A 144,179-nucleotide genomic window follows, 5' to 3' on the forward strand; every position below is an offset into this window, starting at 1 on the left:
TTTCTGGTATAATAAATATCCACATAGCCTTTTACCCACACTTAAGTTCTAAACTCCCACTAAAGATAGTGCAAACCAAACCATTCCAATTTAGATACATAGGACAGTGAACATAGAAATGATTTTTCAGAAAAGAAACAATGTTGAAGTACAGATATTTAATTTTTTAATCACTAGTATTTTTAACTTTTCCTGAAAGCATTTACTTAGAGATATAAAGATGTAATTAATTCTTTTTGGGGGGGGGGTTAACATCTTTATTGGAGTATAATTGCTTTACAATGGTGTGTTAGCTTCTGCTTTTTAACAAAGTGAATCAGCTATACATATACATATATTCCCATATCTCTTCCTTCTTCCGTCTCCCTCCCTCCCACCCTCCCTATCCCACCCCTCTAGGTGGTCACAAAGCACCGAGCTGATCTCCCTGTGCTATGCAGCTGCTTCCCACTAGCTATCAGTTTTACATTCGGTAGTGTATATATGTCCATGCCACTCTCACTTTGTCCCCGCTTACCCTTCCCCCTCCCCGTGGCCTCAAGGCCATTCTCTAGTAGTAGGTCTGCGTCTTTATTCCTGTCCTGCCCCTAGGTTCATCAGAACCTTTTTTTTTTTTTTTAGATTCCATATATATGCATTAGCATACGGTATTTGTTTTTCTCTTTCTGACTTGCTTCACTCTGTATGACAGACTCTAGGTCCATCCACCTCACTACAAATAACTCAATTTCGTTTCTTTTTATGGCTGAGTAATATTGCATTGTATATATGTGCCACATCTTCTTTATCCATTCATCTGTCGATGGACACTTAGGTTGCTTCCATGTCCTGGCTATTGTAAATAGAGCTGCAATGAACATTGTGGTACATGACTCTTTTTGAATTATGGTTTTCTCAGGGTATATGCCCAGTAGTGGGATTGCTGGGTCATATAATTAATTCTTTTTAATGGCATTTTTCTCTTTTCACTGGATGGCAAAAGGCTCTATAAAGTAAAATTTTGCTTGAGATATATAATCAATTGTTTTTAATACTAAGCATACTTCTATTCAACTACAAATACTTAGACGGGATAGGTATATTTATTCACTTTGCTTCTATGAAAAGAGTAGGAAATATAAAGATCCAGAAGAGTCTATGAGCCTATAACTAAATATAAACACATTTTTTATGGGAGAAGGTAGCTTTGCACTGTACACTACTGAATTCTTTATTTAATTAAACCTTGAATGAGTTAGGTGATGAATTAGCATAACTAAAGTAAGGGTTAAAGGTGGTAGGGCATTAACTCTGTGGAATGTAGTTATAAGCATTTTCTATTTAGGGTTATTACTTTTTTACTTATTTGTCAGATGTGTGGACTGTGACCTCTGTTCTGAGTTCAGTGTAGTAAAATCTTCTAAAGGATAAAAAATAGTAGAAAGTTCTAACAGAGCAGTATAAAATATATTATGGCCCCTCAGTAATTATGCTATAATTCTGTTGGAGAAAGCAATTCTATTACAGTCCTTATTGTCAGACACTTACTTTTACTGTCTGGAAAAAAGAAAACTATTCCTTTTAGGTAGGATTTTTGTTCTTGGCATGTGTTCAAAAATGAGTAATATTGCCTGATGATTTTTTAAAGAAGAGAGAACACATTATACACACACATACACACATATATACCTACACATACACATACATATGTGCATAGACACACACATATCTTTATGTTCTGACAACCTTCTTTAAAACACCAATCTTGTCATTTTCATTCATAGAAGCATAAGGATTTATCAGTTTACTAAATCTGAAAAGAATCTCAAGAGTTCATATTGAGCTCCCAGACAAGAGTGTGAATGTTAGTAGGGTTCTTATTTTATTGTTTGAGAAAGATTCATGACTACATAGTACAAGTCAACCTCATTTCGGATAAAAATAATTGCTTCATATGTACTCACTGAGTAACACTTAGCACAGAATCAGTTCACATACCTTCTCATTTGCAATAAATCTTCTAAGAATACTGATGGGCCAAAACATACTTCACTTGTACTATGACAATTATATTTGACTTCCGTATTTTTTTTTTTTGGTCAAAACTACTAAATGGTACCTGGGTGCTCTTAACCAGAACATAACACCAAGGATTTCTTTACTCATCTGCCAGAATGTTCCCCTCCTAGTCACTATGCTGATTATCTTTAGAACACAAATAAAATTCCCATTTTACATCTGAGGTAAAGCGTGGTCTTTTAGAACTCAGAGATGGCTTTAAAGATCTTTTTCAGTGTTGTAAGTCTATGGAACACCTATAATTCTCTAAGATTATATTTGCAAAGATCCTATCAATGTTATCCTTTATAAGAACCCAATAACAAGGTCTCTTGTCCATTGGCTAACTCATGCCAACATTATTTATAAATAACAATAATTAATGAATTTTGCCCTTATTTTACATACCAGTAGAGAAATTTCCTAAGATCTGGATTCATGGATGTCATTGTGGTAGTTGATCCTGTCCTTTACCCAGACACTGCCCAACTAACTACTCAGAGACAGCGGCCACCATAATTAAACTACCTGGTAAAACACATCAAAAGACTGAAACTACTAAAGAAAGTCAACGTTTTTTGAAATCTTTATCTTTTACAAGAGTTAACACATGGCAGCAGTGAGTCAAACTTATTAAACTTGGCATGGAATCTTGTCAAACATTTAAGAACAACTGTAGGCATCTATGAAGTGCTGGAATTTATCTATTTCTGTAGGCATCTATGAAATGCTGGAATAGTTTAAAAAGCAGGGAATTTTGGAATCAGACCTGGAGAGACTCTGACTGCTTTACTTAAGACAAGCTATACAGCTTTCCTGAGTCTTGCTTTTACTCATTTATAAAATTAGATAATAATACCTAGAACTAAATGAGAAAAATAAATGAGATAATGCATATAAATTTGGGGTCAAATAGTAGGCCCTTGACAACATGGTAACTTTACTGACAATAAAGATGAATTTAGTTTCTTAAGAATGGATGAAATAGAATTAGAAAGTATTAGAGAATCTTAAATTTGAAAGCCCTTCCGTTACGATTACTGAAGAAAAATACCTCCTCCAAAAAAAAGTTGAAAATGAAAAAAATTCTTACATGGGGGAAGATTATAATTACAAGTATATATTAGATGAGAATGAAAATAAAAATGACACAAATCTGCTCTAATGAGGGGGATGAGGCAAACAAAGCTTGAAGATGAGAGGAAGTAAAATCGGAAGCAAGTTATTGTCCCCAAAGAACTGGAAAATAACCTCAATTGAAATTAATTTCCTAAACATAGGCACAGATGTTTCACATACTTTCCACAACTTTACCTCATATGTTGGCTCCTAGTATTAAGGAAATGAAATTAATTCTACAGTTATATGTAAAATTATATCTCATTTCTTCTCACCTGTGTTTTATATTTTACGATAGCCATTTAATAAACTGAAGCAAAAGATGAGTGGGACTAATGCAGATATGAGTGTGTGAAAGTTGAACTGACACACCTAAAGTACTAGGGATACAGGCAAAGTAAAATCTGCAGATATAAGTATCACATGTATAATAGGCATCTTGATCAAGACGCACTTTGCAATTCAGTTGGACAAGTAAGAAAGAATGTTGCATGCAGTACAACCAGTGGCTCATGATTATGCCTGGTGTAATTCTCAGCATTGGCATTAATAGGAATACCATTGCAGGTTAGAAGATCATTCCTCCACAAAAATGACTGCTGTAGCTTTAAAAGGCAACATGACCCCTACCACTTATAGGTTTTGTAGTTGATCCTAATGGCCAGTACTGTGCAGAGAGCATAATCCTTAAAATATTAAGGATGTTAAAATTGCCCATGGATGTTTTTGTGAAACTAATGACAGTGAAAGTTCATACTAACATACATGAGAAAGGTTCATTTATTCTCAAGTGAATATAATTTCTCTTTCTGATTGAATTTAACTCCAGAAACTCATCCACAGGTGGGAAAATTACCTTGTTGTTAAAGTGATTTGTTGAAGAACATCAGTTATGCTTACTCTGAATATTTGATTTGAATTTGTTTCTTCACTCATTTACTCATTTATTCAACAAACTTTGATAGAGTTCCTACTGTATGTCTGGCTTCGAGAATGCTACTGATACGAAAAAAAGAAGCAAATTGTGTTAATTTCTCATTTAGGTATTGAGCAAAAACCCAACTTGCCAAACAGTCTAGCTAACAGAATATTGCTTTGACGTTTTGATCTCAAGTTACAAGCCCACTTCTATGCTAGACATGTTACAAGGATAAACTAGATATGATAAATAAACTAGGTATGATATTTCTTATTAATTAGCATGTAAGATATATTAAATATGAGAAAATAAAAATATGTAAAATTGACTGGGATGTAAAATACATAAAATAACTGACTAAAGTAGCCACGCACTGAATTTAGTCAGCAGATCACATAGCATCGATGAGATTTATTACTTAATTAACAATACTTTGAGACCAGCCCAACTCAAAAATATAAAGAAAGGTGGCATAGTTATCTCCTATGTGAGAGAAGCAGCAGAAAATGCCCTGTTTTGGATGCAGGGTATCCTAGATTTGAGGAACCTTGGTCCACTGGGTCATAAGCAATGCCACTGAAGAGTTTAGCACCCAGTTTTGGAGAACAGGTATATAACAGCATGACAATATTAGACAGTATACCTTAAAAAAACCTGAAGGAGTTGTGTGGATAATTGCTAAACAGATTTGAGTGAACAGAGAGTCCACAAAGAGGTAAATATAGTAATTTAGCCTTAAAAACTGAGGTACTGAACTTTTAATCCTAGGAAGGTATTTGAAGTAAGAATCAAAAATTGGATATGATATATGGAATCGCTCTACTGTAAATCTCCAAGGTTTTCAGGTAATGACTAGTGCTATTAATAAACAAGAGAAGAAAATAAAAGATAAATTAAAAATTTAAAAAGCCAAAGACATTTTTGTGAATATGTTATGGGAAAGAAATAGAGACTAGAAATGAGGAGGGCATTGCAATAAGATGGGTTTGGTTTTACATTTGAAGAATCTGAGATGCCCTGCAAGCAGTCAGGAATATGGGTATAGCAATTAGGAATATGGGTTAACTTAAGACTCAAAACAAGTACGTGGACAAGTCATGAGAGATTTAAAAGGTAGGCCTTTTGAGAACAAGAGTGTGCTAAAACTTTGTAATAGGATGCCCACAGTCAGGAGCCAAGAAAAGAAAGAGCCAGCAAGTTTTACAGTGATGTCAGAGAGCAGGAGGGCTAGAGTATTCAGTTTTTCAGGGAACTGTGGGGTAATCATTAAGAAGGGAGCAGGAATATGGCAGTGGAGAATTGTTAGCAATGGAATTAAAGGCCACAGAAAATTCTAGGTTGGTTATAAGTCAGCCTCTGATGGAGACAAAAAGGTGTGCATAATCATGGTAATTTACAGCAGTTTATGTTAGCTTTTATAAATGTTTAATTAAATTAAATGGCATATATATATATACACACACATGTGTTTGTGTGTGTGTATATCCTTATGTACATGCACACATTATCTGTCCAGGAATCTTAGGGAAAAGCAGAGTCAGAAAATGAGGGAAATAACAAAACAAAAATGTGCACCTTACTAGCTAGAATGTTTTAGAACCTAGTACGTCAGTCATCCATCCCCCTACCTCCATTACAAATATTTGTTGTATAAGCCTGATCAGAGAAACGGCTCACCATGACTCAGCTGGAACGTTACTTATAGAAGAGTAAGAAGAAATTGTTGCTAACAGGAGCCCGGAAGGGAGTGCTCTCCCAGCACAGCCCTCACACTGGCTTTGAAGACATTGCTCTGGACCTTCTTTCCAATAGCAAGGATGAAATCCTGCCCTGTCACCACTTCTGTGACTACCGAGGACAAAGTGAAGTCAGAGGATGTCTTGTAGATTCTACAGAAACACAGAGGGAATGAACACTTGTGGAGCACTTTTTACACTTGCTGTGTACTAAACCTGGGTTGTCCCATTTCATCCTTAATAATACACTGCGTGGTGATTGGGATTACATGAGGAAATTGAGTTTAAAGAGGTTATATGAAATGTCCAAGAGAAACAGTCAGAGGCAGAGCTGGAATTCAAAGCCGAGTCTCTCTGTCTTATTAAATATCCTTCTTTTCACAGCCTTATCTGAATGACATGAATTCCAGAGCTCTTTCCAGGCACAAGCTAAAAGAAGCAGCAATAAAGGATTAACCATTTGTAAACTGTGGTGTTTACCTATCTCCTTTCCCAGCCTTTAGGTCTAACACTTGATTAACTATGTAAGTTAATTAGTGTCACCGACTGTCATTATTTCCTAACATTTCTAAAAATCCAAAGTCCTTACAAAATACTCTTACCTTCAGGGAGATAAAATTACCTTTCCCAAGGACAAGCCAGAATAGCTGCATAAATGTTAGAATTTATGCACCCTTATGAGGCATGAGATAACACCTCCTTCACTGGCGGGTTTCTAATATCATGCTAGCAGCCTATAACTGCCTGCATGTAAGTATACCTGAAAGAAAACACTTAGAGTTAACGACACCTAGATAGTACCTCAGCCATCCTAGGATAAAGGAGCAACAAATGTCCAAATTGCATTTGATAATTCTCCCCAGATGAATTAAAATTTCAGATTTGAAATCTCTGTCTTCATAAAGATAAGGGTAATTAGATTTTGAACATCACTGTAAACAGAGACACAGATTTTGTTACTGAGATACCTGCAATTTGCTACCTGATAACAACAGACAAGCAATCCAGTAGCTAGCTAGACACCACTGATCAATAAGCCAAGCATACTGTAAAGCAATGGAGCAATGGTATTCAGAGATCCAAATTACCAATCATGAGATGCTCAATCCATCCCACTTGGGAAAATCAGTGCTCACTCAACAACTTGGCACAGCGTCAGAGTTTCATGCTAAAGCAACAGGAATATCTTTAAATGGAATATAATAAATTCCAGGCTACTGAACCTCTAGCATTTTGGATGAGGGTAGTATGTTAGATGGTATCGTATGTCTTTCTTATGTATATATGTATGTATGTGTGTATGTATGTATTGGTTTGTTTGTTTTAAATGTTGATACATATTTGAGTAACAATAATTACTTATAAATGTAAAGGTAAAGCAAGGTTGTCTTTGTCCAGCTGACACAGATTTAATTTATACTAATTTACAGAGTTGATGTTAAAACTTCTGGGGATAGGCCTACTCAGCTCTCGTATTAGTGGGCTTGGACCACCATAACAGAATACCACAGACTGTGTGGCTTAAACAGCAGAAATATATTTTCTCCCAGCTCTGGAGACTGCTAGGCTAGGATCGAGGTATCAGCAAGGCTGATTTCTGGTGAGACTTCTCTTCCTGACTTGTAGATGGCTGCCTTTTCACTATGTCCTCTCCTCACATGGCCTTTCCTCTTTGTAGGTGTACTTCTGGTATCTCTTCTACTCCTTATAAGGATACCAGTCGTATTTGATTAGGGCCCCACCATTATGACCTCATTTAACCTTAATTAACTCCTTAAAGGCTCTATCTCCAATACAGCTGCATTGGGGATTAGAGCTTCAACATATGGATTTTGAGGGAAGACAATTCAGTCCCTAAGAGACATCTTCCTGTCTTTCTGTTTAAATCTCCTTTATGACTGCTTCGTGCTTTTCTTTAATTTTTCAGGCCAAATACAGATGGAAAGGTACTTACAGCAGCAGATAGCAGTGATACAGATGAAAAATAAGAAAAAAAAATATCTCGTTTTGTTTCTTTCTCTCAGCAGGTTTCCCTTTCTCCAACTGCATAAATTATTATAATCTACTCTCCTTTTATTAGATAACCAGCTAATAATTATTTACTAATTTATGATAACTACATAAAAACAACCCCCTATAATTTTGAAACCTGTCTTTAGACGCAGCTAGCCCTCCTTGAAAGGGAGCATGACCCTTTCCACAGAATGAAAGATTTTAAATAACATTAAACAAAGCATAAGAAAATTATTAAGCTATGATGGGGTACTCTGCAATTACAATTTCTCTTAATTATATGCTGCTCTGACACTCAACAGAAAATGCAGATGAACCATTTAATGCATGTATAAGTAAGATCAAATCTGAATATTCCCACTAAAGATGCCCGTGGTATTTGCTATTAACTCCTTGCTTGGGTCTTGTTTTCTTCCCCACCTTTGGCATAACCTTGTTATTAGAACAGAGATACTGGTTTCAGGCTTTAAATACTGTAAAGCAGTCAAGAGGGAAAACACCTAAAACCTCATTCAAATAATCATTTTTGACTTGTAAGCCTAACCTGACATTATTATAGTCAGACCAGAAGAGTTTTGCTCCAAGATGATAACCCTTTCTTTAACACAAAGTCCACATATGATAACTTGTGTATTCTTAATCATGAAATAAAACCATGGGAGACACTGGTCTGATTAAAAGACAAGTGCATAACCATGGAAAGAGACAAATCCAAATTAAGACTTTTTTTTTCTTTAATGTTTTCCTTTAAGAGTTGGCTTTAGAAAGAGTCACGCAGGCATATTTTACTGGTTCTCTGTTGTCTGAAGGTTAGGACAATTTGAAAGGAAAAACAGTGCCAGGATGATTCCTGTTCAAATGCAAACACACACACACACGGACACACATGAAAAGACACACACACACACACACACTCACACTTCCCTGGGGAAGAATTTCTTAAAATCCTTGATTTTTCACTTTAATTTTACTTTACATATATATTTTAGTTCAGTTCCAAAATGTTGTTTTCTTTGAGGTGTTTTTTTTTTCTCTCAGCTTGCTGTACTCCTAATTTTGAAAAGTCACTAAGGGTATAATTTTGGAAATCCACATTTTAAAAGAAATGCTAGTTTTATTTACAAAAACTTTTCATCAAAGCTAAGAAGCAGAACTGAGTTCTTTTGTGATTCCAAACATATTTTTGAGGAATGGTTACATCATATATCTATTCTTGGAAACATTAAATAACAGAAAGCAAACACAAAGGTCTTGTCTTTGGTCTTTCATGCAATGACATCTTTGCAAATTAGGCTGACAAATTTACCTAGTCTTCCTTCCTTCTACTGCTTATTGTCAGTATAAGATTGAATGGAAAATTGGTCTTAATCAAAACTAAAAGATTCTGCTTATCAAAAAACACCATCAAGAAATAAACAGGTGCAGAGGAAGAAAAGATATCTCTTTTCTTCTACCCTTTTAAGTTCTCAACTGAGATCCCTGTAACAAAAGACAGATTAGCAAGAGAAAAGCATGCAAATGTATTTAAGTTTTATATGACAGGAAACTTCATAACGAAATGAAGACCCAAAGAAACTGTTAAACCTTTTCTATGTGGCCTGGGCTTCCTCACAACATGGTGGCTGGTTCCAAAGGCAAGTGTCCAGAGAAGAGCCAAGCAGAAGCCATAATGCATTCAATGATCTAGCTGCAGAAGTTAATCTGCATCACTTCACCATATTCTACTGATCAAGACATTTACAAAAGCCCAGCCAGTTTCAAAGGGAGGTAATAAATACCCTCCACCACTTGATGAAGGCATGTCAACATCGAATTTTGAGAAAAGCATATTGCATGGGATACACACACACACACCACACACACACACACACACACTCACTTAGCAATCTTTGAAGAAATGATCTGCCATGGACATCACATAAATCACAAATTCTTTAGTATAAATTTTATGAAGGAGTCTCTGCATGAGAACATGGAACACATAAAAGGGAAATGACTGAAAGGAAGTACAGGGAATCTAAAGAAGGAAAGGTAATGAAAGACCAATTTCACCTGCTTTTGGCCAGCCCTACCAAAGCATGTAGGTGAGAATATACCATTAAAATGTTAACATCTCACAATAAAATGTAAATTCAATCATAGAAAAATTATATGTAAATACTTATTAAACACTTTTAATTAAATACAGATAGTTACTTGCTTACAATCATATTAACCACCACTTACTGAGCGATTATTGAGCTTTCAAAGTGATGAGATCTTTGCATGCATACACTCATTACACTTTGTCCTTAAGACCCTATGATGCAGGATTATTTTAATCCCCATTTTACAGGTGAGAAAAGCTAGTCTAAAAAGGTTAAGTAATTTATCCAAGGTCATATAGCTTGTTAATGGCAAAGCTGGGATCTTGACCTCTAAGTATACTGTAACTATTCCACTTTCCACATGTTTTCTTTTTAACTCAAATTTTTCTCAAGCACACGGTTAAATTGTAAAGGCCCAACAGAAGAACATACATCAGTATCCTAAAAGCACATATGCTACAAATCGCAATATCTATAATATGGCTGTGGGTAAACCTGAGCTCAGCTTTTTGTCTCCATCTACCTTCCACTTAGAGTTTCTAAAGGAAAGTCATGGGGCGAGGGGATGGGATAAACACAAGACAGAAAATGAAAACCTAAAAGATTCTTCAGGCAAAGTATTAAAACTGGGAAGAGAGTATATCATGATAGCAGAAATTTAAGATCAGTATATAAAACCATTCCCCACCCACAGCAACAACGAGAAATTTTCATTTTAGTAAATTACTTACATATAATAACATTAAAGATATACAGTATCTAGAAAATATGGCAAAAATATATAAGACCATTTGGAAGAGATTTTAAAACATTATTGAGTAACTTTAAGAATTAAATAAACAAAGAAATAAATAGATGTATAAGAAGATTCAATATCATAACCATGTCATTCACCTAAAATTGGTCTACAGATGTAATTCAATTCCCACCAACATACCGATAGAGTTTGCAAAGAAACTGTAAAAGTTGATTTTAAAACTTGTATGGAAAAGCAAAAACTAGTAATAGTTAAGATACTAAATTTATTTTTAAAAATTAAGGATGTGACAACTTAACCTATTAATTATTGTTTTGGTTATCACCTGCTTTGTAGAAAACTATTCCAAATTGCAGTGGCTTAAAACAACATTTATCTATTAATTTCATGATTCTATGAATCAGGAATTTGGGCAGGGTTTAGCTAGTCTATCAGTAAAAGTTCAATCAAAAAAGCAAAACCAGTAGGATTTATTACAAAGATTTATGTATTTCAAGGAACTGGCCTACACAATTGAGGGGGCTGGCTAAGTAAGTCTGTAGGGCAGGGCATCAGGAAGGAAAGATTATATACAGGTCTAAATTCCATGGGCATAGGCAGAAGCTGCTGTCCAAAGGCAGAATTTCTTCTCTTCCTCAGAAAACATTCAAGCCTGCTTTTAAGGCCATCCAACCAATTTAATTAGGCGCACTGAAATAACTGTCCTTACTTAAAGTCAACTGATTAGGGGCTTTAGCTGCATCTGCAAAATCCTTCCACAGCAACTCCTAGATTAGTACTTGACCTAAAAATGGAAAGTTGACATATCAGGAAGGCACCACAGCTAGGGTTTTTCTCTCGACCCTGTGTGGTGTCTGTTGGGTTCATTCAATGGTACTCAGTTGGATGCTAACTAGTCTGGAGGGCCCCAGACAACTTCACTCAAATGCTGGGATCTTGGCAGGAACAGCCAGCAGAGTGAATTTAGCTGGCCCCTCTCCCACTCCCTGTAGTCATAAAGGTCTCATCATGTGGCATCTCCAGCAGGGCAGGTAGACTTCTTACTTGGTGGCACAGCAATCCCTTGAACCTCACTGGAAACAGCCAGATATCTTAAAAGTCTAGATCTGGAGCCATATTCCACTGGTCAAAGCAATCACAGGGCAGCACAACTTCCAGTGGAGGGGAATAGACTCTACTGTCTGATGGGAAACGTGTCAAAATTTTTTTGCCATTAAAAAGATTAAAATCTTCCACAAACATCCAGACATTATAAAACTACAGTAGTAAAGAGAATATGGTATTAGCATGGACAGAAAATGAGTAAAGGAAAATAATAAGTCCAGAAACAGACTTGCACAGACATGAAATTTGATATATAGTAGAGATGGCACTGCAGATCATTAGACAAGAGACGCATTAAACAATAAACAGCTCTGGCTAATGGTGCGAAAAACTGAAATTGAATCTCTACTTCAAAGCACATGCAAAAATCAATTTCAGATGAATTAAAGACTTAAAGGTGAAACAAGAAACTTTAAAACTTTTAGGAAAAGTATAGGAGGAAGATATCTTTATAAACTTTGGGTAAAAAAGAATTTTTCAACTAAATACAAAAAGCTCTAATCATAAAGGAAAAAAATCAATTAGACTGCATTTAATTGAGAACTTGTGTTCATCAAAAGACTCCATAAAGAACGTAAAAAGACAAGCCAAAAACTAGAAGATATTTGCAACATATTTAACAAATAAATTATTAAAATTCAAAATGTATTTTTAAAATTCTACAAAATAATAATAAAGGCAAACAATCCAGTAGAAAATGGGCAAAAAGGTATGCATTAGCATTGCACAGAAGAGGAATCACGAATTGCAAGTAAACATAAGGAAGGATGTAGTATCACTGGAATGCTATTTGATACCAAAGTGTAATATAATTTTATATCTACTAGATTGCCTAAAATTAGTAAATCTGGAAATAAGTATTGGCAAATATGCAGAGAAAATGAAAATTCTCATACCCTCTAGTTGGAGTATTAATTTGAACAATTATTTGGGTAAACAATTAAGCAGTTATTTTGTAAAGATGAAAAGATGAATATCCCATGACTGAGCAATGTACTCGCAGGTATACGCCAGAAGTCTGCAAATTGTGCATGTGTAACCCTGGGGTACATGAGGAGTCTCTTACAGACACAGATACATTTAAAGGAATAAACTGTTAGACTTCCAGCATCCATATGAAATGTATATACTCTGAAGTGATCTGAGAATGTGCCTTCATTAGAGGGTAGACATTTCATGACAATTACTTTTCATCTCTCTTTTCACAAAAATCATCCTTTCTTCCATTTTATTAAAAAAATAGCTCTCACCCATCTTCAATTTCATAATAATGCATTATCCTAAATAGCATAAATTCCAAGGAAGCCAAATAATGGTAACAATTCAAAATACTGGTGACAGAGAATTCTCTTTTAATGATGGTATCATCCACACTGTCTTTTTTGACCATATGGCTTTACGTCTTTCCCAGTCTTATATATAAATGTGTTTCTATCATGGACATTAGAAATACCCCCCCCCCCACACACACACATATACTATATTAGGCTGCAGTGAATACATATATATTGTAGAGTGGGAGTCTGGGACTAATGACTACTTCCATTTAATAGCCTCACATTCTCTTGCCCTGTAACTGTGGGAAAAGGCATTGTACCTGAGGGAAAGACCCTTGTTCATGAGAGGAGAGCAGAAAAGGGTGAGGGTAAGAAATATCAAAGACAGCACAAACACAAGATAAGGTTACCTGCCTTACCACTCTATCTATCATATAATTAAAATGTTCAGAATGTTTGAAAATGCACCCTAGAATTAAAACAGTGTGCTTCAAATCTCATGCCCTGACTTTTTCTGGAACTGTTTCTCAATCGGATATTTTACATGATTTCAAAAATTTTAAATGAAAATGTTTATGTTATTTCTGACATCTCAGCATCACATCTTCAAGAAAATGGAACATATACTGGAGGTAAAAAGTGTTTTGTATTTTCTTCAACATTTATTATTCATAAGAGAAACATTTCCCTGAATTTTACCAAGAAAAAATCATCAGACACTTTAAAAATGTATTTGGTTTTGACTCAGTAATAAATATCCTTTCCGGCACTTGTCAACCACTTCTCTACTTTTTGATTCCTTCCTATGGGAATAGAAAATTGTACTATGCACAATGCATACTTAGCAATGGTTACTCCAATACTTTGGGTAAGCCCTACACTTACTGGTGGCTGAATACTTTCTCTTACCGTGAATTTCCACTGAATCTGTCTCATTCCAGCAGTTGATGATAGTCATCCTAGAACTAGGAACAAATAGAAAAATAACAGTCAGATCCATCAAAAGAGATGCATTTCCAAATAAAGTTTTACTTTATGTTCAATAATTATTTTCAAAATGGCTTTAACCAACTGTGCACTAATAACAATTGTTATGGTAACTAAATCCAGAAAATAATTAACATTTAAGAGTTTTAAAGGCACAAAAATTTTTTTTTAAATCAAGTTTATATATATAATTTTTATTGTAAAGTATAAAAGGGTGACTAATGAAAATGTAAGTGAAAATATATACTGCATTCGGATAAAATTCTGTGGGAGTAGTGAAATGAAAATATGACTCCAGGAGAAAAAAATATAAAATTTCTGGCTTTTAAAAAAGACCTTTTCATCTGCATTTTATAAGTAAATGGTAATGGGTTAAAAAGTACAATGGTATTTGTATTCCATTCGATCTATTTTTAAAAAGGATATTACAGTGTCAGTTTAAAATGTCAATATACAAATATACCAGAAATTACATCATTTGCAATCACTTAAACAGTTGATTTAAAAAAACTAGGTACCAACTTAAAAATGTGTGAAGAATCACACAAGTTTTCAAAATTCTGTTGGAGGATATGTGAGCAAAATTTTGAACACTATATGTACATAAATATATATATGAGGAAACCTCTTGCACAGGTACATTTAGGAATCACATACAATATTTTTTGTTCTTTTTTCCTCTCAACAGTGACAAGCATTTATTGAGTGCTCATTACATCAGGCACCTTTCTAGGTTAAAAAAAAAAAAATCAATAGACAAACATCCCTGTCCAGGTGGAGTTTATACTTTAGGAGCATATTGATACCAGCATGTTAATAGAAAAAAATAAATAAAGAAAAGGAAGCAGCCATAGGCAAATCAAATGTCCATACAAAGGAGAAAGGATAATCACTTTATGAATATTATACAGCGGTAAAAGTAAATATACTCAGCTATAGGCAACAATTTAGGCCGAAATTATCATTTGTAGTATGATAGAATATTTATAAAGTTCAAAAAAAAATCAAGGTAAGACAAACATTTAAAAACATAAATATGTGGTAAAACTATCAATATGTGGTTTAAAATATGTGGTGAAAAGACATAATGGCTACCCATACAGGAGTGGCACAAGGATGGATTAATTAACAACAAACAAAAATAGCTTCAACATTAGGAATCAAGTTCTGGCCCTTAGGTTCTTTAGGTCCAATGGTGGATTCATGGGTGTTTATTTTATTTTCATGCCCCATTTTCTAAATATATCAGCTATTACATAAAATATGAATAAAGGCAGAAATTAACATGGTTGAGGTTCCTTACAATTGTTTGCAACTATTCAGAAATTGAGAGACAAAGTAGGTTTACAACCATCAAGGAAGAACTGTAACATTTCTCTCTAATGTCAAGCACTGTCCCCCATGCCTCACTCCCCATGTCTCCTCACTCTGCCAGCTGTTCACACATCCACTCTTTTATTTGACATTAAATGACTGACCACTATATGCTGGACACCAGACTAAGTGTTAAAAGAAACATTCTTCACCACTATTCAACACCAAGGAATTTGTCTGAAACACAAAGGCCTTTTTCATACTGTCCCTTAGGACTACTTGGTGTCAAGATCTTCTACATTTTGCCTCTAATAACACAAACTGATAGGTAACCTATAAAATTCACTGTAAGTCATTGAGGAAACTGCTCCTCCTTGTGACCAAGACCCTTTCTATTAATCTGTCTTATTGCCACCAGTAGCCTGTTATATGGCCTGAGCTATGCATTACTTGGATGCCCCACCTCATTCCAAAACGCAGTTGAAATTTAGTAATTATAGAATAAACAACAAGACATAAAATTGAGTAACATTCCTCTTTGCCAGCTGGCATACAAATACCTTTTCTTGAGCATATGTAACATTTTGATTAGTAAAGTGATGCTCATTAAACAGACATGTTTATTATTAAAATAATTATTTAAGCAAAAAGAGATTTCTGTGGCATTTTTTACATTTAATGGTTTCAGATTTGTTACAGAAAATTATAAAGGCAAAAAAGAAAAATTATATACTTATGTTTCACAGTTTCAATGACAGTCATAATTTTAAATATTCTGTCCCCTATAAATTCATGTTTATTCATCCAAAAATATGTGCTAATATGTGGATGTTAAAACCTGTGTTCTATGGCTTCCTTACCACTGCCTCCTTCTCATTCTCCTTCCCTGATTCAGCATGTTCCAGAATATTCTCAACAGAATTCAGACTCATTCCATAGGAGGCATATCTTTGTATTTACAAGTTTTATAATGTACACATTTATTCTTAAACAGTAGAATTACTATTATTTTTAGCATGGCAACGTTAGAAAACTAGAAAGGAGCTGAGTTTTAGATTTGGAAAAGATACAGTATTTAATGCATTCATTAATTGGGATCATTCTCCCATATTTATTTAGTTTCTTTTGATAAAGTGTTCCTTTATTCCAGGAATTACTACTTATCTGAGACAATATTTTTGAAAAAAAAACCCACACAAATATAAATCAATTGCAAATTTCCTGGTATCATGGAAAAATCAATTGCAAACTTCCACTGTATCATGGATTGATTTCCATGTATCAATCACTCCATTAATGAGGGTCTTAAGATACAGGGTAAAAACAGAAGGTAAACTGCCATCCTTCATTATCCATCACAATAGAAACACTAGAATGACCCTAATTGATGAATTTGCTGAGAATTACTTCCTATTTATGAATAGTATCCCAAGTTTACTCTTTACATATATTATATACATTACATTCTTTCTTGTTACAGGTCCTTATAAACGGTACCTACAGTTCGACGCAGAAAATGTGGAAAGAATCCAGTATCATAGTTAGCAATTGGAGTAAGAATATTCTACTTATGATGGCATTTAGGAATGAGAGAATGATAATAAGAAGTAACTTAGAAGAGGAACTTCAAGATGGCGGAAGAGTAAGACGCGGAGATCACCTTCTTCCCCACAAATACATCAGAAATACATCTACATGTGGAACAACTACTACAGAACACCTACTGAACACTGGCAGAAGACCTCAGACCTCCCAAAAGGCAAGAAACTCCCCACGTACCTGGGTAGGGCAAAAGAAAAAAGAAAAAACAGAGACAAAAGAATAGGGATGGGACCGCACCAGTGGGAGGGAGCTGTGAAGGAGGAAAGGTTTCCACACACTAGGAAGCCCCTTCACTGGCGGAGACAGCGGGGGGCGGTGGCGGAGGGGGGAAGCTTCAGAGCCACGGAGGAGAGCACAGCAACAGGGGTGTGGAGGGCAAAGCAGAGAGATTCCCGCACAGAGGATCGGTGCCGACCAGAACTCACCAGCCCGAGAGGCTTGTCTGCTCACCCGCCGGGCCGGGCAGGGCTGGGAGCTGAGGCTTGGGCTTCAGTCGGATCCCAGGGAGAGGACGGGGGTTGGCTGCGTGAACACAGCCTGAAGGGGTTAGTGCGCCACAGCTAGCCGGGAGGGAGTCCGGGAAAGTCTGGAGCTTCCGAAGAGACAAGAGACTTTTTCTTGCCTCTTTGTTTCCTGGTGCTGGAGGAGAGGGGATTAAGAGCGCCGCTTAAAGGAGCTCCAGAGACAGGCACGAGCCATGACTATCAGCGCGGACCCCAGAGACGGGCATGAGACGCTAAGGCTGCTGCTGCCACCACCAAGAAGCCTGTGTGCAAGCACAGGTCACTGTCCACACCTCCCCTCCCGAGAGCCTGTGCAGCCTGCCACTGCCAGGGTCCCGTGATCCAAGGACAACTTCCCCAGGAGAACGCAAGGCGCGCCTCACGCTGGTGCAACGTCATGCCAGCCTCTGACGCCGCAAGCTCGCCCCGCCTCCTTACTCCTCCCTCCCCCATGGCCTGAGTGAGCCAGAGCCCCCGAATCAGCTGCTCCTTTAACCCCGTCCTGTCTGAGCAAAGAACAGACGCCCTCAGGCAAGCTACATGCAAAGGCGGGTCCAAATCCAAAGCTGAACCTCAGGAGCTGTGCGAACAAAGAAGAGAAAGGGAAATTTCTCCCAGCAGCCTCAGGAGCAGCAGATTAAATTTCCACAGTCAACTTGATGTACCCTGCATCTGTGGAATACCTGAACAGACAACGAATCATCCCAAATTGAGGCAATGGACTTTGGGAACAACAATATATATATTTTTCCCTTTATCTCTTTTTGTGAGTGTGTATGTGTATGTCTGTGTGAGATTTTGTCTGTATAGCTTTGCTTTAACATTAAGTCTTGGGGTTCTGACTGTCCGTTTGTTTTTTTTTTTAAGAATAGTTTTTAGCGCTTGTTATCATTAGTGGATTTGTTTTGTGGTTTGGTTGCTCTCTTCTTTCTTTCTTTCCTTCTTTTTTTTAAATTACTTAAAAAAATTTTTTTAATAATTATTTTTTATTTTAATAACTTTATTTTATTTTTTTCTTTCTTTCTTTCTTTTTTTCTCCCTTTTATTCTGAGCCGTGTGGATGGCAGGGTCTTGATGCTCCGGCTGGCATCAGGGCTGTGCCTCTGAGGTGGCAGAGCTGAGCTCAGAACACTGGTCCACCTGAGACCTCTGAGCTGCACGTAATATCAAATGGAGAAAATCTCCCAGAGATTTCCATGTCAACGCCAAGACCTAGCTCTACTCAACGACCAGCAAGCTACAGTGCTGGACACCCTATGCCAAACAACAAGCAATAAAGGAACACAACCCCACCCATTAGCAGAGAGGCTGCCTAAAATCATAATAAAGTCACAGACACCGCCAAACACACCACCAGATGCAGACCTGCACACCAGAAAAACAAGGTCCAGCCTCATCCACCAGAACACAGGCACTAGTCCCCTCCACCAGGAAGCCTAAACAACCCACTGAACCAACCAGAGCAACTGGGGACAGACATCAAAAACAATGGGAACTATGAACCTGCAGCTTGCGAAAAGGAGACCCCAAACACAGTAAGTTAAGGAAAATGAGAAGACAGAGAAACACACAGCAGATGAAGGAGCAAGGTAAAGACCCACCAGACCAAACAAATGAAGAGAAAATAGGCAGTCTACCTGAAAAAGAATTCAGAATAATGATAGTAAAGATGATCCAAAATCTTGGAAATAGAATGGAGAAAATACAAGAAATGTTTAACAAGGACCTAGAAAAACTAAAGAGCAAACAAACAATGATGAACAACACAATAAATGAAATTAAAAATTCTCTAGAAGGAATCAATAGCAGAATAACTGAGGAAGAAGAACGGAGAAGTGACCTGGAAGATAAAATAGTAGAAATAACTACTGCAGAGCAGAATAAAGAAAAAAGAATGAAGAGAAATGAGGACAGTCTCAGAGACCTCTGGGACAACATTAAATACACCAACATTCGAATTATCATGGTCTCAGAGAAGAAGAGAAAAAGAAAGGGACTGAGAAAATATTTGAAGAGATTATAGTTGAAAACTTTCCTAACATGGGAAAGGAAATACTTAATCAAGTACAGGAAGCACAGAGAGTCCCATACAGGATAAATCCAAGGAGAAACACGCCAAGACACATATTAATCAAATTATCAAAAATTAAATACAAAGAAAAATATTAAAAGCAGCAAGGGGAAAACAACAAATAACATACAAGGGAATCCCCATAAAGTTAATAGCTGATATTTCAGCAGAAACTCTGCAAGCCAGAAGGGAGTGGCAGGACATATTTAAAGTGATGAAAGGGAAAAACTTATAACCAAGATTACTCTACCCAGCAAGGATCTCATTCAGATTCAACGGAAGATTACAACCTTCACAGAGAAGCAAAAGCTAAGAGAGTTCAGCACCACCAAACCAGCTTTACAAGAAATGTTAAAGGAACTTCTTTAGGCAGGAAACACAGGAGAAGGAAAAGGCCTACAATAACAAACCCAAAACAATTAAGAAAATGGTAATAGGAACATACATATCAATAATTACCTTAAATGTAAATGGACTAAATGTTCCAACCAAAAGACATAGACTGGCTGAATGGATACAGAAACAAGACCCGTATATATGCTGTCTACAAAATACCCACTTCAGCCCGAGGGACACATACAGACTGAAAGTGAGGGGATGGAAAAAGATATTCCATGCAAATGGAAATCAGAAGAAAGCTGGAGTAGCAATTCTCATATCAGACAAAATAGACTTTAAAACAAAGACTATTACAAGAGACAAAGAAGGACACTACATAATGATCAAGGGATCAATCCAAGAAGAAGATATAACAGTTGTAAATATTTATGAACCCAACATAGGAGGACCTCAATACATAAGGTAAATACTAACAGCCATAAAAGGGGAAATTGACAGTAACACAGTCATAGTAGGGGACTTTAACACCTCACTTTCACCAATGGACAGATCATCCAAAATGAAAATAAATAAGGAAACACAAGCTTTAAATGATACATTAAACAAGATGGACTTAATTGATATTTATAGGACATTACACCCAAAAACAACAGAATATACTTTCTTCTCATCTGCTCATGGAACATTCTCCAGGATAGATCATATCTTGGGTCACAAATCAAGCCTTGGTAAATTTAAGAAAATTGAAATTGTATCAAGTATCTTTTCTGACCACAACACTATGAGACTAGATATCAATTACAGGAAAAAATCTGTAAAAAATACAAACACATGGAGGCTAAGAATTACACTACTTAATAACCAACAGATCACTGAGGAAATCAAAAAACACCTAGAAACAAATGACAATGAAAACATGATGAACCAAAACCTATGGGATGCAGCAAAAGCAGTTCTAAGAGGGAAGTTTATAGCAATATAATCCTACCTTAAGAAACAAGAAATATCTCAAATAAACAACCTAATCTTACACTTAAAGCAATTAGAGAAACAAGAATAAAAAAACCCCCAAAGTTAGCAGAAGGAAAGAAATCATAAAGATCAGATGAGAAATAAATGAAAAAGAAATGAAAGAAACAATAGCAAACATCAATAAAACTAAAAGCTGGTTCTTTGAGCAGATAAACAAAATTGATAAACCATTAGTCAGACACATCAAGAAAAAAAGGGAGTTTATGTTTGTGTATGGTGTAAGGGAGTGTTCTAATTTCATACTTTTACATGTACCTGTCCAGTTTTCCCAGCACCACTTATTGAAGAGGCTGTCTTTTCTCCACTGTATATGCTTGCCTCCTTTATCAAAGATAAGGTGACCATATGTGCGTGGGTTTATCTCTGGGCTTTCTATCCTGTTCCATTGATCTATATTTCTGTTTTTGTGCCAGTACCATACTGTCTTGATTATGTAAGGCTAGACACTATCAAACTCTTAGAGGAAAACATAGGCAGAGCACTCTATGACATACTTCACAGCAAGATCCTTTTTGACCCAACTCCTAGAGAAATGGAAATAAAAACAAAAATAAACAAATGGGACCTAATGAAACTTAAAAGCTTTTGCACAGCAAAGGAAACCATAAACAAGACCAGAAGACAACCCTCAGAATGGGAGAAAATATTTGCAAATGGAGCAACTGACAAAGGATTAATGTCCAAAATTTACAAGCAGCTCATGCATCTCAATATCACAAAAGCAAACAACCCAATCCAAAAATGGGCAGAAGATCTAAATAGACATTTCTCCAAAGAAGATATACAAATTGCCAACAAACACATGAAAGGATGCTCAACATCACTAATCATTACAGAAATGCAAATCAAAACTACAATGAGGTATCACCTCGCACCAGTCAGAATGGCCATCATCAAAAAATCTACAAACAGTAAATCCTGGAGTGGGTGTGGATAAAAGAGAACCTTCTTTCACTGTTGGTGGGAATGTAAATTGATACAGCCACTATGGAGAACAGTATGGAGGTTCCTTAAAAAAGGAATATGCCCTCCTGGGCATATACCCTGAGAAAACCATAATTCCAAAAGAGTCATGTACCACAATGTTCATTGCAGCTCTATTTACAATAGCCAGGACATGGAAGCAACCTAATTGTCCATCAACAGATGAATGGATAAAGAAGATGTGGCACATATATACAATGGAATAGTACTCAGCCATAAAAGGAAACGAAATTGAGTTATTTGTAGTGAGGTGGATGGACCTAGAGTCTGTCACTCAAGAGTGAAGTAAGTCAGAAAGAGAAAAACAAATATCGTATGCTAACACATATATATGGAATCTTAAAAAAAAATGGTTCTGAAGAACTTGGGGCAGGACAGGAATAAAGACGCAGACGTAGAGAATGGACTTGAGGACAAGGGAGGGGGAAGGGTATGCTGGGACGAAGTGAGAGAGTGGCATGGACTTATATATACTACCAAATGTAAAATAGATAGCTGTGGGAAGCAGCTGCATAGTGCAGGGAGATCCGCTCAGTGCTCTGTGACCACTCAGAGGGGTGGGATAGGGAGGATGGGAGGGAGACGCAAGAGGGAGGTGATATGGGGATATATGTATATGTATAGCTGATTCACTTTTTTATAAAGGAGAAAGTAACACACCATTGTAAAGCAATTATACTTCAATAAAGATGTTTTTTTAAAAAGCTTATTATAAATATTTATACTAAAATAAAAATATAAAGACAGCACAATTAATAAAAAGAATATCAATAGTATTTCCTAAGTGAATACTGTATGTGAAGTGCTGAGCTAAAAGCTATATATATAGAAGCTCATCCAAAAGTGGTTGATTCAGTAGTCTATGAACCAGAAATCTTTATTACTAGGCAATTTTGTGTTTTCATAATTCAGGGATAAATGATGCTGTAAGATAATCCTAAACACAATAAACATATGTCAAAAGAACTTTCTAAGTCATCACAGAAAGATTACAGTTAGTTCAAATAGTTACATATTTAAGAATATGTGATCTAACTAGACAATGAATCATCAACATTTACTGTTGACTATTACCATGATCCATTTACCCCAAAATAGGCCATTTTAAGGAAAGATATTTTTAATTCCTGGGAATAGGATCTCTTCTTATTTTGTATCCTATTGCTGATCATATAGGACACTTTTGACAAGTTTTTATTTGGCTAATATAGAAACTTGGTTCTGAATTCATAACTGCTAGAGAATGGACTATTGTGAACCATTGAGGTTTAAACCCATTTCCATATAGCATGATTCTTTAAGTGAGAAAAACAGAAAGAAAGCTGTATACACGCCACAGTAGCAAACAAGGAAATATATCTAAGAAAAAAGACTAGAAAGGAATAAATACAAATACACTCACTCATAATACCAGAACCGCAATGATCGTACTGGCATTATGAGTGAGTGATTTTACTTCTGTTTTCCAAAACTTTTTTCCAAGCAACAGATAGTTGGGTCTTTTTATTAATTATTATCCAGTCTCACTCTCCCTTTTAAATTGGGGTGTTTAGACCACTGACATTTAATGTGATTATTGTTACATTTAGGTTTAAATCTATCAGCTTGTGATTTCTTTTCTATTTGTTTCATCTCTTCTTAGTTCCCTTTTCCCTCTTTTTCCGTCTTCTGAATTGATTCTATTTAGTGATTCAATTATCTGTCCTTAGTTGGATTATTAGCTATAACTCTGTGCTATTTTAGTGCTTGCTTTCACATATATAATGTACATCTTTAACTTATCTTTAACAGTCTACCTTCAAGTGAAATAATCCCATTTCAGATCTATATAACAAATTTATAACAGTATTCTTCCATATCCTTGCTTTAGTACTACTGTTGTCATACATTTTACTTCCGCATATGGTTTAAACTCCACAATACATTGTTATATTTGCTGTAAGTGAAAATTATCTTTTAAAAATATTTATATAATAAGCAAAAAATTTATTGATATTTACCCATATACTTATAATTTCTGGTGCAAAGTAAATGGCAAAATAGAAAGATATGTATTTTTATATACATATTGCATAAAGAAGACAGAGTGGTGGAATTTTGTTTTCTCCCTTTTATTTTGCAATTTGCTTTAATGGACTTATATTAATTTTAAAAGGAAAGGAAAAAGTTAATATACCTTCAGTTCATTCTGTTTATGGGAAGTATAAAAATATTTGGGGTATAATAAAATGTTAAGTGGAAAGAGAAAGAATAAAAATATGTTATATGGCCATAATTACTATTATGTTCAAAATAAAAAGTAATACTTGTGAACTTATATACAAAATCAGGTAGTATCACTTTACTGAACTGCTGTAGACTGGGGTAGGATGGGGTGGAGTGGGGCACCAGACTGCAGAAATAGCATCAGCTATCTGCTAGGTATCTCACATCCTAAAGCGGAAATTACTCTTCCTGCCATAAAACATCTAAAACATCTACTTTCTCCCTGATTCAGAGAATGAATGCTGATTAAGAAGAAAATAAAATGGCTACAGTAAGAGAACAATGAAGTTAGAGAGGGAGCTACAGTATTAACTGGTTAGAGCATGTGTTGGTAGGGTGTGTAAAGCAATCAATAGACAGAATCTTACAAAATATAGAAGAGGAAGCACACTAGTTAACTGAATAAAGACTTCTTTGAGTATTTTGATTATAAAGCGTTCAAAGACTAAGTAACAGGGCCTTAGAATATTTTTTCAAAGAAAAATAAAGGTACATCACAGCATAAATCAGCATGATACACAAATGGTGTGAAGCATATCAAGGAAGGTTAGTAAAATTGGAATCTAGAATGAATTATAACAATGATTACTTTCTTAACCACAGCTCATGAGGTATTTCTATCTGTTTCTTGGTGAAGAGGAATGAAAAGTTTATAGCAAACTATTTTACTTACCCATTAGTTTATAAAATACATTTATACCAATGTAATCTTCATAATAAACATACATAGAATCATTCCAGGGTCTGTGCTCAATCATTTGCAATAGATTCTTTTGCTGTGTTTTTAAAGCCCCACGTTGAAGTAGCCTTTAAAATATGTAGAGAAAGTTACTAGCTTGCTGGACTCCATGGAACTACTGCAAACAAGAGCGTTTTGCCTAGAGTGGGACAAAAGAGGTAAGTTCTACCCTGCATGGAATGTTGCTTTAATAAGATTTATTTTTGTTCAATGTAACAAAAAAATGGGACATAGTCCAAAAAGTTGACAGAATTTGATGCTGTAAAATGAGCTTTTGAGCATTTTTAGCCTAATCTTTGCTTTTTCCAAAATATTTCTAATAGTTAATTTGATATGAAAGCCTTTAAAAAGTTGCACGCTTCCTAAACTTAGTAAGGATATTAAACACAATATATTTAAACCCTCCCTTGATGTCTAGGAGCCAGGCTTATGATTCTTAGTATACCTTCTCTGGAGAAGTGGTGCTTCTCTTGGAATAATTACTAAATTGAGTAGAATACAGTTTGCAGACATCGTCTTAGGATATTGTGTTTCCTCTATCTTCTTCCTCAGTTATAGTTGAGATCATTCATGTGGCAACTTCTAGTATCAACTTGCAATTTGGCATTTGGCATACAATATACCAGCAGTTGTCCACTAGAACTAGTCAAGGTTCTTAAAACACCTAATTTTGGGGCTTCCCTGGTGGCGCAGTGGTTGAGAATCTGCCTGCCAATGCAGGGGACACGGGTTTGAGCCCTGGTCTGGGAAGATCCCACATGCCACGGAGCAACTGGGCCTGTGAGCCACAACTACTGAGCCTGTGCGTCTGGAGCCTGTGCTCCGCAACAAGAGAGGCTGTGATAGTGAGGGGCCCGCGCACCGCGATGAAGAGTGGCCCCCACTTGCCGCAACTAGAGAAAGCCCTCGCACAGAAACGAAGACCCAACACAGCCAAAAATAAATAAATAAATTTATTTAAAAAAAAGTAATTTCTCTATAAAAAAATTTTTAAAAAAACACCTAATTTTACACATAACCCTAATCCAACAGTGTTTTCACTGAGATGTGTGAATATATACATATACATTACCAGGAAATTATTTTCCCTAGAGCTAAGGTTCTCCCTCTCTTGCTTGCGTGCATGCTTTTTCTCTCTCTCTCCATCCCCCCTTTTCCCTCTCTCTCTCCTTTTCCTTCCTCCTATCTCCCTCCCTTTCAACTTCCTCCCATATGTGAGTTTTAGCTAGCCAGCAACAAAAGGTTCATAGAGCTTTTTCCCTAACTGTACTGGCCACCTGTTCTCATTGCTCAGTTGGCTGAGAATCCTGAGAGGCACAAAAGGAAAGGGCAGGGATCTCAGAGGGCAGTCCCTTATTCCCCAGGTATGCTGGCCTGCAGGCAGCTCCTAAGGATCACAACCAATTCTTAGGACCTGGCATTTAGTTCAAGGGCCTTTTAGAGTTCAGAAGCATTTGGGTAAACAACGGTGGAAGTAACCGGCATAGTTTTCTTTATGGGAGCTACATTAGCTAAGACATGCTGAAATGCCTAAAAGTGAACTGTCTTCTCATACCACTGATGATCGGTTAACTCAGATTCTCCCTGTGCCCTCAGTCTTCCATTCATTTAATCAGGAAGGTAGATTCCTCAGCTTTCGAGTATTTCTTTCCAAGTAGAAAACCACTGTATTTTCTCAGAGCATTTCCTTGTATGTAACAACGTGTAATTTAAAAGGAAGAATAATAATAGTTTGTGTCTTAGTTCTCAACAGGAGATATATCAGAATCACTAAGAAAATTTTTCAAAACTCACATTTCCTGCATAAAGAAATGCCCTGGTGAAAAAGGGAGGAGGGGAAGGGGAAAGTGTGACTGGTGGCTGTGTACTTTGACCGAAATTCCTAAATGACTCGTGCCCTCTCATCACTCATTGGTATGATGGAAAGAGACTGCCCTTCTGAATAGGGAAACCTAGGTTTGAGTCAGAGCTCTGCCATTCTTCATTAATTTATTCATTTAACTAATACTAAGTGAGTATTTCCTGTCAGGCACCAGGCTAAGTTCTAAGTATGGAGTGATAAACAAAACAGAGAAGCTCACTGACCTTTTGGAGCTTAAAGTCTAGTTGGTATGACAGATATTTAGCAGATGATCACCTGAAATGTAATTAAATTTGAGACGCATGCAAGGAAAAAAATACAGTGTGCTCTGAGAACCTTAGCTATGTGACTGCAGAGAAGTAACCAGGGCCTGTGTCTGAGCTTCACCATCTGCAAAATGGCATAATCCAGACTTGGCAAACCACCTTACTAGACATATGATAAGAATATTGAGAGAAAATGGATGTAAGTGTGATCTGGAAAATTTCACGCGGTAAATAAATATCAGTGTTTGCCATCAGTTAGAGAGATTTAAAAAACAATATACGGTAACCCACATCTTCCCCTTTTGCTAGCATATATATTACGGTGGCATGACCAACAGAGAGAAGGAAGGTGCAATATATCTAGCTAGCCTCAATGAGTCCTACAGTGGATGTGGAATCATTTAAAGTTAACTGTTAATTGATGACTAGGTACAAACTGTTCTAATTACGTATTATGGTCAACAAACTAACCCAAACTTTAGTGGATTAACACAGTTTAAGAATTCAGGAGGGACTCATCTGGAAGACTGTTCTGTTCCCAGAAGATTGTAGCATCAACTGCAGTCACTCAGTAATATTCAGCTGGTGGTTGGTCTGGTCTGGGAGGTTGAAGCCTGGCTCCTTTCAAATAAATCTGGAAGACTTGCCTCCGTGGGCCCCTTTCCCCCTTCATGTAGTCATGCTTCTTACATGGTAAATCAGGGATCCAGAGTGAGAGTTCCAAGAGAGAGAAAGTAACAGCTATCGATGTATTAAGGTCTGGCCCTACAAAGCAGCATTGTGTCATATCTACAATATGACATCAGTCAAAGCAATCAGAGTCTGCTCAGATTCAAAAAATAACCTCACTTCTCTGTGCAAAGAATGTCAAAGAATTTGCAGCCATCTTTGATCTGCTATATAAACGCTGTTAACAATCAGCTGTAGCTTAACTCTTTTCTCTGTTAGCCTCAGCCCCCAATCATCCATTCTTGTTTCCACAGTATATGTAGACCAAGCAAGCTCCAGCATTTATATAAAATTTATAATAGGGAGATGAAACAGGGGGAAAAAAATCTTTCCCTAGGCCCCTATTAGAGGAATGATTGAAGAAAGAAATTTGAAAGAGCTCTTCTAAACAAACCAGCACATTCAATCCACAAGCGTAGGGGAGGAGAGTGTAGTTCACGTTGAACCTTTCTCCTTCCTGCATTGAGTGCAAAAAATTATTTTGTTTTTCCATCTGATAATTTATTGAAAAATAGAAAAACAAAAAAGTCCTAAGTGACTGTCTTCTTATGTTCAATCCTGACTGTAAAAGGGATTTTTAACAATATGGTCATTATGATCAAGTGATAAGTGAATTTGAAGGTCTTCAGGAGTTTATGATGACAGAATTTAAACTGTTGTATAACTGTATTTGCTGTATAAAATGTACCTAAAATGGTGCTTTATCCTCAAAGAAAAAGCTTGGCATAAAAAAGAAACTTGGGTTTTAGAGTCACATAGATCTGAGTTAGAGAAGCATTTTTGCCACATAGGAACTGTGAGACTGACAATATTACACCTGAGCTTCCAGTTCTTCAACACCATTGTTGCTGGAGAAATTGAGAATGAACTGTGCCTGTGTAATGACTGACACCAACTAGATTCTCAAGAAATGTTTGCCAAAGGAATGAAAAAAATCCACACCATCAGAGTAATCATCTGAAAAAATAAGATTTAATCAAGAAAGTTCTAAGATAATAGAAGAGGGTAACTAAGGTTTATTAAGTACCTGCTATGCGGTAGACATCACACAAGTTGCTGGAGGGAAAGATGAAAACCACAGGCTTTCTTCTCAGAGAAAAGCAAGTCACACAAGGGCTACAAGAGAGGAAAACATGGTGTGCAGTGGAAATGCAGGCCTGCAGGTCCTAGAGAGGGAGAGGAGGGCTGGGGCCTAGGTGGATTTTTAAGAACAAGTAGGAATCAAGCAAAAAGTAGGGAGGAGAAGAGGCAGGCACAGTGATTATTGTGCAAAAAGGCCCACTTAAACATTTTTGAGATTAGGGCTGAGAAGTAGGGGAAAATGACCCTGCAAGTCTATATTCCTTTTTCATCATTGGATCCTTGGCAATGAGCCTAGTTCCTGGCATATAGTGGGTACTCAATACAATCTCAAAAAGGAAACGAGGGAAGGGGAATGTGAGGTGCCTGATGGGTTTCGTACTCTGTTCTAATGACTTTGGGTGTTGCACTGAAAGCCACAGGGATAGGTTGAAGGATTTCAAGTGAGGCCAATGTGATCACATTCTCCTTTTCTAACCATGCGTCTGACAACACTCTGGGGACAGAATTGGAGCAGATCCAACATATAGGTAGGGAACAGTTAAGGACCTATTATAGTAATCTTCCACTTGTGAGCTGCTAAATTTTACAAAGATTAAGGCAGATGTAATATTATCTGTGTCACCTGAATCAGAGAAACTCAACTCTGCTTCCACACTTGCCCTGACTATGAAATTTAGACATGGGTCAGAGTGCCAGTCAGATCACAGTATATTTCTATTGACCTGCCTGGTGCTCTCCTGGCTAACAAAACTCTCTCCTGATGAAGTGACAATTTGGCTTCTAAGCATGTTTTCGCTGTGAGAAGATGTGTGAAGCACAGGCCAATAAAACCTGTCTTGTACAAGGGTCTCTTTTTTTTTTTTTTTTTTTCATGTCTTTTCAGCTTCTTTTTAGATTCTGCTCTAAGCTCTGGATATCAGTAACCTCTCAACTCAAAAGTTCAATCGAAGAAAACACTAGTTTGTACATGATTCTCATCATGGCAAAATGGCATTGTCTGCTTGAGGCTGTAAGACTGTAGATGAAAAGTGGATTGAACATCAAGTCACTAGTATATCTGCCTGTCAGGCGGAAAAGGGCAAGTGGTCAGCTGGATGAAATGACTTACAAGCGTCTCTTACAAAGTCAAATATTTATCTAAAGGTGGTCAGAATATAATCTTGACCCACCCAGTCTTATCTTTGGCTTTTCACTTACTTGAATTACATCCATTCATTCATTTAACAAATACCTCTTGAGAGTCTATTTTACCATAGGCCCCACTCTGGGTGTGGGAAGTAAAATGATAACTAGATGAAGATAGGCCCTGTTTTCATTGCACCACTTCTTAGAAATTAGGACAATCTTCTCATGGCTTCTGAAATATAGTCTAATTAGTCCTACTCTCACACTTGGTTTGTGCCCTCATTCTCAGAATAAATAATTCTACTGTTCAATGATTTACCCTTAATCTTTCTCTTCTCTGAATCTTCCTTATTATTCTGGCTCCAACTAATTGCCTTGTTTCACAAAGTTTAGCCCTTGATTTATAATGTGTTACTCTCTGACTGATGTATCACTTGAAAGAACATACACAGATACATTGATATACAGATATCATGCATAACATGTGGTTTTCCAAATATCCATTTACACGGCAAATAAAGATGAGTGTTTACAATCGACAGTGTCTTTGAAACACCCTCAGCAGGACTGAATTCCAACTAGTTCACATGAGCACCGCAAAAGACAAACTTAAAGTGATTGTTTTATCCTTCAGGTCAGAATCCACTTAAGAATTATGACTAGCTATGTCCCACGTTCAATGGGAGGATATTATTAGTGACGGGATGTGACAAGTCACATATTTCAACTGTGAAGTTTTGAAAGCTGGCATATAAAGGAATAAAGAAAAGAGAAGAAAAGAAATTCTACTGCTCATCATCCGCTAAAGAACACATAAAGCTGTCACAGAGGAGAACAATGGAACTGTTCTCTACCCTCCAGCTGAAATATTTCAGAAACAGGAGATTAAAATGTGATTTGATCCTCAGTGCTATGCCTGAAAGAAAGTGTGCTGTGGGTTTTATGAACAACTTGCCAGTAGGGTCAGGCTTCGGAGATAGTCTCAAAACCTTATCTATCATTATTACCTATAAACTGCTGAACACAAAAGAGGAAGTAAAGCCAAATAGGACATGGAAAGCTGAATAAATTCTGAGACTTTTGTAGTGCAAAAAATTTTACTCCACCTCTTCATCTCAGTTTCCCATCCACTATCTGAACACTTCCCTCACCTCCCCAAAAGCCTATAAAATATGTCCTCACTATTTACAGGGTAAGATTTTTCAATCTCTTTTCCTCTTAGATCAAATATCAATGGAATTGCTGTCTTTCCACATTGCACTGTCATATGAACACTCAAAAGGAAGAAAGAGAGTTTTACATTCTTTTAAGTAGTGAATTCTCCTAAGTCCATTAAGAGTTGAGCAGAGAATTTGCTTGAGAGTTATCAAAAGGTCAAATGTTATGGAGGCATACTGTGATGTACACAATTATAAAAGATTCCATTTAATCCAACCATTTGTAATCACAAAATTCATTTTCCACAGGGATCAATCAATTCAACTGAATGTTTTGTAACCTATACTCCCTCTCTGAAAAGTAGAGCAAATTACTGTTATTTCTAATTACAACTCTAGGAATTTTCAAGTTATACATAACAAAAAAAGGCTCTTTAATACTGGCACTGATTAATAATGAGTTCATTTTTAATTAGAAATTAAACATAAGAACTATTTAAGACTGTTCTAATTTTTATAAGGTATATCAGTAATTGTGAGTGGGATGGGTGATAAAATAAACATAAATTGAAATGCACGGGGTACACGGTAGTCACTTAAAATATACTTACTGAGTAAATGAATGTATACTTATTATTTTCAATAACTGAAAATATTGATGGGAATAAAATTGGAGTAAAATTCACTGGCAGTGTTGAAGTTATCCCAAACAAACTCGTTTGCTTCCCTTTATTCCTCCTGAAAGAAAATGTGCCTTCCTTGCATAGAATTCAGCTCCAAGCATGGCAATTCTTCAACTAGGCACTTAATCATCAGCAACAGCTGACCCCAGGCCATCCTAGACAACTTGCAAAAGGGCAATACAGGAAAAATTTATATGAGATTGATTGAAATGGGGGGTAGTGTTATTTTTGGTTCCTTATCTTTTTGGTTTCTATTCAAGGGTAAGAAAACAAAGAAACAAACCAAAACCCCCACTTTTTTATTTCTTCCAGTTTTATTGAGATATAATTGACATACAGCACTCTGTAAGTTTAAGGTATACAGCATAATGATTTGCCTTACATACATCATGAAATGATTATCACAATAAGTTTAGTGAACATCCATCATCTAATACAGATACAAAATTAAAGAAAAAAATATTTTTCCCTTGTGATGAGAACTCCTAGGATCTACTCTCTTAACTTCATATACAACATACAGCAGTGTTAATCATATTTATCATGTTGTACACATTACATCCCTTATTTATCTTATAACTGGAAATTTGTACCTTTTGACTACCTTTGTCCAATTCCCCCTCCTCTTACCCCTGCTTCTGGTAACCACAAATCTGATCTCTTTTTCTATGAGTTTGCTTGTTTGCTTTTGAAGTATAATTGACCTACAACACCATGTTAGTTCCTGTTACACAACATAGTGATTCAATAATTCTATATATTTCAAAATGATCACCACACTAAGTCTAATTACCATTTGTCACCATACAAAGATATTACCTAATCATTGACTATATTCCCCACACTATACATTTCATACTGGTGACTCATTTATTTTTCAACTGGAAGTTTTTACTTCTTAATCTTCCTCACCTATTATTCTCCTCCACCACACCCCCTCTTCTTCTTTGGCAACCACTTGTTTCTTCTCTGTATCTACGACTCTGTTTCTGTTTTGTTATGTTTGTTCATTTGTTTTGTTTTTAGAGTCCACATACAAGTGAAATCATATAGTATTTTTCATTCTCTGTCTGACTTATTTCACTTAGCATAACACCCTCTAAGTTCATCTATGCTGATGCAAATGGCAAGATTTTATTCCTTTTTATGGCTGAGCAATATTCCATTTTATATGTACCTTCTTTATCTATTCATCTGTTAATGGACACTTAGGTTGCTTCCATATCTTGGCTATTTTGCATAATGTTGTAATGAACACATAGGTGCATACATATTTTCAAATTAGTGTTTTCATTTTCTCTGGATAAATACTCAGGAATGAAATTGTGGGATCATATGGTAGCAGTATTTTTAATTTTTTGAGGAACTGTCTTCCACAGTGGCTACACCAATTTACATTAACAACTGTGCACAAGGATTCCCCTTTCACCACATCCTTGCCAACACTTGGTATTTGTTTTCTGTTTGATAACAACCATTCTGAAAGGTGTGTGATGATATCTCATTGTGGTTTTGACTTGCATTTCCCTGATGATTAGTGATGTTGAGCATCTTTTCATGTCTGTTGGCCATCTGTATATCTTCTTCAGAAAAATGTCTATTCAGGTCTTCCATTTTTTTAATTGCATTGTTTGTTTTTATGTTTGTTTTTTAGGCTTGTATCACTATAAACTACCCTCTTAGAAATACTTTTACTGTACCCCATAGAATTTGTATTGTTGTGTTTTCATTTTCATTTGTCTCCAGGTAATTTTTATTTCCTCTTTCAATTCTTCAGTGAGCCATTGGTCCTTTAATAACATATTGTTTAGCCTCAACATGTTTCTGTTTTTTGAAGTTTTCTTTTCCTTATAGTTGATTTCTTATCTCATAGCATTGTAGTCAGAAAACATGTTCAATATGATTTCAATTTTCTTAAATTCACTGAGACTTGTTTTGTGGACTAGCATGTTATCTATTCTAGAGAATGTTATGCGCACTTGGAAAGAATGCATATTCTGTTGCTTTTGGATGGAATGTTCTATTTATATCTATTAAGCCATATGATCTAATTTGTCCTTTAAGGCCAGTGTTACCTTTAATTTTCTGTCTGGATAATCTGTCCCTTGCTGTAAGTGGGTGTTAAAAATCCCCTATTATTACTGTGTTACTGTAAATTTCTCTCTTTATGTCTGTTAATATTTGCTTTATGTACTTAGGTGCTCCTGTATTGAGTGCATATATATTTACACTGGTTATATCTTCTTCTTGGATCAATCCCTTCATCATTACATAATGTCCTTCTTTGTCTCTTGTTATAGTCTTTGTTTTAAAGTTTATTTTGTCAGATATAAGTATTGTTACCCAGCTTTCTTTTTGTTTCCACTTGCATAGAATAACTTTCCATCCTCTCACTTCAGTCTCTGTGTGTATTTAGACCTGAAGTGAGTCTCTTATAGGCAGCATACATATATGTGTCTTCTTTTAGTATTCATTCAGCCACTCTATTTATTTTGACTGGAGCATTTAGTCCATTTACATTTAAAGTAATTACTGATAGTATGTTATTGTCATCTTGTTAACTGTTTTCTGGTTGTTTCTATAGTTCTGTTTTGTTCCTTTCTTCTTTTGCTCTCTTCCCTTGTGATTTAATGACTATCTTTATTGTTATACTTGGATACCTTTCTCTTTTTTGTCTATCTGTCATAGATGTTCGGTTTGTGATATACCATGCTATATATAGGAAAATATATATATAATTATTTTAAGTTGCTGATCTAAGCATGAACACATTTTAACAACCCTGTATTTGTATTGCCTGCCCCGATGTTTACTGTTTGTGACACCATGTTTTACATCCTTTTATGTATCACTCAACTACTTAATGTGGATATAGATGATTTTACTCCTTTTGTCTTTTAACCTTCCTACTAGCTTTATAAGTGGTTGATTTACTACCTGTACTGTATATTTGCCTTTACCAATGAGATTTTTCCTTTCATAATTTTCATATTTATAGTTGTGGCCTTTTTCACTTAGAGAAGTCCCTTTAACATTTCTTGTAAAGTTGGTTTGTGGTGCTGAACTATTTTAGCTTTTGCTTGTCTGTAAAACTTTTCATTTACCCTTCATATCTAAGTGATAGCCTTAGTATTCTTGGTTATAGGGTTGTTTGTTTGTTTTTTTCTCTTTCATCACTTTAAATATGTCATGCCACTCTCTTCTGGACAGCAAAGCTTCTGCTCAAAAGTCAGCTGATTATGTTATGGGCGTTCCCTTGTATGTAACATGCTGCTTTTCCCTTACTGCTTTTAATATTCTCTCTTTATTTTTTTCCATTTTAATTATAATGTGTCTTGGTGTGGTCCTCTTTGGGTTGATCCTGTTCGGAACTCTCTTTGATTCCTGGACCTGGATGTTTGTGTCCTTTCCCAAGTTAGGGAAGTTTCAGCAATTATGTCTTTAAATATGTTCTCTGCCCCTTTCTCTCTCTCTTCTCCTTCAGGGACCCCTGTAATGTGAATGTGAGTGTTCTTAAAGTTGCCCAGACATCTCTTAAACACTCCTCATTTTTTAAATTCTTTTTTCTTTTTTTGTGTCTACTTGAGTGATTTCCACTACTCTTATTTTCAGTTCACTGATCCATTCCTCTGTATTATCTAATATACTTTTGATTCCTCCCAGTGTATTTTTTATTTCAGTCATTGTATTCTTCAGCTTTGTTTGGTTCTTCCTTATATTTTCTAACACTTTGTTAAACTTCTCACTGTGTTCGTTCATTCTTCTCCTGAGTTCTCTGAGTATCTTTATGATCATTAACTTGAACTCTTTATCAAGTAGATTTTTTATCTCCATTTCACTTAGTTCTTATCTTATTCCTTCATTTGGAACATATGCCTTTGTTGCCTCATTTCACCTAATTTGTTGTTTTTATTTCTACGTATATTTGGTAGGTTGGTTATGTTTCCTGATCTTGGAGAAGTGGCCTTACATATGAGACATCCTACATGTCCCAGCAATGTACTCCCCTCTGGTCACCAGAGCTATATGCTCTGGGGGTGCCCCCTATGTGGACTGTGTGGGCCCTTCTGTTGTGGTGGGTTGACTACTGCAGTTGGTCTGGTAGGCATGGCTGACCCCCGGTCCCTCTGGTTGCCAGGCCTTGCCTTGTTTAGAGGTTGCCAGCTGTTGGTGAGCCCGGTTCGGCCATGAGACAACTGGCTGTGGAGCTTCAGGGGATACGAGGGCTAGTGCTGGCCCACTGGTGGATGGAGTCAGGTCCCAGGGTGGCTGATCGTGGGGCCAGTAGTCCCAGACTAGAGTTGGCCTGCTGGTGGGTGGAGTTGGTTCCTGACATGGCTAGCTGCAGGATCCATGGTGTCCCAAAGCTGGTGTCAGCCTGCTGGTGAATGGGGCCAGATCCCAGTCAGCTGGCTGAGGGGCCCAAGGCGTCTTGGAGGAGGTTTCAGCCTGCTAGTGAATGGGTTCTGGGCCCAGAGGGTTCTAGGGCTAGTGCCGACCCACTGGTAGGCACTGGGATCTCTGACTGCAGGGCCCTGGGGATCTCAGAGCTGGAGTCAGCCCACTTGTGGGTAAGGTCAGTTCCTCACATGGCTGGCATGTGGTCCACGGTGTCCCAAATCTGGTTTCAACCCACTGGTGGGTGGGGCCGTACCCTGGGATAGCTGGCTGAAGGGGCCATAGTGTCTTAGAGCTGGTGTTGACAGGTTGATGAGCAGGGCCAGGGCACAGGAGTTCTTCGGGCTGGAGCCAGCTTGCTGTTGGATGGGCCAGTTCCTGACACTGTAGGCTGTGAGGCTCCAGTGGTCCTGGGGCTGTTGTCCACCTGCTGGTTGATAAGGCCAGGTCCTAGGGCATCTGGGGTTCAGGGGGTTCTAAGGCAGCTGACCTGCAGTGTGTGGGGCTGTGTGTCTACCTGGCTAGCTGCTTGGCCTGGGGTGTCCCAGTACCAGTACCGAAAGGCTGGGGAAAAAACCACTACTTTAGGGAAGAGAAATAATTTATAATTTATACTTCTCCATTTTTGTAAGGAAATGTGAAAATCTGAGTTAACTGACTCTGCTACAGATGTTTGTGTGACACTTCTCCAACCCTTCCTCAGATTTATGTGTTGAAACTCTATTCCCCAGTGTGGCTATATTTGGAGTTGGGACTCCTAAGGAAGTAATTAAGTTTACATGAGGTCACAAGGGTGGGGCCCTAATCTGATAGGATTAGTGTTCTTATAAGAAGAGGCATCAGAGAGCTCTTTTTGGCATGCAAATACTGAGGAAAGGCCATGTGAGGACATAGCAAGAAGGTGGCTACCTGCAAGCCAGAAAGAGCGCATTCACCAGAAACTGAAACCCTGATCTTGGACTTTTAGCCTCAAAAATGGTAGGATTGTGTTGTTTAAGCCACTTAGTCTGAGATATTTTGTTATGGCAGACCAAGCAAACTAATAGAGGCCCCACGTCTCCTCTTTACCCAGTGAGTAGTAGTGGCCCTTGGAGACTGACACTGGTGATGTTGCATGGATGATCCATATCTTCACCTGAATTTGCATTCAGGCAAAACAATGTTTTTGGCATCCACCAAATGGCTTGACCTCCTGCAGTAGATGCTTTGATGTACCAGCCAGCTCCTCCTTCAGTACTGAAAAATTTACTCCTCCAGAAACTAGAAGAGGGTTAACAGTTCTCAGATCTCAGCCCTTTCAATAAACTGCCCTCAGTTGGAGAAAGCTGTCTCAATAAGGCCCCAGCTTTCATCCTAGCCCCTCACCACATCAGGGACTAAGAAATGTCATCCCCACTTCAGAGCAACCTGTGCGGTTGGCTGAGACATTCAACAGGCTGCATCAGGACCAAACTTCTCCCCCAGCTGAACCCTCTGTCCTTTCTTTCTCTTCAACAGGTGTTGATTCCAAGAGCACTTCACAATAAACTTTTCCCAGGCTTACCTTCACATCAGAATCTGCTTCCTAGAGAACCCAACCTGTAACTCCCCTCATCAGAATCACCTCTAGTTTTATTTTTCTTGCGTGGTTTAAAGTGTATTTCCAATAAAATACTACAGGAAAAAAAAAAAACTGTTGTAAGTACAGCCTAATCCAAAAATTAGAAGGAAAGCCAGGAGGGGAAAATAAAAATTTCCTGAACACCTGGATATGCCTGGATTCTAGTTTTGTTTCTTTCACAGGTGTTATCAAGGTTTTCCTCCCATTTTTTAATGGCAATATATTCATATCATTCCACAGAAACAACATCAAATTAAAATACAATCACTGCTAACAAACTTCATGTAAGAAGAAACCAATGCCCATTTTCAACCTGTAACAGATTCACAGTAACTTCAAGATCTCTGAATGTACCAGACCTATTCCTGTCTCCTATCTTGTTCACTCTCTCCTCTTCTTCCCATTCACCTTTACTAAAATACAGTCAATGCTACCTTTCCTTCAAAGTCCAACTCAAGTCTCAATTTCTTTATAAAATCTTCCTTGTCCAACCCTATCTCTGAGTTTGTGTGTACTATCCTTGTTAACGCACTGAAAGCTTTTGAGTTCTACAGTTTATACTCCAAATGTCTTATAGGCTTTTAGAGACAGGGAGTTAAGTGTTGTAGGTCTTTAAACCCCTCAGTGGGCCCAGTATCTTGAATATCACCTACTGGACATCAAATTTAAACATATATAAAAACTTTATAGTTAGGGGACTTTCCAATGAATGTTGGCAATGGTGATTTCTTGCTTAATTTTCAGTGTTATTTCAAATTCTGGTCATCTTTATGTCTTACTAAATATTTTTAGGGGGAAGTCAGGAGATCTTTTTGTCTTTTACAAGACACCATTTTAAATAGTAACTTCACATAGTTTTATTTAAATTTAAAACAGTAATGTTATGTACAATAGTTTCATTTATTAACCAAGTATGGTAAGCTCTGTTTGATACAAGTGAAGTAAGATTTTGGAGATTATTCCTAATATAATACAAAAATAATTGGGTGGTCATTGCTTACTATGTTTTAAGAAGAACAAAACAATACTTTCTGACATTTTTCCTTCCAAACTCTAATGTCATGCAAAACTCCTAGAGCAAAATATCAGTTTCAAAACTCTGTAAAAAGAAAACTCAGCATCTGTGAAATTAGGTGGTTAGAAGGAAAAAGGTAGTAGGTATAAAGAAAATACATTAAAGTTTTATTTTTAAGTTCCCCTAGGGTCTATTTGAGTATAGTTTTTAGCTAGTTAAGGCTGTCACTGCTATTATAGGCAAAAAGAAAATTAAAATAGAGAGCAAATTATGCCTCATAAAGATGTAAACAAGAAATATCTAATAGGAAAGCTTTAGCAGACAGTATCTCTGACAGTTGTTTTCATTGACTGTGTTGGAATAATAGTACCAGTATTATGGTGCAGTAGCTAAGAGCAGACAACACCTTAGTGTTAATATTGCACAAGTTATTTAAGGGGTCTGATGCTCAGTTTTCTCCTTTTCAAAATGCACAGAATATTGTGCTTGGTGCATAATACTTTTAAAATGGGGCAGGTTTTTGCAAAAAATAAATTTTATGTATTAATACTCTGAGAAATTTTTCTTTTCATAGATTTGGATGTGTGAATCTAATAAATGTGTCTCCCTTTCATCAGGTTGGTTAGCCAATGTTATGTGGACTACTTGTTCCTTACTTGCTCACTGGAACTAATAAAGGACATGATGTTGATTTGATTAGACAGCAACAAGCTTTATATGCCTAATTCTTGGAATATTGTGAGTGCATAATAAATATTTGTTTAATTAACTAATACCAAAAATTAAACCACCCCTTCTTTATTTATTAGAACCACTTAAGTTTAACCTGTAGAATATCTGGATACTGCTTAAGGATTATCAGGTATCTCCAAACCTCCCTGTTCAATATTAAATACAGATGAAGGCTACAGATATAGATAAATTATCCATGCAATTATGAGTTAGGAATGTTTCCCCTATTCTTTAGGTAGAAGACAATTTAGACATTCTTCATGAAAGGACTACCTCCACTTTCCTTTAAAAATCTGCATTGGAGGCAACTTGCCCCAAAGCCTCTCGCCCCAAAGGCTTTGAGAGGCTTAACTATTGGAGACACAGGTTATCAAAGAAGTGGGGTGGATGAGGACTGAAAAGAGAGAGATTAATTGAAAAACTTTATACAGGGCAGCTGGAACATCCCAGGTCTCTTCCTCCATGCCTGTAGTTGAAAATTATTCCCCACATCCCCCTGCACTGCCAGGACAACAGTTGCCGACTCTCTGAAAGGCTCTAGACTGTGCCAGGAGCACAGTGGAGAGAAGGAGGGTATATAGGAGTGAAAACGAGATACAATGAAGTCAACATACTGCACACTCTTGGGAATCCCTCTCCTTCTCTTGCCTAGAAATTATATGTAAAGATCATCTCCCCTCTTTCCGCCACAAGAAGCTGGAAAAGGGAGCTTCCTGGGTGTAACTCTACAGCCCAAGAAAAATCCTCATTGTGGCATTTTGTGGTCCCTCAATCAAAAGGCTGGCTTTCTTCCTGCTCACAATATAGTTTAACTAATCTTCCAACTAAGAAGCCCACTCTTCCACGAAGGCACTCAGCTTCCAATGAGCTTTTTGATGCCTCTGGAATATGAATAGACAGATCAAGATCAGCTGCTATTTAAAAAGTGTTTTCAATGTCAAAAAGAGAAATCAAAGGAATTCAAAACAAAACGAAAGGAAGGGAGGGAGGGAGGGAGGGAGGAAAAACCTAAGTGCAGAGAAGAGAACAGATGAAAATTGTATACATATGATATATACTCAGAATCAAGAGAAAACAGTGTCTACAAAGTAAACAATAAATTTAAAACAGATAAACATAACTGTCATTAAGAAAAATAATAAACAAGCCTTTAAATTAAAACATATTTGAAATTAAAAATCAGAAGTGCTACTACCTAAAGCCAAGTAAATCTCTCAGAAAAGAACATGAAAGAGAAAAGATAAACTATGATAATTTTGAAAATCAATATGGAAAGTACAAAATCCAACAATTTTGAAATTTCACCCCCATACCATCTCTGAAATAAAGAACTGAAAAATCAGAGAGAAGTAAATTACGCATATGAAAATTTCTCAGAATGACTAGGCTAATGACTGAAATAAAAAATTTCAGAACAGGCATAAAAGGAAACTCTAAAAGCTTCCAGAAAAATAATGCAAAAACAAGTACCAAAACACAATCAAAGGAAAAGGAATTATGATAGCATTTGGAATTTTTATCAGTCACACTGGATGCCAAAAGACTGAGGAATGATGCCTTCCAACTGTGAGAGAAAAATGAAAACGGAGTCTGCTAAGAGAGCTCGCTGAGATAGAGCCAGGAGGCCATTAAGGAAGTGTGACTTATGCACCCATCTCAGCCTGGATGGAATCTGACCACTGACCTGAGGAAGTCGTCCAGAACACCTGCCAGAAACTCAAGATACTTACTGGACCCTTACTCTAAAATAACTCATGACAGTCTATCTACTTCTCAGACCCCCACCCTAAAACAACTCAGATTCCTTAACGACAAATATTTTCTGACTCTCTGATCAGAGTCAAGCACAATTCTTACCAGGTAACTTTCAGCAACCATGGGACTCTTTGTCTTTATAAGCCCCTGACTCTTCCTCTTCCTCAGGACACTCTTTCAGGGTTAATCAAATCTGTGTCTCCCAAACTGCATTCTTAAACCCCCAAATAAATTATTTTCTTTTTTGCAGCCTCCTGCAATATATTTTTTTTTTTTTGGTTGACACAACTTGTCAGGGAAAATGATTTTTACCCTACCCAAACTACCCGTCAAGTGGGAGGATAAAGTTATTTTCAGACACCCAGTAATTCAAAAGGTTACTACTCATCTTCCTCTTCTTGAGAGGTTACTGGAGGACATATTTCAGCAAAATAAATGAAAGAGAGAAGTAGGCATGATATACAGAAAACTGGGGGTTCAATGTAGGAAATTTACCAAGAAGTTCCAAGGCAGCAGCTGTGCAGCAGGCCTGGAAAGCAATAGTCCACGTCAGAACATGAGGTTAGAGAGTTGGAAGAGGGCAGTTTCCAAGAAGAATAACAAATGGAAGTAAACATCATCTGATAGCTTTGAGTGTTTGGCGAAAATCGTTACTAGGCATTTCCCAGATCTGTTGGAACATTTATTAAAGGACTATTGATAGGCACATAGAAAACTAAGCAAAACAAAAAGCAATTACCAAATCTAAGACAAACTAAAGCTAGTATACTATTGAAATAATAGTGTATTCTTCAGCTCAGTAATGAGTAATACTTATATAATCATAATGTAAACACGGACTGTTGATTTAATCAAAGTTGTGATAAAATCATTTTTGGAAGACAGAGGGAGAGGAAGGATGGTGGTAAGAGCCTAAAACTCAACTTGTCAGTAGATCATATTTAAAATGGATACATCAACAGAGAACAGAATAAAAACATCACTTTAACATACAGAAGTATAAAATAGAATTTACAGCTGGTAGAGTTAAATGAGAGCAGAGCTGTGTATAGAAAGGGATGGAAAGGGGTGAGAGGCAAGGAACTGCTGATTTTTAATGTAAACCCTTTAGATCTATTTTTTTTTAACTGTATACTTGTACCACTTTATTTTTTTAAAAAAATCAACATTATAAAAAGATGTTTAGATGTTCCAAGAAAGAACTGAGAAAAACTGAATAGGATCAAAACACAATCAAAAACATAATTGAAAAAATTTCTATGATTAAAAAAGTAGGTAGAGAGAACAAGGCAAAATTATTTAAAATAAATTCATCCTTAAATACACCATGGAAAAATATTTTAATTAACAATTTTTTAAAAATCTCAAGTCTCCAAGCCAAAAAATATATATATAAGATATTATGGAACTTTGAAGGTAAAGGCTGTAAGTCAATAATTTAATACTGAAACAAATTCTTGTGCCATGTTTGAAAGCAAATTAAATACATATTCAGTCAAAGTTTAAAGTGTTCAGAGCTAAAATATTAGCTACCTATGTAGCATTTTTAAAAGAAATTGCTTGAAGTTTTCAGATAGTCCATAAATGACTCAGAATTAAGCTGAACAGAACAGAGGTGTTATGTATTAATAAAATATTCTTGCTTCACTGTGGGAAAATCAATAGGCAGAATGAAAATTAATTATAAGACTCCTGAGGGGAGTGGCTCCCTAAACAAATCTTACCAAAATGATACCAAAACTGAAAAAATGTGGAGGGGTTTTTGCCACCTTCCCCTGAGACATCTGGCTGAAATTTAAAAGCAAAAAGTTTTTTTAAGCTTTATCTCTTGTAATAGCAAGAGCTCTGTGGTTAGAACAAGAAATCCCAAGGGAAACATCTACACTTTCTGAAGTCCAACCAAAATTGATTTTCATCTCTTTTTTCAAATGCAAACAGCAAACTAAAGCATGGTGGATGACTTTTTTTGTTGTTTATCTTGTTTATATTTTCTAAATCTTCCTTAACAATGAGAATTCATTTTACTTATAAAAGAAAGAAAATGTCCATTATAAAGAAAAAATCCAGATATAGAAACAAGAATATACTGAAAAAAACCTGGAAATTATACCATTGTAAAAACATTCTTACTCAATTAAGAGAATTCATTTAAATATTTTACATAACTACTATGTGCCAGGCACTGAGAATACAGCATATACGTGTGTTCCTTGACCTCGCGAAACTTTTAGTCTAGTGGGAAAGATAGGCATTTATTACATAATCATGAAAAACATTAATCAAAGTTTAAAACTCAACTAATACTTGCCATTAATGTCCATTCAATAATGATAAAGAGCTATGTGTCAACGTTTAATTTTTATTTACTTCCTTTACTTCTGACATATGAACTATGAAAAAATGGATACTGTATCTACCCTAGAGGTGACTGAGATACGGATTTGAAATGTTGGAAAAGATGTGAAGATTCCAAAGTTTATTTTCTTTGATAAGTAAGAGGTTATTTGGCCCTTTTGATTATTCTTTTTTACTTAACGTAAGAACTTGGAGAAATCACATCACCACTCTGAACTTCAGATTCTTCTTTTATGAAATAGAGATACCTTTCTCATACTGCTTATATGAGGATGAAATAAAATAAAACAGCCATATCTGGTGCCAAATACTGTGCTAGAAACTTTACATAGGTTACATCACTTAATTCTTACCATAATTTACGAAGTTATTATCATCCCCATTTTGCAGATGAGGAAAGTGTGGTTCAGAATGATTAAAAAATATATTACAAATTATACACAGGGTCAGAGATGAAGTTGGGACATGAAACTAAGTCCTTCTGATTCCAGATCCTTTTCTCTTTCCATTAAACTTTACCTTATCTCACAGCTATTTAGATTTTAAAAGAATATCTTTACAAATAATACATAAACCAAGAGATGAGGTTCTGCTGGTGAAATGGTTGTTGCCATGACATACAAATGAATGTCTCTCAGGAGTTGGTATAATTCTGTTTGGGAACTGGGGGACAGGGTGTGTGTGACTGGATATTATTTGAGATTATTCTCAAGCCTAAGAATTTATGTGTGTGTGTGTGTATGTGTGCACGTGCACGGTTGTGTGTGTGTGTATTTAGATATAACCACTCCTTCCCTCATCTAGTGGTGAGACCTCCAAAGTTCCTCTTAAAAAGCCAAAAGCAGTAGCAGTTGCCAAGACTATATCTTGCATTTGTTTCTAACGCAGGTGGTTCAAACTTGAGTTATACTGAAACACAATAGCAATTTACGTGTTGGAAAGCTCCCATGTCTGTCAAAACATGTTAGACACTGCATCAACAGCAGGCTGCTTAAATTGTCACAGTGAATTTCTGAGCTATTTGCAAACTGGAAGTATGAAAGGGAAGAGTGTAAACAATTCATGAAATTTACAAAACTGTTTCAGCACCTTGGAAATATAGCTATTTAAAAACTTGTGTGTCTTTTAAAATTAAAGTACAAGGAATGTTAAATTTAAAAAGACTAGATTCCAAATCATCAGAAGACTAAAGAAGCTGGGCTTGGTTGCCAGGGGTGACCACTTTATGTTATCTTCCCATTGCAATGAACTGGGGAAAAAAGCAAAGATCATGGCCATGAAATCTGCCATTTAGAAGCTTTGCTTCCTCAGAACAATTTATTTTTGGTTTGACCCACAAAAAAAAAAAAAAAAAAAAGCAGCAGCAACATGTACAAATTTGTATTAAAGAAGATTTCCTCTTACTCCCAAACTCCCTTTTTATCAAACTAGCTCTGCCAAACAAAACAAAGCAAAAGCAGAAGGCACTTTCCCCCTTTCTCCCTGGCCCAGTACAGTCACTTTGCTCTTGTGATTTCTTGAGGGTGTTAAAATCTGGCTGGAAAGCAAATAAGCTGATCAAGACCAAAGAATAGTAGCGAAAGTGTCTTGTGGATAATCTATTTCTGCCTCCAATGTAGATTCTGGGCCTAAAATTAGGAATTCTAATCCTGCTTTCCTGGCTTTTTGAAGTCATTACTCTGTTCAATGTCTCAGTTTCTCAATCTCTAAAATAAAGACAGTAATATTTGTGTGTTCTATAACACCTACACAGGAGCAGAAAAGAAAATATCTGTATAATGCATTCTCTAAATCTCTTTAAGAGAAAAGGATGATTTATGCAATCATCATCATCACCATTATTACTAGACAAAAGAATAAAACAGGTTCAATTCATTCCAATATTGATATTCACAGCTTATCTAAATTTAAATTAACAAGAAAAGAAGTTCTGAAACTGCTAATTACTAAATGTCATTTGCCGATCAAGTCACCTGGATATTTTTTGTGCATGTACGTCTGGTTGCAGAGAGAAGCAGAGTGTGTGAGTGTGTGTGTGTGTGTGTGTGTGTGTGTGTGTGTGTGTGTGTGTTAACTCTGCGTGGCACAAAGAACTAGTCATCTGGGAAGATCCACATGATAACACCTTCACTATAGTTCTCTGGTATCCAGGTGTTGCTCAGGACCCTATTTATCTACCTCATACTGTAACCTGACCCTGTATCTCATGACTTGCTATTTTTAATGTCTTTTTTAGCTATGCCTCCAGGTGTATTTTGTGGGGCTAGTTACTAATCTAGATTACTAAACAAATAAATCACTCTATGAGATACAATTGTGTTTTCAAGGTGATGAAAACAAGAGCAGAGGCCAGGTTTTATATTCATCTTCTATCCTCCTTCAACACCTAATGCAATGCCTGGCACCCAATAAACGTTTGTTGAAAGGAAATTAAATACTAAACAGATTGAGATTGTGAGTATGCAGGGGAAAGGTGGTTGTTGCCACTGATGGTGGGGGCCAGAATCCCAACTAGGAAAATGGCTTTTGTGTTCATTCTATTTCTGTCTGTGAGTCTGCAGATTGACTGATAGACAGCTTAACAGCAGGGTGCAACCAGAGAGAGAGATCCTTTTTGCTTCTTTTCCATTAGACGGAAACTAAAAACCACTGAGACTTCCCTGACAGATCCTGATCATGGAGATTCACGAACAAAGAATGTGGGACACAGTGTCTTCCTGTGAGTCCCAAATACCCAATATTTATCAAAGCTGCACCTTCAAAATCCCCTCCACCCCTGCTGCCATCACCTCTTTTTAGTGCTAGTCACACTATCATGAGTCAAAAAAGAAAAAAGAAAAAAAAAGAAAACCAGAAAAAGAGTCCAGGGTTGCTAATCTATATAAAAGTTCTAAACAAAGCAAATACAGCTAATACCATGTCTTATTAAATTGAACCCTTCCTTACCAGAGTGATAAAAGGTGATAGGATCTATAAGACTGAATCCATTTTACACACTACTGTTCAAACTAATCCTCCCTGTGGTTCAGGGAACAAAGAATCCTGCAATGGGGAAAACAGGGGACCTGCTTTTTATTCCCTGACTCTCCTGTGCTTGCTCGTCAAAGCAAAAGCCATTAATCTAATACCCTACACTGTATTCAGAGCCCCAGCATCGTAAAGCAATTGGTGGTCTGGACAACTAGCTATTAAAAAACAAATAGTCATTCTAGCTTTAGAATCTTCTCGCATAGACAGAGTAACCACAGAGAAAGCATCAGCAAAAGGTAGTAACTAGGCTGAGAGAACTTCTATTTCGGACCTCTGGCTTAGTCTTGAATTTAACTAAAGCTCTTTGAAAAGTTTTAATACTTTAAAATGTGAATTTTCTCTTCCTTGTGGAGCTATCTCAATCAGTATTATTTTAACCTGGTGGACATTAAGTCATTTTCAAAAGATTTACAATAAATCCATCTACTAAAATCAAGGTCAAACTTTTTCCCTAATATTGAATATTAATCAATATGTACAAAAGAGTACAGTTGGCATAGTTATAATTTATTATACAGAAAAAATATCAGCATTATTCCAAACTGTAAGTTTTTCAAGACCCTATTATCTATGGGATTTCTAAAATTTTTTCAACTTCTTTAATGGTAACCCTTTCATATTCACTTAACTCCTTAAATTAAGTGTAATAAAGCTCAAAGTAACCTTTTGTTAATTATCAAGTATTGTGATGTGCTTAAGGTATGCTCATACAAGCAGAGGCAAAAGAACAGGAATGAATATGATGTATATCAGAGAGCCAGGGGTACTGACCCCAAGAGAGAACCAAGAATGGGGTTTTTCCATTCATTCATTAACAATTATTCATTCATTCCTTAACGATTATTTACGCTCATATTACTTTTACAACTGTGTGTAAAATTCAAGTATGAGTTCTTGACAAATGAAGAAAGAGTAAAAGAGAGAGGAAAAGAGGGAGAAAGGGACAGAGGGAGGGAGAGAGAGAGAGAGAGAGAGGGAAATGAATTATACAGTATCCATTATTTAGTGAAAGACAGTTTAGGAAAGACAGTTTTGGACAGTTTAGAATGACCGTCTTTTCTAGGGAAAGAAAGTTTATTTACTGGAGATGTAAAAAAAGAAATAAGAAAAGTAGATTGGATTCAGAGTAAAGGATCAGTATGGAAGAATGGTAATGCCATTTAAAGAAAATAAATGTCCCACATCCAAGCGGAAGATGTCCAGCACCCAAGCAGATTTTGCAGAAAGATTAAAGCTGCATTTATAAAACTGGGAATCACCAGCTGAGAAGTGAGAAGCTATACTTATTATGGTGGTGAATGTAAAGAGTATAGTAGAGACTTCAGGGTTGGATTCTATAATTAACTAGTTTTGTCCATTCCTTTCTTGGTCACTGCCATTTATCCTCTTTGGTACTCACTGTTCAAACAAATGCTGATCCATTATTTTCCAGATTCTGTGGAGCACTGGAAAAGCACTGGTGAGATAGGAATGGTTCCAGTTTTCAACGAGTTTCCAGTACGGTGAGGATGACAAACTTAAACACATCATTGCTATGGAACCCCAGAAGCACAACGACAAGGCCACCAGATGAAGGTCAGGAAGGTTTCCCTGAGGAAGTGAATGCAAATTGAGTCCTAAGGGAGGAGGAGTAGGAGCCCCAAGTAAGGGGAGTAAAGTTACTGAATGAATGAGGGCAGGGCAGCCAAGGAAGAGGAAACAAAGTGTAAAACATCGTGTGTTTGTGTAGGGGAGGGTGGGTGCATAAAGCAGAGAGGATTGCAAGCAATTCAGTATTACTAAAGCTTTGACTCAGGAAGTGGAAGCATATGTGAGATGCTGGTCTAAATCATGGAGGGTTTCATATGCCCTGTTGAGAAATCCAAACCATATCCTCTGAGACAGATATAACACTTCAGCCATGGTGCAGGATGAATTAGAGAGGTAAAGATAGGAGCAAAGAAATCTGGAAGAGGTGAGGACCTGAACTAAAGTAGTGATAATGGCAATGAAGATAGAGGGCAGGAATGTGTCCAGGAAATATTTGCAAGGCAAAATCTATGAGTCTACTAGTTGATGTTGAAGGAAAGTTGAAGGAGAAGCTAAGGATGGCTACAGACTTTCAGGTTAGATGACTATTTAAATGTCCATGTGATTAGCTGAAATAAAGAATTCAGAAGAAGAAGCAAGTTATGTTGGTATTTTCTTAGGATAATAGAGGCAAAATACGCTAAGTTCAGTCTTGGATATTTTGACTTCCATGTAACTTGTTAGAAATCTAGTTCAACATTTTAATGCATGGCTAAAGCTCAAGCAAGAATCAGTGCTGGGTATATAAATCATCAGTAAACAAATGATAGATAAATATCAAAGTCAGGGGATGGAATTTCAGGAAGAATTTACTTTTCTATTTTACAGGTGAGATCTGCATAATTTCTTTTTATTCATGGCCCTGGTTGCTTTTGGACTCAGGGGGAAAAACACACCAAATTTATTTTCCTTATTTAAAATAACAGAAGAGATTTAAAATAAAATAATAAAATAACAGAAGGATAAATGAAATTCTATGAAAAGTGTGCAGACAGAAACATGGGGATGCCAAAATTTACAAGGCATCTAGGAAAAGATCAGACTAGAAAGAGGCAAAAGAGCAAGCATTAGAGAACCTGATGTTTTTAACTTTATTTTTACACTCACAAGATGATAAATGATGCTTTTCTTTCCCTGCTTACTCTTCACCTTCTAGACTGATATACTTTTTAAATTTAAGTCAATATACCATTGCTGTAATGCTTAAGTATAAGGAACCCTAGAAAACAAAAGTTGAATGGTGGTAAAGGTTTATTTGTGCTGATTCCTGTGGCATTTCTCCATGATGAATCCAGTAGCAGTTCTTTGATAGCATAAATTTTGTGATTTTTGCAGCTTTCTCTGAAATGAACTCAACATCTTTCTCAGGCATTACAGTCATTATGCAAAGTCTGTAGATGGCTCTTTCACTGCTGTCTAAGTTCTTAACTATTTATCAAGTGTTTATCCAACTTAATCATGGCACATTCTGCTTCCCTGACAGAAAATTAGTCTAAGGAAGATGCGTATGCCATCTCCTTAGGTGAGCTCTGGAAACAAATTACAAAGTCACGAAGGTTTTCCCTGGAAATGATCTTCAGACAAAACATTCATATTTTTATAAATATTTTCATCAATATTTATTTGGATATTTTGAACGTATGTGTTGGAAGGCAGGGAAATGGATCACTTGGTAGAATGTATGATGACTTCTAGAATGTAGATTCCTAAATTCACTAAGTTAAAAGATTTTTTACTAAAGTCCAAGTTCATACTTCATGTGTCTTTGTCACCGCCACCTAGTGTCTAACACAGTGTTTTGTAAATGGTAGATATTCCACCAGTTGTATTATGCTGCAGCTACTGAATTATTTTCAAGTATAATATTATATTTATCTTATTGTTGGCTTGGAAGATCCAAACTATACATTTTATAATTTTATCACTGTATTTATAATTTTCACACCTCAACTTAGCTGCTATATTAATTCAAATATTGATCATCCCTGGTTTACTTAAGTATTGTTTCACTATCTGGTGAAGTTGAAAAAGACTTTTGACAGGAGGTCTCTTGCTGTCCTCTAGGACTTTGTCAGTTATGCAGTTGGTCTGCAGTCTTGAACAACTGTCTTTCCTGGTCTCAGAAATTTAGGCAACCTACCAATAATCTGAACCAATTGTATTTGAGAAAAGGGAATATTGGTTTTATTTTCTCCTAATCTCTTTGAAAACACTTCCTTCTGTCTGTACAATTTCCTTTGTTCATCAACACCCTTATTCATCCAAGAGTCTTTGTACCCTATCAGTTTTCTTATTCTGACTTTTTGACTTTGTATTCTTACTTAAAGATTTCATAAATATTTTTTAAGTGATAGTAATTCTCAAGAGAATTTGCCTTCAATGGACAGCAGGCTATATTGCAGTAGCGTGGGTAATGTACTACTGCTGCTTTTTTGTTCTGGTATTTCATGATAGAATGAAAAAGAATAGAGAGGACAATGGAGAGACCGCCAACACTCGCTAGCTGGTGGAGCTGTTAAGGGAGGGACTAATAGGTGAGGTTTTCAGAGGTGATGAAGAAGAGAGCCCAATGCTACTGAAAATTAGTCCTTGGGCCACCTTTATCTATATGTCTTAGGTCTGATTGCTACTTTACATTTAAACAAGGTTTTGTAACTTTCAAAGCTTTTATATGTACATTTTCTCTTTCTGGCTTCTAACAGATGGATGTTATACAAAGTCAAATAATGAAGTGTGATCTTGAATACCTGCTAATATGTTATTATATTATTTTTTTCCTAATGAAGTTCCTTTACAGATGGAAATTATTTTGCTTGTCTTGAAGAGTTAAGAACGGCTCTGGTTTAATTTCCAGCTCTAAAATAGAAAGATGCATCTAGGTCAGACCTGGTAAACATTAGGCTCTCATTGACTATGCTGCAAATGACATTTTTGTTACAGATATAAAGTTGAGACACTTCATAATGGTATTAAGGGAAATGTTAACAATACCTTTGTTTTTAGCCTACAGATCTTTTCTTTAGGAACTAAATAATTGAAAGAGAGAGAGAGCACAAAGCAAATAACCTTATTTGGTATTAATTCTGCAATGCTATCAAAGTCTTATTTTTCAAATTGGCATAGACTTGTTTTAAGCTAAGAAAATCTCTATTGATGTTTATTGAAACAGTACAGCTAAAATCAATATGTTTCTTATGAGATAATGCAAGAAACACTTGAGAAGTATGTGGAGGAATTTTTCTGAATTTGGGAAGAAGTCTCAGCTGTTATGAACTGAAACAAATCTAGAACTGTAAATTCTGATTCCTGTTTCTATATCTTCCATTGTAGATCAAGTCACAATCTTGGCACATTGTTTCTTTTTAAAAATTGGGCAAAATCAATCTATTTATAAATTTTAACTGAAAAGTAGAATGCTTTATATATGTTATCCTTTAAAGTTATGTTTAGGTGTACCTGGATTATTTACAGCCAAGAACTAAAATACAAATTGGAAAATAGTTTTTTGCATTTTTATATTTTATATGTGGTAAAACCAAGATTAACAAGTTAATTTACAATGACAACCACATAACCAGTCATTTTAGAACCAGGAAATTTAATGCATCAAGCTTTTATTCCTTTTCCTCTGGGGGAATTTAGCAGAAACATGTTTCTCAGAACCTAAGAGATTGTTAAAAGAAACATCCTTAGAATTATGGTCATGTCTTCTCTAAACAGAGGTATCTCTGAAGAGCATGTTTAGTATGGAGGAGTGAGAGGGTGACAGCTAGTTGATGATTCTTTATAGTACTTTGGAATCGAAGGGGCACAGTAACAAATTCTTGTAGACAACAGCTGCTGTAGGTTACAGGTATGCATCATAGCAATAGTAATGGTAATGCCCACATGAACAATATCACCCCCTGTGCTTCCTTCCTATGTGAAAATAATAATGGGAAACACATGGTAAAAATTCAAATATGATGATTGCCCATTTACTAGCTACTCATACAGATTATTCCAAACTGTATTTTCTGATTGAATGGCTATTCCATGAGGAAGGAAGGGAGAGAGGGAAAGAGAGAGGGTGTGAACCAACCTTGTAAGATTTCATTAATGCTTTGAACTGGTATCATAAACAATAGGCAGAATTGGATTATTATGAAGAAATCAGAACAGGAACCCTAGAGAGCACTTCTCTTTATATCTAGTATGGGGAAAACAAACATATTCAGACATCCAGAAAGTTGGGCCATGAGCACCATGGGAAACTGTCATCAGTTTATGGAGCTTCAGAAATGAAAAAGAAATAAAGAAAAAGAAAAATAAATGAAAAGAAGTGTGGGGTACAGAGAAAACACTGTAATCGATGGAAGATACAAATGAGCCCTTTGAGGACTAGCAAGAGTTAAAGCTGTCATAGCAGGGAGTCAAACAGTCATTCATCCTTTTAACAAATATGTATTAAACACTTCCTGCATGCCAGAGACCACCCTAATGTTAGGAATTCAGAAGTGATCTATACAAAGTCATTGTTCCCAGAAACTTAATCTAATGGGGTAAGCCCGATGTAACTGGTAAATAAATATATATACAATATATTATTAGGTATTTTAAGTGTTATGAAGAAAAATAAACAGATTAAGGAGTTGGAGAATAACTGAGGCATATTTTAAGTGATCTCCTCTTCGAGGAGATGATACTAGGGACAGCCTTGAATGAAACGAGGAAGGAAATTCATGACATTCTCTTCCCCTGCATCTTTGCATAGATGCAGGGGAAGAGAATTTCATGAAGAAGAAGAAGTCTACAGTCCTGGACAGGCAGGAAGAAGTGTGATAGGAGAGGTCATCAAAGATATAGACAGGAAAGATTATGGAGCATCTGTAATTTATCCTAAGTGTGATGGAAGTTCACTGGAGAGTTTTGAGCAGGGGGAGACATGATTTGAGAGAGACTGATCTGTTTTCTGACTGAGGAATGCATTTTTAGAAAGGTAAGAGGGGAAGAGGGAAACCATTCGATAGTTATTGCAGAAATCAGGGAGAGAAATAATGGCTTGAACTAGAAAGGTGGTGATGGAGCTGTAGTGAGACATGAAGGGATTCTGGATATATCTTGGGGATGGAGTTCATTTCTGAACATGTTAAATTTGAATGAAATTAAAATAATGATGATATGAGATACTGCTATATAGTCACCTTACTTCCCTTATTTTTCATCCTGACACACAGCTGAACTGCATGTCCCAATTTCCCCTGCAATCAGGTTGGGTCATGTGACTGGATACTGGTTAGTGGAATGAAGGTAGAGCTGATATACAGCACTTCTAGCCTTAGCTCTGAAAACAATTCCACCTACTCTTCCATCTGCTGGCACTCTTTCCTCATCTACCAGAGGTTGCAGAGGATCTCCTCAAAGACTCCAAGAAAAGAAATGGACCCCATTTAATTCTGGAAATATCAGTCATAAAAATAATGATGATAATAAAGTAAACATTTTTATAGAGACTGTCAGGCATTGTTTTATGTTCACATAAGTTATTTGATACTTCTGATGCCACTATGAGGAAAGTAGCACCATTATCCTCATTTTACAGATGAAGTTATCTCTGTGAAAATGCCTGATAGACAGTTGTTAAATGCAGAATTTAAGTAGTGGAGCACAGTGGCTTGGACCTTGGAACACAGAGTCAGACAGATGTGAGTTCTGATCCTGGCTCCACTGATTACCAGTAGTATGATCTTCTGCAAATCATTTAACTTTTCTAGCTCTCAGGGGTTTTTTTGTACCTGTAAAATGAGGACAATAATATGTACATAAGCAGCTGTGAGAATGGAATAATTTTTAAGCATATTGTACATTTTTTTGCAAAAATTGCTTTATAAATAATAACTGGTATTATTATTATTGTTTTATAAGTTGGAGATGTCTTTAAGAACAAAGCAAAAATTCAGTGATAAGATTTAGGCCAAAATGACAGAACTAAGAGGCCCTTAAAATAACCCTGTCCCACAGGATAGAATCAGCTCAAAATATGACATGGACTCGTGAGAATCAGGCAACCAGGGACATATATCCTTCCAGCTGTCAACATAACCCTTTTCTATTTTTGCCACTTGGAAAAGAAAAAAAAAATTGTCTTAATTTGGTTTTCCCAAAAAGAGGATCCTGAGACGAGGATTCAGCTTATTTGGGAGATTATCTCAGGAAACAGAAGTGAAGGTGAGAAAGGAATGGGAAGAAACCTAATAAAGTTTACTAGGTTGTAAGTTATTGAACTGGTTCTACTGTGGGCAAATGAACTCAGTCCCACTGAGGACCCTCTGTGGAATGGTGTAGTCTGCACCTCAGGATCATCTATCCAAAGGACAGAGTCTGGGTCGTTCATCTTTCACCTTATTGGCTGAGAGTTGCCACCCAGAGGTTAATGCCTCCTCCCAATCCCTCTACCTCAGCACTTTCAGAATGTCCTGTGTTTGGGGTGAGTGACCTACCAGACTACACAAAAAGTCCTGAGGCAAGGACATGGAGAAGGCAGGGAAGAACTTGGAATGTGATGTGGTCAGCACGCAAAGGAGCTGTCTACCAGGGCCACAGCTAATGTCACAGCTGCACCAAAGGACAGGTTTTGGGTGGATGTGGAAAATCAGCTTCTCCTTAGGATCACCTGTCTGTAAGTATTAACCTTTCCATACTCAACACCATACCTATAATAGGTGAAAGATAATGGGACTCAGTGAGTTGGATCCAAGAGGAAACTAGTAATTCACTTGGATCTAGATTTCTGAATGCTTTTGCACAAGAAGGTGGTAGTTGTACCATATCAAAAAGGTTCCTTAATAAAACACATTTTGGAAATCTTGACTTAAAAGTGTTAAACAAATATCATCAGTCTAGAATTTTTCTCATCCTTTAATATGGGAATAGTGACAGGGAATACTCAAAGGGATATATAGCATTTGGCATTTTAAAAATCTATTTAAGTGCTTGTTAACTTTTCATGATACACTATTGACATTTCCCAGAACAGTGTTTTGGAGAATCTATTTGAGGAAGTATTCAATAGGACTGTATTGTCTGACAGAATAATAAAGATAACGTTCCTTGTGATGTAAGTGGAAGGAAGTTTTAAGGGATTCACAAGCAAATTATTAGGCTTGATAAAGGTAGTCTCTGGAAATACGAAAATAAGGGCTTGTGTTATATGACCACCTCAAAAGAGGACACCTTTCTACTTTCCTGTTCACATTTGACCTGGGTGTGAGAGGTGAGGAGAAGGGGTGCACAGATGCTACTGCTTTACTCTTAACCTCTCTTTTCTCTTTCACTTAGGTTTTAACTCAATATCCCAGCTGATGGCTCCCAAATTTTGACCGTGCCAGAATCTCTTAAAGTGTGTGTGAATCAGACTGCCCCTTACTCCAGGAATTCAATTCTCTTTACATCAGTCCTTAAATAAATGTAATAAGCTCTGAAATGATACAAAATGGGAAAGTGAGACAAACTGTAAACGACAGGAAGGCTCTAACAGAGAGTCTAAAGAGGACTTTAAAATGTGACTCAGCTTGGGAAATTGAAAATTAATACAATGAAGAGAAATTGGGCAAGATGCTAAGTTTCCAATGTCAGGAGAACCTTAGAGATCAGTAAAATTAAAGAGAAATGTGTGTGCAGCAAAGGAATAGTAGAAACAGTTTACAGCATGATATGAAAATTCTTTGCCAAGGTTACTTTGATCACTGTGCAAGGAATAATATAATGAAGAACACTTGTGTAACTGGGTACTCTGTTTTAATGATCAAGCTAAAGCAAAAATTTCAAGATATAACTATGTGGAACAGTCATGTAGCTTAAGCCCATGTGTCCATACATTTGCCAATCATATCAGTTCTGGCAGACAGAATCACAATTTTATGCAACTTAAGTGAGCAACGGAAGTCTAAATTAGCAAGCTCGAGCGTAATCACAAGAAGAAAAAGAAAGCATAGTAAAGCATGATATTTGAAACCTGGTCAAGGAACAGGTCAAGAAGGAACCCTGGAAGTCTGAAAATAAAGGATACCATAATATCCTGAAACCTTTCAGTGAGGATCAAGATTTTTTAGCATGTTCTAACTAAATGAAAGCTGTTTACGAAAACCACTGAGGACAAATCTCATCATCATTATTCCCACCATCTGGAATACTATTCCTTCCTAGGCTGGCAAGGAACCAGCATCTCTCAGCTTTGGTGCCGCCTTCTCAGCAGCCGTGAGCTTGGCTTCCACTGCTCTCAGAGGTTTCTTCCCCTCTGTCACAGAACTTAACTATTTTTCATTTTTCTCATTGAACTGTTAACTACTTAAACACTTTAAAACTTTAACTACTTAAACTACTTTCACATTTTGCATACCTGCAATCAACAGAGAGTTAAGGCTCTTAGTAAGTACTTAATAAATGATTAGTAATAGAGTGAAAGAATAATGGGTGAACAATTTAATGGTGACTGGAATTAAAGTTAGACTTTGGAAAACAGGTGAGAGATACTAGCTTTTGAAATAAAAGTCAATTAAATAAACCAAAGTCCAAACTTTAGTTTTGACCTAGGCAGCCAGAATAATTTTGTTTTCTTTATTTCACTTGAAATACCACAAAATATTTAAAACTGCTAAGTGCAATTTTAAAATAGATTGTTTATCATTTCCATACCTTCTCAAAATTCACACTTTGGCTATTTTAGAGTTTAAACTGAAAATAATCTTGTAATATTTCAACATCTGCTAATTTGTTTTTAAAAATCAGGTATGTTTCTTTTAATGGCCTTTGACATACTAATAAAAAATTAATCTCTGATAAAAGGTCTTACTGGAAAGGGAGTAACACATAGTGGTTTAGCATGTGGCCTCTAGAGAGACTGTCTGGGTTTAAACTGGGTCTGCCATCTAATGGCTGTTTGATTTTTGACTAATTATTTAGCTTCTTTATGCCTCTATTTTTTCACCCATAAAGCAAAAATAATAATGATACCTGACACAGTTTTTATAAGAATTAAATGAAGTTATACATGTATTGACAGAAATAATCAATAACCAGTCTATAATAAGAATAGAAGAGAGATGTATTCAATCCAAACTGAGGATTATAGCCCAGGAGACAGCCTCTAAGATAGCTCTGAGGAACTATTCCAAAGGAGCATGGATTTCAGCATAGTCTTTTTTGGGGGGTAGGGGAGGGTTACAAAAAGAGGTACTTTTAATTTAATGCTGCCTTAGTGAAAAGACCAAACCATCTGCAATTTAATACTTATTCTTTTTCGTCCAAATCATTCTTTTCAAATACGGAAGCCAAGTCATCGTTTTTAATGATCAGTACTTTAAGTTCCAAGGAGAAAAGAGAAATAGGTTGCCAAATTGGAAATTCCAAATGTAGAAAAAAGATAAACCACAGACACCTGAAGATTCAAAGGATAAAATGTTTACTGGCTACAATTTTCTTACTTAGAACAACAGACAATAGACAGTTCCTGGAACATCTTGCTTAGAAGAGTTGTGGTAGACATAGAGAACACCACCTCTATTCCTACATATCTTTGTGACAGATAGGTATTCCAAGAGAGTAAAGTCCTGAGGTCTAATCATTAATCTCTCGTCAGCACAGTCTTATATCTTGTCAGAACGAAGAATATCAAGCATGACAGGATACATCCCTTCAAAGTTTCCCCCCCAAAAAGACAGATCAGCACGTACACAGTGAGTCAGTATGGCCTTGGTGCCTGGGAAGGGAGCCTTATATAGAAGGACTCCTGGCACTGATGTCCCAGGAAGGGAGGCATTTTTCTCTATCTTCGAAAGGGACATTCCTTGCTTATGGACAGTGCACCCTTTTCTTCAATGGTTAAAGCAGATGTACTCTGTACGTTTAATGAGCCACAAAATGGGCTCTTCTAGTTAGCATAAAGTTTAACTTAAATCCTTATAGGCCAGCATGACTTCCACATACCTCAATATGTGAAAATGTCTTCCATCACATGGAAAACATATAATTCAGTCTCTTACATAAGTTAAACATTCAATAAATATTAGTATCACTTGACCATTGGTATAATGGTCCACCGCAGTATTTGCAGATGTTACATGTATTACCCAGAAAACCCAAAAACTGAAATATAAACTGTGAAAATTCTTGCTGAGCTGGCCTCTCTCCTCAGGACTCTCACAGGCTGGTCCTGTCCTCATGCTGGGCCATCATACATATAGTCTCTACTTCTTGGTCCTGCTCTATAAGTTACAATGCTAAAATCTGAGGAAATACTTTCCCCTAATCTTAGTTAAACTCTGTTGTTAGGCCACAAGACACAATGGCTTTACACTTCTCAATTTTTGCTGTGCCTCTAGTGATATTACTTTTTTACTTAACTTATGCTTTAATATTTTCTGACCTTCTATCAGGTCTGGGAGCAGATAATACATAAAGGGAATGTTGGTCAGAACATAACTGAGTGATGGTGCAATGCCATGCCCTCAAATATAGTCCTTCCCTCATTCACAAACTGGGTTCCCCACATCTATCTTGTTTCCTTGAATTCTTCCTCAGCCCTGACTGGGAAAAATGGGGGGCCACTGTTTTAAAATGTTAGATGGTCTTAGCCCTGGGCCCAGCTTATACCCAGAGACCATCTCATCAGGGTTTGTCCTATCAGGTTACAAGGACCCCTCTGGTAAATGACACTGTAGTCAACACTGCCCAAACAATCCTGGATATGCACAAATTCTGAATACATATACAGCTTAGACCCTGACTCTGAATTCTCTCTATATAAGCATCTTATCACCCATCCTGGGGTCATTAGAAGCATAATAGAATATGGAAAAGACATTCATCTGGTATTTGAAACTTGGACCCCCAAAAATCACCTCCGTCACAAAACAGAAATAGGCTGTCAGTTTTTCTATTGTGATTTTCATTTCCTTATTTCTAAAATGAGGTTATTTGTTTATTTTCTATCAATTTTATAGAGTTCTCATAAGAATCAAATGAGATAACATAAAAAATAATAAGGCTTGAAAATGTAAGGTGTCAGCATAGTAGAGTAGGAGGAATATCAATCTTCAAGTCAGAGTGACCAGGGTTTGTAGTGACATTCTGGCCCTGGATAGGGGGGTGAAACTGAAATTGAGCAAGTTTCCAAATCATGTAAGCCTCATTCATAAAAGGGGAACTTAAATGGTTTCCTCTTGGAGTTTCATAATGTTTAGATGAGAAGTACCAGAAGCACCAGGCAAAGTTTCTAGAACTTAGAATGCATCCACTAGCAGCTGTCTGTCTCTTCCTCCAAAACAAATTAAACAATTATACAAACATTAAATATATTTTTCATTATATAAATATGCCAAGAGTACAAATGCATGGCCTTTAGTTAATGTGTTTTATTTTGATACATCCTTTGAAATAATCATCCTTTGAGTCATTCTTTTTCCTTTTAAGTCTTTGACTTACCTGGTCATGTTTTCTGGGCAAAACAGAAAATCTAATTTATTTTTTTAGTTTTTATTTTTCTGTAAACATATCCTAAATAATTCTATTACTCCTTTTCAGCGTCTACATGTCCTTCAGTTTCAGTGTTTTTCTTTGACCCGCAGAATAAAGCTTTTCTACATGATGTTTTAGAGATTGTACCCATGAATTCCCAAGGATCTCTTGTCATATCATTTGTTAAAACGCCTATCTTTTACTTGCAAAGCACACTGTGTTTTTTTTTCTTTCACTCCCTTCATGAGATCTTAATTTTTCCTGCTTCATCTATAGACTCTTGATGCGATAACAGTAAAAGGCGAAATTTAGTATTTTATTGAACAAGACTTCCCAAACTTGAAAATATGAAATTATCTTTGTGAAATGCATCTTTTTTTCTTACAAAGATACTCAAGGTAGGGGTCATGTTTTATCCTTCTATGCAACAAGCAAATTTTAAAGTTTCAAATATTAATAGCATAGACACATGCTGGGTTCTGTTAAAAAGAATCATGGTATCAATTTGATTTATTCTGTGGGTTTTGAAAATACACTTAAAGAATTGTATCACAATATATGTGATAGTGTATTCAATAAATACAATATGCTTTTCAAAAACACCTTCTTTGTTTCATAGCTAACCTTGTTGATATCATGCATATCACACCAGGAATATTCTTTTATCTCTCCATATGAACCCTTGTAACCTTCAGTAGCTATACACTTCAAGGAGGTAAAATACCTTGAAAATAACATACTTAATAGAAGGCTGTATGCCTTCCTATTCTGCAATCTCTCTCAGTCTCTCTGAAAAGTTTCATTTAAATGTCTATATTAATGATGTTTATATGTGGGCGTCTTTTTTCAATTTCAGGGTGGCTGAATGAACTTCCTTAAAAGTACTAAAACTCAAGTGTGACTGAGTTAAGGACATTGGTAAGGACAGTATGAATAGAATTTATGAAAAGGTTTTTACTAAGCTATGGCTTGAAAACTACTTTTGACGCAAGACGGTCTGTCATGAATCTATGTCCCTACTGATACTAGGAGAGATAAAGCCTCTATGTTCCCACACTGAAATGAGCTAAATGCATTTTGTAATGTTATACATGCATATTTTACATATATATTCCATAGGGGCCACTTCTAATTATTATTACTTAATATAAAATGCTTTTGTATTTATGCATTGGACCTTCCAATCATGTTTACAGTCACCAGTACTGAGCAGGAACTTAAAATTCCAATACTAGGTCCTGAGTAGAATCTTGATTAGACTTATACAGATAAACTTACAGATTGGAGAGCAGACACAAGGCGTGTCTGTGTGCCATATTTTAATGGAAGTTTGCAGTAATCCATGCAAGAATGACCCGTATTTCCCAAGTTCTTGCAGAGCTAATGGTTTACTGTATTTAACATTTGAGGTTAACCTAAATCATGATATGTTTTGAATATGCCAGTGCAAAAACAAAATGGTGGATATTTCAAATACAGGCAACCAATTTACATAAGACATATAAAACTTAACTCCAAATTCATTAACATTTACTATACCTTTAAATAAAAGTTAGCTTTGGAAGCTTCACTGGACACCACAGAGAGGCTCTAGGTCCACACAGAGACTATTAGTCAATAATAGGCCAGGTAGCCACAGTCAACTGGAGCTTCTGTACTGCACACATGGTAAACGACGGCTGTAGTGTGTGATGCATTCCCAGGAGACAGGACCACTCAGAATAATAGGGTTTACTGAATTTTAAAAATATGATTCAAAACTCCTTTGATCAGTTTGCTAAAAGATCAGCATTGCCTAGAACCATAAAATAATAACAATGTGTGAATTTTCTCCTCCTTTGGCTCCTTAGGGTCATTTCAGTTGTTAATATTGAATTTTGAGGAGGTGCATAAAGCAAATATCATCCTTCCCAGGTGCAATCTAACTGCAGCTGACATCAGCCAAGGGAATAGCATGAAATTTCTCTTATTTTTACTTTGAATGACACTTTCCATACTGTTTTTCTTATAGCTATAGAATAAACATCATAAAATAACTGGACTCTTAGACCAAAACTGTTATAATCTATAATCTGGGGTATATATATATATATATATATATATATATATATATATATATAGCTCAGTCCAGCAAACACAAACATTGTAGTCATGGTTTTAGTTCTGGTCAGCATAGTGGTAATAAGGTCTGTCAAAGAATAAAGCCTCTATTGACTAAATTTTGCATCCTTGCATGCCAGCATGCATCTTTCAAGATAAAGTGTCAACGACAAAATGAACCTACCTAGCAAGGGTTGACAGATCTCTCCCAAAACATTTCCCATAAACACACACACACACACACACACACACACACACACACACACACACATTACAGAAAGTCAGCAATTTTATTTTTCTCTGACCCCATGTCTATGAAAAAATCATTGCCCTTAAACAAATGAAAACCTATACATTTGGGCATCAGGAGCTACAGAACATCAAAACAACACGTTGGATCTTTGAAGATAAAGTGAATTCATTCCAGCTCAATTGTTTGACGTTCTTACCTCAGGTTGTACCTTCTATTCGTTACTAAAAACATGAGTTCTTAGGATGTGTCAGTTGGTTTTTCTAATAGGGAAATAATTTTTTATTTGGTAAATAGACCGACTGTTGCTTCTGTAGTACAGCATGGCTATAATAATGGAAAAAAATAGTAATAAAATAATATTTGAGTTAATTTAGAAACTAGACAATACTTTTCATATTAATCCCATCCTATATATTAAAACCCAGATTTTGTTTCTTTTTTAACCTGAAAATCACTTTTCCTAATCACAAATTAATACAAGCTGGGAAAGTATGTGGTTTCTTTTTGGAAGAAGAATAAAATGAAAATAAATAAAAGTCCCCTTCTACTCAAGCAAGCATCGACATTCTGACACTGAACTGAGCAGAGGACTGGCCTTCAAATCAGTGCCCTAGATGGCTATGAGGTATATTTCAAAAGAGTTCATCAGGATTTCTCATCAGGCATTCCCTGTGAAGTACAAACATCACCTTGTCTCGTTTATTTGTATAGCACTCATTCATTACAAGAAATCTAGAAAGAACAAAAACAAGTGTTGAGAATTTTTAAACATGCTTTTCCATTTGCCATTAAGAACTTTTTTCAGTCTATCCATCCAGGAAGCATTTCTCTGCCTCATCTATATTTCATATGTTTTAAAACTTCCTTTAATTCTCTCAAATGCTTTTCAACAAGCTGGGAAACATTTCACTGTGAGATGGTACCCCCCCCTCTTTTTTTTTTAATTTTTTAATTTTATTTATTTATCTTTGGCTGCACTGGGTCTTCGTTGCTGAACGCGGACTTTCTCTAGTTGTGGTGAGCAGGGGCTACGCTTCATTGCGGTGTGCGGGCTTCTTATTGTGGTGGCTTCTCTTGTTGCGGAGCACGGGCTCTAGGTGCAGGGGCTTCAGTAGTTGTGGTACACGGGCTCAGTAGTTGTGGCTCGCAGGCTCTAGAGAGCAGGCTCAGTAGCTGTGGTGCACGGGCTCAGTTGCTCTGCGGCATGTGGGATCTTCCTGGACCGGGGCTCAAACCTGTGTCCCCTACATTGACAGGCGGATTCTTAACCACTGTGCCACCAGGGAAGGCCGGTACTACTCTTCTTTTCCTGGGCATGTATCACTTGTCTATCATTTCTATTTTATTCTTGGTCCTTCTTGTTTCCCATAGTGAAGATTCGAAATATCAATAAGAACTTCATGTAGTATATAAAATAACACTTCCATTAACAACAGAATGTTTACCAAAGGAGCAGCAAGACAAACAGCCTTCTTGATAGAGGTTAATTATCAGAGATTCATTTAAAATGAATATGGGGACTTCCCTGGTGGTGCAGTGGTTAAGACTCCATGCTCCCAATGCAGGGGGCCCGGGTTCAATACCTGGTCAGGGAACTAGATCCCACATGAATGCCGCAACTGAGTTTCACATGCCACAACTAAGGAGGCCACATGTTGCAACTAAGGAGCCCGTGAGCCACAACTAAGGAGCCCACCTGCTGCAACTAAGAACCAGCATAAATAAATAAACAAACAAACAAATAAATATTAAAATGAATATGGAAAAAAAAGTTCTGAGAAGAGACACAAGGACTTAAAAGTTTAGTAAGGTTACTAGAAAATGATTCTGTTGAAGAATAGGGAAAATCCAAGTTTCGTTACACCATTAATTCCCAGTGGGGTCACCAATAAATAGTTTATCTTGGGTCATTTTTCTCCTTCTACATTACAGTGATCTGTAATGTCTTCATATAAATTTCCTTCACACATCCTATGGGGATGCTGTTTTGCCTACATGCTCTCCCGACTTGCACAGGCCACTGTCCCCCAACCCTTATTCAAGGGAAAGATCTGTTTAGAAAATGCTTACCCAAAGTCAGAGAAAACACCTACTTATTCTAACAATTATAGTCTTTTTAAGACACAAATTTATTCAAATATATATACATATAATAGTCACAAGATATTTGCATCACAAGATATTTAAAGTGTATCAACAGAGTGAAGTAGGAAATGTAAAATAAAGGATCCCAGTAGAAAACTTTTAATCACTTTGAATAATATATTAAATTATTATCACAGGTGACAAAGAAAAGAACAATCAGAAAACACGGCAATCATTGTGTCTTTTTATAAATATGGAGTGAATGATAGAAAAGGAAATATGGTTGAAAATAAAGTCAGTGATTTTAAAGACCAATATTAAGATGATAAAGTAAAACAAACACACAGAAATTGAGGGGGAAATTATGAAGGCTGCAGGAAGTCTGACAGCCTTCTAAAAATATTTTCAAAGGAGAAAGCAGAAACAGTGGAGAGAGGGTCCAATCAGAATGCAATAGAATATCCCCCTATTTGGAAGAAGTTTCAGATTGAAAAGACCTGAAGGATTTGTTAGGAAAAAGACCAACCTCTAAACACAGCACTGTGAATTCTAAGGATAAAGAAAAAAAATTTGAAAACTTCTACAGAGAAATAAGAGTTACCTACATAAGTGGGGGTGTTCACTAAATACTTCTGTATCACTTAAGTGAAAATCATGTACCACTGACACAGATTTTCTTAGAACGAAACAAGGGGTGAAAGAATGTTTTCAAATTCTGGGTGAGAAATATCTGGAATATTACACTCTCTACCCTGCCAAACTAACAAGAAAATCTGAGAACAATACAAAATCAGTTTTAGATTCTAGTTTTATAATGCCAGAACTCAGAAAATTTACAATCCCTGTACCATATATGACCCAGAAGGTTTGCAGGAGATTGGACAGAAAATAAAAAAGTTTATTTGACATTAACATTTGGAAGGGTCTGTTGTAAAACGTGAATTTTTAATTCCTTAGGATCATATTTTCTTTTCTATGGGTCCATTCACATTCTTGACTTTGTAGCACAAAATATTTAGAAAAACATATTGTAAATGCTGTCCCTTAGCCTTTGATTATTTGGAATCAATCTAAACATAGCAAGAAGACTTAATATTTAAAGAACAGAATGAAATGCTATAAAGTTTGGCAACATAAAAATGGTAATAACTAACAAAAATTGAAGGTAAATGAAGAATTGAAAGAAAAGTTAGTATGCACAAGTTCTTATTTTTATGGTGGAGATTCATTAGGCACTATATTAATTTGACAAGTCAGTAAATCATATATCAAGTGAATTTGTTATTTGAAATGTGAGGGACAATAAAAAGAAAAGCAAACAGTTAACAGTAGTTTCCTTCGGATAATGAAATTGGCTGGGGATGGATACTGGAAAGGGGATAAGCCAACTAGATTTTATATTTTATTTAATTCACTATATAGCATGAATTTTTTTAATCAATGAAATGAATTGATTCTATAATTAAAAGTGTAATAAGAAACACATTGGACTTCCCTGGTGGCGCAGCAGTTAAGAATCTGCCTGCCAATTCAGAGGACACGGGTCCGAGCCCTGGTCCAGGAAGATCCTAAATGCTGCAGAGCAGCGAAGCCTGTGCACAACAACTACTGAGCTTGCGTTCTAGAGCACGCGCACCTACAGCCCGCGCTCCACAACAAAGAGTAGCCCCCTGCTCACCACAACTGGAGAAAGCCCGCACGTAACAACAAAGACCCAACGCAGCCAAAAATATAATTAATTAATTAATTTTAAAAAGAAACACATTCAATATTGTCTCTGAATATTGCAAGCAATTAAAAAATAAGGTATAATTTTACTCAAGTATTTAAGAAAGCCACAACCTCAGAAATGCCTTTAAGATCATTAATATGTTGAATGATAGTTATCAAATAAATAAAACCATTTAAAACCCAAGGGTCAAAAACACCAGTAACATTATGGAAAGTCTAGATGTTGTCATTCTTTCTTTTCTTCATTGAATTGTGATCTGTACCAGGTTGAGAGGATAGGTACTTAGTCAAGTACTAAGTAAAGTACTTTTACTTTTACTTAGTAAAACCAGAAACTATGATCTTTGACCAGACATAGAGGCTGAATAAGCCCAGAAATGGCCAATGCTCCCCACTCAATAGCTTGCTCTGAGGTGCCATCAGTGGTCTCTCCCTTTAGCCACAGTGACTGAGTAGAATCCAAGATATACTCCACCTCCTCACCTACCTACTGAATGTCATGCAGAGGGAAGAAACCAGGCCTCATCAGAGAGTATATTTCATAGTAGTTCCAATTGTTAAAAAAATCTTCATCCTACCTGGCATTGAATATGTGAATGTTCCTGTCCTCATAGGAGGTGTTATTTTTTAGAGAAAAGAGCTATTTATAGTCAGACACCCGTGAGTTTGAATTCTTACTTGTGAGCTGAAATATCTGGATTAAGGAAACTGTTCAAGATAACACTGCTCTTGATTCAGTTTCTTCATTTGTAAATGCAGACCACAACAGCAACTGCTCAAGGCTGTGTTATAAATTGTAAATAAATATGCTCTTATCTAGGATCTCACGTAATCCCTTTTATGGTTTAGAATGAGCAAATGAAAAGAATAATTAATGTGTACATGTTCATTGTCATTACTAAGCCTAAATACAATTCAAGGCGTCATAAACAGTAGCAATCCCTTGCTTGAGAAAACATTAAAAATGTCAAATTCAGATTTTAAACTGTAGTACCATTCATATGAATTAGAGGTTTATAAACAATTATTCATCAAAGATCAGATTTTAGAGAACCACATATAAAGCTCAGAAGAAGAACCTAACATTGTCATCTGAGCTTTCCTAAATCAGTGAATAATTGCCTGTTGGGTGACAAGAGATCCTGGTTTTTGTTTTACTGTTACTCTCTTTTAGCTTGGAACTAGGGATTCTATCAGATTGTTTCTTCCACCATAATGACATAAGGGACCAATGACTTAACTTTCATACTTGATTTTTCAGGTGCTGAAGATCTCACAAGTAAGAGGTCATTTTGTCAAGCATACAATTAAAGGAGGTAGTTTCCTATAGAAAAAGGTCAGACTTTAGAAATGCCAGGAATGCATAAAAAGATGGGCTATCCAAAACTAAACTGGGTTTTTCTTATCTCTTATATTCCTTTATTATTATAACTCAATTCCCTTTCTGACCACATGCATCAACTGTGCACAAATCTGTTCACTACTGATCCTGGCTCTAGGAAAAAGACTACACTTGAGGGGAAAATATGAACCAGCTTTTCCCTTATAAAAAAACTGAGCTCTTTACCAATTTTAACTTCTTTTTACATTTACAGTAAGAATAATGTACATGTTTTCCCATTTATTACTTGAGGGACTTTTGGTAGATGTGCTAAAGGACGTGCAAATTAAACACATCCTAACCTTCTATTATTCCACGTTGTATTATAGCCTCTGTGCTTATAGGCCACTTACACTTGAGGCTCATCTGCAACTACATTCATGCTCCCCTCCACTTCCTTGCTGTAATTCAGTATCCACTGAAGTCCCACTTTGTTCAATTCATTGAGTGTCTGTTGAAGAACATGTCCTCATTCATTTTTCTGAAGGTCTAAGAGAGATTGGTACACTGTCTTTTTTTAATAGCAATAATATCAGAAGGATTTCTCTACTTCTCCATCCTCAGATTATTCCATAGAGACCATTATCTCGTTTGGTTTCTCTTCCTGGAACTTCCTTTAGCATAGACTGTCTCCCCAGATCAAACTTTTTAATTATTTACAGTGATAAGTGTTTCTAAGTAGGATTAATGTATCAGCACTCAAAGTCAATTCCCTGGCTCCCCAAGGAAACTCTCCTCCTCACACATTGTACTTAGCTTGTACAGACTATGAAAGTATCTGTAGTTAACTCTACTTGGCTCCTCAACTTTTTGCTGTTATCTTTTTTTCCTTGTTTATATTGGGTAAGAAGAATATGAGCTTTTCTTATTACTGTTGCTGAAATGCACTCTTCTCTACTACTTGATTGACTTTTTGGAAGGGATTCTGAGGTGCACTCAATTGAAGAAAACAGACCTTCTTTTACTGGAAGAAAACAGACCTTCTACACAATGAGCTCATCACCTTTCCATCTTGTGTACATTCTTGCCTCTACACACTCTTTCCAACTTGGACAAAAAACACTGTCTATTCAGTGTGACATGTGGAAGAGCTCTCTTAATTGCATTTCACACTTTACTCATAGAATTTTTTTAGAAATGCTAAAATCTAAAGAATTTACCAAATGTCAAAAAAAAAAAAATCTCCCTTTCTTTTCCTAATGCTCTTTTTTCAGCTTTCAATCAAGACCTGAAAGTTCCACTGCATCCCACCACTAGAACCACAGCAAGAGCCTACACCAGCTTCTGTCACTCTGCTTCTATTCCTTTACTCCTGTGTGTATTGCACTCTTGTCCTTTCTACCAACCAGCCCTAGACCTGACTGTACCAAATAAGTCTTTCTTTATTGACATTACATCCCCGTCACTCTTGTACTTCCCAAGCTCCTCCTCACCATCTTCCTTATACAATTTTTGCTTCATTGTCCACTGCTTGAGGATATGTTTTGACCTCGTGTTAAACTGTGTTTCAATAGGACAAAACTGGTTTTTTGTTTTTATTCACAGATCTCAAAATGCGAACTTGCTGGCGCATCGTCAAAAAAATACTGAACTTGCTTCGGAACACCTGGGTTTAACTCTTAATTCTGCCACTTGCTAATGATAAAAAAAAATGGTGAATTATTTAATCTTTCTAAGCCTCTGTTTTCTCACTTCTGAATTAGGTATAATAGTATCTACTTCACATGACTGAAATCCAATGAGAATATTTGAAAAACCCTTGCAATTTTTCCAGAATAAAGTAAATATTCAATTTTTGAATACCCACTCATTCTGAACCAGCACTGTGCCTTTTTTCCACGTTGAGTATCTCTCTCTCTTTCAATCCAAGTTGTACTAATTCCATTTTTTTAAATGAGAGCATATTTTGTAACGAGTAACAATCCATTCCATTGGAGGATCACCACATCTGCAAATTTTTCTGAGCTATACCCTCTCTCCCTTAGGCTAAGAGTCAGTGTGCTCTGGGACAATGCTTAGGATTCCTAAGCAGCCCTCTTCTCTAAGGAAGTCTAAAAAGCGTGTCCTTAAAATGTGTTGAAAGAATGTTTTCTGTACACAGATTATATGTATAGAATTTTGATAGAGAGTGTGAGTAAAGGATAACTTCAATAACCTTGGCCTGAGCAACTAGAAGAATGCCGTTGTCATTTTCGGAAATGGGGGTGATAGTAAGAGATACACACTTGAAGGGCAAGAACAAAGACATGAAATGCTCAGTTTTCTATGTGGTATGTTGAGATGCCTATTAGACTTGCAGGTAGAGATGTTGATCAAGCAGTTGTATATAATGATCAAGTAGCTGGATATTGATCAAGCAGCTGGATTTAGGTGAAAAGTCCAAACTGGAGATGATACACACTTGGGAAGCATTGTATAGTGATAGTGCTGTAGCCAGCCACCAAGATGACCTGCAGTGACATACTTTCTGGTATATGAGCCCTTATGTATCCACTCCCACACTGAATTAGAGCAACCCTTGTGTGACTAATAGAATACAGTAGAAATAAGAATGTGTGATTCCCCCGGCTAGGTCATAAAAAGGCATTATAGCTTCTGTCTTGGTATCCTGAATTGGTTGCTCTCAGGGAAGCCACCTCCATGCCATGAGGACATTCAACCAGCCCTGTGGAGAGGCTCATGCAGAGAGAAACTAAAGCCTCTGGAAAATAGCCAGCACCAATGTGCTAGCCATTTGAATAAGCCACCTTGGTATTAGACCCTTCAGCCCCAGCCTGAGAGTATCTGATAGTAACTTCATGAGACAGCCTGAGGCAGAACTATGCAACTAAAGCACTCTTGATTACTGACCCCCCTGCAAAAAACATAAAAGATCAATTATTTTTGTAGTTTCAAGCAACTTAGTTTTGGAGTGATTTGCTTTATAAAGTCAAAGTAAAAATATGAATTTTGGTAATAGGGTTAGGGTGTCACAGTAATAAAACCTGAAAATGTTAATTTGTGATTGAGCAACAGACAGAAGCTGGAAGAATCTCAGGTGAATATTAGTGAAATTCTACGGTGCTTAGAAAACGTCAACAAATCCCAACAGCTCTAAAAAGACTACGAGGGACTTTCCTGGTGGTGCAGTGGTTAAGAATCCACCTGCCAATGCAGAAGACACGGGTTCGAGCCCTGGTCTGGGAAGATCCCACAAGTCACGAAGCAACTAAGCCCGTGCACCACAACTACTGAGTCCATGTGCCACAACTACTGAAGCCCACGTGCCTAGAGCCTTGCTCCACAACAAGAGAAGCCACTGCAATGAGAAGCCTGCACACCGCAGCAAAGAGTAGCCCCCACTTGCCACAACTAGAGAAAGCCCGCATGCAGCAACGAAGACCCAATGCAGCCAAAAAATAAATAAATAAATAAATTTATAAAAAGACTGTGAACTAGGGCTTAAAGAAAAGTGATGAAATGTTATTGGAAGATGGAGAAAGAGGGATTGCTGTTATAAGTACCGAAAATTTAGCAACACTGTCACCTGTAATGACATGGGAAATATAAAATATACTTAATAAACAGCATTATTTAGTTAAAGATATTTCTAGGCAGAGTATTGAAGGTATCACCTGGCTTCTTCTGGCTTCCTATATTAAAATGAATATTAAAAAGTTAAGCAAAAAGAATCATGATTAACTATATAAATTATCCATGGCTTTCTGTGTTCAAAATAAAACTGTACCTAAGTCCTGCCTCTTCTGGTGACAAACAATGTTAAAACTAAGAAAATACCTTCTAGGAAAAGATAAAATCCAAGGCATTGTCAGGAAAACTTTGGCTAAAGATGAAGGGTGTGACTGTAAAATCCTTCGTCAAGACCTCAGAAATATTTAAAGTGGTATCTCAAAACAGAAAAAAGGAAGTGGGTGGGCTTTAAGTATCCTAGAGGCAAGCCTCACAGAACCTCTCCATTAAACAATAGGACGTCTATGATTCTTAGGTGTGTTTTCTTATAGCAGCCTTATAGGAAGCCCAAGGTGAAGAAGGGTTCATTATAACAAGAGTTGTTGATCAACGTGGACTTTTGCTAATTGAATGAACCCTCAATATGATTCATAGGAGACCCAAAAATTTTTTAAGTGAATTATATTTGTGGAAACACTGCTAGCTTGGACTAATAGGAACAGAGACAATACAAAAAAAAGGAAAAAAAAACAAAGGATGATTTTGAACTTGGAAATTACAGTGGGCTGGAAGCAGGCTGAAAAACTACTCAAACACAAACCATTTATTATGAAAAAGAAGGAATGATTCAGAATATGGAATCAACACCTCAAATGGCAGAGTTAAGCATCAAAATGAATAATCTCCAGGCAATAGGCATGTGCCTTAAGCAAGAGTAGGCATTTGCCTAGCTGGAGTTTGGAATTGCTTGACAGAAGTTGCTCCTGTGAGCCTCCTATTTACCTCCTTTATGAAATGGAACATTTGGGGCACTTATCTTATGTCTGTCCCACCAACATATATTGGGTGTGTTGGAGACAGATAACTTGTCTCTTTAGCTCACGGGTCTTTAGATCAATAAGAATTTCACTTGAAGACATGTACTCCATGAACTTAACCTGAGCCACTTCAGTCATATCTGGACTTGATTTAGATGAGGAGATGCTTGACTACAGCCTGCACCTGAGGCATAAAAGATGCAATTTTAGAGGGTACTTGGGGGAAGAGTGAATGTATTTTGTATGTGTGAGGTATATCACAAGGTAGACTATGGTAGCTAGCTTCAAAGAGGGCCCCTAATGATCCACGTCTCCTGGTCCTTATGTCTTTATGTAGTCCATTTCCATATTGAAGCAGGACTGGCTCGATATGACAGGCAATGGAAGTCAAAGTGCATGACTTTCTATCTACAGAGATCTATGGAGAGTAAATGAGGCCTCTGGCCAACAGCAGGGCCAACTCACCAGCTAAACAAATGAGCCACCCTGGAAGTGAATCCTCTAGCCACAGTAAAGCCTTCAAAATGACATCTGACTGTAACCTCATAAGATACCCCAAACCAGAACCACTCGACTGAGAAACCGTGAGAGATAACAAATGACTATTATTATTTTTAACCACTAAATATTGGGGTGATTTGTTACACAGGAATAGATACATAAAATCAAATATTTAGAAAATTGCAGGGGATTAACCAAGATGGCGGAGTAGAAGGACGTGCTCTCACTCCCTCTTGCGAGAGCACCAGAATCACAACTGGCTGCTGGACAATCATCGAAAGGAAGACACTGGACTTCACCAAGGAGGATACCCCACGTCCAAGGACAGAGGAGAAGCCAGAGTGAGACGGTAGGAGGGGTGCAATCAGAGTAAAATCAAATCCCATAACTGCTGGGTGGGTGACTCACAGACTGGAGAACACTTATACCACAGAAGTCCACCCACTGGAGTGAAGGTTCTGAGACCCACGTCAGGCTTCCCAACCTGGGGGTCCAGCAACAGGAGGAGGAATTCATAGAGAATCAGACTCTGAAGCCTAGTGGGAATTGATTGCAGGACTTCGACAGGACTGGGGGAAACAGAGACCCCACTCCTGGAGGGCGCACATGGAATAGTGTGTGCATCGGGACCCGGGGGAAGGAGCAGTAACCCCGGGGGAAGGAGCAGTGACCCTGTGGGAGACTGAACCAGACCTACCTGCTAGTGTTGGAGGGTCTCCTGCAGAGGCAGGGGCTGGCTCTGTTTCACCGTGGGGACAAGGACACTGGCAGTGGAGGTTCTGGGAAGTACTCCTTGGCGTGAGCCCTCTCAGAGTCTGCCATTAGCCCCACCAAAGAGCCCAGGTAGGCTCCACTGTTGGGTTGCCTCAGGCAAAACAACCAACAGGGAGGGAACCCAGCCCCACCCATCAACAGTCAAGTGGACTAAAGTTTTACGGAGCTCTGACTGCCACAGCAACAGTCAGCTCTACCCACCACCAGAGCCTCCCATCAAGCCTCTTAGATAGCCTCAACCACGAGAGGGCAGACAGCAGAAGCAAGAAAAACTACAATCCTGCAGCCTGTGGAACAAAAACCACATTTACAGAAAGATAGACAAGATGAAAAGGCAGAGGGCTATATACCAGATGAAGGAACAAGAAAAAACCCCAGAAAAACAACTAAATGAAGTGGAGATAGGCAACCTTCCAGAAAAAGAATTCAGAATAATGATAGTGAAGATGATCCAGGACCTCGGAATAAGAATGGAGGCAAAGATTGAGAAGATGCAAGAAATGTTTAACAAAGACCTAGAAGAATTAAAGAACAAACAAACAGAGATGACCAATACAATAACTGAAATGAAAACTACACTAGAAGGAATCAATAGCAGAATAACTGAGGCAGAAGAACAGATAAGTGACCTGGAAGACAGAATGGTGGAATTCACTGCTGCGGAACAGACTAAAGAAAAAAGAATGAAAAGAAATGAAGACAGCCTAAGAGACCTCTGGGACAACATTAAACGCAACAACATTCGCATTATAGGGGTCCCAGAAGGAGAAGAGAGAGAGAAAGGGCCAGAGAAAATATTTGAAGAGATTATAGTCGAAAACTTCCCTAACATGGGAAAGGAAACAGCCACCCAAGTCCAGGAAGCGCAGAGAGTCCCATACAGGATAAACCCAAGGAGAAACATGCCGAGACACATAGTAGTCAAAGTGGCAAAAATTAAAGACAAAGAAAAATTATTGAAAGCAGCAAGGGAAAAATGACAAATAACATACAAGGGAACTCCCATAAGGTTAACAGCTGATTTCTCAGCAGAAACTCTATAAGCCAGAAGGTAGTGGCATGATATACTTAAAGTGATGAAAGGGAAGAACCTACAATGAAGATTACTCTACCGGGCAAGGATCTCATTTAGATTTGATGGAGAAATCAAAAGCTTTACAGACAAGCAAAAGCTAAGAGAATTCAGCACCACAAAACCAGCTCTACAACAAATGCTAAAGGAACTTCTCTAAGTGGGAAACACAAGAGAAGAAAAGAAACTACAAAAACAAACCCAAAACAATTAAGAAAATGGTCATAGGAACATACATATCGATAATTACCTTAAACGTGAATGGATTAAATGCTCCAACCAAAAGACACAGGCTTGCTGAATGGATACAAAAACAAGACCCATATATATGCTGTCTACAAGAGACCCACTTTAGACCTAGGGACACATACAGACTGAAAGTGAGGGGATGGAAAAAGATATTCCATGCAAATGGAAATCAAAAGAAAGCTGGAGTAGCTATACTCATATCAGATAAAATAGACTTTAAAATAAAGAATGTTACAAGAGACAAGGAAGGACACTACATAATGATCAAGGGATCGATCCAAGAAGAAGATATAACAATTATAAATATATATGTACCCAACATAGGAGCACCTCAATACATAAGGCAACTGCTAACAGCTATAAAAGAGGAAACTGACAGTAACACAATAATAGTGGGGGACTTTAACACCTCACTTACACCAATGGACAGATCATCCAAAATGAAAATAAATAAGGAAACAGAAGCTTTAAATGAAACAATAGACCAGATAGATTTAATTGATATTTATAGGACATTCCATCCAAAAACAGCAGATTACACGTTCTTCTCAAGTGCGCACGGAACATTCTCCAGGATACATCACATCTTGGGTCACAAATCAAGCCTCAGTAAATTTAAGAAAATTGAAATCATATCAAGCATCTTTTCTGACCACAACGCTATGAGATTAGAAATGAATTACAGGGAAAAAAACGTAAAAAACACAAACACATGGAGGCTAAACAATACATTACTAAATAACCAAGAGATCATTGAAGAAATCAAAGAGGAAATCAAAAAATACCTAGAGACAAATGACAATGAAAACACGACGACCCAAAACCTATGGGATGCAGCAAAACCAGTTCTAAGAGGGAAGTTTATAGCTATAAAAGCCTACCTAAAGAAACAAGAAAAATCTCAAGTAAACAATCTAACCTTACACCTAAAGAAACTAGAGAAAGAAGAACAAACAAAACCCAAAGTTAGCAGAAGGAAAGAAATCATAAAGATCAGAGTGGAAATAAATGAAATAGAAACAAAGAAAACAAGAGCAAAGATCAATAAAACTAAAAGCTGGTTCTTTGAGAAGATAAACAAAATTGATAAGCCATTAGCCAGACTCATCAAGAAAAAGAGGGAGAGGACTCAAATCAATAAAATCAGAAATGAAAAAGGAGAAGTTACAACAGACACCGCAGAAATACAAAGCATCCTAAGAGACTACTACAAGCAACTTTATGCCAATAAAATAGACAACCTGGAAGAAATGGACAAATTCTTAGAAAGCTATAACCTTCCAAGACTGAACCAGGAAGAAAGAGAAAATATGAACAGACCAATCACAAGTAATGAAATGGAAACTGTGATTAAAAATCTTCCAACAAACAAAAGTCCAGGACCAGATGGCTTCACAGGTGAATTCTATCAAACATTTAGAGAAGAGCTAACACCCATCCTTCTCAAACTCTTCCAAAAAATTGTAGAGGAAGGAACACTCCCAAACTCATTGTAGGAGGCCACCATCACCCTGATACCAAAACCAGACAAAGACACTACAAAAAAAGAAAATTACAGACCAATATCGCTGATGAATATAGATGCAAAAATCCTCAACAAAATACTAGCAAACAGATTCCAACAACACATTAAAAGGATCATACACCATGATCAAGTGGGATTTATCCCAGCGATGCAAGGATTCTTCAATATACGCAAATCAAGTAATGTGATACACCATATTAACAAATTGAAGAATAAAAACCAAATGATCATCTCAATAGATGCAGAAAAAGCTTTTGACAAAATTCAACACCCATTTATGATAAAAACTCTCCAGAAAGTGGGCGTAGAGGGAACCTACCTCAACATAATAAAGGCCATATATGACAAACCCACAGCAAACATCATTGTCAATGGTGAAAAACTGAAAGCATTTCCTCTAAGATCAGGAACGAGACAAGGATGTCCACTCTCACCACTATTATTCAACATAGTTCTGGAAGTCCTAGCCACAGCAATCAGAGAAGAAAAAGAAATAAAAGGAATACAAATTGGAAAAGAAGAAGTAAAACTGTCACTGTCTGCAGATGACATGATACTATACATAGAGAATCCTAAAACTGCCACCAGAAAACTGTTAGAGCTAATTAATGAATATGGTAAAGTTGCAGAATACAAAGTTAATGCACAGAAATCTCTTGCATTCCTATACACTAATGATGAAAAATCTGAAAGAGAAATTATGGAAACACTCCCATTTACCATTGCAACAAAAAGAATAAAATACCTAGGAATAAACCTACCTAGGGAGACAAAAGACCTGTATGCAGAAAACTGTAAGACACTGATTAGAGAAATTAAAGATGATTCCAACAGATGGAGAGATATACCATGTTCTTGGATTGGAAGAATCAACATTGTGAAAATGACTATACTACCCAAAGCAATCTACAGATTCAATGCAATCCCTATCAAATTACCAATGGCATTTTTTACAGAGCTAGAACAAATCATCTTAAAATTTGTATGTAGACACAAAAGACCCCGAATAGCCAAAGCAGTCTTGAGGGAAAAAAACGGAGCTGGAGGAATCAGACTCCCTGACTTCAGACTATACTACAAAGCTACAGTAATCAAGACAATATGGTACTGGCACAAAAACAGAAACATAGATCAATGGAACAAGATAGAAAGCCCAGAGATAAACCCACGCACCTAAGGTTAACTAATCTATGACAAAGGAGGCAATGATACACAATGGAGAAAAGACAGTCTCTTCAATAAGTGGTGCTGGGAAAACTGGACAGCTACATGTAAAAGAATGAAATTAGAATACTCCCTAACACCATACACAAAAATAAACTCAAAATGGATTAGAGACCTAAATGTAAGACTGGACACTATAAAACTCTTAGAGGAAAACATAGGAAGAACACTCTTTGACATAAATCAAAGCAAAATCTTTTTTGATCCACCTCCTAGAGTAATGGAAATAAAAACAAAAATAAACAAATGGGACCTAATGAAACTTCAAAGCTTTTGCACAGCAAAGGAAACCATAAACAAGAGGAAAAGACAACCCTCAGAATGGGAGAAAATATTTGCAAATGAATCAACGGACAAAGGATTAATCTCCAAAATATATAAACAGCTCATTCAGCTCAATATTAAAGAAACAAACACCCCAATCCAAAAATGGGCAGAAGACCTAAATAGACATTTCTCCAAAGAAGACATACAGACGGCCACGAAGCACATGAAAAGATGCTCAACATCACTAATTATTAGAGAAATGCAAATCAAAACTACAATGAGGTATCACCTCACACCAGTTAGAATGGGCATCATCAGAAAATCTACAAACAACAAATGCTGGAGAAGGTGTGGAGTAAAGGGAACCCTCTTGCACTGTTGGTGGGAATGTAAGTTGACACAGCCACTATGGAGAACAATATGGAGGTTCCTTAAAAAACTAAAAATAGAATTATCATATGACCCAGCAATCCCACTACTGGGCATATACCCAGAGAAAACTGTAATTCAAAAAGACACATGCACCCGAATGTTCATTGCAGCACTATTTACAATAGCCAGGTCATGGAAGCAACCTAAATGCCCATCAACAGACGAATGGATAAAGAAGTAGTGGTACATATATACAATGGAATATTACTCAGCCATAAAAAGGAACGAAATTGAGTCATTTGTTGAGACGTGGAGGGATCTAGAGACTGTCATACGGAGTGAGGTAAGTCAGAAAGAGAAAAACAAATATCGTATATTAATGCATGTATGTGGAACCTAGAAAAATGGTACAGATGAGCCGGTTTGCAGGGCAGAAGTTGAGACACAGATGTAGAGAACAGACATATGGACACCAAGGGGGGATAACTGCAGTGGGGTGGGGATGGTGGTGTGCTGAATTGGGCGATTGGGATTGACATGTATACACTGATGTGTATAAAACTGATGACTAATAAGAACCTGCAGCATAAAAAAATAAACAAACAAAACAACTAATACTAAACTTTCATTGGGTTATTTGTATGGAAATATGTTAATATAAATGTTTCAGACATTACATGAAATTTCTAAAAATCTTATATGTTCTGGTATAATGTTTTAAGTCATAATCCTAGTTATTACTTTAAAATGTATATCTCAAAAATAACTAATTTTCTTGGCAACTGCATTATTATGAACTTTCATCAAATCTTTAACTGTGGTCATTTTTAAGTCTTTTGTCATTTACAGACAGTTCTGGGTGTACTCTGATGCTTTTGCAAATATGTTCCTATAAAAGGGTTTCATCTTCAAGAAATTCATGGAAAAGACTCTGACAAGTACAGGTTTCTGGTAACTGACTGTACTGCTGAACTGAATGAAAAACCATTTTCAGAACTCTAATGAAAAACTGATGAACTCATAAAAGGGCTAACAAAAGATCAAGATGAAAAAAAAAATTAATTACATGGGACTGAGTGAACTGATGAGGATGAGTATAATTTTTGTGACTTTCTGTTTGAATTAAAAAAAAAATCCCACAAGGACTCAGAGGCAAAGAATATACAAATCAATTTTCACTGCAAAGTAAAGGAGCTGCTACAGTGGAGGATTACTGGACTGAATGTCAATATTATGACACAGTATGAGTGTGTTTCATGTTTGGTAATTGCAATCATTGTTGCTTTTGTTGTGGTCATCCATGTACAATGCTTGATGTCAGTCTATTTATCTCTTGTAAAAATAAAATACTGTGTGTGTGTGTGTGTGTGTGTGTGTGTGTGTGTGTGTGTGTGAAAATAAATAAATAAATAAATGCAATTACTTGAAAAAAAAATAGAATATTTAAATAGGCATGAGACGATGTGACATCACTAAGGGTAGAAAAATATAGAGGAAAGAGAAGAGGTCCAAAGACTGACACCAGAGACACTTCAACATGCAGGAATCCAATGGATGAAGGTAAATCAGCAAAGTAAACTTGAGGCAGTGGCTACAGAGATAGAGAAAACCAGGTGAATGTAATATCTTGGAAACCAAGAAAAGAGTGCTTCAAAGAAGAGGAATGATCAATGGTGTCATATGCTGCTGAGGAGTCAAGAAGGATGAGAATTAGCATTAGATTTAGCAATATAAAGGTCACGAGTTACCTTGATAAGAGCAGTTTGGAGCAAATCCGATTTAAGCTAGCTTTAAAAAGCTTGGGAGGAGAGAAATTAGAATCAGTGAATACAAACCACTCTCTCAGGAATTTTCCTATAAAGGAAAAGAGAGCAATGAGGCAGCGACATGAATACATTCAGACCTCCCTCAAAAGATATTGGCTCAGGAATAAATGTACATTATTTCAGCCACTGAAAGAAATACACAAGTTCAAAACATACTGGCAAAAGAAAATAGTACCAAGTTTATATACTCTCCATATTTTAAGAGGTAGGCCAGAACTGACAAGGAAATAAACTATCCAAATCAGAAGAACACCTGTATGATTTCCTAAATGATGTACCTGACAGTCCCACCTGCCATTGATTCACATCGTCACATAATTTCCAAAATAAACAAAAACAGAGCCAAAGAATCTCAGTAATCACATGATGAATGTGTTATCATATTGTGGCAGACAACTGTTATATTGCTTCTCTTCATCATTACAACATTAAATAGTTACTGAAGAAGATGATACTTGGATCTCAGGGAAAAAAAAACTTCTCCTGCTTCTATGCCTCCTGAAATCAGTATATAGATGATACACTATTTTTTTTTAAGTTTTTATTGGAGTATAATTGCTTTACAATGGTGTGTTAGTTTCTGCTTTATTTGGCTTCCATTTGCATGGAATATCTTTTTCCATCCCCTCACTTTCAGTCTGTATGTGCCCCTAGGTCTGAAGTGGGTCTCTTGTAGACAGCATATATACGGGTTTGTTTTTGGATCCATTCAGCCGTTTTATGTCTTTGGTTGGAGCATTTAATCCATTTATATTTAAGGTAATTATCAATATGTATGTTCCTATTACTGTTTTCTTAATTGTTTGGGGTTTGTTATTGTAGGTCTTTTCCTTCTCTTGTGTTTCCTGCCTAGAGAAGTTCTTTTAGCATTTGTTGCAAAGCTGGTTTGGTGGTGCTGAATTCTCTTAGCTTTTGCTTGTCTGTAAAGGTTTTAATTTCTCCATCAAACCTGAATGAGATCCTTGCTGGATAGAGTAATCATGGTTGTAGGTTCTTCCCTTTCATCACTTTAAATATGTCGTGCCACTCCGTTCTGGCTTGCAGAGTTTCTGCTGAAAGATCAGCTGTTAACGTTATGGGGATTCCCTTGTATGTTATTTGTTGTTTTTCCCTTGCTGCTTTAATATTTTTTCTGTGTATTTAATTTTTGATAGTTTGATTAATATGTGTCTTGGTGTGTTTCTCCTTGGATTTATCCAGTATTGGACTCTCTGTGCTTCTTGGACTTGATTAACTATTTCCTTACCCATATTAGGGAAGTTTTCAACTATAATCTCTTCAAATATTTTCTCAGTCCCTTTCTTTTTCTCTTCTTCTTCTGGGACCCCTATAATTCAAATGTTATTGTATTTATTTTTGTCCCAGAGGTCTCTGAGACTGTCCTCAATTCTTTTCATTCTTTTTTCTTTATTCTGCTCTGTGGTAGTTATTTCCCCTATTTTATCTTCCAGGTTACTTATCCGTTCTTCTGCCTCAGTTATTCTGCTACTGATTCCTTCTAGAGAATTTTCAATTTCATTTATTGTGTTGTTCATGATTGTTTTCTCTTTAGTTCTTCTAGCTCCTTGTTAAACGTTTCTTGTATTTTCTCCATTCTATTTCCAAGATTTTGGATCACCTTTACTATCATTATCCTGAATTCTTTTTCAGGTAGACTGCCTATTTCCTCTTCATTTGTTCAGTCTGGTGGGTTTTTACCTTGCTCCTTCATCTGCTGTGTGTTTCTCTGTATTCTCAGTTTGCTTAACTTACTGTGTTTGGGGTCTCCTTTTCGCAGGCTGCAGGTTCATAGTTCCCGTTGTTTTTGGTGTCTGCCCCCAGTGGCTAAGCTTGGTTCAGTGGGTTGTGTAGGCTTCCTGGTGGAGGGGACTAGTGCATGTGTTCTGGTGGATGAGGTTGGATCTTGTCTTTCTGGTGGGCAGGTTCATGTCTGGTGGTGTGTTTTGGGGTGTCTGTGACCTTATTATGATTTTCGGCAGCCTGTCTGCTAATGGGTGGGTTTGTATTCCTGTCTTGCTAGCTGTTTGGCATAGGGTGTCCAGCACTGTAGCTTGCTGGTCGTTGAGTGGAGCTGGGTCTTAGTGTTGAGGTGGAGATGTCTGGGAGATTTTCGCCGTTTGATATTATGTGCAGCGGGGAGGTCTCTGGTGGACCAATGTTCTGACCTTGGCTCTCCCACCTCAGAGGCACAGCCCTGACACCTGGCTGGAGCACCAAGAGCCTGTCATCCACACGGCTCAGAATTAAAGGGAGGAAAAAAAGAAAGAAAGAAAGAAAAAGATAAAATAAGATAAAATTAAAAGTTATTAAAATAAAAAACCAAAAATAATTATTAAAAAAAATTTTTAAGTAATTTAAAAAAAAAAAAGAAAGAACAACCAAACCAAAAACCAAATCCACCAATGATAAGAAGCACTGAAAACTATACTTAAAAAAATAAAAACAAAAACGGACAGACAGAACCCTAGGACAAATGTTAAAAGCAAAGCTATACAGACAAAATCACACACAGAAGCATATGCATGCACACTCACAAAAGAGAAAAAGGGGAAAAAATATAATATCGTTGCTCCCAAAGTCCACCTCCTCAATTTGGGATGATTTGTTGTCTATTCAGGTATTCTACAGATGCAGGGTACATCAAGTTGATTGAGGAGATTTAATCCGCTGCTCCTGATGCTGCTGGGAGAGATTTCCCTTTCTCTTCTTTGTTCGCACAGCTCCTGGGATTGCTCCAATCTGGGCGGACAGCACACTGCTATTCGCCGAGGCAGCGGCGGCGAGGCGTCTGCCCAGCCTCCGCCCCTCCCGGGCCCTGCCGCCGCTGCCTGGGGTCTCTGGCAAAGGTGTGAGCCATAGATGATACACTATTGTCAAGCATTTTGAATGTTTAGGAACAAGAACAAATTAGTTTGTGTGATTATTACTAAATTATGAGGTGAAAAGACGTGGAGATTTGGGAGGTTAGAATAGAAATATCTGAGTAGCATACTTTGCACTTCATGGGAACAGAGATTAATGAATCTATGCTATATAGTGGTATCATTTGGTAGTGGACATAACATGGATATGGGCTCAAATCCTGACTTGCCACTTATTAGCTCTATCATCCCAGGAAAATTATTTAAGCCCCTGGACTCAGTTTACATACCGACAAAATAAGGACAATAATCACTGCCTTCAGGGTCATGGTGAGCATTATGGAAAAATAAAAGGAAAGTACCAGGCGTGGTGCCCACTATAGGATGGTAGATATTAGCTTAGGCTGGCATTACAAACCACCATGGACTGGTGGTTTAAACAATAGGAATGTATTTTCTCACAGTCTGGAGGTTACAAGTCCTAAATCAGGGTGCCAGCATGGTCTGTTCCGGTGAGAGCTCTCTTCCTGGCATGCAGACAGCTGCCTGCTTGCTATGTGCTCACATGGCCTTTCCTCAGTACATGCACTTGAAGAGAGTGAGAGAAAGAGAAAGAGAAAGAGAAGGTGGGTGGGAAAGTCAGCTCTCTGGTGTCTCTTCTTTTTCTTTTTCTATAAATTTATGTAGTTATTTATTTTTGGCTGCGTTGGGTCTTCGTTGCTGCACGCAGGCTTTCTCAAGTTGCGAGCAGGGGTTACTCTTCCTTGCGGTGTGCAGGCTTCTCATTGCAGTGGCTTCTCTTGTTGCAAAGCATGGGCTCTAGGTGCACAGGCTTCAGTAGTTGTGGCTCGTGGGCTCTAGAGTGCAGGCTCAGTAGTTATGGCACACGGGCTTTGTTGCTCCGTGGCATGTGGGATCTTCCCAGACAAGGGCTCGAACACGTGTCCCCTGCATTGGCAGGTGGATTCTTAACCACTGCGCCACTAGGGAAGCCCTGTCTCTTCTTTTAAGCATGCTAGTTCTATCATGAAGGCCCCACCTTCATGTCCTCATTTAACCCTAATTACCTCACAAAGTCCCAAACTCAAAATACCATCACATTGGGAGTTATGGCTTCAACATATGAATTTTATGGGTAAATAAACATTCAGTCCATAACAATGGGTAATCAAAAAGAGAGAAAAAAATATGATATAACAATTTTTGTTACAGAGACTTTATTATAATTAAATCTACTACTAATGATAATCTGGATCCTAGAATTTTACTTATGGTTTCTTTTTGCTAACCACGGTGTTATGATAGCTTCCTTTCTTTCATAAGAATTTTGTTTGTGTATTTGCCATCAAAACACCTTACACTCAAGGTGGGTCGGATTGGATTGTAACCTTCTTGAGGGCAACAGACATGTCACATTCATTTTTTAAGCCATGACACCTAGCACAACGTGTGGCACATTATCAATGTTTCATAGATGTTTGATGAATGGGTATCTGGAATAACACTCTCTATATCCATTGTGCCTGCAGTGAAAAAATTGAATCTGAAAGGGCAGACAATAATATAACTTGTCACAAAGCATGGCATATGACACACAGAAAAAGGTATAATATTTTAGAAACTCTACTTAGGATATTTGTTGATGAAGGCCACGGTCTTAAATTTCTTATGCTATCTCTTTGCACTCTGACAAGAAAAGTGGTTCTTCTCCACAGTAAACTGGCCACTGTAAAACTCTAACTCTTATTGGCAGGGAAATTAGCAGACAGACATGGCTCTGGTCTTTAATGGAAATGTAATCAGCAGTCTATCTTTATGAGGGTGTATAGCCATCACCGAATATCCACTTAGGGGGCAAGGCCAAGGCTGCAGGCAGCAGTCCAAAAGCATTAACATCCCCCAGGTGACAATAAGAGGATGAAAAATGCCCATGGGGAGAAGATCCATTTCAAATTTCCTATTATTTTAAAAGTAAAACAGAAAGTGGGTCATTTTATATCAATTTAGTCTGCTGAGGTTCTCTAATTTTCCAATAAAAGACTTTACCACCATCTATCCAATGAGAGCTCAGAGTGCATTTGTTAGTTAAAGGACAGATTCCCTTTGCCGTAATGCAAAATGAGCTAACCAGCTCCCAGTAAAAGCCTTCAGAGCAGCTCTAGATCCTTCCCATGACACAAAACATCCTTCATAATCCAACCCTTTATTTCCCTGTGAAGTTTCCTCGCCTGGTATTGTTCTTCTCAAAATACATCTTCTAAGATTGTAGAACTACTTGCACTTTCTAATTATGCATATGATTATATGATTCTGTATCTTTGTATATTCTTCTGCCTCATCTTGGAATGCCTTGCCTCCCTGGTTCACCTGGAAAAGTTCTTAATATCCTCCCAGACCAAAGTTAGGCATCACTTCCACTATGGATAGGGGTTAATCAAAGAGGATATCCAAGAGGATCACCTGTCTCATCATTTTCTTCCTTGGAGTTCCTACTTTGGGTCGGGATGTATTTCTCCAAGTATACACTGAATTGTAATTACTTATTTAAAAAGCCTATCTCCTCCATAAGATTCTGGGCTCCCTGAGAACAGTGTCTGTACCTGTGTTATTTTGTATCCCAAGAGCCTAGGACAGTGTTAAACATACACATTTTGAATTTATATGTCCAGGTTAGTTTGGCTTCTAAACATCTAAAGCACCCAAAAAAGTTTTCAAAAGATAGGAAAGCCTAGAATCTGTCATACAGAGTGAAGTAAGTCAGAAAGAGAAAAACAAATACCATATGCTAATGCATATATATGGAATTTTAAAAAGTGGTACTGATGAACCTAGTGGCAGGGCAGGAATAAAGACGCAGACATAGAGAACGGACTTGAGGACATGGGGAGGAAGGGGAAGCTGGGACGAAGTGAGAGAGTAGCACTGACATGTATACACTACCAAATGTAAAATGGATGGCTAGTGGGAAGCAGCTGCATAGCACAGGGACATCAGCTCGGTGCTTTGTGACCACCTAGAGGGGTGGGATAGGGAGGGTGGGAGGGAGGCTCAAGAGGGAGGGGATATATGTATACATATAGCTGATTCACTTTGTTGTACAGTAGAAACTCACACAACATTGTAAAGCATTTATACTCCAATAAAGATGTGAAAAACAAAAAGACAGGAAAGCCATTATTTCCAGTCCAGCTATAAATTAGAAGAGAGCAACCATCCTTAGAAAACAGTACTTGTTATGAGTTAGTTATATAAACCACACACACAAACAAAAAAGCATTTTTTGAGATATTCTGATATAGTTTGATTTTGATCATTCAATCTTGCAAACATTTACTCAGCATCTACTCTGGGCCAGGTAAAATGTTGAGTACTAGGAGTTCAGTGTCAAATAAACACTTCATTAACAGGATCTTGCCATCTAACAGAAGGAACAGATATGTATATAGGTATATGCAATATAGTTTGCTAAGTGATTTAATAGACATACGGACAAACAGCTTTGGAAGTAAAGAAAAAAGCAGCTAACTCTTTCTACAGAGAGTTGAATAAAGCTGCACAGAAGACATGACATTGGAAGAGATTATTGGTGATTGAGTTGTAATTTACCTGAAGGGAAGTGGAAACAGGCAGAGAACATCACAAATAGAAAAGTAAAGTCATGTTTATGAAAGACATAGTTTCCCATTCAACAGCTATTTCCCAACTTCTTTCTTATCAAGAAAACCTCAGTTTTGTTCAGTCTTCTCCAGTCCAAGGAGATAAAGTCTCTCCCCAACCACAGTGGGCAAATGATGACTGGCTTAAACCAATCTTTCTCTCACCAATAGATGGACAAGAGCATGAGATGCAATTCTGGCCAATGGGACAAGAAGAGAGGCCTGAAGACTTCCAATAAAGCTCTCTCACTCTAAAAAAGCTACATAAAACAGAAAAACTCCTTTTTACTGCCTGCAGATGTTGTTGTTTGAAAATGTGATTTATGGAGCTGGTTCAGCCAACTTGTGATCATGAAGAGAACAGAAACAACAAGCTGAAAATGGCAGAGAGGAAAAAGAAAAGAACCAGATTTCTGATGACTTCATTATGCCACTGAACCAACTAACACTGGGATCACTCTCTCTCTCTCTCTCTCTCTGGGATTTTTTTATATGAAATAATAAATGTTCTTTAAGCCACTTAAATCAATTTTTCTGAAAACATCCTAATTAGTGTGGTGTAAAAATGTATGATGTATTTGGGAAACAGTCAAAATGCCATTTATAACTAAGGACATATTTTGGAGAGAGGAAGTTCGGAAGACTGAATGATGAGAGAAAAGATGCCTAAGTCTGAAAATACAGGTTAAAGTTAAACCCTGAAGGGTCTTCTCTATTATGCTAAGAAACTCTCTATCTCACTGTCTATGGAATCATAGACCCTAAAATGAAGCAGAAAATGAAGGCTCTGAGACACAGATCGGAGGCTGATTTAAGAAATAATAGAATTGACAAAATGTGGGAAAGTGAATGAAGACAAGAAAAAGGAAATCTTTTATGAGAAATATAGAGGGAAATTTGAATCAGATCGAACTAGAGATAAATGATTTTTTAAGTATCTTGAGTTAAGAGGGAATCTACCCCAGACAGCACCATTTTTTCTATGTTTCTCTTACAAAGGTAGTAGAAATATTAGTCAGAAATGCTTGAAAAGAGTCAAAATTGACAAGTGGCAATAAATTATGAGTGTTAAACTAAAGGAGTACCAAATATGTTATCATAGTGGCCATTATATTTAATTACTCTTATAAAGTGTTGTTTAATTATAGCTTTCAAGACAGATGTAACTGCATTCTGTGGAAACTCAGGCATCTCAATGAACAGTGGGTCATACTTACTTGAGAGCTAACACCTGCTATACCACGCCTCTCAGAAAGAGGGAGAACAACCCTCCATTTAATTACCTAATTGTGTTTATCACAGGAAATTAAGACATATCTCCCATAATCCTGTGCATCCAATCAGTGCGAAAGAGAGGTTGACTAACATTTACTTTAACTCATTTTCATTTTTTAAACTACTTCTCATTTTAAGCCTTTTTCCAGCACTATCTACATAGTACTTTACATTTTACAAAGTTTTTTTTCAAATATACTCAACAGTCATTTATTCAGCAAACATTTACTGCGTACCTACTATACGCTAGGGATAATGCTAGACTCTGGAAATGGAATGGCACACAAGACAAGTCATGATCCCTGCTTCACCTACAACAGTGGCTCCACTGCTAAGATTCTACCTTAGACTCGCCTGAGGGAGGTTTTAAAATTTACTGATGCCCAGGTCCATGATCTAACCTTTTACCAGCAAGCATGAGTTAAACTAACTCATTCTGCTACTATTTCCCATTGTAAGTAGCATATGCAACTAGCATTCTTGATCAATTAGAAGATATTGAAATTTTTGCAGATGGTCCTCTCTCCGCTCTTGTCTGGTTTCATAACAGAAAGAGAAAAACTAATTACTCAGCATGATGCAACTGGTCTCTCTCAACCTTCATGACTGTCTTTTATTCGGTAAAAACTTCCCTAGCACCAACTTGCTCCTTATTCTTTATCTGCCAAAATCCATATATTGGGTAACTATTCTTTTTTATTACTGTTATTATTACAATTCCTTCTAGTTTAAAAAGGTTAACTGGTTATAGGCTGCTATTTTCTAAAAGACCATAATCTGTTTCCCAGTTTAATAGCAACATTTAAAATATTTTATGACCAAAACAGTTATGAAACAATGAATGGATGACAAGTTTTTAACATACAGGTGAAAAGACAATTCTCCAAAGGAAAAATTCTATTCTGGTTTATAGGTTTTCTTAAATTCTACTTACAGTGGTATGATACTTCTTTATATTTATCTGAAAATTGTGTCTTTTCATTGCAAGGCTCCCAGTAGGTTTTTTAAGATTGGTCTCTGTTCACTTCTGTAGTTGAACACATCAGTAGTCAAGCTTATTCATAACTAGTTTTCTTGTCCTGCTAAGCAAATGGGAGGAAGATTTTACTTCCCTAACTCCCTGGAATTAGGCAAGGCCATGTGACTAGCTCTGGCCCATAGTTTGTGTTATGCATCTCTTCTGGACTAAAGTATTTTAACTGCTAGTGAAAGACTCTCCAGCATTTTTTTCCCTCTTGCTACACTAACTGAGAAACTAGTAAATCATGTCTTACAGACAGTAGCTATAAGATAGATAGTAGAGCCCTCAACAATCTGGGTCCCTGAGTGACTATGTGGAACAGAAGCCCCTCTGATCTGCAGGCGATAGTAGCATGAATAAGAAATAGAGATTTTCGACGTAAGCCTAACCTAACCTGACTAATATACCCTTTTTGTTTTGGGATCAGAGGCAGTGTTAGTGGTAAACCATGTTGCTCACAGCTTTATTCTTTTTTCAGCAAACAGTATGTTTCATCCTCCTCTATGAAACAGACCTAAAAATCCCCAAAGGTCAAACCTTAAGGTTGAAACTATAGATACAACAGCTCACTGTTTCTTTTTATCTTCCTCTAAAATAGTATAAATGGGTGCCATCGATGGGTGCCAGGAAGGTACATAATTATCTTCAAAGGCACCTGTGACAGCAAATTCTTTGTTCACTCATGTTTTCTAGTCCTGAATTTCTCTTATTTTTCTTCTGAAGTCCCTGGTTCCTTTTCTGGTTTAGAACTAATCTGTTACTCCTTGGAATTGTCTCTCTGAAATAACACTCCAGATTCAAGGAAGAAGCAATGTGGGAAGAGTAACTCAGAATCATAGATTAGCCAACATAATTGTAGAAATTGAGGTTATTCATATAATTTGTACTTCCAAAGAAAATAAATTGGATTTACTTTTGCTGAGCCATTCCATTTACAGCTGTCACTCAACATACTGAAAATGTTTTCCCTTTGTGTTCAAAGGTCATATAGAATTGCAATCTGTCTTCTCAAAAAAGTGATGGAACAGCCATTGAAGGTAGAACAGAAATCACATGTCAATTCATTCTAAGCATCACTATGAGTTCCATAGCATTTAAAATTTTTTAACTTTAAAAGTAAAGGCTTCATTTTTTCCTAGGAAAAAAATGAAATTGCTTTTCCATTTCTAAGACCCATACTATGCCAAAGAAACTATTATTACTATTTATAATTAACCTTTGGCTATGGTGAAAAAAAATTATCATATTTGATTCTGTCTATTCGACAAATGGTTTTGATTTAGAGAACACAGACATATTTTAGGCAAAATTTAACAGTTAATTCAAATTGGCACAGACATTGCCCACTATAAGATTAATAATACATTCAAATGTAACCAAGTAAAAGTAATTTTGCTGGAGGAAGGAGTAATGTATTAACCAGTCTTTATCAGCTTATGCCATAATGACAGACAATCCCCAAATCTCAATGACTTTCAATAAAAAGATTTATACCTTGTTCATGTTTATTTAGGTTACTGGTCAGCTTTGGATTTGCTCCATTTTGGGTCTCACGTTACAGGAGGATCTTCAAGGACATGCTGTTCTCCTGGGAGAGGGGACAAAAAGCTGTGCTTGAACCATGTGAGGGCTTTCAAATCTTCTGCTCTAAAACGTTACATATCACTTTACTCAGGCTCACTGAACAGAGCAAGACACATGGTCAAGTCTCCTGTCAAAAGACTGGGGAAAATATCTTCTCACAGGGAGAGGCAGCAACTTATTGGAAACAATACTAAATTCTACTCAAAAGGTATTTTTCACCTAATCATTTCTCAGTTGTTGAGGTTTGAGCTGGACTGGTGTGCTTGTTATGAAGCTTGTAGCCTGACTAGTAGCCTGACTCCAAATTTATCTCTGTCAACTCTAAATTCCCTGTGAATATGTTGAGCTAATTTCCATTCAAATGCATACTTCTTTTTTTTTGGCATACCTCTTCTTAATGGTAAGGTTCTGCTAAAACTTTCTCTGGTGGCCTCTTGGGAACCGCACAGCAGGAGGTGAGCAGCAGGCAAGGGAGTGAAGCTTCATCTGCCGCTCCCCATCGCTCCCCATCGCTCCCCATCGCTCCCCATCATTCCCCATCACTCCCCATCGCTCCCCATCGCTCCCCATCGCTCGTGTTACCGCCTGAACCATCCCCCCCACCCCGGTCTGTGGAAAAATCGTTTTCCACGAAACCTGTCCCTGGTGCCAAAAAGGTTGGGGACCACTGCCCTAGAGGGCAAGGCACACAAAGGTGAAAACCTTAAGAAACGGTGTTTTGCTTTTCCCTTTTGAAGCTATTTACTGAACCCAGCAGAAATGATGTTCCATTATTTTCCAAAGTCAAGGCAATCATCTGTATTCAGAGCCCCAACTCTGAAACACTACACAGTCTAAGGGAGAATCCAAACTATTGGACTCTTGATCATCTCATGACTATCAGACGTTTGTTATTTTATATTCTTACTTGGGTTTTTAGACATCCTCACATTAAAGTGAATTAGCGTTAATATTGTTTGAATACATTTATAACATTTTTTCTGCACGTGGGTTTGAGTTCTAACTCTACCACTAAGAAATGATGTAGACTTTAACAGGTCATGTACTTCCTAAGAACTCTCAGTATTAAAACTCAAACAGACTTTTGAGTCCTTTATAACATTCTAATCTTAAAGATGAAGAAACTAAGTTTTGCAGTAAACAAGCTCCTTTGATAAGAACTGGACGCAGACTATCCAGTGATCTCAATACTTCTACTCTGCCCCAGTCACTTAACCACCTAACTCCCAACCACAACTAAAACATCACTGGGTTAGAGCAGCCTGGCAGGATATAAACTAGAGCATACAAATAACAGCCTCTGGTATGGCTGACCACTTCAAATGCTCTTCACTGTTCCTGAAACTGTAACTGCATTAGGCTCTGTACTCTATTGCTTTAGAAATATGGCATCCATGCAACAACTTCTGGCCTAGCTGACTTCCACAAAATTCAGCTCTTTCTTGGTTATCTTGTAGCAGTAACAGGAGTTGTCATGGCAAAGGTGGTAGTGGTAGTAGTTGTAGTAATAGTAAGAGTAGTAACAAATTCATTTTATTTTACAATAGACCAATGGGGTATGAGGAATATAGATGAAGAAACCGAGGCACAGGGAGGGTGCGCTTTTTGCCCAAAGTTCCACAGCTAGAAAGTGGAAGAGCTGGTGCCTGAATCTAGGCAGCACGACTGCAGAGCCTATCCTTTAATCACTACGCTCTATTGCTCTCTTCCGTTAAGTCTGCTGGTCTAAGTTTGTGTCTCCCTACCCACTTTGTGATTATAACTCTGTAAAGCTTCTTTTAAGGACAATGTGTATTACTAGAACAAATATGTGAAATCAATCATGTATTTCTCCTTATCTTTGTTTTATGACGTTATAGAAATAAAATCCAATTTGAGGGCAAAAAAAAAATCTATAAAATTTTAGTTTGCAATGATTAACATTTGTGACAATATGCTGTTTCTTTTAATATAAATTACTATGTGATACACTTTTGTATGCTCTCCTAAATCTAACTTTAATGCAAATATAGTCTATTTTTAAAGTATCATTAATGATGATCTGTTTATCAAGATGTATATAAATACATTCTCCTTCAAACTACCTGGACTTATTCTTGTGATAGATGTTAAATATGTTTCCTTTATGTATATACAACCTCTCCTTCTTTGCTCTTACTCCTAATGTACATTAGTAGTCATGATTACATGTATTATTCCTTCCAAGATTATATTCAAATTTCCAAACAAAAAAAGTTTAGTAGAATCTTTCCTCAAGCAATGTTGAAGACATGTTGAGTAAACTTTATGAAACTCCAATGTGGTCATATAACAGGATTAATAGGATTACTCACATCATTCCTGGAACTGTTCTGAAATCATATGACTGAAGAGTTAATGATTTTTGGACTAATGAGATGGCGTATGAGGAGCTGACTTTTATCAATGACTCATCATTTACTAGCCAAAAATCATCAGTTGGAGCAAGCACTTTTAAACCTTATTTTGGGGATATTTTTGACAATCCTTCCTACTCCAATGTTCCTGCAGCCCTTGCCACAGGGTATCACTTCTCTAACAGTAAAAATACGTGAAAATATTTTCAAATGTTTGGAATGCTGACAAATTAAGTCAACCCATATGCATTCAAGATTCGATATGTTTAAGTGACTACTTTAACCAACAAGAAAAACGAGCAATAAACTCATAATGCTGGTTTAAAAGGAAACATTTTAGGGCTTCCCTGGTGGCGCAGTGGTTGAGAATCTGCCTGCCAATGCAGGGGACACGGGTTCGAGCCCTGGTCTGGGAAGACCCCACATGCCGCGGAGCAACTGGGCCCGTGAGCCACAATTGCTGAGCCTGCGCGTCTGGAGCCTGTGCTCCACAACAAGAGAGGCCGCGACAGTGAGAGGCCCGCGCACCGCGATGAAGAGTGGCCCCCACTTGCCGCAACTAGAGAAAGCCCTCGCACAGAAACGAAGACCCAACACAGCCATAAATAAATAAATAAATAAATAAATAAAATTACAAAAAAAAAAGGAAACATTTTAAGAAATATTATCCAGATTAAACTCCAAGTAATACCCTGATAAAGTCAATTGTTGTTGCTGTTGTTGTTATTTTGCTTCATCTGTACACCTAATTCATAAGTCTCAGGTGATTTAATCCTGTAGGTTCTTAGGGGTTAGCTATTATACCTTACTCACCTTGGAACCCCCAGTACCTAGAGTAATGTATATCTGTTAAAAATATCTGTTAAATTAGTGAACAAATGAGCAAATAAAGAAGGGAATAAATAAAAAGTACTGAAGTTTTGGAAACTTTAAAATATGAAAAAAAAATTCCCTTACTTCTAGACTCATTAAATTTGCATGCTGCAAGGAAAATACTGAAATAACTTAATCCATCTTCTACAACGAAATAGATTTCTGTGTAGAAATACAGAATTATCTGAGTACAAAGGATATCAGAGATTAGCTGAAGTACAGCTCAACCAGCGGGAAACCCACTCCAATTTGTAGAACTACTCTAAGTCCTATGGATTTTGCCATTTTTTAATTCAAGTTTATGCTCAGAAAGACAAAATGGAACAAGTTATAAATTATGGGTTAAATAAAAATTTTGTCTCAATCTGTGGCATTCTATTAATGCAGAGATCCTGTGAATTTTTCCTGGTTGGGGGTCTAGAGTATATTAGACCAAGCAATCACCCTGTTCTTGTTAGGGCTGGGAAATCATTGGTGCTTCAGGGAAGCAAAAATCAGTGGTTCAGACAGGCAGTGAACAAAGTCAAAGGTGCCGAAGTACTAATTTACTACAGTGTTCCTTTAGCTATGTGTCCCTTTTATGCATCTGATTTGGGAGATCAGAACTCCATAACTCCTACCTGCAGGTCCAATGCTGCCTCAGGCTCTGAATGATTCTTCTCTAATAAGGAACTTTATGATGAGATGAGATCAGCAGCAAGTCCCATCCAGAATTCCTGCTTTAATGTCCCATGCCAATTCCTCTCTCCTGCTCATCTGACTTTTCTCCTTGGTCTGTCTGGTTTCCAAGACTGACCAACTCTACTCTGGCCTTTGGAGTCACAGACTGACCTCATACCTACCCCTTTGTTCATACCAAAGACACATGTACATACATGCACAAACATGAACACACATTACATGCCATATTGAAAACAGTCAATACACAAATCTCCCCAAAATAAGATCGAGGCTATCTCTCCCACCCAAGACATAGCATATGTGTTGGGACAGCTCTATTCAAACGTATTTATTCCCCCTTCAAGTCAACCTGTGAGGAGGTCTGGTTTTTTTAAATTTCACTTCATATGTTATTTTGGAATAAAGTGTGTTTGACAATAATCTGCAGCTTACGGTGCTTTGTGACCACTTAGAGGGGTGGGAGAGGGGGGATGGGAGAGGGAGGGTGGGAGGGAGACGCAAGAGGGAGGGGATATGGGGATATATGTATACGTATAGCTGATTCACTTTGTTATACAGCAGAAACTAATACAACATTGTAAAGCAATTATACTCCAGTAAAGATGTAAATAATCATCATCATCATCATCATCTGCAGCTTAGAATTTTTCTTAAGCCCTGTCCCTGAATAATACATCTTTTTAATTTATTTAGTCTAGGAAAAAACATTATTTTCTTTCTCCTTTATGTTTGATAGGGTGCAGCATATATGGATTCTTAAAACAAAAGAGGGCAAAAATCTAAGAGTAGGAGAAGTTGAAATGATTTTGACACCCCAGTTATAGAAGTTTTTATTAGTTTCAAAATTTAACACCTGGCCTTGTTTGTTTGTTTGTTTGTTTTTAATCTATGACTCTGATATGAGAGAGAAGTAGGGTCACAATTTAACCTGACACTGTTAATTAGTTATATGTACTAACATCATTTAGTTTTATTTTTTAACAATAAAAAAGTAACTGATTTAAGTGGCTGTATGTTTTCTTAAGTAACAAATGCATGAAAAATTAACTGCTTCAACTAGATGAGATCAGTGGTCTATGTGAAGTCACAAATGTTTTCCTTTGTGGCTGCTGCAACCTATTGGATGTTCATAGAGAAGCTCTGTTCTCTGTGTTATGGCTGTGTCCCTTTGCTTCTCCTTATGCTTTTATCTCTGCCACAGTTGAGGCTGGATATATTCTTTCAAAGAAATAGCCATGAATATGCATAAATATACTTTTAAAAATGAGCTTTCCTAAACTATTGAGAGTTCTTTCTGACTCTTGAGGAAGGAACTCTTGGGGGAGAGGTCCATCTATCTGCACGAGCATTTAGCTTGTTCAGATCTCTGCATTTAATAAATGCTTCCTACTAAGAATGCATTTTTTTTTTTGGCCACACCTCGTGGTATGTTGAACTTCGCTGACCAGGGATCAAACCCATGTCCCATGCAGTGGAAGTGCAGAGTCTCAACCACTGGACCACCAGGGGAGTCCAGAAAGCATTTTTTAAGTCACTGCTTGTACCAGGGAATTTTTGCTGGGATGGGAAAGGGTTGGGTTTTTTGGTGGGAGAGGGGTGGGTGGGTATTTTTTGTTGATGCTTTAGGTGCAGGTGTGTTCCGAGGCAATAACAAGTTGCTGTGAAAACAGCATGTGCTGCTGCCTTTGTAACTGCATGGAAACTTTTCACGTGGGTTTTTCTCTAGGTTAATGCAGAAATGTGTAAACTGGGAGATGCAAACGTAATATTTTTTTTCAGTTCATTAAATTATTAAAATAACAAAAATAGCATCAAATTTAATTACCTTAATGCTATATAATTCTGGAATTAGCCTTGTTTTTCAAACCTTTAACGTGCATTTTAGAAATCAAAGTTGGCATGCTTAGCTGTCTTTTGCTTAATAAAAGCTTTCTTAAAGTCCCACACATTTGGACCATGGCAGCTAATTTTGTAATTTAAGCATTCATATGAACTACCTATGGACATATATTAAACTAATTGACAGAAAAAAGGAACAAACTTTTTTTCCCAAATCTAGCTTTTTGTAAAATGTGGACAAACTGTATCTGCAGCCTTAATTTCAGTTTAATTATTTCTCCATGACATTTATCAGTAAACATGACAGTGCTTTCTAAATTGATTAGGATATTAAGTATTTCATAAATATTAGTGTGTATTAGTCATTGTATGGCTTGCTGCTGCAACAAATAAGCCCACACATTTTACTAGCTTATCATAGTAGAAGTATGTTCCTGATCTGTAGGATGCTTTCCATGTGGTATTTCAGGTACAAGACTTCTACTGTCTGATGGTATTATCCTCTCTCAAGGTCTCCTTGGCAGGTGGTAAAAGAAAACTCTTTGGGACACACATCACTTCCATTCAGATTCTACTGAGAGAACTAGTCACAGTGTCCCAGTAAGATGAGAAAGAAATGAAGCAATAGTTCCTGTTCAGCAGCTGCTTCCCAGCCCTCGCTGTGTACTCTTTAGTGTAGAGAGAATCTGGATATTTGCAGGACAGCTAGCTCTCTTTACCACAGCTACCATATATACCACAGTTCACAGACTCAAATGCAAACAGGGACATTAATGAGCGAAGCGGTCTGAATATAATACATAGAGAGTAGAAGAAACTGTAGGGAATCTGAAAGAATATTCTCTGACTAAAGAGGGAAGATGGTTCCCAGGCAGAAAAGCATGCACATTATTGGCAGAGTTTTGCAATAGAGGAAAAAAAATCTGTATTTTTAAAATGTGAAATCTCATGAGTTTTAAAAGTCAGCAACTAGGTAAAAAATAAATAAATAACACCGTGTAAGCTACATAAAATATTTCTGTGAACTAGATTCGGCTCAAAGAAAATGTGTTTGCAAAATCTCTGGTGTATATGGTACTTTTCCTTTGATAAATTCACCCTTCAATAAAGAGATGAAATGGTTACTGCCTTCACAAGATACTACAGGATACATGTTCCCCGAACATTTTTTATTGTTCAGGAAAAAAATATGAAGAAGCCCTCCTCATGCATGTTTTTGAGAATGTTAGATACATATTATATGTTTTATATATACTGTTAACACCTCAAGGCACAAGATGCATCTAGAGTGAAGTTCATCATTAATGATGTGATATGAATCCACACTTTAAATAATCTTCCTCATAATTTCATTTTTTTAAAGAGCTTCATGACAGATATGATTAGGTGATTACTGTTCTACCTCTTAGTGTGGCTAATGAAGAGGACATTGAAATAGGAGAGACATCATTTTCTCCATTTTATCTTTGCTTATGCTTATCTTCAATGCAAATTTGCTCATAGGAATCTTTTCAGCCATTTCTTAATTTTATTAAAGTAACAAATGTTAGCAAAGTCTTTTATCTCCCCAATTTTAGACTAAAAATTACTAATAGAAGTTTTTAAATTTCTGCCCTGATTGCTTTGTATACCCCTTATTATATAAGTCCCATGTTGCCTAAGTTTATACTCTCTTTTTAACTAGGCAACATCTGGAATATGACAGTTCACATCTGTACACAATTCTGTGTAGGTCCATATGGTACCTATTAAGTATTATCTCACCTTGAAAGGCCACACTTTAGTTTTGTTTATGGTTCTGCAATAAGCTTTTACTTTCTTAAAACATAGAGATATACCATTAGTGTTTGAAAGACTAAGGGAAATTTTATTAGTCAATCATGTTACCAAGAGTATTTTCTTGGTAATTACAATAGTAAAACACTACTTTCTATAAAATGAGATTTAGAGCCTTTCAGTTGGGCTGAAACAAAATGAAAGAAAGGAAATAAAGATTGAAGCTAGGTTGTCAACCAATTTGGGTTTAAATGTGTAAAAAATGCAGACAATAATTCTTCTTTTGGTTCCAGGAGAGTTATGATTGTGACTCCTCATACATAAAAATGAGCGTATGCCCTGAAGTATGTTGTAACCCTAAATAACTACTTATATTTAAAGTTTGCAACTGGTTGGCGGTCAGTCAAATTAGGCAAAAATAGACCATTCTTTTCTGTACTACAGAGAAAACAGATATTTCATATTATTGTCCTTATGAGAAGGTGAATGAAAAAATGCAAATTATGGAATTGCTTAGAAATTCCTTATACTGTGCCTGCTGCAATCTACTTCTTACCTACTAGCGATTTTCTTTGGTATTAGAAACCACTTGATGTTTCCAAGATGAACACAGATTATAACCAGAATTTTTGGCTTATTAGATTCTGGGACTTAATTTCACACATGCTTTAGGAAGAGAAGTCTATCAAGTAAATTATAAGCCAAACTCTTGATAGTATGGAAAGATATTACAGGGTCTCTTATTTTTACTTTACATATTTATGTGTTATTTGAATACTACTACATTTGTGATGAAGAAAAAATACATATTCATGAACAGTATACAAGCACTAATATCTATCTAATCTATCTAAATAATCTATTTATCTACAAATCTATCTAGTGTTTCCTTTATGATATGTACTTCTCTGAGCCCTTCACATTTGTTCTTTTAGTCCTGTGTGATCTGAGCAAGTTACTTAATGATCCTGTGAGTAAAGTAATAGAAATATCAATTGTATCTGTCCCATGATGTAGTTGCCAGTATCAGGTAAATACATATATTGCATTTAGAAGAGTGCCTGAAACTCTGTAAGTGTTGAATAAATATTGGCTGTTATTCAGTAGAATTTGAGCTCCATGAAGGCAGGGATTTTTTTACTCCTTTTTTTTTTCATTTCTGTATCTCCAGTATTCAGTATTAATAGCTCATAATAAATATGTGCTCAATAAATACTTAGTGAATGAATAATCTTATAAGTTAGATGTAGTATAATTTACAGGTAAGATAACTGAGACACAGAAAAATCAACTAACATGGCCAAGAACACATGGCTATTACATAGTAAAACTGGTTTTTAACCCACCCAATTTGACTCCAAGGGCTTGCATACTTATCCCCCTCTTCTCTACTATCATTCTTTAAACTTAATAAGCTAAAAGAGATATAGGAGAACTAGTCCTAGAGATCTGATTAAGCCCTCTAGTCCTTGAAACCTACTAGAGCTATCATAAAATTACAGCTTCCAGAGACAGCTTTCTGGAGCTGAATGTAGAAAAAGGTACTCTTGGTGAGGTATAGTTTGCCTAAGAGGCTGGAGAAAGGTACACCACAATTTTAGGACAATTTCACTAAGAAAATAGTTAAATTTCAAATGCAATAATAAAAGAGTTAATACCAGCCATCCACTCATGCCCAAAAGGTTTCATTCTGGCAGAAGTCACTTTAATTTTTTTTCCCCAGAGATTTTAGAAGATTATCAACAACTCTTTCCTCTGCCGGTTGTGAAGCTGTTCTCAAATGAAGTCATGTTGAAATAACTTTGTACATAAAAATCAGAGGTCAAAAGTAATATATTTTTAAAAGTCATGAAAGAAGCTGTTTCTCAATTTTTTTCTTGGTCATCACCCTGGAACCCTTACTGAAATTTATTCATCTCAAACCAAAATCATCACCCTGACTCTACTGTTTAATTAGAATATTATATGTACATTGGAGGCATAGCCAATAATATGACTTATTAAAAAGGTCTAGATTCTTATTTACTAAAAATAAATTATCTGTGAAAAAATGCATTACTAAAGGAGAAATAATGCTATTTAAATGGGTGGGAAAGAACCTAAGAGACAGATAGGAAAGTAGGAAGATGAAATGTCAAATTGAGTTTTAGAAGAATCTTTAGAGAGTCTTAATTTTTTTAAGTGATATTGATGTGCTTATTCTGTTCATTCAGAAAGTTCCCTTTAGATGGCTTTTGGCTCTGACCCTTAGAGATGGACTTAGGCTAATACTTACAATCTATGAATTCAGTTGTTTTCTTGCTGCCATTTATAATCTACTGAGGAATTTTAGATGAAGCAATTTCATGTGACTTTTGCTTAAAGAAATTGTCCCTTGATTTTTAAGATTTAATCTTTTTTTAATTTTTGGTTTTTTCTCATTTTGCTGTTGCCTCCTGCTTTGGACAGAGAGATTAGGAAGTTCCCATGTGTCATAATATTAGTCAGACTGACTAACTAGCCTATGCACAGTTAGAATGTACTGGAAGGCTATGAACTTACCTGAATCAAAAGGACGCTTGGAAACTAGTCTTGGATAACAGTCAGGAATCAAGGAACCCCTGGAGACTAGGGCAGCAAAGGCAAACCAGAGGGATAAGTCTAATCTGAACCCCACTGTGAGCAAAGAGCCCCCAACTATTGCTAGCATTGCTCTCCTAAGATTCAAAGTCCTATAAGGAAGCATTCACTTTACTAAGCCCAAGTATGTACCTAATATGACCTCTTCCTCCATCTATGCAAGGACAAGGAATGGAAAGAACTGAATATCGCTCTAAGATTATAAACAAATAAAAGTGTACCCCAAAGGGAGATCAGGATATTAGGCTTACGGGATTGAATATTTACTCTTCATTCAAAAATATTACAAATGCCCAGTAAATATACATAAGTAATGACAGAAGTTGGCTGAGCCTTAGGCGGAACTGATCAAAAGATACTATGTATTATGGTAGAAGGAGCTCTCATAGGTTTTGAGAAACTTGGTTGGAGCCAATCTTAGCTTCCCCATATCCTATATATGAGACCTTGTATGAGCAACTTGACCTCTCTGAGCCTCTCAACATAAGGACTGTTCTGAGGATTAACAATAACCCACCTAGCAAACTACAGAAACTCAGAAAATGACAGCAATCTGCAGAGATGGCAAGAACCTCTCTGCCATTGTCTACCATCAGGACCATATCTACATGCCCTGACATTAGCCCTTCTAGATTAATATCCTAAGGACACTTGTATTTTCTAGCCAGAAAACCTGGCAGGCTTTCCCAAATTATCTGAAAATACCATAACTGGCCTTTTTCAGCCAATTTTCTCCTCTCAACCAATTCTAAGAAATTCATGATTATTCATCTCTTTAATGTTTAGTATCATCCATTATGATCATTCCAGATCTTCCCTTTGCTATTGAGAGACCATATGAATTCACAATTGGAATAATAATTGTTTTGCGATAACTGAGAATCTGCTACATCATTAATTCTTATCACCTTCACATTATAAACCTTTATTTATTTATTTTTATCTTGGCCATTACATGGTTAGATTCTTCTGAGGAAAATGGCTTAAAAAAAAAGAAAAAAACACCCCAATTGCTGGAGAAATAACTTGAAAACTGATTTCTTCAGGTGGACAACACTGCAGATGTAGGTAACTTGAGTATCAAAGGAAAAGGAAATGCTTATAATCCAACTGGGGGTTTCAAAGAAGTTAATTCTGATGAGCTTGCCCACCCTTAGATTAGTTAGCACCCTAGCTTGTGAATATATCCACATGCCTTTTCCTTAAGAGTCACCGTGCATCTCACCCTTTTTGCTGAACAGATGGGCCTCCCCAAGAGCTGGGATCCCCAGCTCTGCTTCCTGTTCGCCTCACTCCAGAAAGCAGTGACTAGTGCTTAATGAAAAAATCAGTTCTTGCTGTAGTTAGTACATAAACCAGCCAATGAGCTTATACTATAAAATGAAAAAGTATGTATTGAGGAGCTGTATGGGATTTAACAAAAAAAATCCATTTATCCCATGGATTATTATCTCAATTATAGGTAATTAGCAGAGAAATATACTTATGTAAACTCATATTATCATTAATGAAAGGTGATAATTATAGCTTACAAGAGTGTCAGTATAATCTTTTGTAATCCTTATGATCCCTTAAATAGAAGTCAATTATCTCCACTTTGTATAAACATAAAGTAGGTTAATGCAAGCGACTGTATTTTTTTATTTATAACATTAAAGGTAACATTTATTATACAACCACTTAGGCAGCAAACCTTCTTTCATTTGGAGAACTGTTTTGTGTGCTAATATGTTAATTTGTGCTACATGTAAATATCACTCGATTTAGAAAGCAAGCAATAGACTCTACACTGATTAGTTTATAGTATAGCCATACTATCTTGTTTGTAAAAAGTTTGGTTAAATATAAATGTGATGTTACACATTACTCAGTTATTTTGCATTTAAAAGGGCTATATTTAGGTAGACCCTAACGCTAGTTTTACTTCTGTATAATAAAAATAGATTAGTAGATAAAAGGGAAAAGTAACTAATTAGAAAAAGTTATATACCAATTGCTGAAACCTCACAATACTTGTTTCCACTTTCTTTAGTTTCAAAAAGTGTTTTATAACTACCTAATTCCCTATTAGACTCTAAGTTTCAAGAGCATAAAGATCATTTCTCTTATCTGTTATACATGATATTCTTGGAATTCTGCACAGAGCCTAGGACACAGAAGGTGCTCTCTCATGACTCTTATAAAGACATTAACCTCACTCATGAGGGTGGAGCCCTCACGACCTCATCCAATCCTAATTACCCCCCAAAGGCCTTACCTCCTAATACCATCACATTGAGGATGGGAGGGTAGGGTTTCAACACAGGAATTTAAGGAACACACAAGCATTCATTACAGGACAAGTTGGCAAGTCACAAGTAGCAAGGACTAGTTTAAGTTTTTGAAACAAAGTAAGGAAAGAAAATCCCATTTTTTATAGGACAAAAACTACACATATGGTTAGAAAAGCTAAGTTATACATCATTAGAGAGAAAGGGCAATAAATGCAATTCAAATGGACACTAAATTTGGTTTTACATGTTCCAATAGTGAAGGCAAAAGAGAAGTCTGTTAGGGCTTTCTAAAAACAAAATGCATACATATTCATCTCCAGGCTTCTTACCATTTAACTCAAACAGAGATCTACAAAATAAGGAACTTTGAGTGGCATAATGGAAACAATTTAAAACCATAATTTAAAAAAGAGAGAGAGAATGTAGATTTTAATTTAAAAAAACAAAAAACAAAAAACTTTGGTCTCCTATGTAAAATTGCTCAAGATTTCCCAAATGCACTCTGCCCTATGTTCAATCTTCATAAACGTTACTCAGGCAAAAATTAAGATAAATCTTTTGCTTAAAGTTTAAGGTCCCTGAAGTAGTATTTACTTGCACAAAAGAGTAAAATGAAATGTACATGGTTTTCCATCACTTAAATGGCATTATACCTTTTTACCCTTGGGGACTCAGAAAGACTCCAAGATTTAAAAACAATTTTTTTTTCAAAGTTCCTCTCCTGGAACTTAAAAGTTTGATTGGAGGTAAATAAATTAATTCTCATTATCTTCGGGAAGAAAAGTGTTTAATTTTTGCACTATAAATTGTCCCTCAGAACCAAGAAAAACAGAACTCAATTCTACCATGTGTCTTAGTATGTGAGCTCATCTAATGAACCTAAGCGTGTTTATCAAAGTTGATAACTCAGTATTTTATGGGTCAGATGTACAAAGCAGAAATCATTTGGAATATATACAACGTGTGACTTTGAGGCAATTCAGTAGGCTCAATATTGTACATCTTATACCACTCCCAAACCCTGATGAAGTTGATGTAAGGAAGAAATACCAGTTTAATGTCTGCTCTGTTTATAAATTTCACAGCTTTATAGAACTTTGGGGTTTCTTCATTATCTAGCTTAATCTCTTCACTTCACAGAAAATAACACTAAAACCCAGAAAAGTTAAAGATCTTAGCCTGAGTCTCACAGCTGGTAAGCAACAGAACTAAAACCCACTCTATCATTTAAAACCCACCATCTCAACATTATCTTTTACTTCTAGGTTATTATTTAATACTATTAAATGATCTAAATAATTTCTCATAGTATAGACTTACATAGTTTTCTAAATTTTAAAGCATCATTTTGCATTATGAAAACAATTCTGTGAAACTGGAGGGAATCAGTTTGAAATCATATATTTGTATCACTTTGCTGGTAATGTTCTCTTTCCCCACTAGTACTCCGACCTTCTTTGACCAGATTTTCTTATCTCATCATTGGGAACATACGCCAATTTCACACGACTGAGCTTTATCACTGAAAACTGACACCTTGCTTTAGATTACTTTTTTCTCTACATGACTCAAGAGATTTAACCTGTATTCTCGAAAAGCTGAGTTAACACTGCAGCCTTAATGCCAATACGCATTCCTCTCTTAACCTCAGGCATAGTGGAAGAGAGGAGGCAAGCTTCTACCAATGCCAACAGGTGTTTGTTGTTCTGGAAGGAGTTTCCTATTGTCATTCATTTATTACTGCAAATACACCTATGATACTCAGGAAACTCATGCTTTTTTTAAAAACTGCAGTAAATATGATGCCATCAGAAGCACCATTGAGTTCAAAATATTATAGCTAACTTTCAAGCTTCATGTTTGTCAAAATAAAAATTGAAGAAAGTACTATAAACTTGTGAAATAATATAGCTTATTTTTCCAAAAATCAGTCCAATTCATTAAAACCAAATAATTTGATTGGGTTTAACCTCCTTATTTTTTACTGCCACTTCTAAGCAACTTCTTCAACCCAATCATTGAATAACAATGTCACTGTAACAACAAAAAAGCTCACTTGTGTAATCTTCTTTTCCTTTGCCCTAATTCCATAATTATGATAGCTGACATTGTCATTTATTTGGCATTTTTCTGAAACTAGTGATTATTTTTGTTCTTGTACTTACTTGTAAAGGTTACTGATAACTGAATTCCTTTGTGTTTATGTTTTTTTAATGATCTAGATGCTCTGTTTTGCACGTATCCATCTTTTGAGTTTGACTGTCATTCACTTTTATTCCCCAGTCTCGAGGAATGTACTCCAACAGCTCTCCAGTCTCCCTCCTGCACCTTCAGCCTTGCCTATTTTACTGAGTAATTCCCATTAACATTCAAATATGGTTTCACATAACCCATCTTTAAAGCACACCAAAACAAATGTTCCTTGACTCCTACACTCCTCTAGTAGCCCCCCATCTACTTCTACAAGAAAGTGTACGTCCCAAGAGACATGTATAGGGTGAAAGGTGGGAAGCCCCACTTGAGAGTCTAGCTAATTTACATTCTTCATCGTAGTTTTCCTGAAGGTCAGGAGGAGGCTTAAATGCTTATCAAGATTAATACATTTGACTTCCCATTTGTCTAGTCATCATTACATATCCACATCATTTTCAGGTCTCCAAAAATAAAGAAGTTTGAATAGTAAACTATGAATTCCCCAAAAGGAAGAGAGAATTCAGGTCTCTCACATGACGAAGAGTGAGAGTAAGACTGAAGGAGGGATTCTGAAGAAAGCATGGTTATTACCAATTAGATTAGTTCTCTGCCCAGGCCCTGTCCTAAGGACTCATTCCTGAATTGTCAATAATGGGAACTATAGCAAAAAGGGGGGGGGGGATCTGAATGAGCTGTTTTACCACAATCTCTGTAGTAAAAGTGATACCTTCAATATTAGCCATTATCAGCCTAAGTGGAGATCCTGGCTGTCACCCGCAGTAATGAAACTCTTGCCATCATGAGACTTTGAGCAGCACTGGCTGCAGAAGCCTCTTCATACCAAGGTTCATTGGACACAAAGACCATTGGTACAAACATCAGTGGCCTAAGCATCATGTATTAGCAACCTCAGAGCATGTTGACAGGCATCAGTACCAGAACAGGTGGCACCTTTAGGCTATTAGCAGCATGGCTCCTACTTTGGATACCAACAAGACAGGACACATCACCAAGTGAGCCAATGATGAAGAGGAGGAAAGGCCAATGTCATGGGGTTGCCAAGCACAGGCGTCAGTGGAGCATATATTGGCCACTTTGTAAGGATTAACAGAATCATTTGCATGGAATTATAGGAAAGTTAGTTCCTCTACAAATCAGGTGGATGTATGAAACAAGGGAACTATTATTTTGTGGTTAATCCTATTACTCTATTTTTAACCCCGGACTAATATGGTTAAATATATTATAGATTAAATATATTTGAGGACACTTAAAGAGTGTCTCGAAGTTAAAAATAAATATAGCTTGCATAATTAAGTTATGGTTCAAGAAGATCTTAAAGGATGCTTTACAATAATCACTTAAGTTTAAAGACTAATTATGGTTAAATATTAACACTGCTTTAAAATGTAACATATGCCTTATTAAGAATTAAATTTTTTAAAGCCTGATCTCCTTGTAAGATCAACCATTATTCATATTATCTTTTAACAAGGTTCACTAAGCCCCTAGGGATTGTAACTATTTTTCATTTATGTCTAGGCTAGAAACAATTGAACAGTTGTACTGCAATATGAAACTGCATGAAAAGCTACCCATGCATTTCTTTATATCAATCACTTTATCTCATGGAACATTTTTAATATCAGTGCCCTGAAGCATTTTAAATATTCATGTGGACATGTTTAGATGCCTTCAAGTTTTAAGTAGATTATTTATGTAACCTAAAGGAATTATTCTAATTCTACAAAGAAAAACAAATCACTGAACAAATAATAAATCTTTCCTTCATAACATTTTCCAGATCTATAGCACAGAATACTTCACTATTCTTATGAGACTAACACAACAATAACATAATGCTCTATGCTTATACACTTCTTTTCTAATAATTATCAACTCATTCATCTTTTTGACAGCCTTGGGTAGGGCAACAACATTATTTCTATTTCATATTGAGAAAACTAAGGCAAAGAGTCCATGAGAAATTTGCCCAAGGTCAGAGTTTATCTATAGCTAAGTTAAATAAAGAAAAGACAGAAAAATAAAGAAACAGGGAGCAAAGTAATCAGGGTTCTTTATAATTAAAAGTAGTCATGGGTTGTTTCACTACTGAAAGCAGAGGAGACAAAAATATTTTACATAGTAGATAAAAATACACTTGGATTGAAACCCACATCTTATCACAGGCTGTGTAGATACAAGAGGCTATGCTGGAATAACAAAGAAATACTGAAATCTTAGTGGTTTAACACAACACACTTTATTTTTCTTTTATTACCAGTGAAATCCAGGTTGTTCTTCTCAATGGCTCTCCTTCACATTGTAACTCAGGGATGTGGGTCCCTGCCATAATGTAGCTAAACCATCTGGAACACACAGTGTCTAAGGTCACCGCAGAAGGGAAAAGGAAGCTTGGGGATAAGATCATACAGGGTATTTTAAGTATAAGTCCTGAAACTAGCTTAAATCAATTCTGACGATACCCCCCTGTCCAAAAGTTAATCCATGCTCCCAATCTAGAACACTGAAAAATATAGTCTGTGTGCCCAGAATATCAAACAGAACCTGGTAAGAGTCATAACACTGTCTCTGTCACAAGCTAGCATGTGGCTAAGCAAGAAGTTGCTGGAACATGTTTTAAAAAAGCATAGGGAAAAGTTTGAGAAGACCTATATTTGATCCTACTTCTGAGAATAGCTCTTAATTTTACTTTGGGCAACTCTGTTAACTCACACGACATCAGTTTACTTGGCTATAAAATAAGAGATTGATCAAACTACGGTGATATTATATATGATAATAATAACTATTTACTAAGGGTTTGCCACCTGCATATGCTGTATTACATTCTTTTTTATTTTTATTTTTGTTTGTTTCTTTTTTAACATCTTTATTAGAGTTTAATTGCTTTACAATGCTGTGTTAGCTTTTGTTGTATAACAAGTGAAGCAGCTATATGTATACATATATCCCCATATCCCTTCCCTCTTGCATCGCCCTCCCACCCTCCCTATCCCACCCCTCTAGGTGGTCACAAAGCACCAAGCTGATCTCCCTGGGCTATGCAGCTGCTTCCCACTAGCTACCAATTTTACATTTGGTAGTATATATAAGTCCATGCCACTCTCTCATTTCATCCCAGCTTACCCTTCCCCATCCCCGTGTCCTCAGGTCCATTCTCTACGTCTGCATCTTTATTCATGTCCTGCCCCTAAGTTCTTCAGAACAATTTTCTTAGATTCCATATATATGTGTTAGCATACGATATTTTTTTTTCTATTTCTCACTTACTTCACTCGGTATGACAGACCCTAGGTCCATCCACTTCACTACAAATAACTCAAATTCGTTTCTTTTTATGCCTGAGTACTATTCCATTATATATATGTGCCACATCTTCTTTATCCATTCATCTGTCGATGGACACTTAGGTTGCTTCCATGTCCTGGCTATTGTAAATAGAGCTGCAATGAACATTGTGGTACATGACTCTTTTGGAATTATGGTTTTCTCTGGGTATATCCCCAGTAGTGAGATTGCTGGGTCATATGGTAGTTCTATTTTTAGTTTCTTAAGGAACCTCCATACTGTTCTCCATAGTGGCTGTACCAATTTACATTCCCACCAACAGTGCAAGAGGGTTCCCTTTTCTCCACACCCTCTCCAGCATTTGTTGTTTGTAGATTTTTTGATGATGGCCATTCTGACTGGTGTGAGGTGATACCTCATTGTAGTTTTGATTTGCATTTCTCTAATGATTAATGATGTTGAGCATTCTTTCATGAGTTTGTTGGCAATCTGTATACCTTCTTTGGAGAAATGTCTATTTAGGTTTTCTGCCCATTTTTGGATTGGGTTGTTTGTTTTTCTGATTTTGAGCTGCATGCCTGCTTGTAAAGTTTGGAGATTAATCCTTTGTCAGTTGCTTCATTTTCAAATAATTTCTCCCATTCTGAGGGTTGTCTTTTTGTCTTGTTTATGGTTGCCTTTTCTGTGCAAATCTTTTAAGTTTCATTAGGTCCCATTTGTTTATTTTTGGTTTTATTTCTATTTCTCTAGGAGGTGGGTAAAAAAGGATCTTGCTGTGATTTATGTCATAGAGTGTTCTGCCTATGTTTTCCTCTAGGAGTTTGATAGTGTCTGGCCTTACATTTAGGTCTTTAATCCATTTTGAGTTTATTTTTGTGTATGGTGTTAGGGAGTGTTCTAATTTCATTCTTTGACATGTAGCTGTCCAATTTCCCAAGCCCCACTTATAGAAGAGGCTGTCTTTACTCCATTGTATATTCTTGCCTCCTTTATCAAATATAAGGTGACCATATGTGCGTGGGTTTATCTCTGGGTTTCTGTCCTGTTCCGTTGAACTATATTTCTGTTAATGTGCCAGTACCATACTGTCTTGATTACTGTAGCTTTGTAGTATAGTCTGAAGTCAGGGAGCCTGATTCCTCCAGCTCTGCTTTTCTTTCTCAAGATTGCTTTGGCTATTCCAGGTCCTTTGTGTTTCCATACAAATTGTGAAATTTTCTGTTCTAGTTCTCTGAAATATGCCAGTGGTAGTTTGATAGGGATTGCACTGAATCTGTAGATTGCTTTGGGTAGTATAGTCATTTTCACAATGTTGATTCTTTCAATCCAAGAACATGGTATACCTCTCCATCTGTTGGTATCATGTTTAATTTCTTTCATCAGTGTCTTATAGTTTTCTGCATACAGGTCTTTTGTTTCCTTAGGTAGGTTTATTCCTAGATATTTTATTCTTTTTGTTGCAGTGGTAAATGGGAGTGTTTCCTTAAATTCTCTTTCATGTTTTTCATCATTAGTGTGTAGGAATGCAAGAGTTTTCAGTGCATTAATTTTGTACCTTGCTACTTTACCAAATTCATTGACTAGCTCTAGTACTTTTCTGGTAGCATCTTTAGGATCCTCTATATATAGTATCACGTCATCTGCAAACAGTGGAAATTTTACTTCTTTTCCAATTTGGATTCCTTTTATTTCTTTTTCTTCTCTGATTGCTGTGGCTAAAACTTCTAAAACTATGTTGAATAATAGCAGTGAGAGTGGGCAACCGTGTCTTCTTCCTGGTCTTAGAGAAAATGGTTTCAGTTTTTCACCATTGAGAACGATGTTGGCTGTGGGTTTGTTATATATGGTCTTTATTATGTTGAGGTAAGTTCCCTCTATGCCTACTTTCTGGAGGGTTGTTATCATAAATGGGTGTTGAATTTTGTCGAAAAACTTTTCTGCATCTATGAGATGCTCATATGGATTTTCTCCTTCAATTTGTTAATATGTTGCATCACATTGATTAATTTGCATATACTGAAGAATCCTTGCATTCCTGGCATAAACCCTATTTGATCATGGTGTATGATCCGTTTAATGTACTGTTGGATTCTGTTTCCTAGTATTTTGTTGAGGATTTTTGCATCTATGTCCATCAGTGATTTTGGCCTGTAGTTTTCTTTCATTGTGACATCTTTGTTTGGTTTTGGTATCAAGGTGATGGTGGCCTCATAGAATGAGTTTGGGAGTGTTCCTCCCTCTGCTATATTTTGGAAGAGTTTGAGAAGGGTAGGTGTTAGCTTTTCTCTAAATGTTTGATAGAATTCTGCTGTGAAGCCATCTGGTCCTGTGCTTTCGTTTCTTGGAATATTTTTAATCTCAGTTTCAATTTCAGTGCTTGTGATTGGTCTGTTTATATTTTCTATTTCTTTCTGGTTCAGTCTCAGAAGGCTGTGCCTTTCTAGGAATATGTTCATTTCTTCTAGGTTGTCAATTTTATTGGCATATAGTTGCTTGTAGTAATCTCTCATTATCCTTTGTATTTCTGCAGGGTCAGTTATTACGTCTCCATTTTCATTTCTAATTCTGTTGATTTGAGTCTTTTCCCTTATTTTCTTCATGAGTCTGGCTAATGCTTTATCAATTTCGTTTCTCTTCTCCAAGGACCAGCTTTTAGTTTTATTCATCTTTGCTACTGTTTCCTTCATTTCTTTTTCATTTATTTCTGATCTGATGTTTATGATTTCTTGCCTTCTGCTAACTTTGGGGTTTTTTTTTTCTTCTTTCTCTAATTGCTTTAGGTGTAAGTTAAGGTTGTTTATTTGAGATGTTTTTTTGTTTCTTGAGGTAGGACTGTATTGCTATAAACTTCCCTCTTAGAACTGCTTTGGCTGTATCCCATAGGTTTTCAGCCATCGTGTTTGCACTGTCATTTGTTTCTAGGTATTTTTTTGATTTCCTCTTTGATTTATTCAGTGATCTCTTGGTTGTTTAGTAGTGTATTGTTTAGCCTCCATGTGTCTGAACTTTTCACAGATTTTTTCCTATAATTGATATCTAGTCTCATAGTGTTGTGGTTGGAAAAGATACTTGATATGATTTCAATTTTCTTAAATATACTAAGGCTTGATTTGTGACCCAAGATATGATCTCTCCTGGAGAATGTTCCATAAGCACTTGAGAAGAAAGTGTATTCTGTTATTTCTGGATGGAATGTCCTATAAATATCAATTAAATCCATCTTGTCTAATGTGTCATTTAAAGCTTGTGTTTGCTTATTTATTTTCATCTTGTATGGTCTGTCCATTGGTGAAAGTGGGATGTTAAAGTTCCCTACTATGACTATGTTACTGTCGATTTCTCTTTTTATGGCTGTTAGCATTTGCCTTATGTATTGAGGTGCTCCTATGTTGGGTGCATAAATATTTACAATTGTTATATCTTCTTCTTGGATTGATCTCTTGATCATTATGTAGTATCCTTCTTTTTCTCTTGTAATAGACTTTATTTTAAAGTCTATTTTGTCTGATATGACAACTGCTATTCCAGCTTTCTTTTGATTTCCAATTGCATGGAATATCTTTTTCATTCCCCTCACTTTGTATCTGTATGTGTCCCTAGGTCTGAAGTGGGTCTCTTGTAGACAGCATATATACACGTCTTGTTTTTGTATCCATTCAGCCAGTCTATGTCTTTTGGTCAGAGCATTTAATCCATTTACATTTAAGGTAGTTATCGATATGTATGATCCTACTTCCATTTTCTTAATTGATTTGGGTTTGTTATTGTAGGTCTTTTCCTTCTCTTGCATTTCCTGCCTAGAGAAGTTCCTTTAGCAGTTGTTGTAAAGCTGGTTTGGTGGTGCTGAAATCTCTTAGCTTTTGCTTGTCTGTAAAGGTTTTAATTTCTCCGTCGAATCTGAATGAGATCCTTGCTGGGTAGAGTAATCATAGTTGTAGTTTTTTCCCTTTTATCACTTTAAATATGTCCTGCCACTCCCTTCTCGCTTGCAGAGTTTCTGCTGAAAGATCAGCTGTTAACATTATGGGGATTCCCTTGTATGGTATTTGTTGTTTTTCCCTTGCTGCTTTTAACATTTTTTCTTTGTATTTAATTTTTGATAGTTTGATTAATATGTGTCTCGGCGTGTTTCTCCTTCGATTTATCCTGTATGGGACTCTCTGCCTTTCCTAAACTTGTTTGACTATTTCCTTTCCCATATTAGGGAAGTTTTCAACTATAATCTCTTCAAATATTTTCTCGACCCTTTCGTTTTCTCTTCTTCTTCTGGGATCCCTACAATTCGAATGTTGGTGCATTTAATATTGTCCCAGAGGTCTCCGAGACTATCCTCAATTATTTTCATTCTTTTTTCTTTATTCTGCTCTGCAGTAGTTATTTCCACTATTTTATCTTACAGGTCACTTATCTGTTCTTCTGCCTCAGTTATTCTGCTATTGATTCCTTCTAGAGTATTTTTAATTTCATTTATTGTGTTGTTCATCATTGTTTGTTTGCTCTTTAGTTCTTCTAGGTCCTTGTTAAACATTTCTTGTTTTTCTCCATTCTATTTCCAAGATTTTGGATCATCTTTACTATCATTACTCTGAATTCTTTTTCAGGTAGACTGCTTATTTCCTCTTCATTTGTTTAGTCTGGTGGGTTTTTACCTTGCTCCTTCATCTGCTGTGTGTTTCTCTGTCTATTCATTTTGCTTAACCTACTGTGTTTGGGGTCTCCTTTTCCCAAGCTGCAGGTTTATAGTTCCAGTTGTTTTTAGTGTCTTCCCCCAGTGGGTGAGGTTGGTTCAGTGGCTTGTGTAGGCTTCCTGGTAGAGGGGACTGGTGCTTGTGTTCTGGTGGTTGGAGCTGGATCTTGTCTTTCTGGTGGGTAGTGCCACGTCCAGCGGTGTGTTTTGGGGTGTCTGTGAACTTAGTATGATTTTAGGGAGCCTCTCTGCTAATGGGTGGCATTGTGTTCCTGCCTTGCTACTTGTTTGGCATTGGGCATCCAGCACTGGAGCTTGCTGGCCATTGGGTGGAGCTGGGTTAATGTTGAGACAGAGGTCTTTTGGAGAGCTCTTGCTGATTGATATTACTAGGTGCTGGGAGGTCTCTGGTAGTCCAGTGTCCTGAACTCGGCTCTCCCACCTCAGAGGCTCAGGCCTGATACCAGGCTGGAGCACCAAGACCCTGTCAGCCACATGGCTCAGAAGAAAAGGGTGAAAAAAAGAAAGAAAAAAACTTTTTTTAATTATTAAATAAAAAAATAAAAAAGCAATAATAAAAAAAAGAGAGCAAGCAAACCAATAAACAAATCCATCAATGATAACACATACTAAAAACTATACTAAAATAAAGATAAAAATCAGAATCAAATCAGTCACAGACAGCAAACCGCAAGTCTACAGTGGCTCGCAAAATCCACTGTCTCAATTTTGGGATGATTTGCTGTCTATTCAGGTATTCCACAGATGCAGGGTACATGAAGTTGACTGTGGGGATTTCATCTGCTGCTCTTGAGGCTGCATGGAGAAATTTCCCTTTCTCTTCTCTGTTCACACAGCGCCTGGGGTTCAGCTTTGGTTTCGGCCCCACTTCTGCATGTAGGTCGCTCTCAGGTATCTGTTGCTTTGGGGAAGTGTGAGGTCTTCTGCCATTGTTCAGTAGGTGTTCTATAGGAGTTGTCCACACGTAGATGTATTTTTGACGTATTTGTGGGGAGAAAGGTGATCTCCACATCTTACTCCTCCGCCATCTTGAAGATCATCTGTACTACATTCTTTAAATCCTTATCTCATGATTTTCTCCTAAGCCTAACTTCTAACATTTTATGATGCTGAGGAAAGACACTTAAACATCCTCACATGAGGGAATTCCCAGGTGGTCCAGTGGTTAGGACCTAGCACTTCCACTGCAGAGGGCATGGGTTTGACCCCTCATTGGGGAACTAAGATCTGTGCGTGTGGCCAAATAAAAATCCTCACATGAGACTACAAGAAGGAATAAAATAAATTAGTGTTGAGTAATGTTTAGCAGTACAGGGAAACAGAGAAGTAGCACTTGCTATGTCTCAGGAATGGTCCAGTTAAGAATACTGAAGATTGGAATTCATTAAAAGAAGAAAAAGAAATGGTAATAGGTTGATGAAGGTCCCTTGTTGATAATCACAACTTTTCCCTCTTTATTTCTATAAATCTTGGCTTACTCCTCCTTCTCTTTATTCAAAGAGATCTCTGTTGAGCACCTACACTGTGCAAGGCTTAGATGCTGTCAGCCTAGAACCAAGAGAGAATTCAGAATGATGTTCAAGGGTCCTGATTTCTTTATGGTGTATAAGTTGTATTAGTTAGAATTCTCCAGAGAGACAGAACAAATAGCTTATAGATGGATATATATATATAAAGGGAAATTTACTATAAGAATTGGATTATGGAGACTGAGAAGTCCCACAGTCTGCCATCTGCAAGTTGGAGAACCAGGAAACCAGTGGTTAATTCATTCAGAGTCTGAAGGCTTATGAAACCAGAGGAACCAATGGTAGAATTCCCAGTCCTAGCCCAAAGGTCTGAGAGCCAGGGCTGATGTCTATGGGCAAAAGAAAACGGACGTCCCATCTCAACCAAAGTGAGTAAATTCACCCTTTCTCTGTCCTTTGTCTCTATTCAGGATCCCACTGGATTAGATAATGCCCACCTGCAATGGTGAGGGCAATCTTCATACAGTCTACAGATTCAAATGATAACCTCTCCCAAAAACACCCTCTCAGACACACCCAGAAATTTTGGTTTACCAGCTATCTGGGCATCCCTTAGCCCAGTCAGGTTGACACATAAAATTAACCCTCACATAAGCTGAGGAAATAAAATGTAGAATGTATTATGAGAAAGAAAAAACTGAAATCCTTAGGAATTCACTTTGTCCGTATGGATTCACTTTGGAGACAATAGTATCAGCTTTACAAAAATGCCTTGCAACACCCCTTACTGAGACTCTTGTAAAATGAAGAGTTTGTTTCAAAACTACCCATAAATCAAAAACCTCTTGTATTAGGGAACAGCACTCTAAAAAACTGTGCTACTTTTAGCTCTAAAACACGTTTGTTGACAATATTGAAAGAGTACTGTCCATCAACCATCAGGCCATTCCACGGTGTAAACTGGCATATAGTTTTCCCTTAATAAACTTTTTCCTCAGCAATGCTGGGATGGAAGTAGATCCCTGGCAGATGAGGGCTGCCTAGGAATGCTTAGCCTTGGAATTTACTGTCTTAATGGAGAATGAAAATGCAATTTAAATATTCACACTTTTGGAGGACCAGATCAAGATAGCAGAGTAGGAAGATCCTTAAGTCACCTCCTCCCACAGACACGCCAAACTACAACAACATATAGAATAACTATCCCTAAGAATGACCTAAAGACTAGAAGAACAAATTTTCTACAACTAAGGATATAAAGAAAAGGCCACATCAAGATAGGTAAGAGGGGCAGAGACACAATCTGGTCAGAACCCACACCCCGGGTGCGGCAGCCCACAAGCATGAAATATAACACAACCAAGCTGAGGAGCAAGGGGTTCCAGCCACATGTTCAACTCCCCAGTCCAGGGGACCTTCATTGGGAAGATGAGCCCCCATAACGTCTGGCTTTGGAAACCAGCAAGGCTTACGTCCAGGAGAGCTGGATGGCTGTGGGAAACCAAAACCCTGCTCTTGAAGGGTCACATACAACACACTTGCTCCAAGTTCTAGTACAGAGGCAGCAGCTTGAAAGGCAGCTAGGTCATATGAGAAGATTCACTGACAAATTTTAAAGCATGTGCTGGAGGGGCAGAAATCTAGTGGAACTTTTTCTGGAGTCAAAAGTACTGGTAGGTGTCATTTTTTTTCCACAATCAATATGAAATTATTATACTTTCAGAAAAAAATATTTTATACAATAGACTGTACGATTTCTAATTCCTCACATACCACTAATTTCCACAAATCAAAGAGATTATTGACCTTCAACTTATTTGGAATTTTAAGACAAAGCTCAATGGCAGGTTGTGAATTTACAAGGTAGGTGCCATATTTTTACACTCCTACCTAGCTAAGCTGGCACTGGCTGGTGCTATTTCTGTCACTCTCTATCAACATAGCTAACATGATGGTGCACCTTGCCCTTGTATTCCCCTGAGTACCAGCCCCACCCAACCTGCCCACACTGGCACTCCTCCAAGGTGGCTTACAGGCCACCCCACCAGGCAAGCAGCCCTGACCAGCACTGGTACCTCTTGAAAGAAACTCCTGCTCCAGGGGGTCAGCACAACACACCAAAGCACCCCAAACAATTGCAGCTGGGCCTCACAGCCAGCTGGCCTAGGAGCCAACCTTGCCCACCAGCACACCCACAGCAACTGTGGCCCAACCACAATAGGAGGGCACACACAGCCCACACAGGGAAAACCCCTGGAGCACCTGACTCTGGTGACCAGGGGGATTGTACCACTGGGCCCCAAAGGACACCTTCTATATAACACCACTCTTTCAAGACTAGGAGATGGAGATGATCTACTTAATAAACACAAAAAAACACCAAGAGTTACGCTAAATGAGGAGACAAAGGAATATGTTCTGAATGGAAAAACAAGACAAAACCTCAGGAAAAAAAATTAATCAAAATGGAGATAATAATTTACCAGATAAAGAGTTCAAAGTAATAGTCACAAAGATACTCACTGAACTCAGAAGATTGTGTGAATTCAATGAGAATTTCAACGAAGAGATAGAAAATGTGTTTTAAAAAAATCAGAACTGAAGAATATATAACTGAAGTAAAAAAAATACACTAGAGGGAACCAACAGCAGATTAGAGGATGCAGAAGGACTGATCAGCAATCTGGAAGACATGATGCTGAAAATTACTCAAAACAGCAAAGAAAAAAATTTAAATAAGGAGAGTTTGAAAGACATCTAGGACAAGGCTAAATGTACTAACATTTGCAATATGGGTGTTCCAGAATGAGAAAAGAGAGAGAAAAAGAGAGAAAAACTACTTGAAGAAATAATGGCTGAAAACTTCCCTAACTCAGTGAAGGAAACAGACATACAAGTCCAGGATGCACCTAGTCCCAAACAAGATGAACCCAAAGAGACCCACACCAAGACACATTATAATTTAAATTCCAAAAGTGGAAGATAAAGAGAGAATCTTAAAAGCACCAAGAGATAAACAACTAGTTATATATGAAGGAAACCCCTTAAAACTACCAGCTGATTTTCAGCAGAAACATTATAGACCAAAAGGGAATAGCATGATATATTCAAAGTATTGAAAGGAAAACAAACTTACATCCAAAAATACTCTATTCAACAAGGTTATCATTCAGAATTGGAATGAAAGAGAGATAGAGTGTTTCCCAGACAAGCAAAGGCTAAAGGAATTCATCACCACTAACCTAGCCTCACAGGAAATGTTAGAGGTACTTCCTTACATGAAAAAGAAAAGGCCATAACTATAAACAATAAAATATGAAAGAAATAAATCTCACTTGTAAAGACAAATATATACAAAATGTAGTGAATAAACCACCTATAAAAGTTTAAAAGACAAGAGTAGTCAAACCATCTATATCTAAAATAAATAGTAAAATAATACATGAAATAAACAGATGTAAAATACGACATCAGAAATATAAAATGGGGCCAGAAAACTACTAGAGCTCATCAATGAATTAGGTAAAGTTGCAGAATACTAAATTAATAGACAGAAATCTGCTGCATTTCTATACAGTAACAATGAAAGATCAGAAAGAGAAATTAAGGAAACAATCCCATTTACCATCATACCAAGAAGAATAAAATACCTAGAAATAAACCTACCTAAGGAGGCAAAAGACCTGTATTCAGAAAACTATAAGATGCTGATGAAAGAAACTGAAGATGACACAAACAGTTGGAAAGATATACCATGTTCTTGGATTGGAAGAATCAATACTGTTAAAATTAGTATACTACCTAAGGCAATCTACAGATTCAATGCAATCCCTATCAAATTACCAATGGCATTTTTCACAGAACTAGAACAAAAAAATTTACAATTTGTATGCAAACACAAAAGACCCCGAATAGCCAAAGCAATCTTGAGAAAGAAAAACAGAGCTGGAGGAATCAGGCTCCCTGACTTCAGAATACAAAGCTACAGTCATCAAAACAGTATAGTACTGGCACAAAAACAGAAATATAGATCAGTGGAATAGGATAGAAAGCCCAGAAATAAACCTATACACCTATGGTCAATTAATCTAACACAAAGGAGGCAAGAATATACAACGGAGAAAAGACAGTCTCTTCAATAAGTAGTGCTGGGAAAACTGGACGGCTACATGTAAAAGACTGAAATTAGAACATTCTCTAACACCATATACAAAAATAAACTCAAACTGGATTAAAGACCTAAATGTAAGACCAGATACGATAAAACTCCTAGAAGAAAACATAGGCAGAACACTCTTTGACATAAATTGCAGCAATATCTTTTCAGATCCATCTTCTAGAGTAATGGAAATAAAAACAAAAATAAACAAATGATACCTTGTTAAACTTAAAAGCTTTTGCACATTAAAGGAAACCATAAACAAGATAGAAAAGACAATCTGCAGAATGGGAGAAAATACTTTCAAACAATGTGGCCAACAAGGGCTTAATATCCAAAATACACAAACAGCTCATACAAATCAATATCAAAAAACAAACAAACAATCCAATCAAGAAATGAATGGGCAGAAGCTCTAAACAGACATTTCTTCATAGAAGACATACAGATGGCCAATAGGCACATGAAAAAAATGGCCCACATCACTAATTATTAGAGAAATGCAAATCAAAACTACAGTGAGGAATCACCTCACACCACTCAGAACGTCCATTATCAAAAAGTCTACAAATAATAAATGTTGGAGAGGGTGTGGAGAAAAAGGAACCCTCCTACACCACACTGGTGGGAATGTAAATTGGTACAGGCACTATGGAGAACAGTATGGAGGTTTCTTAAAAAACTAAAAATAGAGTTACCATGATATGATCCTGCAATCCCATTCCTGAACATATATCCAGAGAAAACTATAATTCAAAAAGATACATGCACCCCAATGTTCATTGCAGCACTACTTACAATAGCCAAGACACGGAAGCAACCTGAATGTCCATCAACAGATGAATAGAAAAAGATGTGGTGTATACATATACACAGTGGAATATCACTCGGCCATAAAAAAGAATGAAATAATGCCTTTTGCAGCAATATAGATGGACCTAGAGATTATGATACTAAGTGAAGTAAGCAAGACAGAGAAAGACAAGTATCATATGATATTACTTACATGTGGCCTCTTTAAAAATTTTTTTGAAGATACAAATGAAGTTATTTACAAAACAGAAAGAGACTCACTTATGGTTACCAAAGGGGAAAGCAGGGGGAATAAATTAAGAGGTTGGGACTAACATATACACACTACTATATATAAAGTAGATAATCAACAAGGACCTACTGTATAGCACAGGGAACTATACTCAGTATTTTGTAATAACCTACAAGGGAAAAGAATCTGAAAAAAGAATATATATATATTCTTTTACATGTATATACATATATATGTATAACTGAATCACTGTGCTGTACACCTGAAACTAACACGACATTGTAAACCAATGATACTTCAATAAAAACTATATATGTGTGTGTGTGTGTGTGTGTGTGTGTGTATATATATATATATACACACACACACACATACATATATAAAATGGGGGGTGGCAGACAGTAAAAATTTAGTCTTTTGGAATGAACTCAAACTTAAGTGAGTAGCAACTTAAAATAAACTGCTATATACATATTTTTTTTCTTTTAGAAATAAAAAGGGACTTTATTGGTTCACATAACTGAAAATATCATGGCTATATCAAGCTTCAGAAATGGCTGGATGCAGGTAATCAAATAAGATCATCATGGACTATGTCTCATATTCTGTCTCTAGACCCTGCGTTCTCCTGGGGTGGCTTCATTCCCAAAGTAACTCTCTGCATGCAGAAAGAATCATGGCACCTAGCAGCTCCAGACTTTTTTTTTTTTAATTTTTATTGGAGTATAGTTGATTTACAATGTTGTGTTAGTTTCAGGTGTACAGCAAAGTGAATCAGTTATACGTAGACATATATCCCTTTTTTAAGATTCTTTTCCCATATAGACCATTACAGAGTATGAGCAGAGAACTGAGTAGAGTTCCCTGTGCTATATAGTAGGTCCTCATTAGTTATCTATTTTATATATAGTAGTGTGTATATGTCAATCCCAATCTCCCAATTTATCCCCCCACCTTATCCCCTGGTAACCATAAGTTTGTTTTCTACGTGTGTAACTCTATTTCTGTTTTGTAGATAAGTTCATTTGTACCTTTTTTATAGATTCCACATATACGTGATATCATACATCTGTCTTTCTCTGTCTGACTTACCTCACTCAGTATGACAATCTCTACCTCACTCAGTTTGACAATCTCTAGGTCCATCCATGTTGCTGCAAATGGCATTATTTTGTTCTTTTTTATGGCACAGTAATATTCCATTGCATATATGTATCACATCTTCTTTATCCATTCCTCTGTCAATGGACATTTAGGTTGCTTCCATGTCCTGGCTATTGTAAATAGTGCTGCAATGAACATTGGGGTGCATGTATCTTTTCGAATTATGGTTCTCTCCTGATATATACCCAGGAGTGGGATTGCTAATGGTAACCACAAACCAGAAACTTATAACAGATATACAAAAATAAAAAGGACTCATCAAGATGGCAGAGTAGGAAGATGCTGCGCTCACTTCCGTGGGAATACCAAAATTGTAACTATTTACAGAGCAACTATTGACGAGAAAGACCAAAAACTACCATAAAAGATCTTCTACAACTAAAGATATAAAGAAGGAACTATAACAAGACAGGCAGGAGGGGTGGAGGTGAATATAGTCAAGACCCATACCCTCGGGTGGGAGACCCACAAACAGGAGGATAATAAGAATTGCAGATGTTCTCCCCAAGGAACAATGGTTCTGAGCCCTGCATCGGGCTCCTTAGCCTGGGGGTCCTGGACCAGGAAGTTGAGCTCCTACAACATTTGCTCTGAAGACCAGTGGGGTCTTACTTTTAGGTGACCCAGAGGGCTGTGGGAAATAGAGACTCCACTCTTAAAGGATGTACACGAAATCTTACACACTCCAGGACCCAGGGTAGAAGCAGTGATTTGAAAGGAGCTTGGACTGGAAGAATTAATATTGTTAAAATGACCATAATACCCAAGTCAATCTACAGATTCAATGCAATCCCTATGAAAATACCAATGGCATTTTCACAGAACTAGAATAATTCTAAAATTTGTATGGAAACAGAAAAGACTCTGAATAGTCAAAGAAATCTTAAGAAAGAGGAACAAAGCTGGAGGTATCATGCTCCCTGATTTCCAACTATACTACAAAGTTACAGTAATCAAAACAGTATGGTACTGGTACAAAAACAGACCCATAGATCAATGGAACAGAATACAGAGTCAGGAAATAAACTCATGCTTTTATGGTCAATTAATTTACAACCATGAAGCCAAAAATATACAGTATGGAAAAGATAGTCTCTTCAATAAATACCATTTGGAAAACTAGACAGCTACATGTTGTCTAGTTTGTAGACAGCAAACTGGACTACTGGACTGAATGAATAAAATGAATAAATGAATAAAACTGGACTACTTTCTCACAACATATACAAGAATAAACTCAAAATGTATTAAAGACTTCAATGTACAACCTGAAACCATACAACTCCCAGAAGAAAACACAGGCAGTATGCTCTCTGACACTGATCTTAGCAATATTTTTTTTGATCTGTCCCCTCAGGCAAGGGCAACAAAGGCAAAAATAAACAAGTAGAACTGCCTCAAACTAAAAATGCTTCTGCACAGTGAAGGAAACCATCAACAAAATGAAAAGGCAACCTACGGAATGGGAGAAGATATTTGCAAATGATATATCCGATAAGAGGTTAACATCCAAAATATACATAGAAACCGTACATCTCAAAATCAAAAAACAACCTCATTAAAAAAATGGGCAGAGGATTTGAATAGACATTTTTCCAAAGAAGACATACAGATGGCCAACAGGCACATAAAAAGATGCTCAACATCACTAATCATCAGGGAAATGCCACCTGATACCTGTCAGAATGACTATTATCAAAAAGACAAGAAATAACAAGTGTTGACGAGGATATGGAGAAAAGGAAACCCTAGTGCACTGTTGGTGGGAATGTAAACTGGTGTAGCCACTATAGAAAACAATATGGAGGTTCCTCAAAAAATTAAAAATAGAATTTCCATATGACTCAGCAATTCCACTTCTGGGTATTTATTCAAAGAAAATAAAAACACTAATTAGAAAAGATATATGCATCTGTACACTCATTGCAGTGTTATTTACAACAGCCAAGATATGGAAGCAACCTAAGTAGTCTATTGATAGATGAATGGATGGATAAAGAAAATGTTATACACACACACACACACACACACACACACACACACACACAAATGGAATATTACTCAGCCATAAAGAAGAAAGAAATCTTGCCATTTATGGCAACATGAATGATGAACGGACCTAGAGGGTATTATGCTAAGTGAAATAAGTCAGACAGAGATACACAATTACCATGTGATTTCACGTATATGTGGAATCTACAAAAGACAAAAATAAAACAGAAATAGATTCATAGATATAGAGAATAAACTGGTTATCACCAGAGGGGAGAGGGGTGGAGGTTAGGTAAAATAAGTGAAGGGAATTAGGAGGTACAAGCTTCCAGTTATAAAATACAGGGACATAATGTACAACATAGGGAATATAGTCAATAACATTGCAATAGCTTTGTATGGTGACAGATCGTTAATAGACTTATTGTGGTGATCAATTCATAACGAATATAAATGTTGTACCACTATATTGTATACCTGAAACTAACATATTATATGTCAACTATACTTAGATAAAAAAGAAAAAAAATTTTAATAAATATTCAAACCATTAGGTTTAAAATAAGCTAGCAAGGATACATTGTACAACACAGGGAATATAGCAAATATTTTATAATAACTATAAATGGAGTATAACCTTTAAAAATTGTAAATCACTATACTGCACACCTGTAATTTATATACATCAACTATACTTCAATAAAAAAGATTAATTTGTGAAAACGTAAAAAGTAAATAAATAAATACATACATACTCACATTTTTCCTACTCAGATTGTTAAAGAACGGTGAGAAAGTTGATTTTATTTCTGGAAGAAAAAAAAGTGTCTTACAATGCTTTTTAATGGACACTTTAAATAGGTCTCACCAATAGCGTTTTAAGTTGTTAATGAAGTGACTTTATTCTTTATGCCAGAAGCCAAGAAATGATAAATAATTACATCAAAGCCTTTCTCTGACCTCAAAGTTCCAATATACTTCACTCAACTCATAGACTTTTTGATGTGTCAAAATGATCACCATCACCTCTGATATAGAGCAGGTTTGAATCTCAGAAAAACTGTGTTCTTAATTAACTGTAATTAAATCAGTCAAACCTTCATCAGCATTCATCTGCTATTATCTTCAATGTAACTCGATTATTGTCTCTCTTCCAGTGAGAAGCAAATATTACTTTGTTACACAGAAATACCTTTGCTTTTGCTAAGTGCCTGCAGGAAAACACTCCTCATTAAAATAATTAACTGTGTGTGCTCAGAAATTTTGCTTTCTTAAAGATACTATAAAATTCAAAATAGATACAGTTCTGAATTTCTATAAACTTTATGCACTATAATTTTAAACTACGCTATGAAAATATTTCTAGATATTTTCCATTAAAAATTCAATCTTTGAATTCAAATGTTTCTAAGCCTTAAAAGTTTTAAACAATTATTTTCTAAGTCACTTATAGCTTGAAAAACATATGTATAAGATGCAACTATTTAGTATAAAAATATATGTATATTTATAATATACTTTTTAAAGCATTTGTGTCAATAAGAAACCTTATTCTGAACTAAATGGTTCAATATGGTTCTCACCCAGTGGTTCTCAACCCAGACTGCACAGCATGGATGAACCTCAAGGGCATTATGCTGAGTGAAATAAGCCAGACAGAGAAAGGCAAATACTGTATGGTATCACTTATAGGAACTCATAGAAATCGACACTAGGATGGTCGTTGCCAGGGGCTGGAGTTTGGGGGAAATGGGGAGAGGTTGGTAAACTGACAGTTTATAAGCTGTCAGTTATAAAATGAATAAATTCTGAGGAGCTCATGTATAGCATGGTGAATATAGTTGAGAATACTGTTATTGTATAACTGAAATTTGCTTAAGCATTCTCAACAGAAAAACACAAAGAAACCAACAAAAACTATGTGAGGTGATGGATGTATTAATTTGTGCGAATCTTTTCACAGTGTATACATATGTCAAATCACCACATTGTACTTTAAATGTATCAGCTTTGCTTGTCAGTGATAACCTTGATAAAGGCAGAAAAAATCTTTTTTTAATTTGCCAGGGAGATTTTTAAAATTCTGATACACAGACCACTCCAGACCAAATAAATCAGAATCTCTTTGGGTAGGACCAAGGTGTCAGTAATTTTTAAGGCTCCTCAGGAGTTTGTCCCTACAAAATTGAGAGCAACTGCTCTAACAGATGAGCATATCATGCTAATATGTTTGTTACTTAATATGAATTTTTGAGGAAAATACATATCTAATTACCACCATGACATCATGAGCCTAATCTTCAGCAATTTCCCATCATTGACCATATCCTATCCATGAACTATTTATAGCAGACTTGTTTCTAGTCCTATCCCATTTTGAACATGCTGAAAGCCTTTCTGATTTCCTTTCACTAAACAACTGCATGTATTTAATTAGCATACAAGGCTAAAATCAGCAAAGATGTTAGCCTTTTTTACTGGTGTATTTGCATCTCAGGGTACCAAGGTGGGTAGCTATCAGACTTCACAAAGTCTTTTCCATTCCCTCTCCTTTAATCCCCTTGGAGCTGTGTGAGAGCCCTGACAATTTACTTCTGCACTAACGAGGGTAAAGTGCCTGAGCTGCACATTCCATCACAACCACTGCGAACTTAACAACAGTATTTACTAGGTGTGTGTGTGCCAGAATGTCTCTCATGCTCAGGCTCACTCATCCCAGGGCTTAAATTGGCTCTCTCAGTGTTATTTTAATCTGTACAGACCCAATTACACACAACATACAAATGGTTCAAAGATATGCACATTATAGCATGGCTGAGGATGCAGTTTCTGTCAAGAATAGCATTGTTAACTGTGATTGAAAAGACATGGATCTTGCTAAATAGATAGGATACATTTTTATACCTATTGAATTTTGGAGGAAAGAAATATGCAACAGGTAAAATTTGAATTCCTCTGGAAGCCCCTGGGACCTTCTCAATAAGAGGACACCTACAAATAATGATATGTAGTAGTAAATCCACTTTACAGATTAATAAGCCAAGGGTGCAAGGGTTACAACAGGCTACACAAAATGATCTGCAGGCATCCCTGACCCATGAATTGAGCATGTCCTCTTGCTTTATCTCATGTACTCAGACAGAGTTGCTATTCTTTGCCTAAAAACTGTTTGGTAAGTGAGAGAATACTGATTCAGCTCCTCACCAAAGGCCCAAGAGAGCTAAATGCCTAGTTTTGCACCGAAGAACAAAAAAGCCCATGCATTACATAGGAGCAATTCATTTCATTTTTCCTACCCCACAGCAGCCTTCTCTGTTCGAGTCTTTGGAGGGCATCCTAGCAGTTAAAAATTCTGGCAGTTAACAACTGATATAACATGGGTTTAGAACAATCAGATTAGACAGCGGGAGCTCCTTCCTGCGGGCCCCCTGCCATGCCAAGGTCTAACTCTTTAGTTTCTAGATGAAGAGGCAGTCTCAAGGGTCTTAGGACCCACCAAGAGACTTTGTGGCAAGGATATGTTCGGAGGGCTTGGGTCAGCAGATATATACCATTTGGTAAGGAGGAATTTCAATATCTTAACAACGGTTCTGCTTATCTGAGTGAATATCATCCCTGTGTCTAATACATGGGATTCTATTGATACAATTCTAGCACTTATCCTATTGACTGGAGATTTGGATTTTTGACCTAGTGGTTTTCTTTCTGGTTATTACATATTTTCCCTGTCCCTTATTAAAATAAAAGATCTTGCTGAAAATTAATGGAGAAGAGAGACAGAGAGAGATGGGGGAGGGAAGATGGGAGGGAAGAAGGTTGAATCCAAGAGAAGAGAGAGAAAGGTTGGTGTATCTAGACAATGATTCCAATTACATAAACAATGCCCCCCTCCCAACCTCTCCTAATATTCCAGGCTTGCAAAGGACTTGCAGCCACAGGTTTCTGCCACTCACAATCAGTGCCTCCATTTATCAATTTTACCTTGCACGTGGTCTGCAGAACACAAGTGCAAAGATACAGGAATAATGATTATCTGAGCACAGCCTCCCTTTGACGGTAATAACTGTTGGCTGGAGCAGGTGCTGAGATGCAATAAAATTCATGTTAAGCAGCATTCCTATTCGGTAGTCTATCAGATGTACTAAGATATCTCTTGGTGGCATGTGGCAAACCATCAGTCAATTCTATTTGGCTATTCAATGAGCAGAAAAGGAAATGTGCTTCTGTCACAAGCAAAAACTTGTCCTAAGCCAATTCTGCTGGATGCCTTGAGGCTAACTCAACTTCCCAGCACTCACTCATTGAGTTGTGAGAAGTCTGAGTCCCACAGCTATCTGATAGTGAGTTCTGAATCTTTCATGCCATTAACCTTTACTAAATCCAAAGGCAAAAATGCTCCATTTTAGGGCTTCCCTGGTGGCGCAGCGGTTGAGAATCTGCCTGCCAATGCAGGGGACACGGGTTCGAGCCCTGGTCTGGGAAGATCCCACATGCCGCGGAGCAACTGGGCCCGTGAGCCACAACTACTGAGCCTGCGCGTCTGGAGCCTGTGCTCCGCAACAAGAGAGGCCACGATAGTGAGAGGCCCGCGCACCGCGATGAAGAGTGGCCCCCACTTGCCGCAACTAGAGAAAGCCCTCGCACAGAAACAAAGACCCAACACAGCCAAAAATAAAAAATATAAACAAAATAAAAATTAAGAGCTTTGAGATAATAATTAAAAAAAAAAAAGGCAGGTGGAAATTAATCTGCTTTAAAAAAAAAAAAAAAAGCTCCATTTTATTTGGTCTCAGACTGAATTTAATAGCTGTTCCCAGTCTGACAGTCTGAAAGACGGAACCATGTAGCTCTGGCCAGTGATATCCATAGGAACATTCAGACAGGGAATGGCCAAGGTGGCATCATTACACAGGGTACAGGAAGCTCCCCATATCTCTTAAACTATTTCTACTTCCTAAGCTAGGGACCCAGTCTAGTGAGATGTCATACCTTTTAGCTTAAGGTTTCATCCCCTTTAAAAATGTTTACACTGTTCAGATGAGTGACTCTAAACTTTATCAGTCATTTAAGCTATAATGAAATTGGGTCTATCAGATCTTTTCCTGAAAGAAGCTTCTGTAAATAAAGAGATAAGAAATACATGAAGATACTTATAACTTGAAAGATAAATATGCCTGAGGGAGAAGATGACAAATGGATGAGCAAAAAACATACTGTTGTATAGCTGTAACTCACATTTTTTGCCTAAATGGCCTTGTGCCTAGCTCTGATTAAAGGAGAATATCCCCTTCCCCCCAAGCTAAATCAACTTTGTCTGTAATCCTTTTTCCCAAAGAGACTCATTAAGCAGGACACTATTTCATACTGTGACAGAAGAGGCTAGTGGCTTTCTACATGCATTTTCCCCTTCTTCCCTAGTAAATAGCAGGGGCTTTAGCAGGACACATTGCTCCTCAGAATAAAAAAATAGATTTTCCTGAATCCCTTACAGCTATGTATAGCACATGCCTCAGTCTGGCCATTAAAATGTAAGTATTTGGGACTTCCAGGAAGACTTTTTAAAGGAAGTGGATTCACTGGGGTCGGGGCCGCTTTGCTGTTTCCTACTTCCTCCTGTTACCAGCCTGGCTAGAGTTTTAGTGATGAGCTTACACTCCACGATCAGTCATTAACATCATCTTTAGCACACTCTTACAACTCTTTGACCCTTTTCTCACATAACCTTATTGTCTTACAACCTCGAGAAACTCAGATCTTCGCTGAATCTGTGCCTGCGTCCACACAAATAAACTGGAGTACACGGAAGACACAAAACCATAATGAATGTTCTCATCTTAAATTCATACTACCAACTCTATTTTAATTTTTTATTTTTTAAATTGGGGTAAAATATACATAACTTAAAATGTACCATTTTAACCATTTTTGAGAGTACAGTTCAGTGGCCTTGAGTATATTCACACTGTTAATACAACCATTATCACTACCTTCCATCTCCAGAACTTGTTGCAACTTGCAAAACTGAAACTCTCTACCCATTAAACAATAATTCCCCATTCTCCACTCTCCTCAGCCCCAGGCAACCATTATTCTACTTTCTGTCTTTATAGTTACCATGGGGATTATATTTAACATTCTAAAGTTACAACATTCTAATTTGAGTTTATACTAGCTTAACTTCAATAACATACAAAAACTCTGTTCCAATACAGCTCTATCCCTACCCCCTTTCTGTTACTGATGTGACAAACTACATCTTTACACATTGTGTGTCCAGAAACATAAACTAATAATTGTTTTTATTCATTAAATAACACAGAATACAAAAAGTATAGTTACAAATCAAATTAATAATATTTAATTGTCCATGTGAATACATTTACCAAAGACCCTTATTTTTTTATACAACTTTGAGTTACTGTCTAGAGTCCTTTCATTTCAAACTGAAGATCTCCCTTTAGCATTTCTTGCAAGGGCAGATCTAGTGGTAATGAACTCCCTGAGCTTTTGTTTATCTGGGAATGTCTTAATTTTCCCCTCATTTTTGAGGGATAGTTTTGCTGGATTCTTGATAGATAGCTTTTATCCTTCCACAATTTAAATACGTCAATGCATTGCCATCTGACCGCCAAGGTTTCAGATAACAATCTGCTGATAATCTTATTGGGGATTCCATTGTATGTAACTCTCTGTGGCTTTCAAGATTCTCTCTTTGGCTTTGGCTTGCAACTGTTTGATTATAATGTGCTTCAGTGTAGGTCTTTTTGAATCTACCCTGCTTAGAATTTGTTGGATTCCTTGGATGTTTATATTCACGCCTTTCACGGAATTTGGGGAGTTTGGGGACATTATTTTTTCTCTTCCCATTTCTCTCTCTCTTCCTGGGACTCCCACAATGTGCATGTTGGTCTTCTTGATGGTGTACCAAAGGTCCTTCAGGTTCCATTCATTTTTCTTCAATCTTTTTTTTTCTCTTTACCTCAAACTGATCATTTCAATTGTCCACCCTATCATCAAGTTCTATGATTTTTCTGGGTTCTCAAATCTGCTTATGAATCCATCTACTGAGATTTTCATTTCAGTTATTGTAATTTTCAGCTCCAGAATTTCTTTCTAGTTCCTTTTTATGTTTTTATCTCTTTTTTAAAAAATTTTTATTACTTACATGATATTTGTTGTTAAAAAATCAAACAAAATTGAAATATTTAACAAATAAATATAAATCCCTCTGATAGTTCACCTATCTGAGAAAATGAACACTAACATTTTGGTGTTTCTGAATTTTGTGGCATGCTTTTAATGTCCTAGAATATTTATCTATATATTTTTAATTGAAGTACAGTTGATTTATAATATTATATTAGTTTCAGGTGTACAACATAGCAATTCTATGATTCTATATTTTTATAGATTATACTCCTTTTAAAGTTATTATAAAAATATTAGCTATATTCCCTGTGCTGTACAATATGTCTTTGTAGCTTATTCATTTTATACGTAGTAGTATGTATCTCTTAATCTCCTACCTCTGTCTAGTCCCTCCCCTCTTACCTCTCCCCACTGATCACCACTAGTTTGTTCTCTATACCTGTGCGTCTGTTTATGTTTTGTTACATTAATTTGTTTATCTTTTGAGATTCCACATGTAAGTGATAACATAGAGTATTTATCTTTCTCTGTCTGAGTTATTTCACTAAGCATAATACCTCCAGGTCCACCCATGTTGTTGCAAATGGCAAAACTTTTTTTTTTTTTCTTGATGTGGACCATTTTTAAAGTCTTTATTGAATTTGTTACAATATTGCTTCTGTTTTATATTTTGGTTTTTTGGCCACGAGACATTTCTTAGCTCCCTGACCAGGGATCAAACCCACACCACCTGCACTGGAAGGCAAAGCCTCAAACACTGAAACACCAGGGAAGTCCCTAAAACTTCATTCTTTTTTATGGCTGAGTAATATTCCATTGTGTGTACGTATGTGTGTGTGTGTGTGCACGTGCACACACACACACACATATGGCACATCTTCTTTATCCACTCATCTGTTAATGGACACTTATGTTGCTTCCATGTCTTGGCTGTTATAAGTAATGCTGCTATGAACATTGGGATGCATGTATCTTTTAAAATTAGTGTTTTCAATTCCTTTGGATATATACCCAGGAGTGGAACTGCTGGATCATATAGTAGTTCTATTTTTAGTTTTTCTGAGGAATCTCCATGCTGTTTTCCATAGGAAAACAGCCTCCTCCTGGAGGCTACCATTTCCTCCCCAAGACCAATTTACATTCCCACCAACAGTGTACTAGAGTTCCCTTATCTCCACATCTTCACCAACATTTGTTATTTGTAGACTTTTTGATGAGAGCCATTCTGACAGGTGTGAAGTTCTATCTCATTGTGGTTCTGATTTGCGTTTCTCTGATGATTAGTGATACTGAGCATCTTTTCATGTGTCTGTTAGACATTTGTAGTCTTCTTCAGAAAAATGGATATTCAGGTCTTCTGCCCATCTTTCAATCAGGTTGTTTATTCGATATTGAGAGGAAGTTGCAAGATGGCAGAGTAGAAGGACATGAGCTCATTCCTTCTTACAAAAACACCACAATCACAACTAACTGCTGAACAATCATTGACAAAAAAAAACCACTGGAACCTACCAAAAAAGATACCCTACATCTAAAGACAAAGAAGAAGCCACAGTCAGATGGTAGGAGGGGCGCAATCCCAATAAAAACAAATCCCATATCCACCAGGTGGGTGACCCACAAACTGGAAAATAATTATACCACAGAAGTTCTTCCACAGGAGTGAAAGTTCTGAGCCCCACATCAGACTTCCCAGCCTGAGGGCCTGGCAACAGGAGGAGGAGACCCTAGAGAATCTGGCTTTGAAGGCCAGCAGGGTTAGACTGCAGGAATTCCACAGGACTGGGGGAAGCAGAAACTCCACTCTTGGAGGGTGCACACAAGGTCTCGTGTGCACCAAGACCGAGGGATAAAAGCAGTGACCTCATAGGAGACTGGGCCAGACCTACCTGCTAGTATTAGAGGGTTTCCTGCAGAGGCAGGGGGAGGCTGTGGCTCACTGTGGGGACAAAGACACTGGCAGTGGCAGTTCTGGTGAGCACTCATTGGCGTGAGCCCTCCTGGAGGCTGCCATTTCCTCCCCAAGACCTAGCCCCATCCAACAGCCTAAAGGATCCAGTGCTGGGAAGCCTCAGGCCAAACAACCAACAGGGTGGGAACACAGCCCCACCCATCAGCAGACAGGCTGCTTAAAATCTTCCTGAGCACAGCCCTGCCCACCAGAGGGACAAGTTCCAGCTCCACCCACCAGTGGGCAGGAACCAGTCCCTCCCACCAGGAAGCCTGCACAAGCCTCTTAGACAGCCTCATCCACCAGAGGGCAGACAGCAGAAGCAAGAAGAACTACAATCCTGCAGCCTGCAGAACAGAAACCACAGTCACAGAAAGTCAGACAAAATGAGATGGCAGAGGAATATGTCCCAGATGAAGGAACAAGGTAAAACCCCAGAACAACAACTAAGTGAAGCAGAGATAGGCAATCTTCCAGAAAAAGAATTCAGAGTAATAATAGTGAAGATGATCCAAGATCTCAGAATAAAGAATGAGGGCACAGATCAAGAAGATACAAGAAATGTTTAACAAAGACCTAGAAGGCTAAAAAACAAACAAAGGGAGATTAACAATACAATAACTGAAATGAAAAATACACTAGAAGGAATCAATAGCAGAGTAACTGAGGCAGAAGAACAGATAAGTGAGCTGGAAGACAGAATGGTGGAAATCACTGCCATGGAACAGAATAAAGAACAAAAATGAAAAGAAATGAAGACAGTCTAAGACACATGTGGGACAACATTAAAATACCAACATTTGCATAACAGAGGTCACAGAAGGAGAAGAGAGAGAGAAAGGACCTGAGAAAATATTTGAAGAGATATTAGCTGAAAAATTCCCTAACATGGGAAGGGAAACAATCACCAAAGTCCAGGAAGTTCAGAGAGTCCCAGGCAGGATAAACCAAGGAGGAACACACCAAGACACACAGTAATCAAATTGACAAAAAATTATTTGATATTGAGTTGTATGAGCTGTTTGTATATTTTGGATATTAACCCCTTCTCAGTCATATCATTTGCAAATATTTTTCTCCCATCCAGTAGGCTGCCTTTTCATTTTGTCAGTAGTTTGCTGTGCAAAAGCTTTTTAAGTTTACTTGGGTCCCAATTGTTTACTGTTGCTTTTGTTTCCTTTGCCTTAGGACACAGATCCAAAAAAAATTGCTACAATTTATGTCAAAGAGTATCCTGCTTATGTTTTCTTCTAGGAGTTTTATGGTTTCTGGTCTTATATTTATATACGTCTTTAATCTATTTTGAGTTTACTTTTTGTATATGCTGTGAGAAAATGTTCCAATTTCATTCTTTTACATGTAGCTGTCCAGTTTTCCCAGCACCAGTTATTGAAAAGACTGTCTTTTCCTCATTGTATATTCTTGCCTCCTTTGTCATAGATTAATTGACCATAAGGGTATGGGTTTATTTTTGGGCTCTCTATTCTGTTCACTGATCTATGTGTCTGCTTTGTGCCAATACCATACTGTTTTGATTACTGTGGCTTTGCAGTACAGTCTGAAGTAAGGGACCATAATACCTCGGTTCGTTCTTTTTTCTTAGGATTGCTTTGGCTATTCAGGGTCTTTTGTGGTTCCACAAAAATTTTAGGATTATTCGTTCTAATTCTGTGAAGAATGTCACGTGTATTTTAACAGGTATTGCATTAAACCTGTAGCTTGCTTTGGGTACTGTGGTAATATTAACAATATTAATTATTCCAGTCCATGAACACTGGATATCTTTCCATTTCTTTGTATCATCTTCAATTTCCTTCATCAATGTTTTATAGTTTTCAGAGTACAGGTCTTTCACCTCCTTGCTTAAGTTTATCTCTAGGTATATTATTCCTTCTGATGCAATTTTAAACGGAATTGTTCTCTGGCTTTCTCTTTCTGATTATTAGTGTATAGAAAAGCAATAATAAACATGTATATTAATCATGTATCCTGCAACTTTACTGAATTCATTTACTAGTTCTAATAGTTTTTTGGTGGAGACTTGAGGGTTTTCTACATATAGTTTCATGTCATCTGCAAATAGTGACAGTTTTACTTCTTCCCTTCCACTTTGGATGCCTCTTATTTTTCTTTCTGATTGCTGTGGCTAGGACTTCCAATACTATGTTAATAGAAGTGGCAAAAGTGGGCATCCTTATCTTGTTCCTGATTTTACAGGATAAGCTTTTAGCTTTTTTTTTTTTTTTTTTTTAATTTATTTTTGGCTGTGTTAGGTCTTTGTTGCTGCACGTGAGCTTTCTCTAGTTGCCGCCAGCAGGGGCTACTCTTCGTTGCGGTGCGCTGGCTTCTCATTGCAGTGGCTTCTCTTGTTGCAGAGCACAGGCTCTAGGCGCACGGGCTTCAGCAGTTGTGGCTCACGGCCTCTAGAGCGCAGGCTCAGTAGTTGTGGCGCACAGGCTTAGCTGCTCCACGGCATGTGGGATCTTCCCAGACCAGGGCTCGAACCTGTGTCCCCTGCATTAGCAGGCGGATTCCTAACCACTGTGCCACCAGGGAAGCCCAAGTTTTTAGCTTTTTATGTTTTTATTCTTTATTAATACTTCCATTTTGTTCATACATCATTATCTTGACTTTATCCACATCTTGTTTTAGCTCTTTGAGCATCTTTAAGGTAGTTGTTTGAAAGTCTTTGCCTAGTAAGTCAGCCATCTGCTCTTTTTCAGGGATAGTTTCTATTGATTCATTTTTCTCCTATTTCTTTATAAGCCTTGTGATTTCTTTAAAATGTGGACATTTGAGTCCTATAATGTGGTAACTCTGAAGATCAGATTCTCCCTTTTCTCCAGGGTTTGCTATTTTGTTTCATTTCACTTTTGATTGTTGTATGGTGTCTCTGTGCCAGTAATCAGCCTGGGGTGTAGATTTAAGGTCTTCCTAGGTCTCTTCTGAGTCTGTGCTTTCCTGGGCATACATGGTGACTTTCTGAATCTCCCACTATATATTGATGCTTTTGAACAAACATATATGGCCTCCAAAAGGGTGAAAAGTGAAAAATGAAGGGGGACAATTTCTTCAATGCCCTGGTAGTCACTTCAGCTGTTAGGAAAGGTACTTACAACAATGGGGGAGTGAGAGTGCAACAATGGCTTCCTGCCTCTGCACCTGTGCCTCTGCAATCAGAAGCACCAATCAGCATCAGAGCATAAATACTTGATATGGTGGACAGGGCCCACACTGGCTCCTGCAAGCAGCATGCAAGTTGCTCCAAGAATTTGTGCGCAGCTGTCTGCCATGGGGCTAGGGGTGACAGATGGATAGCCACGACTGAACTAAGAGCTAAAATTGACTTAAAATAACCATGATTTGCTGCATAAGCCATCCTCTGGAAGTTTCAAGCTTTCAACACACTCCAGAGTTCCAAAATAGGTTCATCAAACAGATTCTGCCAGTACATCTTTAATCTCAGCTAATGACTTTACTTCTTATTTCACTAACAAAATATTCAATGTATTTAATCAAAAGAATAATTCTACATTCTTCCGCCACTGTATCTGCTTATGCAGTAGCATCTGTCCCTAAGTATTTTGTCTTCTCCTCTGTTACTATAGATGAGCCCTACCACTGGCATACTGTGTTCCATCCCCTCTCTTCTCTTCAGACATTGCTCCAGAATCCAGGAGTTCTTCCCTTTTTCTCCTCCATCATCACTTTTTTTCCTCCTACTGGAAATTTCCCATTAGCATAAAAAATATTGTATTTTAATTCATCACTTAAAAGAAGAGAACCCTCCCCTTGACCCCACACTCTCCTCCATCCATTAACCTTTATTTTTTCCTTTGTTTCAAAGAAAAACTCTTTAAAAGATTTTATGTACTCACTGTCTGTAATTTCATGGTCACATTCTCCCACAAACCCTCTCCAATTAGAATTTAACTCCTTCCACTCTACCAAAACTATTGTTATCATCAAAGACCTTCACACTGCCTAACTGAATGGTCAATTATCCACCATTTTTCTAACTGACCAACCAGCTACATCTAACACGGTTGATCATATTCTCCTCCTGCATCCATCTTCATCCCTCCCTCCCTTCCTTCCTTCTTCCTTCTTTTCTTCCTTCCTTTCTCCCTTCCTTCCCTCCCATCTCTATCTCTCTCCTCATCCCTTCCTCCCCCCTTCCCTCCCTCCCATCCTCTCTCCTTCCCCTTAGGACTCCTTCTCAGCCTCCTTTGCTACTTTCTCCTTATTTCCTCTTCCTCTAAATTTTGGTTCAGTCTTGTATCTTTTATCTCTATATTAATTCCCTTCACAAGCTACTCATATCTCATGGCTTTTACCATTATCTATGTGTTTATGGTTCCAAATTTGTATCCCCATCTTGGACCTCTCCTGTGAACTCCTAACTTATATAACCAATTGCCTCCACACCTCTCCACTTGGAGCTTACAGCAGTCTGTGTCCAACCAGAAGAGAGAAACCATGTAGCAGGTTAAATGGGGAAGTTTAAAATAAAAATTATGACCTATTATAAAAGAGCAACTATGACACATATGGTGCCATAGGGCGTAGGGAGGGTACCCAAGGAAAGGCAAACTTAGAAGAGGTTCAGACCTTGTTGGAGAAGGTGTGGCTCAGCCTACCAGATAGTAGAGAAAGCCAGAACGAGTCTGGAGTTGCTGGTCAAGTAACAGGCTACTCTTTGAGGTGCAGGTGGGAACAAGTAATCAGCACCCACTGACGTGCAGAGGGAGTCAGGGTGTGGGCAGATGAAGAAGGCCCTCAGAGAGTGTGGGGGCTCTGGTTTTCACTTCAAGAGGGCTGCAAAATAGTTCTTGCCAGGCTGAGGCTCCAAAGTCATATCGCAGTCAAATCCTGGTCCCAGGGCAGAAGCAACTCCACTGGATGTCCTCACACCCATACTGCCAATGCCCAGTCTCCACCAGAAACGCCAGGAGGAAATGCTTCTTCCTCCTGCAGTGTCCCACCAGTGCCCTCTACTAAGAAAGCTTAACACTGTGCTTACTTTAAAGGAGAAATGCTTAGAAAAATTTTGTTGTTTATCACAGAGCATGTATTGGAACTGAGAAGCAAACCAAAGCAAATTTCTAACCAGCATTTTAACTTGACATGTCCAAACTCCTGGTTTTGACCCAAACCTTCTCCACTTTCAGTCTTCCCCATCTCAGTAAATGGCAACTCCATTCTTCCAGTTCATCAGCCCAAAACCTTTGTAGCCATACTGACTCTGGTCTTTTGCTCTCATGCCACACTCATTATATTAACAAACGATGTTGCCTCTACCTTCAGATTAAATCTGAAATCAATCTACTTCTTATCAAATTTACAACTACCATCGTGGTCCAAGTCACAATCATCTCTCACCCTGACAATTACAACAGCATTCTGACTGGTCCCCCTGCTTCCACCTGGTCAATTAGTGGGTCTGTTCTCTAACACAGCAAGAAGAAGTGATCTTGATGAAACTAAAGTATAAATCATATCATGTCACTTTTCTGCTTAATGTCCCTCCCTGCCCTCAGGCTAAATTGAAAATCTTTATAGTAGCCTATAAAGCCTACTCAATATGTTAACCCACCCACAATCTCTCTCACATCCTGCTTACCCCTGCACTCATTCACCCACATTCACTTCTTTGCTTTTTCTCAAATACACACATCAGGCTCATTCCTACCTCAGGGACTTCAATGCTTCTTTTCTCTGCTTGGAACACTTTTGCTTCAGATATCTATCACTTACTCCTTGATGTTTGCTCTTTAGTTTTCTACTCAAATGTCACCTTCTTGGCAAGATATTTTGTAGCCACACTATCTAAAATGCAGTCAGACCTTAGAACAATTCCTGACACAAGGTAGGTGCCCAATAAATACTGGCTGAATAAATATATAATAAATCTTGCCATGAGGTGACCTTATGAATGAATCCATACATGAGGAAAAGATTCTATGATCCTAGGTACCTGATAACACCATAGAGCCACCACACCAACCCTGGATTGCCTACTTCCAGATTTCTTTTCAGTGAGAGAAAAAAACGTTCTTATTTAATACACTGCTACTCAGGAGTTTTACATCTGGTAGTTGACTAATCCTGTTTTATTTCTATGCATCTGGTAGTTGACTAATCCTGATGTCCCTTCCTATAGCTCACTAGTTTCCAGTCCTAAATTTATGTTAGAATCACCTGAAAAACTTTCAATAACTACTAATTCTTGGGCCTCACCTCCAGGGCTACTGATTTAACTGATCTTGCTAGAGCCAGACATTATTACTTAGAAGCCTCCTAGCACTTCAACCATGCAGCCAGAATTGAGAAGAATTGCTGTAAGCTTTTTTGTTAAATGTTTTTGTATCATTTTTCCAAATAAATAGTTATCATTTTTTGGTCTCAGTTTTTATCCAATGACTCTTACATCTGTAATCCTTGGATTATACCAAAGAAGTAGAATAATAAAAAGTAATAATAATAGAAACAAACTCTATTTGCCTATTATTTGTACCTTACAGTGTTTTCATATAACAACCAACTTTATTAAGAAAGTTTTGATTACTTTTCCACTTTGCAGATGATGAGACCTCCCACTAAGATGACAGACCATCCTTGGTTAGGTCTCTGGTCAAAATGACTCACTGTAGCAAGAGCATAAGCTGCCCCAATTTGACAAGCACAAAATTTGAAACATGTATTTTCCATTCCTGCTGACCCACACATGCCTTAAAGCTATTTTAAACAATGACTAATTGACTAGGAAAGAAATAACCTTACTTGCTTAATTCCAGATACCAACCTCAAGGACATGGGGCAGGAAACTGGCAATAACTTAGACTATTAGCCAGACTTGAAGCAAACTACCAGTTCCTGAAAGATACAGATAAAGGTCTGACACACACTCTTAAGTTGTTTTTACAGGAAGCAGCCCCCACCAGATGAAAACTGCTGACCACAAGCATATAAACCCCAGACCGGTTGAAACCAGAAAATTGGTGATACTCACACCTTGATCTTGATGCCAACCTATCTGAGAATTATGCACAAGCTGCTCACACACCCTGAAGCCCCCTACCTCACACAACCGTTAAAACATTTGTCTCCCAACCGGCAACTTGGAAATGGTCTTAGGACATTAGTCTACCGTCTTTGCAGATTGCCCACCTCCTGAATAAAAGCAACATTTCCTTTACCACCAAAACGTATCTCTTGAGTACTGGCCTTTTGAGCGGCGAGGAGCCGAACCTGGATTTGGTACCAGCCTCGTTCAGTTACATCACCACTATGCTCAGTTCTTTGATCTGTCCCAAGCTCTAAAATAAGCTGGCACAGTCCAGCTCTTCCTCCACAGGGGCCAGAGACTAGGATGGAGCTTTTTCCTGTAGTGATTAGAGAAAAAAATGAGTCCTAAATCAATCTCTTGTAGACCCTGATTCTCAGGATTCCCAACAAAGTAACCCAAAACCTAAAGAGCATAAGAAACAACCAAACCAACTGAGCAAGGAGGATGGGTCCAAAAACCAAGGAATAAGATTTCAAAATACTTCAAAAGAAAGGAGATCACACCATTACTGAGCTAGGACAAGGATATTTTTACTACAGAAACAAATCTAGGCCCATTAAATGACAACTAAGACTACAGACTCATGGTATTTCATTGTATTTAATCTATAACCTAGACAGCAGAGAGACACATATCTATAGTCTAGAATAAAAATGAGATAATTCCAAAGGCTTCACCACAGCAATGGTTCCTAGCCAGCTAGTTTTGGCATTTCTGACTGCTACCCATGTTAAATAATGATAAGACAGAGCCTTCAAGAACGAAGGACAAAATGGGGAAGGACATCATAAGCAAAAATTCTCACCCTGGCCCAACTGGAGGATCAATTATGCTATGATTTCCACGCTTAATAATTATTGTATTGTTTTTATTATTGAGAAGCAGCATAGCATAGGGCTTATAAATGTTACAAAAATGTTTTATGCTTTAGCTTCCTCATTAATAAAATGGGAATAACGATATCTCTTAGATTAGTCTACTGTAGGGATTAAATAGGTTATCACATACAGTGTTTAGAAATTGCCTAATTCCACATAAGCAATTATATGGGGAACATTTACTATTATTATTTATATTACTAGTAACATTATCATTATTAGTAACATCATCATACAAATTTATTTCACACAATTTCACAGTCATTTGGACAAAAGATAGTTGTGATGAGCTGAACTGTATGTCTCTACTCCCCTGCCAAAATTCATATGCTGAAGTCTTAACCTCTAGTACCTCAGAATGTGACTGCATTTAGAGATAGGGTATTTAAAGAGGTAATTAAGGTAAAATGAGGTTATATGGATGGGCCCTAATCCAATACGTCTAGTGTCCTTGCAAGAAGACATTAGGACACAGACATACACAGAGAGAAGACCATGTGAAGACATAGGAAAAAGACAGCTATTTATAAGCTAAGGAGAGAGGCTTCAAGAAAAACCCACCCAGCTGTCACCTTGATCTCAGACTTCCAGCTTCCAGAACTGTGATAAAATAAATTTCTGTTACTTAAGCCACCCAGTCTCTGGTACTTTGCTACGGCAGCCCTAGCAAACTAACACAACAGTGAATTTCTTTATTTCCTATAAATGTCCCTAATGTTGATTTCTTGCCCACCCCTTGCCAAGGCAGTGTAAATCTCAGCAATTCCTGGGGATCCTCCCAACATTAGGAGGGTGTGTTAGGGACTTAGTACAGTGACTCAGTATCCTCTCCAGTAACCTCTCTGGATACTACCTAGACATATTCCACATGGTCCCTCTGGGTCCAGCCTTCTTCCCACCTGCTGCTTCTGTCTACCACAATGGGGAGGTAGGAAAATGTGCAAGCCTGGGATCTGTACAACATTCCCCCCAGAAGTCTTGCTTCCTTACCCACAGCACTGACAGTGAGCAGGGTGTCTCATGTGACCCTTGAGGTACCCTTATAATAATCCCCTGCTTGCACCCCTATAAGTAGTATATTCATTTCAGTAGGAGGAAAATTAATCATTTTCCTTTCATCTCTCTCATGAGGCATTCTCTTTCCTCTGCTTCAAGAGCATCTAGCATAATCTCATCAAAAGACCTAGATTGTTAGAAAACAAATATCTGGGTGAAAGTGAAACTTCAGTTTTTTCATACCCAAATTTTCCTTGAGATAAGAAAGCACTAAGCCTGGCTACCTACTTGAATGAGGATATAAATGGAAAACTAGAGAAAAACACATTAGGTTAACATCTTAAAAGTTAGCCTGGAGAGACCTTCAAGATGGCAGAGGAGTAAGACGTGCCGATCACCTTCTCCCCACAAATACATCAGAAATACATCTACATGTGAAACATCTCTTACAGAACACCTACTGAACGCTGGCAGAAGACCTCAGACTTCCAAAAAGCCATGTAGTTAACAGAGTCTTGGTGCTCCAGCCAGGTGTCAGGCCTGTGCCTCTGAGGGGGGAGAGCCGAGTTCAGGACATTGGTCCACGAGAGACATCCCAGCTCCACAAAATATGAAACAGTGAAAGCTCTCCCAGAGATCCCCACCTCAACGCTAAGACTCAGATCCATTCAACGACCAGCAAGCTACAGTGCTGGACACCGTATGCCAAACAACTAGCAAGACAAGAACAAACCCCACCCATTAGCAGAGAGGCTGCCTAAAATCATAATAAGGTCACAGACACCCCAAACCACACCAGCGGATGAGGTGCTGCACAACAGAAAGGCAAGATCTAGCCTCATCCACGAGAACACAGGCACTAGTCCCCTCCACCAGGAAGCCTACATAACTCACTGAAAAAACCTTACCCACTGGGGGCAGACACCAAAAACAATGGGAACTACGAACCTGCAGCCTGCAAAAAGGAGAAGCCAAACACAGTAAGTTAAGCAAAATGAGAAGACAGAGAAACACACAGCAGATGAAGGAGCAAGGAAAAACCCACCAGACCAAACAAATGAAGAGGAAATAGGCAGTCTACCTGAAAAAGAATTCAGAGTAATGATAGTAAAGATGATCCAAAATCTTGGAAACAGAATGGAGAAAATACAAAAAACGTTTAACAAGGACCTAGAAGAACTAAAGAGCAAATAAACAATGATGAACAACACAATAAATGAAATTAAAAATTCTCTAGAAGGAATCAATAGCAGAATAACTGAGGCAGAAGAACAGATAAGTGACCTGGAAGATAAAATTGTGGAAACAACTACCACAGAGCAGAATGATTAAAAATCTTCCAACAAACAAAAGCCCAGGACCAGATGGCTTCACAAGTGAATTCTATCAAACATTTAGAGAAAAGCTAACACCTATCCTTCTCAAACTCTTCCAAAATATAGCAGAGGGAGGAACACTCCCAAACTCATTCTATCAGGCCACCATCACCCTGATACCAAAACCAAAGATGTCACAAAGAAAGAAAACTACAGGCCAATATCACTGATGAACAAAGATGCAAAAATCCTCAACAAAATACTAGCAAACAAAATCCAACAGCACATTAAAAGGATCATACACCATGATCAAGTGGGGTTTATCCCAGGAATGCAAGGATTCTTCAATATATGCAAATCAATCAATGTTATACACCATATTAACAAATTGAAGGAGAAAACCCATACAATCATCTCAATAGATGCAGAGAAAGCTTTCGACAAAATTCAACACCCATTTATGATAAAAACCCTCCAGGAAGTAGGCATAGAGGGAACTTTCCTCAACATAGTAAAGGCCATATATGTCAAACCCACAGCCAACATCGTCCTCAATGGTGAAAAACTGAAACCATTTCCACTAAGATCAGGAACAAGACGAGGTTGCCCACTCTCAACACTATTATTCAACATAGTTTTGGAAGTTTTAGCCACAGCACTCAGAGAAGAAAAAGAAATAAAAGGAATCCAAATCGGAAAAGAAGAAGTAAGGCTGTCACTGTTTGCAGATGACATCATACTGTATAGAGAATCCTAAAGATGCTACCAGAAAACTACTAGAGCTAATCAACTAATTTGGTAAAGTAGCAGGATACAAAATTAATGCACAGAAATCTCTTGCATTCCTATACACTAATGATGAAAATTCTGAAAGTGAAATTAAGAAAACACTCCCATTTACCATTGCAACAAAAAGAATAAAATACCTAGGAATAAACCTACCTAAGGAGGCAAAAGACCTGTATGCAGAAAATTATAAGACACTGATGAAAGAAATTAAAGATGATCCAAACAGATGGAGAGATATACCATGTTCTTGGATTGGAAGAATCAACATTGTGCAAATGACTATACTACCCAAAGCAATCTACAGATTCAGTGCAATCCCTATCAAACTACCAATGGCATTTTTCACAGAACTAGAACAAAAAATTTCACAATTTGTATGGAAACACAATAGACCCCGAATAGCCAAAGCAATCTTGAGAAAGAAAAACAGAACAGGAGGAAACAGGCTCCCTGACTTCAGACAATACTGCAAAGCTACAGTAATCAAGACACTATGGTACTGGCACAAAATCAGAAATATAGATCAATGGAACAGGATAGAAAGCCCAGAGATAAACCCACGCACATATGGTCACCTTATCTTTGATAAAGGAGGCAAGAATATACAGTGGAGAAAAGACAGCCTCTTCAATAAGTGGTCCTGGGAAAACTGGACAGCTACATGTAAAAGAATGAAATAAGGACACTCCCTAACACCATATACAAAAATAAACTCAAAATGGATTAAAGACCTAAATGTAAGACCAAACACTATCAAACTCTTAGAGGAAAACATAGGCAGAACACTCCATGACATACATCACAGCAAGATCCTTTTTGACCCACCTCTTAGACAATGGAAATAAAAACAAAAATAAACAAGTGGGACCTAATGAAACTTAAAAGCTTTTGCACAGCAAAGGAAACCATAAACAAGACGAAAAGACAACCCTCAGAATGGGAGAAAATATTTGCAAATGAATCAACGGACAAAGTATTAATCTCCAAAATTTACAAGCAGCTCATGCAGCTCAATATCAAAAAAACAAACAACCCAATCCAAAAATGGGCAGAAGACCTAAATAGACATTTCTCCAAAGAAGATATACAGATTGCCATCAAACACATGAAAGAATGCTCAACATCATTAATCATTAGAGAAATTCAAATCAAAACTACCATTAGATATCATCTCACTCTGGTCAGAATGGCCATCATCAAAAAATCTACAAACGATAAATGCTGGAGAAGGTGTGGAGAAAAAGGAACCCTCTTGCACTGTTGGTGGGAATGTAAATTGATATAGCCACTATGGAGAACAGTATGGAGGTTCCTTAAAAAACTAAAAATAGAACTACCATTCGACCCAGCAATCCCACTACTGGGCATATACCATGAGAGAACCATAATTCAAAAAGAGTCATGTACCAAAATGTCCACTGCAGTTCTATTTACAATAGCCAGGACATGGAAGCAACCTAAGTGTCCATCGACAGATGAATGGATAAAGAAGAAGTGCCACATATATACAATGGAATATTACTCAGCCATAAAAAGAAACGAAACTGAGTTATTTGTAATGAGGTGGATGGAC

This window comes from Balaenoptera musculus, chromosome 4 (genome assembly GCF_009873245.2).
Source record: "Balaenoptera musculus isolate JJ_BM4_2016_0621 chromosome 4, mBalMus1.pri.v3, whole genome shotgun sequence".
In the NCBI taxonomy this organism is placed as follows: Eukaryota; Metazoa; Chordata; class Mammalia; order Artiodactyla; family Balaenopteridae; genus Balaenoptera; species Balaenoptera musculus.